The sequence below is a fragment of the Carya illinoinensis genome, chromosome 5 (assembly GCF_018687715.1).
Source record: "Carya illinoinensis cultivar Pawnee chromosome 5, C.illinoinensisPawnee_v1, whole genome shotgun sequence".
In the NCBI taxonomy this organism is placed as follows: Eukaryota; Viridiplantae; Streptophyta; class Magnoliopsida; order Fagales; family Juglandaceae; genus Carya; species Carya illinoinensis.
The window spans coordinates 39,299,001-39,434,952 of record NC_056756.1 but is presented as its reverse complement, the minus strand read 5'-3'; the positions used below and the strand labels follow the sequence as shown (position 1 = coordinate 39,434,952).

At 34.4% G+C, this 135,952-nt stretch overlaps 12 protein-coding genes and 1 long non-coding RNA gene across 16 annotated transcripts in view; 5 read left to right on the top strand and 8 right to left on the bottom strand.

Moving 5' to 3' along the window:
• The first annotated feature begins 21,461 nt into the window (after positions 1 to 21,461).
• LOC122311005 (UNC93-like protein 1) lies at positions 21,462 to 25,899 on the top strand. Of its 2 annotated transcripts, XR_006242718.1 has the most exons (3): positions 21,462 to 22,907; positions 23,056 to 23,424; positions 23,997 to 25,899. XR_006242718.1 is itself a non-coding variant. In XM_043125338.1 (2 exons), exons 1-2 carry the CDS (start codon positions 21,745 to 21,747, stop codon positions 23,285 to 23,287), a joined length of 1,395 nt encoding a protein of 464 aa, XP_042981272.1. In that variant the 5' UTR covers positions 21,462 to 21,744; the 3' UTR covers positions 23,288 to 23,532. The 2 variants fall into 2 exon arrangements, 1 of the variants encoding a protein (XP_042981272.1); XM_043125338.1 differs by lacking the exon at positions 23,997 to 25,899 and having other exon boundaries at positions 23,056 to 23,532.
• LOC122311006 lies at positions 25,104 to 25,878 on the bottom strand. Its single transcript, XM_043125339.1, has 2 exons — positions 25,740 to 25,878; positions 25,104 to 25,624 (listed from the first exon to the last, which is right to left on the bottom strand). Exons 1-2 carry the CDS (start codon positions 25,845 to 25,847, stop codon positions 25,310 to 25,312), a joined length of 423 nt encoding a protein of 140 aa, XP_042981273.1. The 5' UTR covers positions 25,848 to 25,878; the 3' UTR covers positions 25,104 to 25,309.
• A 19,584-nt stretch (positions 25,900 to 45,483) lies between the features above and the next one.
• Positions 45,484 to 46,590, top strand: LOC122310558. The gene has a single exon (XM_043124534.1). It carries the CDS (start codon positions 45,959 to 45,961, stop codon positions 46,361 to 46,363), a length of 405 nt encoding a protein of 134 aa, XP_042980468.1. The 5' UTR covers positions 45,484 to 45,958; the 3' UTR covers positions 46,364 to 46,590.
• Positions 46,591 to 48,555: 1,965 nt separating this feature from the next.
• Positions 48,556 to 54,282, bottom strand: LOC122310554 (stomatin-like protein 2, mitochondrial). Its single transcript, XM_043124529.1, has 9 exons — positions 53,739 to 54,282; positions 53,395 to 53,638; positions 53,087 to 53,236; positions 51,277 to 51,334; positions 51,091 to 51,183; positions 50,662 to 50,760; positions 50,071 to 50,162; positions 49,203 to 49,262; positions 48,556 to 49,094 (listed from the first exon to the last, which is right to left on the bottom strand). Exons 1-9 carry the CDS (start codon positions 53,954 to 53,956, stop codon positions 48,825 to 48,827), a joined length of 1,284 nt encoding a protein of 427 aa, XP_042980463.1. The 5' UTR covers positions 53,957 to 54,282; the 3' UTR covers positions 48,556 to 48,824.
• Positions 52,811 to 65,814, top strand: LOC122310559. The gene is made up of 2 exons (XR_006242638.1): positions 52,811 to 52,842; positions 65,656 to 65,814. It is a non-coding gene; the product is annotated as an uncharacterized LOC122310559 (long non-coding RNA).
• Positions 55,184 to 57,742, bottom strand: LOC122310553 (L-type lectin-domain containing receptor kinase VIII.2-like). The gene has a single exon (XM_043124528.1). The coding sequence runs from the start codon at positions 57,531 to 57,533 to the stop codon at positions 55,509 to 55,511; it is 2,025 nt and encodes a 674-aa protein (XP_042980462.1). The 5' UTR covers positions 57,534 to 57,742; the 3' UTR covers positions 55,184 to 55,508.
• Positions 60,614 to 63,320, bottom strand: LOC122310555 (11S globulin seed storage protein Ana o 2.0101-like). Its single transcript, XM_043124530.1, has 3 exons — positions 63,007 to 63,320; positions 61,164 to 61,884; positions 60,614 to 60,951 (listed from the first exon to the last, which is right to left on the bottom strand). Exons 1-3 carry the CDS (start codon positions 63,200 to 63,202, stop codon positions 60,798 to 60,800), a joined length of 1,071 nt encoding a protein of 356 aa, XP_042980464.1. The 5' UTR covers positions 63,203 to 63,320; the 3' UTR covers positions 60,614 to 60,797.
• Positions 65,361 to 66,656, bottom strand: LOC122310556 (60S ribosomal protein L9-like). The gene is made up of 3 exons (XM_043124532.1): positions 66,171 to 66,656; positions 65,690 to 65,812; positions 65,361 to 65,584 (listed from the first exon to the last, which is right to left on the bottom strand). Exons 1-3 carry the CDS (start codon positions 66,543 to 66,545, stop codon positions 65,498 to 65,500), a joined length of 585 nt encoding a protein of 194 aa, XP_042980466.1. The 5' UTR covers positions 66,546 to 66,656; the 3' UTR covers positions 65,361 to 65,497.
• A 9,184-nt stretch (positions 66,657 to 75,840) lies between these two features.
• On the bottom strand, positions 75,841 to 78,164 carry LOC122310557 (60S ribosomal protein L9-like). The gene is made up of 3 exons (XM_043124533.1): positions 77,736 to 78,164; positions 76,136 to 76,258; positions 75,841 to 75,997 (listed from the first exon to the last, which is right to left on the bottom strand). Exons 1-3 carry the CDS (start codon positions 78,105 to 78,107, stop codon positions 75,911 to 75,913), a joined length of 582 nt encoding a protein of 193 aa, XP_042980467.1. The 5' UTR covers positions 78,108 to 78,164; the 3' UTR covers positions 75,841 to 75,910.
• A 4,641-nt stretch (positions 78,165 to 82,805) lies between these two features.
• On the bottom strand, positions 82,806 to 84,107 carry LOC122311958 (60S ribosomal protein L9-like). The gene is made up of 3 exons (XM_043126756.1): positions 83,622 to 84,107; positions 83,141 to 83,263; positions 82,806 to 83,029 (listed from the first exon to the last, which is right to left on the bottom strand). Exons 1-3 carry the CDS (start codon positions 83,994 to 83,996, stop codon positions 82,943 to 82,945), a joined length of 585 nt encoding a protein of 194 aa, XP_042982690.1. The 5' UTR covers positions 83,997 to 84,107; the 3' UTR covers positions 82,806 to 82,942.
• A 12,289-nt stretch (positions 84,108 to 96,396) lies between these two features.
• Positions 96,397 to 103,125, bottom strand: LOC122309334 (60S ribosomal protein L9). Its single transcript, XM_043122799.1, has 4 exons — positions 102,997 to 103,125; positions 98,315 to 98,742; positions 96,709 to 96,831; positions 96,397 to 96,548 (listed from the first exon to the last, which is right to left on the bottom strand). Exons 2-4 carry the CDS (start codon positions 98,684 to 98,686, stop codon positions 96,462 to 96,464), a joined length of 582 nt encoding a protein of 193 aa, XP_042978733.1. The 5' UTR covers positions 98,687 to 98,742; positions 102,997 to 103,125; the 3' UTR covers positions 96,397 to 96,461.
• LOC122309333 (WAT1-related protein At5g64700-like) lies at positions 102,673 to 107,057 on the top strand. 2 transcript variants are annotated; one of them, XM_043122797.1, is made up of 8 exons: positions 102,673 to 102,809; positions 103,122 to 103,576; positions 103,743 to 103,805; positions 105,479 to 105,595; positions 105,772 to 106,003; positions 106,122 to 106,280; positions 106,509 to 106,660; positions 106,767 to 107,057. In XM_043122797.1, exons 2-8 carry the CDS (start codon positions 103,377 to 103,379, stop codon positions 106,882 to 106,884), a joined length of 1,041 nt encoding a protein of 346 aa, XP_042978731.1. In that variant the 5' UTR covers positions 102,673 to 102,809; positions 103,122 to 103,376; the 3' UTR covers positions 106,885 to 107,057. The 2 variants fall into 2 exon arrangements, with proteins under 2 accessions (XP_042978731.1, XP_042978732.1); XM_043122798.1 differs by lacking the exons at positions 102,673 to 102,809; positions 106,122 to 106,280 and having other exon boundaries at positions 103,180 to 103,576.
• A 26,021-nt stretch (positions 107,058 to 133,078) lies between these two features.
• The window catches only part of LOC122309021 (uncharacterized calcium-binding protein At1g02270), a 4,401-nt gene continuing 1,527 nt past the window's right edge, over positions 133,079 to 135,952 (top strand). For both annotated transcript variants that reach the window (XM_043122361.1, XM_043122360.1), the window contains exons 1-8: positions 133,079 to 133,724; positions 133,894 to 133,998; positions 134,165 to 134,270; positions 134,917 to 135,137; positions 135,253 to 135,329; positions 135,434 to 135,542; positions 135,650 to 135,775; positions 135,880 to 135,952. The exon at positions 135,880 to 135,952 is cut by the window's right edge and continues 38 nt beyond it. In XM_043122361.1, the coding sequence (XP_042978295.1) occupies positions 133,542 to 133,724; positions 133,894 to 133,998; positions 134,165 to 134,270; positions 134,917 to 135,137; positions 135,253 to 135,329; positions 135,434 to 135,542; positions 135,650 to 135,775; positions 135,880 to 135,952 (1,000 nt within the window). In that variant the 5' untranslated portion in view covers positions 133,079 to 133,541. The remainder of the gene's footprint in view (positions 133,725 to 133,893; positions 133,999 to 134,164; positions 134,271 to 134,916; positions 135,138 to 135,252; positions 135,330 to 135,433; positions 135,543 to 135,649; positions 135,776 to 135,879) is intronic.

The following is a 135,952-nucleotide window of genomic DNA, read 5'->3' as shown; positions in this document are numbered from 1 at the left end:
ATAAATTAATAAATAATAAGTGAGTAAAAATATATTTTAAGTTAGTAAAAATAAAATTAAGTAACAATTTAATGTGTATTATTTAATTAACTCACTAAAAAAATCACTAGTTAATTATTACTTTATTAATTATTACTAACTTAGAGAGTTATATATTAGAAATTTGACAAATTTTTTTTATTGTTGTTATATCCAAGGGAATATATTTAATAATTATGTAATTATATTGTGATATTAATTTAATATATATTAACTAATAGTATACTATTATATATTATATAAATATAGTTAATTAGTAAGTTAATATATAACTATATATATTATAGTATATAAGTATAACTATATATATTATATAAGTATAGTTAATTAGTAAGTTAATATATAACTATATATATTATAGTATATAAGTATAACTATATATATTATATAAATATAGTTAATTATTAAGTTAATATATAACTATATATATTATATTATATAAGTACTCCTCCAATATCTTATATAAATATAGTTAATTAGTAAGTTAATATATAACTATATATATTATATTATATAAGTACTCCTCCAATATATTATATAAATATAGTTAATTAGTAAGTTAATATATAACTATATATATTATATTATATAAGTACTCCTCCAATATATTATATAAATATAGTTAATTAGTAAGTTAATATATAACTATATATATTATAGTATATAAGTACTCCTCCAATATATTATATAAGTATAGTTAATTACTAAGCTAATATATAACTATATATATTATATTATATAAGTATAACTATATATATTATATAAGTATAGTTAATTAGTAAGTTAATATATAACTATATATATATTATATTATATAAGTATAACTATATATATTATATAAGTATAGTTAATTACTATACATAGTATAGTAACTATATACTATACAAGCCCTTAATATATATAGTATATATATAACTATATATTATATATTGACTTATAGTAAACTAGTAATGTAAAATATAAAATAAGCTATAGTAACTTATATAGTAACTTATAGTAAATTAGTAATGTAAATTAACTATATAAGGTATAGTAACTTATATAGTAACTTATAGTAAATTAGTAATGTAAATTAACTATATAAGGTATGGTAACTTATATAATAACTATATTAACTTATAGTAACTTATAGTAAATTAGTAATGTAAATTAACTATATAAAGTATAGTAATTAGTAACTTATAGTGTAACTAATAACTATATTAACTTATAGTAACTTACTAACTTATAGTAAATTAGTAATGTAAATTAACTTATAGTAACTATATTAACTTATATTATTCATTATAATGTTTATAGATTATTATTTATTAGATGTTAATATATTGATAACAAATATTTTTATAAAATATGCACAATATCGGAGTCGGAGTCGGAGTAGAAGTCGGAGTCGGAGTCGGATTGGAAGTCGGAGTCGGAGTCGGATTGTAAGTCGAAGTCGGTGTGTCGGAGTCGGAGTCGGATCGGATCGGAGTCGGGACACCTCTACCTCCGACTCCGACTCCGACTCCGACTTCCAGGGGGAAAAAAACTCCGACTCCGACTCCGACTTGTCGGAGTCGGAGCGGAGTCGGAGCGGAGCCGGAGCGGAGTCGGAGTCGGAGTCGGATTTTCGGATTTCTGCTCAGCCCTAACCGAGTCTTGGGGGAGCTAACAAAACTCCAAGAGCAAATGGAGGAATACCGCGTCGGTCTGGAGGAGACCAAGGCGGATGGGGCCATGTGCAAGCGGGCAGTGACCAATGGGGGCGCCGTCGGAACTGGAATGATGGCGACACCAAGGGTGGATAACCCCAAACCAAAAGAGTTCGATGGCAAGCGGGATGCCAAAGAACTAGACAACTACATGTGGCATATGGAGCTCTACTTTGAAGCTTTGAACATGCAAGACGAGCATGTCAAGGTACGTACTGCCTCTCTCTACCTTACTAATCTTGCTGGTACTTGGTGGCGTCGTAAGCATAGTGAGATAGAGAAGGGTACTTGCACCATTAACTCATGGAAAGAGTTCAAGCGTGAACTCAAAAGGCAATTCTATCCTGAAAATGTGGCCATTCATGCGCGGAAGAGAATGAAAAAGTTAAAGCACACCTCTTCTATCCGCAACTATGTCGAGGAATTTTCTGCCCTCATGCTTCAAATTACAAACATGAGTGAAGAAAATCTCCTCTTCAACTTCATTGATGGTCTCAAGTCTTGGGTGGCTCAAGAACTCAAGCGTCGTGGGGTCAACGACATCTCCACCGCCCTGACAGTGGCAGAAACCTTAGAAGAATTTGAGTATCATAAGAGTAACAACTCTTCAAAACTCAAGTCTTCAAAGGATAATCACAATAAGGGTGGGGGAGCAAAGGGGTTCAAGCCCCCACAATACAAAAACCGAGGAGACAAGCCTTCAACATCCAATGAGGGCAAGAAGGACCACTCCAAAGATAAGAAGCCAAAGGATGCTTGTTTCCTTTGTGACGGACCACATTGGGCTAGAGATTGTCCCAAGAAGAAGGCCCTCAATGCTATGTTGGAAGAGAAGGAAGTTCAAGAGAAGTCGCACCTAGGGTGTCTACAACTTCTCAACTCCCTCAAGGCAAGCACAAAGCCAACCACTAAGGATGGATCTTTGATGTTTGTAGAGGTACTCATCAATGGGAAGAAGAGTCATGCCATGGTCGACTCAGGAGCTTCTCACAACTTCATTAAGAAGGAAGAGGCCACACGGTTAGGGATTCCTCTTAAGAAGGGTCAAGGATGGCTGAAGACCGTAAATTCTGAGGCCAAACCCCTTGATGGCGTAGCTCACGGGGTGGAGCTACAACTTGGCACTTGGAAAGGTACGGTGGATTTCTCGGTCGCTCCTATGGATGACTTCAACATCGTGTTGGGGATGGAATTCTTGAGATAGTTCAATGTAGTGTCTCTTCCTCACTATAACTCGGTGTGCATCTTAAAAGGGGTCTATGCATGATACCCACCGTGTCCAAGCCAAACACCACCCAGCTTTTATCCGCCATGCAATTCAAGAAAGGATGGAAGAAGGGTGAGGTGTCTTACTTGACTTCTATGGAGGAAGATGAAGTGAAGATTTCCTTCCCTCCACCCAAGGAGATCCAAAGGGTCCTCAGGGACTATGAGGATGTCATGCCGCCAGAGTTGCCCAAGCAACTACCACCTAGGAGAAAGGTGGATCATCAGATCGAGTTGGAACCCGGCGCCAAACCACCTGCCAAAGCCCCTTATCGCATGTCACCTCCAGAACTTGAAGAACTAAGGAGGCAACTTAATGAGCTACTTGATGCCGGATTCATCCAACCCTCCAAGGCACCATATGGGGCACCCGTGTTGTTCCAAAAGAAGCATGATGGGTCTTTGCGGCTGTGCATTGACTATCGAGCTCTAAATAAGGTAACCATCAAAAACAAGTACCCTATTCCTTTAATTGCTGATTTATTTGACCAATTGGGCCATGCAAAGTACTTCTCCAAGCTTGATCTAAGATCAGGGTATTATCAAGTAAGGATTGCGGAAGGGGATGAAGCAAAGACAACTTATGTAACTCGCTATAGGGCATACGAGTTCCTAGTGATGCCCTTTGGCCTCACAAATGCTCCAGCTACCTTCTGCACACTCATGAACAATATCTTCCATCCCTATCTTGATTAATTTGTGGTAGTCTATTTAGATGATATCGTCATCTATAGTTCTACCCTTGAGGAACATGTGAAGCATCTAAGGGTTGTTTTCCGTGTCTTAAGGGAAAACCAACTCTATGTCAAGAAGGAGAAGTGCTCATTTGCACTAAACGAAGTCCATTTCCTTGGCCACAAAATCCAAGGTGGAAAACTCAGCATGGAAGAGGGGAAAGTTGAGGCAATCAAGAAGTGTGATCCTCCCACTAAGGTTACCAAGCTTCGATCCTTCCTTGGGCTTGTCAATTACTACAGAAGATTTATAAAGGGATACTCGACAAGAGCATCCCCCCTCACTGACTTGCTCAAGAAAAACAGGACATGGGAGTGGTCATCAAAGTGTCAGGAAGCCTTTGACGATCTGAAGAAAGCCATCACGGAGGAACCGGTCTTGGCCCTACCAGATTGTACCAAGCCTTTTGAGGTACAATCAGATGCATTAGATTTTGCCATAGGGGGAGTTCTCATGCAAGAAGGACATCCCATTGCATATGAGAGTCGCAAACTCAACGAGACTGAAAGAAGATACACCATACAAGAGAAGGAGATGACGGCTATCATCCATTGCCTCAGAGTTTGGCGACACTATTTGCTTGGCTCCCACTTTGTGGTCAAGACAGATAATATTGCCACTAGTTACTTCCAAAGTCAGAAGAAACTAAGCCCAAAGCAAGTTAGGTGGCAAGACTTCTTGGCAGAATTTGACTTTGTCTTGGAGTACAAACCCGGGAAGGCCAACCTTGTTGCTGATGCACTAAGTAGGAAGAGCGAACTTTCTGCTATCACTCAAGCTCGAGGGGAGCTACTTGATGTGATCTGTGAAGGCATGGAGCATGATCCCTTAGCCAAGAACTTGGTAAACATGGCTAAGAAAGGAAAAACCAAGAGATTCTGGGTAAAGGACGGTCTTCTATACACCATAAGGCGGCGAATCTATGTTCCAAAGTGGAGAAACCTACGAAGGAACCTTATCAAGGAGTGCCATGATTCCTTGTGGGCTGGACACTCGGGCCAACGACGTACTCGAGCTTTGCTGGAAGCTTCCTACTATTGGCCTCAATTGAGAGATGAGGTGGAACTCTACGTGAAGACTTGTCTTGTGTGTCAACAAGATAAGGTGGAGAATCGAAGTCCTGCAGGATTGCTAGAACCACTACCCATTCCTTCTTATCCATGAGAAAGTGTGAGTATGGATTTTATAGTGGCTCTACCCAAATCCGAAGGGTGCGGGACTATCATTGTGGTGGTAGACCGATTCTCTAAGTATGCCACTTTCATAGCGGCCCCTAAAGATTGCTCAGCTGAAGAAACTGCAAAATTATTCTTCAAGCATGTGGTGAAGTATTGGGGCTTACCACAGAGCATCATTAGTGTGACGCCCCCAAATTCCGTTTGGGATCGGATGGACATTTGAAGCGTCGAGACATGCAACACAAGGTTACCTGCCCCCGTTCATGACATATAAGATGCAATAATCCTAACATGCATCTAACATTATGCAATATTCGCAGCGGATAATTTTTTTCTTTAGCAATACTATGCACCAAACTGAAAATATCCCAATACTTAAAACATACTTCATACATAAAGATCCATTGAATAACTAAGATCACAGCACTATTCCAAAATAGTTATGATCCAAAAGTACTGGAGATGCAACTCCATCGTACAAGTAGTAATTTAACTACTATATTAACATTAACGACGCACCGTCGTTTAGTCGACTGTGTCTAGTTGGTCAGCTCCTGATCCTCCTTCAGGTCCTGTAACAAGATCTACCATTCGGGGGGAATGGTAGTTGGGACTACCACAGTGAGATTTGATTACAAATCTCAGCAAGTTAACAAAAAACTTCCATACAGACTAATGATGCATGTATGACAGTAAAAGCATAAATGCATAATCAAATTCATAAGTAATTAAAGCATAACTTAGCGTACAACATAGCATAATTGACATAACTTAAATTGAATCATGAACTGAACTTGACTTGACATGAACTTGATCTGAAACTTGACTTAGCATGAACTTGCTCTGAAACTTGAATTAACATGAAAAATACATACTCCACAGTTGTTGTGGTCCCATGTATTTTACGTATAAATACATACTCCACAGTTATTGTGGCCCCATGTATTCTACACAAACTTGACTTAACATTAAAAATACATACTCCACAGTTGTTGTAGCCCCATGTATTCTACACAAACTTGACTTAACATGAAAAATACATACTCCACAGTTGTTGTGGCCCCATGTATTTTACGCATCACAATTGTAGTTAAATACATACTCCACAGTTGTTGTGGTCCCATGTATTTTACGCATCACAATTGTAGTTAAATACATACTCCACAGTTGTTGTGGCCCCATGTATTCTACACATCATAATATACTCAAGATGAAATGTGACTGGAATACGAAAGGACTGAAGTCCTGACGTAACATAACGTGACTTGAACATAACTTAGAATACATGACCAACTTGAGATAGAAACATTTCGTAACATGGCATAACATATAATAGTCAACATATTTAACATGACATACTTACAACAGTGAATATTACATGACTTGACTTACATGTAATGGATGACATACTTAGCATGACGTACTTGTAATGTACAGTAATATATAACAGAATATATTATGTAACAGATAAAAATTGATGACAGAATAAATTCTGTATAATAGACAATTACATGATAACTTGACATGGCATGACACATATGATAACATACATACATACACTGTAGTTCTTTTACTTAGCACACATACACAGTAGACTACTAGTAAGTTAAAAGCTAACTTACCTCAATCTCCGCGTTTCTTATAAAACTTCAAGTGCGATCACGAGGAACTGTAATTAGTGATTCTAAAAGTTAGAACTAAATCACTAATAATTTGAAATATGGAAAATACTAACTTAAAGAGTAAAATTTTCATTTTACTCTCTACATGTGGGAAAATGACCGTTTTACCCATAACTTAAGGATTTTGCATACTAACTCCAAAAGTTTCCAAAATTTACATTTCTCATGTAAATTTTGTCCTAAATTTAAATATCAACTCAGAAAATTTAAAACAAAACACAACTATGAAGAACACACTATGACCGAAACATCCATAGGTCATTTCCCTTGATTTTTGTTGCAATTCCTTCCAATTTCAAAACTCATGCTTAAACCAAAATTTTGCAACAAACATCTTCCAATCCTAAGTTCAAAACCATATTTAAAACATCCATTTAGAAAAAGCTAATAATTAACACCAAACTTTTTTGTAAAAAGATCCAAGCACTTGAATCACAAGTTTTGACCTTAAATCAAAACATCTCCAAGAATTTCAAAAATCAAATCTTACTTCTAACATATTCATAATATCATCCTAACATCAACCATGCTTTAAATCATCAAACTAAAGTCACCAAAATCACAAAATAAAATTTGGAGTTTTTGGTTTTACACTTAGTCCAAAAACAGAAACTTTTTCCTCAACTAGTTTTGATAAAACTCTTGATCTATGACTTATAAATATATGATCTTCAAACCAAACCATTACATGGTTTAAAAAGATGTCCTAAAACATATACAAGCTTCTAATTCAAGATCACATGGTTAGAAATTAATCAAAACATAAATTTAGCCAAGAATATCCACACTTTGGCTTATCTGAATATCTCTTTGCATAAAATTTCATATCTTTGAAACTAATATCAAATATCTTCAAAATAATAATATAACATGTATATAAGATGTTTAGGATCCTCCAATAAAATTATCAAAGTCATTAGAATAGGTTTAGACTACCAAAGAGTTAAACTTTCTCAAAACAGAAACTGTTTTTCCTCTTCCAGTTTCTAAGTTTCTAAATCTAAGAAAATCTTTCATAAAAACCTTTAATCATGCAAAAATCCTCAACCAATAGTCATATATACATGTTAACAATACTCCATAAAAATTTCGGACCAATATCTATCCATTAGCTTGGTCAAAAACTCCAAACTATAACATACTCTCTAGATTCACGCCCAGAATGACCTTTCTATGGTTAAAAAATACTTTTGACCGACCAAATGACCATGGAATGATACGAAAAATACATCTATGAAAACTAGACTCAAAGAGGAACAACTTATATGAATGAGATTTTATGATAAAACACTTACAAAAGCTTCGAAATGGGTGTGCAAAAAAACTCCTAAAAGCTGTCCGAGAGAGAGTGTTTGGTATTCTTTCAATGGAAAACATAAATGAAGATAATTTCGTGGGGAGGGATGGCTGGAGATATTTGTGGATAAGATATGGAAGATGAGGCTGGAGTGAGAGTTAAGTGTAGGACTCTCTTACCCGAAGTGAGAGTTAAGTGTAGGACTCTCTTACCGGAGTGAGAGTGGAGTGTAGGACTCTCTTACCTAATAATATCTACAAAAATCAACTCAAGATATTTTTACCCAATAATATCCACGAAATTAGTTCAAAATATTTTCTAAATGTGGAGTAGACTTGGAAGAGTAAGGTGGTTAAAATCTTTCCATGTGTATTTTAAATCTATGTTCTTAAGATATTTTCCAAATGTGTATTTTGCTTAGGTGTCATGATCTCACACCTTGATTTCCTTCACAATTCCATCTAATGGTTTCTCTTTGTACTAAGTATCTAATACTATTCATTATGTGTGGTTAAGATCTTGCCAAATATCCAAATAAAATTTCGCTAACCTAATTTGGACATTCCACACTGTGATTTTGAAAACACTGCATTTAGTACGTTTACCGAGATTACTATTCACTCCAAAAATAAACGTAATAAATTTAGTACTGAAAAATCCTAAATATTCAATTAAGCCTAGTGGTGTAGACTATAATGTATTCTGACACTTCTAACTATCTCAAATAATTAAAATTGCATTTCTGGCACCATAGTGAGTGATAACACTAACTATGTTGACAGGCTAAAACCTATGCGATTAGTCGATTCGTGTAAACTTACGGAATTTTCACGAGGTTCTTAAGATCAAAAGAAATTCCACAATTGAATTTTTAGCGAGCTGTTACAATTAGTGATCGGGATCCTCGCTTCACAAGAAAGTTCTGGTCATGACTATTCAAACTCATGGGATCTGCCCTACATTTCTCTACCAGCTTTCACCCACAAACAGATGGGCAAACTGAGAGGGTGAATGCCTTGTTGGAGTTATACTTGAGGCACTTTGTAAGTGCCAACCAATCTGATTGGGCTAAGTTGTTGGATGTCGCTCAATTCTCCTACAATTTATAAAGGAGTGAATCCACAAACAAAAGCCCATTTGAGATTGTAATGGGGCAACAACCACTTACTCCGCAGTCATTGGAGACAAGCTATGCGGGGAATTGTCTAACAGCCTTCAAGGTTGCTAAGTCTTGGAACGAACAATTGGATGTGACCCGCTCCTACTTAGACAAATCAACCAAGAAGATGAAGAAGTTGGCTGATCAGAAAAGGAGGCACGCGGAATATCGTATAGGCGACTTGGTGTTAGTAAAGGTCTTGTCAAGCCAGCACAAGTTCACAAGAAAGCTACATAAAGGGCTTGTACGACGTTATGAGGGACCATTCCCAATCATCAAGAAAATAGGGAAGGTCTCCTACAAGCTAGACTTACTCTCCAAGTTCAAGCTTCATCCAGTCTTCCATGTCAGCTGTTTGAAGCCTTACCATGGTAATGAAGAAGAGCCAACACGAGGAGAGTCTAAGCGTGCCCCCTTGGGCATAACTACCACTTTTGACAAGGAAGTAGAAGAAATCTTAGCGGACCGTGTCATCAGGCGAAAGAGTCATAAGCCACGCCAAGAATACTTGATCAAGTGGAAGGGATTGCCCGGAAGTGAGACAACTTGGGAACCAAAGGAGTCATTGTGGCAATTTGAAGATCACATCCGAAGGTTCCATGAAGATACCGCGCCGAGGACGTTGCGAAGCTAGGTGGAGGAGAATGTCACCACTTAGGTTTTTCTAGAGAATTCCCTAACCTTCTAGAGTCTCCTAATCCTTTGTAATCTTATAGAATTGTGTGGAGTATTCTAGAATGATGTAGAACCCCCTAGGGAAGGGCCTTTTAGACAATTCTAGAGTAGTAATCTAGAAAGTTCTTTACCCTTAGATTGGTGACAAGTGTCACCATCCTAACCATTCTTTGTACCAAGAGTTTCCTATAAATAGAGGGGCTCTCATTTGTGTAAATCACCAAGCAATAAGAGAAACAAGTTCTTTAGAGCTTCTCTCTCTATCTTCTCTATCTAGTTTTGTTGTCTATTGTCTTGAGTCATTTAGAAGGCTTACTTAGGAGCTTTGTGGCGAGAAAGCCTCCTAAGGCCGCACGGGACGTGTGAAGAAATTCTAAGTCCGTGACAATAAGGAGTGCCTCGAATCATGTCTTATTAAGCCAAAAAAAAAAAAAACTAAATGTTAATGCTAGCTACCATCCATTTATCATCATCATTCTCCTGCCATCTCATTATCTAATACTAAATAATTAGCGATTATTTAATATGTCCAACTTATAGACTAATTATTCGATATCGTGTCATTACATTTTGAGATGATGATGGTCAAATAGATAATAAATAGAACTTGTCAGAGACAAGACATCATATATGAGTTTAGCACCTATATGTAGAGCTAGCAATTCATATTCGCTAGTCATATTCGTGTCATGTTAAGTCATGAGTCTTAGAGTAAATGTTAACTCGAACATGATCCATTTAATCAAACCGGTCAGGTCTTAAAAGTCTAATACGGCCTATATAAATAACGGTCGACATAACACGACTCATTTAACCCAGCTAGTAACTAACTTTTATTAGATTAACCATTTAACCATTTTCAACTAGTTAACCCACTTTAACCCTTTTATTATCAATATATAAACTAATAATATAAGACATAAATATTTTTATAAAATAAAATTACATATTAACCAAAAAACTTTAATAGTTTGAGATATTAAGCGGTCAAATACCAATATTAATATTACATATTCTCAACAACCAAAAAAGACATATAACACTAAACATTTTATAAAATTTGAAAATAGAATTTATTTATGTTATACAGGTTAATTGTGGATTTTGTGGGAAGACTAGTAATTGACTCATCAATTATTGTCTTATTTGGTCAATTTGTTTTAACTTAAACTCATTTTTGTCAAATCTAAATATTTTTATTTCATATCGTGTTCATGTCAAGTTCACAGACCTAGTCATCTATTGTACGTCACCCCTTCCTATATGATCATGAAAAATCTCTTTAAAAATGAAACATTCAAAAGCGAAACATTACAACATCAAATATATGTATTTGGTTGAATCCTCTTGGTGGTGAGGAGCCCTGAAAAGAGCTCTATAACGACTCGGCCCAATAATTTTAAAATTAGAATATTGATAATTTTTATTGGACCTAAATTATATTTAATGGGCCATATTAGATAAGCCTACAAGCAATAAATTATTGAGATTGATTAAGAGTTTTAATTAGGCTTAATAACTAGGTTAAATCACATTTATTATTTATTAAATGAGTTAGACTCCTTTTAGAATTTCAAAATTTCCTATTAGATATTTATTTCAAATTAAATTCATCATTGATTAAAGTTCCATACACAACATCAATTACTCCCAATCTTATATTGAATGAAATGCTAGATCATATTTTTAAATTCAAACTCTTTTCTTGAATGATCGTGACCGAGTTCAACCCGAACTCGTACACATATTCCAGTGGGGATACAACTTTACAAGTCATTTTCATGTGAAAACTCTCTAATCTAGTCTAACTCAAACTGGTTATCACCCTCTCCTAAATCTCTCTATAAATATCTCTCTTCCCTATGTTATTTGAAACAACAAAAAAACCATAAACCTTACAGTCTAGCACTGTAATCAATTTTGTATAAAAATTTTTGAAAATAATATTACAAAGTAAGTACCTTGATCATAAATTAGAATTAGCAATATCTATGTGTCTATATATATATATATATTGTTATTATTAAAGCCAGTTCTTTCAAAATCAGTATTTACGTACCATGCATGTCATGATAAGTGCAAGCACATCATTCATCATTCCTATTATTATTGTTATATATGTATTATGCGTATCTTACATCTCACATTTCATAAGACACGTAAGCCTTAATAAAACCAAGTGTAAGATAATTAAGCTTAGATAAGTTAATAAGATGACCATTAGATGCATGGTATCAATGCGATTTATGGGTGGATGTGCAAATCACGGAGCTAAGCGTGGTCTACTATCGAATGCTAGAATACTATTGACAGATCCTCTCGCAGCCATGGAATGTGCTGTTGATACACAACCTTGCATACATGGTTAAGTGTGTGGACTAATAAGATAAGTATGATAAATAAAATAAGTCATGCATAGCATAAGCATACATATGAATGATCATGATTTTAAGTTATTGACATAAAATATTTTATGAAAAATCTTATGTTAAATATGTTTACTTTATGATGAGTTCCTTACTGAGTCATTAACTTATTTTAGTTTGTTTTTATGTTTTTAAACCACCCCAGATCATAATATTTATGAAGAGATATAGGACAAGAATTAGTCCAAAGAGACGTGAGAATGGCCTAGATCATGTACAAATATTTTCAGTTATAATTTTTATGACATGGATTTTGAAAAATTTTAATAAATATTTCTGCACACCTCTCTTTTGTGCTCTCAGTATTTTAATACAAAACAACTCTATTTATTTATAGAATCTTTGTACATGACGCTTCTTTTAGAATAAAAAATATATATTTTTAAGTTTAGGTTTAGTAGTAGTATTCCGATTATCAAGAATTTATAAAAGTGATTTTATTATTAATCATGAGGAACAGAGTGTTACAAGCTCTCTCAAGCCAGCTTGGTTGAATACGTACATCTCTTGGAGAGAAACATAATGAGCTCTGGTGATCTCGTACTTAACATTACTTATCAGATTCATCCACTCTGGTCATCTCTCAAGAATCTGATTCTTGTTGCAGATCTTCATTATGCATATGTTTATCCTTTAGCATGGAGATGACCAGTGTGGATGGATGACTTGGGATTAAATAGTTCATTATGGACTTTGAGAAGAAAAGATGATTAATGTTAAGTATAAGTTTTAAATAGATAAGCTTTATATAAATTTTTTGTAAAAAATAGGTCTTATTAATAAAGAATAATTTTGTTCATACTTTTTTTAAATGGTCCTTCTTTTTTTTAAACAAAAACTGGTATGAGATTTGTCTATTTGGGACTTGTATAAATTATTTCTCAAAAAAAATATTGAGCTTATCCTCAACAATATTATATATATATATAGAGAGAGAGAGAGAGAGAGAGAGAGAGAGAGAGAGAGAGTAATTATATGATAAAGTCTTTACACTACACACAATTCATGTAGCATAATTTGATTTAAAATATATATATATATTTTTTTAAATCCGAATCTTACAAATCAAATCATGTCATGTGAATAGTATAAAGGTATAAAAATTTTCAAATAACACTCCTCAAATAGATAATATTATGATTGGATTTCTGATACAGGATCCCAGGAATCCACTTCTTGCACTTGAGGCATGAAATCTCTTTTCAAAACATGTCATAAAACATTTCAAGAGAGAGTGAAGGTATCAAGGTAGATATTTACGTTTCGTAATTGAAATTCTGATGTATGCTGTGACGCCCCTAAATTCCGTTTGGGATCGGACGGACATTTGAAGCGTCGAGACATGCAACACAAGGTTACCTGCCCCCGTTCATAACATATAAGATGCAATATTCCTAACATGCATCTAACAATATGCAATATTCGGAGCGGATAAATTTTTTTTTTAGCAATACTATGCACCAAATTGAAAATATCCCAAATGCTTAAAACATACTTCATACATAAAAATCCATTGAACAACTAAGATCACAACACTAGTCCAAAATGGTTATGATCCAAAAAGTAGTTGAGATGCAACTCAATCGTACAAGTAGTAATTTATGTTAATTACTATATCAACATTTATGTTGCACCGTCACTTAGTCAACTGTGTCTAGTTGATCAGCTCTTGATTCTCCTTCAGGTCCTGTAACAAGATCTACCATTCGGGGGGAATGGTAGTTGGGACTACCAAAGTGAGATTTGATTACAAATCTCAGTAAGTTAACAAAAAAAACTTCCACACAAGCTAATGATGCATGGATGACAGTAAAAGCATAAATGCATAATCAAATTCATAAGTAATTAAAGCATAACTTGGAGTACAACATAGCATAATTGACATAACTTAAATTGAAACATGAACTGAACTTGACTTGACATGAACTTGATCTGAAACTTGACTTATCATGAACTTGCTTTGAAACTTGAATTAACATGAAAAATACATACTCCACAGTTGTTGTGGCCCCATGTATTTTACGTGTAAATACATACTCCACAGTTGTTGTGGCCCCATGTATTATACGTATAAATACATACTCCACAGTTGTTGTGACCCCACGTATTCTACACAAACTTGACTTAACATGAAAAATACATACTCCGCAGTTGTTGTGGCCCCATGTATTCTACGTGTAAATACATACTCCACAGTTGTTGTGGCCCCATGTATTCTACGCATCACAATTGTAGTTAAATACATACTCCACAGTTGTTGTGGCCCCATGTATTCTACACAAACATAATGTACTCAAGATGAAACGTGACTGGAATACAAAAGGACTGAAGACCTGACGTAACATAACGTGACTTGAACATAACTTGAAATACATGACCAACTTGAGATAGAAACATTTCGTAACATGGCATAACATATAATAGACAACATATTTAACATGACATATTTGCAACAGTGAATATTACATGACTTGACATACATGTAATAGATGGCATACTTAGCATGACGTACTTGTAATGTACAGTAATACATAACAGAATATATTATGTAACAGATAAAAATTGATGACATAATAAATTCTGTATAATAGACAATTACGTGATAACTTGACATGGCATGACATATATGATAACACACATACATACACTGTAGTTCTTTTACTTAGCACACATACACAGTAGACTGCTAGTAAGTTAAAAGCTAACTTACCTCGATCTCCGAGTTTCTTATAAAACTTCAAGTGCGATCACGAGAAACTGTAATTAGTGATTCTAAAAGTTAGAACTAAATCACTAAAAATTTGAAATATGAAAAATACTAACTTAAAGAGTAAAATTTTCATTTTACTATCTACATGTGGGAAAATGACCGTTTTACCCATAACTTAAGGATTTTGCATACTAACTCCAAAAGTTTCCAAAATTTACATTTCTCATGTAAATTTTGTCCTAAATTTAAATATCAACTCAGAAAAATTTAAAACAAAACACAACTATGAAGACACACACTATGGCCGAAACATCCATAGGCCATTTCCCTTGATTTTTGTTGCAATTCCTTCCAACTTCAAAACTCATGCTTAAACCAACATTTTGCAACAAACATCTTCCAATCCTAAGTTCAAAACCATATTTAAAACATCTATTTAGAAAAAACTAATAATTAACACCAAACTTTTTTGTAAAAAGATCCAAGCACTTGAATCACAAGTTTTGACCTTAAATCAAAATGTCTCCAAGAGTTTCAAAAAATCAAATCTTACTTCTAACATATTCATAATATCATCCTAACATCAACCATGCTTTAAATTATCAAACCAAAGTCACCAAAATCATAAAATAACATTTGGAGTTTTTGGTTTTACACTTAGTCCAAAAACAGAAACTTTTTCCTCAACTAGTTTTGATAAATCTCTTGATCTATGACTTATAAATATATGATCTTCAAACTAAACCATCACATGGTTTAAAAAGATGTCCTAAAACATATATAAGCTTCTAATTCAAGATCACATGGTTAGAAATTAATCAAAACATAAATTTAGCCAAGAATATCCACACTTTGGCTTATTTGAATATCTCTTTGCATAAAATTTCATATCTTTGACACTAACATCAAATATTTTCAAAATAATAATATAACATGTATATAAGATACTTAAGATCCTCCAATAAAATTATTAAAGTCATTAGAATAGGTTTAGACCACCAAATAGTTAAACTTTCTCAAAACAGAAACTGTTTTTCTTCTTCCAGTTTCTAAATTTCTAAATCTAAGAAAATCTTTCATCAAAACCTTTAATCATGCAAAAATCCTCAACCAATAGTCACATATACATGTTAACAATACTCCATAAAAATTTTGGATCAATATCTATCCATTAGCGTGGTCAAAAACTCCAAACTATAACATATTCTCCAGTTTATCTCCCAGAATGACCTTTTTATAGTTTACACAATATTTGGCTGACCAAATGATCTTCAAATGGGGTAAATAAGATATCCATGTAAACTAGACTAAAAAAGGAACAACTTATATGAAGGAGACTTTATGATAAAACACTTACAAAAACTTCGAAATGGGTGTACAAAAGACCTCCTAAAAGCTGTCCGAGAGAGAGTGTTTGATTTTCTTTCAATGGAAAGTGTAAATGAAGATAATTTCATGGGGAGATGTGGCTGGAGATACTTATGGATGAGATATGGAAGAGATGAGGCTGGAGTTGAGAGTTGAGTGTAGTTTTCTCCTACCCAAAAAAAATCTATAAATGATTATCTTATAATATTCTATTCAATAATATCTAAAAAAAAATCAACTTAAGATATTTATATCTAATAATATCTATCAACTCAAAATATTTTTACCCAATAATATTCACGAAAATTACCTCAAGATATTTCTTTTTATCCAATAGTATCTACAGTTTTGAACAGATGTTTTGTCCGAAAATATGAAAAAATGTTATTGCGCCATAAGACTTTAAATAACCCTCCGAGTCTAATGGCACAAACCATGATACATTTTGACACTTCTAACTATCTCCAATAATCAAAAATACACTTATGATACCATAGTAAATAATAACATTAACTATATAGTTAGACAAAAACCTATACGATTAATGGATTCGTGAAAACTTATGAGGTTTTCACGAGGTTCCTAGAGTTAATAGAAATTTCACAATTGAATTTTTAGCAGACTGTTACATATGCTACGTTGTATAATAAGCTAGACCAAAAAAAAAAAAAATTGTTTCGTATCATTAAAGTAGTTATAAGGATTATCTATTTGTTTTTCATAGCTAAGATTTCATACCCTACTTAGAGTAAGCCATTAGTTAAGAGTGTAACGAATCTTGTGCTGGTGATAGAAGGGGCTCAATACCATTACTAGGCCTATTGGGATGTCATGTGGGCTTGAGTTACAACTTGGGCCATTAACCCAGGATCCTCTGAAAACTTGATCCAATTTCTTAGCTCAATCCATTCTAACTATTGAGAAAATAACTGTATGAGTCTTCTAGATAAGAAAAACTATCTGATCGTTTGAGTATATATAAGTTTTCTATTCCAAAACTTGAATTTTGAATAGTAGATAAGTCTGTTACCACATAATTCACATAATAATAACAGTCTCATAGACTTTAAATATACAAACAACTCAAATACATGGAAGCTATCTGATTCATTCGTAAAATAAAAGAGGTTTCCATCGTAATTATTGACTTCGATATCAGAAGCATCTCCAAACTTTCAAGTTATTCAACTTTTTGAATGCAGTGGATTGTGTGTGAGTCACCATAAAACACGTCCACAACATGTGACTATCATGGAAGCTAGATTATTAACACTAGCAGTATGTCGATATGTATGTATTAAAATAAAAATCATTTTTAAAAAATTATAAATTAAAAGACAATATGAGTGGTGCATGGCAACCCTAGTCTTTATCTTCACAGATATTGCATAACCACCTCAATTATTTTAAAGATTTTTAAGAAACTTTTAATTTTAAAATATTTTTTAATTTAGTTTACACACGTCAACATTCCATTGGTGCTAATATTTCATTGGGACTAAAGGAATGACAGGTGTAAAATGATCAAAATTAAATGACTGGTGTTATTTAATTAGATGCGTTTTATATGAGTTTGTGAAAGTAGTTACTTACGGTCCGCAAGTAATGAAAAGTTGTTTAGATAAAAAAATTTGTAAGAAAGTGAATTTTTAGGGAATTTTTACATTTTTATTTATCAAGAAAACTTGAACCATTTATTAGATGAGATTTGTTTTTGGTTTTAAAACTTGGGCTAATTTTTTTTCTTCCTCCTCAAAATTAAAACCCAAATTTGGAAAGGGAATAGCAAAGTTTTGGAAATGCGTGAGGAATGAAATGAGATAAAAAAATATAAATAATAATAAATTAATTTGTGAATGGTAATGAAATAGTTTGAATTACGATATTTTATTAGGTTTTATAAAATGACAGAGAAAAAATTAAATAATAATATTATAAAGTTAAAATATTGTTATAATATTTTTTTTAATATTATTTTTATTTTGATATTTGAAAATGTTAATTTTTTTTTGTGTTATGTTTAGAAGTTTAGAAAAGTTATAATTATTAGATAATGATTAGATGAAAAAAAATTAAGGATTTGAAATTAAAAAATCTTGTGTTTAAATGAAGTTTGAGAAAGAAATGAGATACCTCGAGATGAGACGAAAACATTCATATTTCCAAAGTAGCCTTTAAACTTTGGTTAATGCAAATGATGAGCAGTTTGAATTCTGAGAGCTGGCCGGATAAAATGATGCTCAAATTACTAGATAATCAATCACCAGTTCTTTTTTCAATCCTCCAACAATGCTCATATGCTGTCAGCACTTAGCCATATTATTTGAAAATTAAGAGCAGGTTTGAGATTAAAGAATTTTTATTTTAAATTCAAAATTTTTAACTCATCATTACACTTTTTTCAAATTTTTATATAAAATATAATAAATAATTCAATTTTTTCAAATTCTAAAATAATAATATTATTAAAAATAATATTTTAAACTCTCATTTCAAATTTAAAATTCTCATCTCTATTCTCAAAGGGTCAACTACATTTGTGAGCATTGAGTGATTGTAATTTCCCTGTTGGTATTTTCTGGGAGGAAAAATATAGTTGCAAGTACAATTATATATTAATTTGTACACCAATGTGATGTGATTGGTCAAAAAATAGATTTTATTAATAACAGTGTTAATTTAAATTTTAAGTATGAATAAATCAGTATTAGTATATAGATTAGTGCGCGACTGTGTTTGTATGTAGTAAAATTTAAAATAAAAATACAATTAGGTAGAAATTTTCGGTAAAAAACTTACATGGGAATAGTATTTTTTTTCTGGGATGGAAAATGATATTATTACTACTCAACTACAACTTATTTATAGCTTTTTTTGTATTTGATTTTTTTTTTAATTTTTTATTTTATTTAATGATTAAAGAAGTGAGTATTAATAAAATTATATATTTTTTTTAATTTTTTTTAATGATTAAGAATGTTAAAAAAATACTTAAAAAAATAAAATAAAAATAAAAAAATTTAAAATGCACGTGAGTAATAAATGAATTGTAACGTGGTTGGTGGTATCTAGGATACATGAAATCTTTGGCATTTATGACACAGTTGCATATATCTTTCAACGCATATAGAATTTCTTGATAGCTAGGCAACTGGTGAGCAGTACAACTGGGTTTTGGAAGGTTCCTCAAGATTGTTCTCTTGGATTAAACTACACATGCCCACTAAAATAATCATATTGTTCATGGTTTATGATCTTAACTTTCTTCACAATTTTGGGCAGGGAATTTTATTTTATTTTTGTATTTTTTATATATTTTTTTTAAATTGTAAAATTATAAATGAGTCGAATTCTAACGAGTAGAAGTGATGATCAAACATGATTCTCTCATTTCAAACTGAATAACTTTTGATGTATAATATTATACTCGAAATCTTTGCAAGTGGACGGACGGGATGATTTTTGTATTAACGGTTTTCATGTTGTGTGTGGTCTTCCTAATATAATATGTAACTGATTTGTCTTGCGAAGTTGTAGTTATTATTAATGTTGTTTTCCTACGTGCAGACTTTAACTATGTCCGTGTCCCTGAGCACGGGCAATACATATTCAATTGACACCAAGTCAGCGGGGAATTAGAGAATTGACAACTTGAGTTAGAATCTTTTCCTCCGATCATGATTCTCCAGAATTTTTTGATAACAAAAATTTGATGTCCAGTTATTTTTTTATAATCTTATGTAAATAATTGAATATTAAAAAAAATTAATGTAAGCAATTATATTAGAGAGTGCATATAAAATACATAAAAATGACTGTATGTAATATTACTTACGTAGTTATTTTATATTAAAAAAATATTATAATCAATTACATCAATAAAGTACACAAAAAATATATAAAAGTGACTGTACAATTTTTTTTTTAAGATTCTTTCAAGAAGTTATTCATCTTAAAATTATGAAAAAATCTAATTATAAATATAACTGTGTATTAATATGTGCATCAATATAATGTGATTAGTCAAAAAATTAATTTTATTAAAAATAATATTAATTTAAATTTTAAATATAAAAAAATTAATATTAATATATAAATTAATACGTAATTTTATTTATACATATTAAAATTTTAAAATTATATAAGCATTTTTTGTTCTTTTAAAAAAAAAAATATTGAGCATATTACCGTTTTCTGACTGTTGCTGTTTTGACATTGTGTGGCTGGCCAGCCGGCTGTCATTAGGGTGTCATTTTCTTCTTGGAAGACTTTAAATTATGCATGAGAGTTATGAAAACCACGTCCACTGATTATCCAAAATAGCTAGCGCAAAAAAGAAAAAAGAAAAAAAAAAAAAGGGAATCTTTGAACAGATCGAAAATTCCATGTTTATTTGTGTAATTGGTGGGCTTTAATGTGCCCCATGCCAAACACTGCCCAAGGCTTTGACCTTTATATTTGGAAGCCGGCATGATGGGAGTTAATTTACAAGAAAATGTTTTTTTATTTTATTATGTCAGTTCCGAATTTAGATTTTTTTAAATTTTTTTAATAAAAAAGAGATAGATATATGAAATAAATTTCACAATATCTATAATTACTCGATAAATATTATAGACTATATATCATGTGTTTATCTCTCTATTATTTTAAATTCTAGAATTCCGTAAACCATACGTCATGTACACCAACTAACAATTATTTTTTTGTCCTCTAAGAGAAACAAATTTGTATAAAAGATGCCAATATATCCTTATATGTTGTATTTTGTGAGCCGTAAATATGGAATCTCTATAATATTATATAAATAATACAAAAGAATATTCAAACACACACAAACAACCACATGCCCCGAATCCGGTATGGATCTTCCTTGTTATCAATAAAAGAAAATGTCATTTTCGTTTGCGTGTTTAGCTTATCTTTTCATATTTATAATATAATATAATATAATATATATAGTAGTTGTGAAGGGTATAAATATTTTAATAAAATAAAATTTATTATTTAAAAATTAATTTTTATTTTATTATTTATTTTTAAAAAATAATTACGTGATATTTACTCACTCATAACTACTACAAATATGACTCATACTGCATAAAGCTGCAAGTATGACTCATACTGCATAAAGCTAAAAAGGTGAATACTCCTTCATATAAATCGTTTTAGAAGAAACTCAACTAACCATAGTAATCTGGTTTTATAACATTAACCATTTGTAATGAATCGTTGTATCTCAATCTCTTAATGTTACATTGATGTCCAGTGAAAACAGAAGAGGGAGAGAGAGAGATAGGCGTATGAACACTGAACAAGATTTTATTGTCCATTTTAGAGTCAAACAGATGTCATGTCATGTGAGGAGGGAGTCGCAGACGATGCCTCTCTCAGTCCCTTAAATTCAGAGCTTCACCACTTCCCTTTCATCCCCTAATCTCCGACTCTGATCCCCAATTCTCTCTCTCCCTCTCTCTGAGCAGTCTCGCTACTCGCCCAAGAAATCTCAATCTCAATGGGTTTCGAGGGAGATGAAGAGTCGCTCAGCACCCAGCAACTACCCGCCAAATCCAAGTTTAGGTACAACTCTCCCTTCGTCCAAGTCTCCCTCATCGGCCTCGTCTGTTTCTGCTGCCCCGGCATGTTCAACGCCCTCTCCGGCATGGGTGGTGGTGGCCAAGTCGACCCCACCGCAGCCAACAACGCCAATACCGCTCTATACACCACCTTCGCCGTCTTCGGCGTAATCGGCGGCGGCATCTACAACATCCTCGGTCCCCGCCTCACCCTCGTCACCGGCTGCTCCACCTACGTCCTCTACGCCGGCTCTTTCCTCTACTACAACCATAAAGAGCACCAAGAATTCGCCATTGTCGCCGGTGCGTTATTGGGCGTCGGCGCAGGCCTCCTCTGGGCCGCCCAGGGCGCTATCATGACCTCTTACCCCCCAATTCATCGTAAAGGGACCTATATCTCCCTCTTCTGGAGTATCTTCAACATGGGTGGTGTAATCGGCGGCCTTATTCCTTTCATTCTCAACTATCGCCGTGCCGAGGCAGCTTCGGTTAACGATGGCACATATATCGGTTTCATGGCCTTTATGTCAGCTGGGACGCTTCTTTCTTTGTCTATTTTGCCACCGAGCAAGGTGGTTCGTGACGATGGGACCCGTTGTACTAATATCAAGTACTCCAACGTTAAGACCGAGGCGCTTGAGATTCTTTTTTTGTTCTTCAACTGGAAGATGCTGCTCATAGTGCCTGCCGCTTTGGCCAGCAATTTTTTCTACACGTATCAGTTCAATAACGTGAATGGGGTGATGTTTAATTTGAGGACTAGGGGGTTTAACAATGTGTTCTACTGGGGGGCACAGATGTTGGGCTCGGTTGGAATTGGATACATAATGGATTTCAGCTTTCAGAGCAGGAGGATGAGGGGATTTGTTGGGATTGGAGTGGTTGCGCTTCTCGGGACTGCTATTTGGGCTGGTGGGCTTGCCAGCCAGCTCGGCTACTCGCGCGGTGACAAGCCTGAGAAGTTGGATTTCAAGGACTCGGGTGCCGATTTCGCGGGGCCATTCGTCTTATACTTCAGTTATGGGTTGCTGGATGCCATGTTCCAGAGCATGGTTTACTGGGTGATTGGAGCTTTGGCTAACGATTCTGAAATCCTCAGCAGGTATTGATTATTGTTTTATTGGTAACTCTGTGCATGTTTGTATTGTTGTTGTGCATCAGGATTAGAGTAAATGTGTTTCTAGACCTTCTACATGTATATGTATTGAGAATTGTTTTTTATTCCAGAAATTTGTGTCATTGTATTGCAGGTATGCTGGGTTTTATAAGGGAGTGCAGAGTGCTGGGGCAGCAGCTGCTTGGCAAGCTGATGCACACGGTCTATCCTTCATTGGCCAGTTGATTTTGAATTGGGGCCTTACTACAGTCGGTATTCCATTATTGGGGGTTCTTGTCATGTTGGCAGTGAAGGATGACAACAAGGCTGAAGAGGAAACTACCAAGGAGGCTGCTCTTACTCCAGCTACCCCTGCCTATAAATGACATAACAATGTGGAGGGGCTGAATTCTTTTATCCATCATGCTTCGTGTGTTCTCCGCGGTGATCTAAATCTTGGGAGCTTGAAAGTTTCATCGAACGCTGCATGCAATTTATTTACTGTCATTAATCATCTTACAGGGTAATAGTTCATGTTTTGTGCAGAATGCCTATCCCCATATGTTGTTGTTGCTCCTCTTTATCTTAATTATTTATATTCATTTGCACTTTTTACTGAGTTTAGTGTATAGATAGAATTCTTTTCTGTTTTTGGTTATAAGAGGAACACAATCCATCCAACAGGATTGCTCTAACGGCTTCTAGAGTATTAGGTGTTGTATTAAGAACTTCCATACCTTTGCCACGATCATCAATTTGTCCCTTTATCGTTGACACTGGGATGGATTGCTTGCATGAAAGTATACACAATACCCTAAATATGTAAGAAATGCAAGGTTAATAACCACCAAGCTAGGCCATTAAATTCGTGTCCTTGGAAAAAGCGGATTTGATAAAGCAGTTTTTACCATGAAATCTTGTACAAGCTGATTCCCTATATTTTTTTTTACCTGGTACTCTAATAGAGATTCGCTGTTCTGAGAGATATTGGAAAAGGAGTACTATCTTGCTCAATGTCATAAATATCATAGTTGTCTGTTCATGTTGCTATTTCATCAAGTTATGGTTTTGATTCTTTTGAATGTTGCCTAGCAGGGAACTAAAGAGCATCGTATAGAATTTAGGAATGTATGCGGCAGAGAAAGGAATTAAATGCTCTCTTGAATTATGTTCTGAAGTTAAGAAATGATTTGTAGAAGCCCCAATAGACAAACTCTGCACAATCTCTTTGTAAAAAAGTGTAAAAAGGTCATATTCTTTTTTACAAAAGGCCTGTGAGGAGCTTGTATATTTGGTACTTGTACCTAGCATTACTCAGTAAAGTTATCTATGGGGCAGTACAGATAAGAGGTGACCAAAGTGGCAATTGAACTAAGCAAATCTGCCGCACGTCAGAACCATGAAAACTCTTGGATTTGATGATTTAGCTTTTGACATAGTAAAATTATAGTGGACCAAAGTATAGCATTGACAAAAGTACCACTGTCAACCATGATTGGAGGTAGTGGCAGGGACTAAACTGATTGACTTAAAGGGCAGGGGTTCTTATGGAGCTCTAGTGTGATAATTTCTTGAAGGTAGTTATGACATCTGCACTAAATTGTGATGATGTGGGGCTACCGCAACAATCTGTATTTGAGCACAGCGCAGGAAGGTCTCTTTACTGCTCATGTTTATGAATGCTGAAATTGGTGTGTTTTAGTCTTTGATTGAAGTGGCAGACAAATCCATACGATGTGAAAAGATGAATGTTGATGAAGGTTCATAGTTTATTTTCTTTATGATTAGAGTCATAATGGACTCTGAGTGCCTTGTGTTGCTCACAAGATTTTCTACATCTTCAGGTGTAAAAAGTTTTGGTGACCAAAATTGGTCTCACCAGAATCCACTTTCAATTTACACTAACAAAAACTGTACAAGATTTGGTAATTGTGTTGTGAAAGAATAATGTGATATTCTACTCTAGATATTCATGAAAACTCTACCTATAAAATGAAAGATGAATTTCAGAGGTCTAAATACAGATTTCTTTCCGTCTCATTCTATCTTTCTTTCTTGCTTTATTTTGGCTCATTAATTTCTACCTTTTATTTTCGTTCTCATCAAAAGATAATATTTTAAGAATGTCTACTGTTCCAAGAAAAATGGTTTGAAGGAAATGAATGATGGTTAATGTCCTAATATTGTGCAGAACATACTTGATTCCTAAAACCGGATATATGGGTTAGTGTTATAAAGCAACAAATTAAAACTCCAAATATACATATCTGACGAATAAAAATAAATTAACAATTGTTCCAGATCTTAAAATGAATCCCAACAAACCAGGCTGAAATTAGACAAGTGTCATTCCAATGATAAATCTCTTTATAGTTTGATTTATTGTTTCTGTCAAGTAGGAAGTGTCATCACGCAGTTGCAACAGGTGCATGACTTCTATCTCCTGAGCTTGGAGTGGCATCTGATTTGTCAGTCTTGGCCTCAGCTTGCTCCTCCTTTGCCGGCTCTTGGGTCTCCTTAACAGCCTCAACTTTGTCATTGGATTCGTTAGCAGGGGCTTCAACTTTGTCCTCTGTTGTTGTCTTGGTAGCCTCTTCAGCTGCCTCCACCAAAACTGGCGTGGCTTCAACGGTCTTCGGTTCAGAGGACAGGTTTCCATTCTCCTCCTTGGAGATGTCCATCAAGGGTGCTTCACTCTGACTCTCGACTCCATTGTCGGTCCCCTGCAGTCACATATCAGCAAAACAAAACAAAAGGAAACAGCATCATAAATAATCAAGTACTTCTGCAATGAATCTCAAGATGGTCTGGAGGGATCAGAATGCATGCAATGCATACTTGAGCAGAAGTCTCCCCGTCATCCTTCTTGGGAGCGGTGCAACCATCAGTGTGGATATCCTCGGCAAGGATGTCAGACTCCTTGGGCTTGGTCGCACAGCCTCCCATTTTATTGAATTTTGTGGGAAGGATGGGCGTGTTGGGGTGTTGGTTGCTGAAAGACCAGTATAGGATATATATATATATATATATATATAGATATATGCTTATGAATGAGGGAGTTTGAGGCTGAGGAGGACTAAGGGAGGAGGTGGGAGGGTAATATAGCCAGAAGATGCAGATCTTTAGGAGCTATTTTTAGTTGTGCAAGAGTACGTTAGGCTGGCAAATTATAGGCCAAAAGTCTGTGTGTGACTTATTCATACCGACAGCCAGAAGTTTGCTTTTAGGGCCTCTCGTGATGGGCATGGAGTAACTGTTGTTTGTTGTTAGTTATGACAGTTAGTCCGGAATTCTTGGATGGCAGCCTAGACTAGCTGACGGTTGCTCTAAACTTAGAACTCTTATGTCGCGAATTGGTTGTCTTCCTAGACTTGAATACATCCCCCGGGGTAAAGGAAAAATAAGGGAAACACCTAGGAATCCATACTATCACCCATTTTCGAATTTGATATGGAAGCTGCTTCAAACAAACTGTCAAACATTTTATGCCTCATTTGGATAATTAGATCAAATGAGATGATGTGTGAATTGTAGTGAAATAATTTATGAATAATAATAAAATAATTTGATTTAAGATATTTTATGAAGTTTTGAAAAATGAGAGAAAAATAATTGAATAAAAATATTATAAAGTTAAAATATTATTAGAATATAATATTTTAATATTATTTTTGTTTTGAAATTTAAAAAAGTTGAATCGTTTTTTTAGTTTTATTTAGAAGTTTAAAAAAATTATAATGATTAGATGAAAAAATTAAAAAATTAAAATTAAAAAGTATTTATATTTGTGATATTTATATATTAAGATGAAATGAGATGAGAGATTCTTACTATTCAAACCAGATGTTTTCATCCAAGATCTTGTCATCTTCTATCATATTTATTGACATGACACATCTTAAATAGATTTATACAGTAACTATTTAAATACCAGTTACTTAAAATATGACACCTTATGATTTATAATGAGAATGTTTAAGTGCATATTTATCAAACAGTCAACAATTTTTTAGTAGTTAATTTTAGGGGTGCTACCCGCACCATACGGTGCGGGGTAGCCCCCCCCCCCCCCGGCCCCCCGCCCCCGCATGGGGCGGATGGGAAAAATCCACTCCGTCCCCCGCCTCCGGTGTGCGGGGGCGGGGTACCCCGTCCCGCATGACGGGGTACGGGTGGGGGGCCAGTCCGTCCGGCCCCCCGCACCCCCCTTCTGGGCCTTGGGCCCAGAGGCAATTTCTGGGCCGAAAATGGCCCATACGCAATTTCTAGGCCATTTTGGGCCCAGAAGCAATTTCTGGGCCATTTTGGGCCCAGAAATCTCAGCAATGGGCCATTTTGGGCCCATAAAATTATAAGTAAAAAAGAAAAAAAAAATTTCCGAAATGTAAAAGAAAAAAAAAATGTTATGTCTAAGAGTTTAATACGTAATAAACTAATAATAATAACTAAGCTATTACAAAATTGAAAGGCTAAACAATTACAAAATTACAAACATAAAAGTGTCCAAAGGACATTGTATCAACATTACAAATTATTGAATACAAAATTTTTACAAATCATTAAAAATTGATCATTCTAAAGAGGCTTGTCAGCTGTGGCTTGTCTTTGAGTCAAGAGGTGTGACAGTTGGGGCGGCCCGGGCTTGAACACATTTTTATGTTGCAGAGGTGCTAGACGTCTCATGTGTTACTACAAAAATTAATATTAAAATTAATAACGATGAAATGGAAATGAATATAAAAAAATTAAAATAATAAAATAAAAAATAATTACCAGGTGGTCCAAATCCAAACTGATCACCACCCTCATCGGTCTCCTTAAAATCTAAAATATCCGGAACATGAATATCCTTTCCTATCGTCCAACTCTGTGTGCATATCAATGCCTCTACAGTTGTAGGAGACAATGAACTACGGAAAGGATCCAATATACGACCTCCGGTACTAAAGGCTGACTCTGAGGCAACGGTGCTAATAGGGATGGCCAAAATACAGTGGGCAATCTCAGAAATGATGGGATATTTCTTTGAGGCATTCTTCCACCATCCTAATATATCCCAATGATCATCATCATCTTGGACCATATCCGCTGACAAATAGTTGTCTAACTCAAAAACGACCTCCGTAGATTGTTGGACTAGTGTGGGATTCTGTGCGAGGGTCTTAGTCCACGGCATTCTGCGCTTCTTTGTAGGAGGCCCGGTCACGATGTCTGTAGAAGGAGTTGGGGTCGGTGTATGTGTCTTCGATGTAGTACCACCCTTAATTGCCATAAACTCGTCATACAATTTTTTCAGGGTATCTCGGGCCAATTCACCAATAATGTCAGTCCATACCTGATCGTGAACAAGTCCCAACCCATATAACAAGCCTGAAACTTTCAGACGGGGATCAAGAATAACAGCCACATATAAGAAAATATTCATTCTAGTCAAATCTCCCCAATACTTGTCATATTTTAGCATCATGGAATTTGCCATCCCCCTCATCCTTTCATTGGAACCCCTACGCATATCTTCTAATTCTTCTTTTACCCTACATATTTGTTGACAAAACCCATGGGATGTAGGGTACAAAGAACCAGATATATTCAACGTGACATCATAAAATAAACCAAGAAAATCAACGAAAGTAGAAACTACCACCCAGTCATCATCATTAGGCTTTCGTGATCCCCCGTGCTCATCAAAGTATTTGACATATTGGATGTCTTCATCACCCAATAATTGAAAGGCTGCCTTATATTCCTGGGCCGCCTCCAACATCAAGAAGGTTGAGTTCCATCTGGTAGGAACATCAGTACAAAGACCCTTTTTCGATGTTATGCCCGCAGCCTTTGCAGCAACTTTGAATTTCTCCAATCTTGAAGGAGAAGACCTCACCCATTTCACAGCCATTCTAACTCGGGCAACCGAGTCATCAACATCTTTCAACCCCTCAGTCACAATTAAATTCAAAATATGTGCAGCACATCTAACATGCAAGTATTCACCACCCAAGAATGTCTTATTTGCATCTTTAAGATAATTCTTTAGATATCCCAATGCGACATCATTAGATGACGCATTATCAACTGACACAGACAAAACCTTTTCCAACCCCCACTCCTTTATTGCGGCCTCCAATGCCTTCCCAATCGTCTCACCCTTATGATCAGTTATTTGACAAAATTTAATAATCTTTTTGTGCAGAACCCAATCAGCATCAACAAAATGCACAGTCAACGACATGTAATTCATATTTTGGATAGAAGTCCAAGTATCGGTAGTGAGGCAAACTACCAAACCCGCGAGTTGGCCCCTCAAAACATCTTTATCACGAAGGTACATCTTCTTAATATCCTTTGCCACGGTGTGACGAGAAGGAAGTACAAATCTGGGTTCCAACTCTTGGACAAATTCTTGGAACCCTTTACCCTCCACAAACTGAAAAGGCAGCTCGTCCATGATAATCATACGAGCTAACTTCCTTCTACACTCATCGGGGTTATACTTCGTATACCCCTTCAATGTTGGCCCTCCGGCCCCACTACTCCCATCAGCCATTTTAATATCTAGTCTAGATTGGCCCTTCTCTACTAAGGATTTTAATATTGGACTCTTCTTGCATTGTTCCTCTAGATGGACCTTCAGCTGGGATGTACCATGTTTCTTATAGTGACATCCATACATTTTCCCACAGTGATTACATTTAGCTTGTGGGTTGTTGGGGTCCCCACCCTCTAGTTTGGTAAAGTGTTGCCAAACTATAGATACAGGTTTCTTGCCCTGTGTGGGCTTCGGAGCAGGGCAAGGTGTACTCGTTATAGGGGTAGGAGTAGGGTTAGTTTCTGGGGTAGGGGTGTTGGCTGGGGAAGGCGAGCTATCACTGAAATCCGAAGACATTCCTGATTTTCCAACAAAAAAAAAAAAAAAAAATTCAAAGTACAATTCAACACAATCAGCAAAAACTACATTCATAACTATTATTGATGTATTAAGTACTTTTTATATATAATGATGATAATATGAATGGCTACACTATAATAAGTTTTTAAACCTCATATAAGCAATTCCAAATAATTTGATTAGGAAGAGTCGAAGAGAGATGCTTCATATTTTTAATAGGCATTATTTTAATAGGCCATGTTAATAGGCATTATTTTAATAGGCCACTTTAAAATAGGCATTATTTTAATAGGCCACTTTAAAATACATTTTTTAATAGGCATTATATTATTTAGGGTATCTCATTTTTACTTTTCATATATTTAATTTTATAAAATTCATTTCTTAATAGTTACTGACATTAATATTAGTATATTGGTATATCTTTTAATTTTTTAAAATCTTGAAAGATGTTTAAAAAATTTGAAAATGAGATATATGTTAAAAAAAATAGTTTATTTACCACATGACAAAAGAAATAATAATTTATGACAGAAAAATATATATTTTTTCGAAATTTACTATCTTACTAAAAAAACTATCTTATTAAATTTTCACTTTAATAAGAAAATTTGTTTTAAATATTATAATATTTTCATCTCTTAATTTTTGTCCAATCATTTATCTCCATTCCAACGTCTAAAAAATATAAAAATAAAAGCAACATTCATAACAAGTAACAACTCAAATTAGGTATGGGAGACAGAGACAAGCATCCAAAACGTGATGATTTAGGGGTTTCAACCCCTAAATCAAATTAGGATTTCGGATTTGAACCCCAATCCGAAACCCTAATTTTGATTTAGGGGTTTCAACCCCTAAATCAAATTAGGGTTTCGGATTTGGGATAGAATTTTTAAAATTAGAGACATTTAATTAGGGTTTCGGATTTGGGATACATTTAATTAGAGACAAGTAACAACTTTAAAATACATTTAAAACTTTTCAAATCTGATAAAAATGCAACTCTGATAGAATTTTTGTCCAATAATTTTGATTTAGGGGTTGAAACCCCTAAATCAAATTAGGGTTTCGGATTGGGGTTCCAATCCGAAACCCTAAATTGATAGGGGTTTCAACCCCTAATTCAATTTAGGGGTTTCAACCCCTAATTCAATTTAGGGGTTAGGGTTTCGGATTGGGGTTCCAATCCGAAACCCTAATTTTGATTTAGGGTTTCGGATTGGAACCCCAATCCGAAACCCTAAATTGATTTAGGTTTCAACCTCTAAATCAAAATTAGGGTTTCGGATTGGAACCCCAATCCGAAACCCTAACCCCTAAATTGATTTAGGGGTTTCATGATTGAAACCCCTAAATCAATTTAGGGGTCTGAATCACAATGCAATTAACAAAAACAAAAAAAATAACAGAGCATTCAATCGGGAATCCAAACAATCACACAATCCGAAGACATCCACAGCACACAATCCAAACAATCCCATCCTCCATCTCCGATTCAACCCCATCCTACCTCCAATCTCCGATCAAAACTAAAAAAAAAATAAAAAATAATAACCAAACGGAGAAAATCAAAAGGGGAGGAGAAATGTTACCGTGCGGCGTGCGGCTTGCGTCCGGCCTCGTGCGTCGTGCGAGAGAGAGGGATGATGGAATACGTGCGGCGGCCGGACTGGTTGCCGGTGGGAGGAGGGAACACCGAATGGAACGCCGAAGGGGGTGAAGCCGTGAAGGGACTCGGGAGGGGAGGGGAGGGCCCGAGGGGAGGGGAGGGGAGGGGAATCAGGGGATCGGGGGGGGGTTGGGTTATGGGTTAGGGTATTTAGAGAAACAGCGCCGTTTTGTGGTGGACAAAACGGCGCCGTTTCTCTTATATAACTTATATATATATAATATATATAATATATTATATATTTATATTATATATATATATATATAGATGCGGGGCGGGGGAAACACGGACCGGGGGGGGTCCGTTTCCGTCCCCCGCCTCCGCTGGGGGTTGGGATACGGGCCGGGGCCCCCCGCCCCGGCCCTAACGGTGCGGGGCGCCCCGCCCGCCCTATGCGGGGGCGGGGCGAACGGGGCGGGGCAGCGGGTTCCGGGGCCCCGCTGCCCACCCCTAGTGGGTTATATTATTAACCCACTAATTGAAACGGCGCCGTTTTGTCCACCACAAAACGGCGCCGTTTCTCTTATATAACTTATATATATATAATATATATAATATATTATATATTTATATTATATATATATAGATGCGGGGCGGGGGAAACACGGACCGGGGGGGGTCCGTTTCCGTCCCCCGCCTCCGCTGGGGGTTGGGATAGGGCGCCCCGGCCCTAACGGTGCGGGGCGCCCCGCCCGCCCTATGCGGGGGCGGGGCGAACGGGGCGGGGCAGCGGGTTCCGGGGCCCCGCTGCCCACCCCTAGTTAATTTTTTTTTTAAAATTTCTAAAATTAAAAGAATTATTGTGAAAAAATCTATTTCCAACCACAATCTCGAACGGCACTATATCCTGTGTTTAAATTTTATAACTCAAATCTATTTAGGATTTGAATTTTTTTTATAAGCTTTGAAATCTGCTACTTGTTTCGGGTTTTGATTTTCAACGCAAAATGCTTTCACATTAGATCTTCAATTCTCTTTAGTCTCGGGAACATTTTCAATTATCTTCTTGGTTTTTTAAAATTTCAACCCAATTAACAAATCAAACTAAATAACTATTTGTTTTTTCAAAGTGTAAAAGAAAAAAGTGGGGTAAGCTTTTATAGAGTAATATTAAATATAATTATAGGTTATGTAAACACCTCAAACTCTTTTAGAAAAAAAGTGGGATCCACCAGAAAAAATTATTATTTTTTTCATGTGGATCACATATTTATTACTTTTTTTTAAAAAAAAAAATATGAGATATTTGCATACTTTATAATTATAAATATTATTTCTCTCTTTTATATAATACTACAAAGAACATGTTTGAATTAGTAGACATGCCAGTATCCTTTTAGGCTTAAAGCAAGGGAGGATGGCCCAATTTGGAAACACAAAAAAGATGGATACCTTATTGCAAAATCTGTCCTTGATCTAGGATCATTACGATAAATGTTACTTATCATCTCTTTACTATATAATAATATGTAATTTATCATTTTTATCATTCTATTTAAATACACGTATTTACATACTAATATGTGCATTTAAATAAAAGGGCAAAATGACAAATTACATATGATGTAGAGGAGATTAGCTCCTCCTCCTCCTCCTCTATGCTTTGAAACTCCACTATACCTATCAAAGTAGTGGCAGTAGCTGTCTTTATCTGGAAATATGAGTGGGTTCTTGTGGGTGAAAGGATACAGCAGTATGCTGTATTTCCCTTGTTTCCAAGTGTTGTTGCTGTATTCAAGGATCCTCCAAAACCACACGCACATGCACACGCACACACGCACATATGTATACATAATATATATATATCAATAATAATAAGTGTTTATCTTATTGTTACAGAAATGAACAGCAAGTTTTTCATTCCCTTTTTTTAATCTGTGTATCGTGTAGTTTTTCTTTTAACCTCGTGTTTCTCGTGTTGTGCTTTTGTGTCCGTATAAAAGTAGATGTTTTGATGTCTTATTGTAGCTATGTCAGACTAGCTATGCAGGCTGTGAACCGTGCCAGCTTTTGTTCCTACTATACAACGCCGTCAAGCTCAGTGGGTGCAGGTACTTGTATGAGGGGGTTTTCATTTACAGAAATGCTTCTAAACAGCCGTGCTGCTTAAAGGAGAAAAATAGCCCTCCAATAAGCATTAGACATGTAAGAAAGTGGTGAATTAGCACATTACACAAATATGCATGTGATTAAAACCTAAAGTAGATAAAGTATCCCCATCTACCATTGTCGTCCCAACAATTCGATTTTTATTTAGCATCAAATTCTTCTTCCCATGAGAAACTCGGATCAAAATCCACACTTTCCATCCACCGTAACAATTTTTATATTTTTGTGTCACTATGGTATTTCAGCAAAAAGGAAAAGCCTTGAAGTTTTGATTCCTATCTCCATGCATACCGGATTTCGACACTCCTTGCATCGCAATCAATGTCCTGTTTGCAACACAGATATAGGTTCAATCTTTCTCAACTACAATCAAATTGCATTTCCTGCAAACGAGCCAAATTTCTATTCCTATTAAACGGTAAATATCTAGCAATTAATCTAGCATCCAGAAGAAGGAAGGAAAAGGGAAAAAAAAAAAAAAGAATCCATTATACTAAGAAATATTACACAATAAGAAAGAATTAACATTAGTTTTTCTTTTTTATTTTTGGTAGCTAGGTTAGAGAAATGGAGCTCTCTCTGTTCTCCTCCATCCAACACAAAATAACCCAAATAACAAATCTGAGAGCATTTTCTTTACAACTATAATTTATTTTATGATTTTTTTTTTTTGTCAAATAGCATTTTCTATGATTTTGTTATATACCAAATCTGCTTGTGATTTTTTTTTTTTCTCAACTCAAATAAAATGCAAGGCATTATCCTGGAACAAACAAGGATGGGCTACGTGATTTTGTTTCTCCCAATCCAAATAAAATGCCAAATCTAATAATGTGCATTACAAAAGATGCAAGGAATTATCTGGAACCTAAACAATCAAGAACAGACCTAGCATAGATGGGAGCGTGATGGTGGGCAGTGTCGATGGATCTAGGGGCGTCAATAGATTTCATCGAGCAAAGTGATGAGAGAGAGAAGTGATCATGCAGGTGAGAGATTTGATTTTTCTTCATAGGTTATCTTATTGTGTGCCGCGCATCCATTTTTAATCCATAGATGGGCTACATGGAACAAAGTTATTGAGGGCTGTTTTCAGTCTAATAACAGCGTGACCGGTAAAAAGATATTCTCTTTCATTTAATGGGTAGTTCTACAGCTACCAACGAGTTCTACCGCTGGTCCATTCCGCTTGATGTGGTGTGGCATTTTTAATTGAAAATTAAAAAATGGAAGACAGAACACTGCTGCCCCCTCATTTCTTCTGCAAAATTCCAAAATCCCCAACCCTCTGAGAAGCAGCCTGCCCTCATCTCCCCCGACTCCTCCGTCATACCTCCGCCCGGCACCGGCATCCAGTCCGCACAGCAGAAAAAATCTATTTTCGACTCTCCTCCGTCCGACCTCTAATCCGAGAGATAGATTTCTTTATTTTCCTCTTCCTCCATATTCCATCATTCTTGATAACTCTATATGGGTACGCTTACAATCATCCTCCAAGATTCCTCAAAGTACAGTCAAAATATCCCAACAAGTGTTTCAAACAAAACAGTGCTTCTTTCCAGCATTGCTGCAGATTAACCATGGAGATCTATTATACTTTACACAAGAAACCTATCTCACTTTTAGCATACGGACCATAAATCACAAAAAGTGAAAAAATCGCGACGGAGGGACCAAGCTTCACAGGATGAAATTTTTCTGGCTTGTAGTTTGAGGCGATGGAGGGACCAAGCTTTCACGGGAATGGATTTGAAGGTTGAGGCAGCGAAGATCCAAGCTTACAGGCTTGAAATTTTTCAGGCTTATAGTTTGAGGCGACGGAGATCTAAGCTTACGGAAATGGGTTTGAAGGTTGAGGACACAGAGGGACCAAGCTCGGGAATGGGTTTGAGCTCTCGAAGAGGATGAAATTGTTTAGTCCTATTAAAGACATGCCACGTCAAGCGGGATGGTTAAGCGTTGCATATTGTCATATGTAGTGTTGGCATGTTTCATGCACGACACTTTCAACTGAATTGTGATTTTTAAGGATTACACTGTCTATAAAATACATCTTTTAGAGATAACTTTTATAGTCTCATAATTATTTTTTGGAGAAATTATGTTTCTTATAAAAAAAATTATTTCCTGGAGAAATAAGAACAGAATGGGCTTTTCAGAGAGAATGCCATACTGTTTTTTTTTTTTTTTTAATTTTTGTTTTCCATGAGAAGATCAGAGAGAATTGCATCAGAAGATAAAACATTGTTATTGGAACTCAAGGATTAGGTTCATCACCAGATCTAAAGGGTTTTAGTTTGTGCTTGAATCATATCAGAAATACAATCGTAACCGTGTGTAATTCTTTCACTTGAGAGTGGAAGTACAAATGTTGTAATTTAAAATGTTGTGAACGTGGTGATGAAGCACACCTTGGATTTGGAGCATGGTATTGTCAAAAGCGAAGAGATATTTAGTTGTATCGAACTTTGTGCAAGGGTGAATGGTATAACATTAAGATTATATTGTGGCGGTTACATGTTATGTAATTTTTATGGGGAAGTGATTTGTACAGTCCTAGGATATACAAGTCTCGTGCACTATTTTTAAAAAAATAGGCAAACCTGGGATCCATATGAAGAAATCTACTTTTAATGGTGTGCACTGCCTTTTTCAAAGAGAATATATATGATTTGCACCTAGGACCTTATATAGCGTTACTTATTTTTGTACTTATTTTTCTTCAATAAAAAACATTTTAAATTAAAACAACATAGCCATTAATTATATTAAATAAAATAATCATTTAATTAAAATACACGAAAATACAACCAAATGAAAATAATTTTATTTTGACATGTATGTTATTATGATGTGTATGCTACTTTATTTTGGCATATATATTATTTTATTATTAGGTTATTTTCTCACAGCTAGAGCAAACGTTCAAGGGACGTTTGCTCCACTACTAGTAAATATATATTATTATGAAGGTCTGGCCTGTAGCATGCGGATGGTGTTTAGAAATATTTTTTAGCTCCATTTTTGGATGTTCTCACCTTATTATTCATACTTGGAAATGGAATTGGCCTTGGCCTCTTCATTTCCCCCCCCCCCCCCCCCCCCCCCCCCCCAAACTCTCAATTTACTTGCACAATAGGTTCCTGTCTCATTATATTGGAATTATGTTAGGAATGCCTCGAGTCGAGATTTCACATATAAATATATACAGATATTTATTGATATGTGACTTTCATTAAAAATCATATTACTATGTTTAAAAGAGATGAATTTCCTTCTTATACCTTGCAAGCTTGTTTCTAAAAATAGTGATTCAATTCTTGAAAAACTCCTCATTCCATCCTTGATAGAAAACTCATTTGACTATATTCAGATTTATCAGCTTTGATGCATTGGAGGAGTCTGATTCTTTTGGTGGCTGTCAAATAGCTTAAATATGGCTGCCAATATCTGGATTTATGGGAGGATAGTATGCATTTTTTATGCTTCATATAAGTGTCTTGTGAGATTGGCTTTCCACCGACAAAGTTAAGGATATATCAATACAAAACATTGCCTATTTATTCGCGCCAAATAATACTACACATACTTACATTTTTACTTATAATTTTACTTACAATACTCGTTCTGTTTGTTTTCTTTTAAAATTCAAATTTCATGATTATTGTAATATATGTGGCAATACATTTCATTCATTGTTTGTTTTTATTTTAATTACTAATGAATTTAAAATGTGATTGAGTGCTGTGAAGACCTTGTGGCTCGATCTGGTTCCCTGAAGCTCTAAATCAGCATTAATAGGCACGTGAGGAACATGTGCCGTGAACCTAAAGGGAGATGCTGAGCTGCTAGATGTAATACACGTGTTGCAGATATGTTGTACCGTATATATGCTCGCTTATCTGATGTAACCCTAAGTGTGAGATCTCATTTTGTGTATCGGCATAAATCAGAAAGGCAGAGAGGAGAGGAAAGGGCGATTCTCTAGGGTTTTCTAAGGTTTGTTCTTGAGAGAAGAAATCCGTGCGATTTCTGTGTAAGAGATGAGAGGGTTCTGTAACACTATGAACTAAGACTTCTTTGTAATTCATTGATTTATCAATAAAGATCTCTGAGACCATTCCTGCCGTGGATGTAGACCATTAGGGTCGAACCACGTATCTCGGTGTGTTCTTTCCTTACTTTCCTATTTTTATTGTTCATACTTGTTTCTTGTAATTTTTTGATATATCTGTTCTTGTTTATCTTGTTGATTCATGCTTTATATTTGTTCTGAAAGGTGCTGTATATTAATAGTTGGATCTGTGTTGGTATACTGTTGGTTTTGTGAACATAGCTAATATATATTGCGATTGCTGTAATCTTGAGCATTCTGTTTTGAGTCAAGAAACATAAAGATATACTTGTTGTTGTTTTTTTGAAAACAAATCTTATATATAGAATTGTTAAAACAGTAGTTTTCATTATTAATAAAATCTTGGCATTTTTATAACTATAAAACATAAGTTTTATAACAATTGGTATCTAGAGCCTAGGTTCATGGGGACCATGAGATTTGATATAAAAAAGTTCACTGGTGACAATGATTTTGGCCTATGGAGAATCAAGATGAGAGCACTGCTAGTCCAACATGGACTGCAGGATGCTCTCCTATGTGGGAAATAGAAGGGTTCTTCCTCAAAAGAGGAAGATAAGGGGTCTGTCCAGAAGGACATTCTTCAGAAAGCCCATAGTACCCTAATCCTCTCTCTTGGGGATAAAGTCCTGAGAGAGGTGGCTAGTGAGGATACGACTGCAGGCATTTGGCTAAAATTAGAAAATCTATATATGACAAAGTCTTTAGCAAACAGATTACATAAGAAAACAAAACTATATACTTTCAAGATGACCCCTAGCACTCCAATAGGACAGCACCTAGATGAGTTCAACAAAATCATATTAGACTTAGCTAATATAGACATTAAGGTGGAGGATGAGGATTATACCTAAGTCTAAAAGAAACCATGATGTATGGTAGGGACTCTTTGACACTTGATGAAGTACAATCTGTACTTCATACTAGGGAACTTCAAAGTAGGGGAGATACCAAACAGAATCATGGGGAAGGCTTGTCTGTTAGGGGCAGAACAGAAAAGAGAGAAAAGAATGGAAAAAATGAAAATAAGAGATATAAGTCTAAGTTAAAGGGGAAACAATTCAAATGTTTCCACTGTCACAAGGAAGGGCATTTTAAGAAAGATTGTCTTGATAGGAAAAATAATCCTATGAATAAAATCAAAGAGGCAGGGGATGCATATGTGGTTTTAGATGGGTATGAGAGTGCTGAGGTACTCACAATGAGTGAGGTTGATTCAAAAACAGAGTGGATACTGAACTCTGGCTGCTTCTTTCATATGTGTCAAATAAGGAAGTGGTTTGAGACATTCTCTGAACAAGAAGGGGGACATGTAATTTTAAGTAACAATAAGGCCTGCAAAGTCATGGGTAGAGTCAGTTAGACTTAAAATGCATGATGGAATTGAAAAGGTCCTGAGTGAGGTCAGGTTTATACCTGACTTAAAGAGAAATTTAATTTCTCTTGGTATGCTTGACTTGGCAGGCTATACTTTCAAATTTGAGGCAGGGGTACTTAGAGTTACAAAAGGATCCCTAGTTATTATAAAAGGAGAAATAAAAAATGGTTTATATACACTACTTGGGAAAACAGTAGTTGGGGAAGCATCTCCAACTCAAAACATAGTAGAGAACAAAGTTGTACTATGGCATAAGAGGCATGGGCATGTAAGTCAAGGGGGGCTTTTAGAACTACAAAAACAAGGGCTGCTGAGTGATCAAAACCTAGGAAACTTACATTTCTGTGAAGATTGTATCTATGGAAAGGCAAAGAGGGTTAGTTTTAAGTCAGCAACCCACAACACTAAGCAAACCTTAGATTATGTTCATTCTGACCTATGGGGCCAACAAGAGTAAATTCACATGGTGGAGGGAGCTATTTTCTCTCTTTAGTGGATGACTACTCTAGGAAGGTCTGGATTTACATCCTTAAAAACAAGAGTGACACCTTTGAAAGGTTCAAGGAGTGGAAGACCCTTGTGGAAAACCAAGTAGGTAGAAAACTCAAGATCTTAAGGATTGACAATGGTTTAGAGTTTCTCTCAAATGAGTTTAACATGTACTGTCAAAAGAAAGTAATTCTTAGGCATAAGATAGTGAGGGAAACCCTACAACAGAATGGCTTAGCTGAAAGAATGATAGAACCATCTTAGAAAGGGTAAGGTGCATGTTGTCAAATTCAGGGCTACCCAAAACATTTTGGGCAGAAGCTGTCAATACTGTTGTACATCTTATTAATAAGTGTCCTTCATCTGCCATAGGTTTTAAAACTCCTCATAAGTTATGGTTTGGAAAACCTCCAAAGTATGACTACCTAAGAGTTTTTGGGTGTGTTGCTTATGCACATTCAAAAACTGACAAGTTGGAACCTAGGGCACTTAAGTACATCTTTATAGGGTACCCTGAAGGTGTTAAGGGTTACAAGCTGTGGGTTGATGGGCTAGGAAGATACAATAGCATAGTGAGCAGGGATGTGACTTTCAATAAGTCACAAATGGCTCGGGTACAGGGAGAAAAGGTAGACCAAGAAATTGTTAAGTCCCCAAGAGGATCTCAGATTGAGGTGGATCAAGTAAAGACCCAATCTGAACCTAAAATTGGGGAAAGTAGTCACCCTGAGGAAGAGTACTCAGGAGACATGGTTCAAGGTGGAGCTAACTCCTATAATCTAGTAAGAGATAGGCAAAAGAGAGTCATTAAACCTCCTATAAGGTATGGTCAAGCTGATTTAACTATGTATGCCTTAACAATAGCTGATGAGGTAGTTTATCAGGAACCTAAAACTTATAAAGAGGCAATGGCTAGCAAGGATTCCTCCAAATGGATTCTTGCTATGCATGAGGAAATGGAATATCTAAACAAAAATAAAACCTGGGTTTTAGTGCCTAAACCTAGAGGGGTTAAGCTTGTTGGATCAAAATGGATATATAAGAAAAAGGAAAGCATGCTAGGGGTAGAAGGGACCAGGTATAAGGCTAGACTTGTAGCCAAATGGTTTACACAGAGGGAAGGAATTGATTTCAATGAAATCTTCTCCCCTGTGGTTAAACATAACTCCATTAGACTACTGCTAGCTTATACAGCTTTTGAAAACTTGCATTTAGAATAGTTAGATGTTAAAATTGCTTTTCTGCATGGAGAACTTGAAGAAGAAATTTATATGCAGCCTCATGAAGGTTTTACCAAAAAAATTAAAAATAATCAAGTGTGTCTTGTTAAAAAATCTTTATATGGTCTCAAACAATCACCTAGACAATGGTATAAGAGATTTGATACACATGATTAATAATGATTTTAAAAGAAGCTGCTATGATAGTTGTGTCTATTACAAGGAAGAAAATGGAATATTTGTTTATCTCCTATTGTATGTTGATGACATGCTGATAGCTTGTAAGGACATTGTTTTAATTGATCAAGTTAAAAGCATGCTAAAATCAGAATTTGAAATGAAGGAATTGAGTCTTGCTAAGAAAATTCTAGGAATGGAAATTGAAAGAGATAGGAATGCTGGATTGCTTTACTTATCTCAGAAAAATTATATCTATAAAATTCTCAATAGATTTGGTATGGAACATGTTAAGCATGCAGCTACACCCTTAGGACAACATTTCAAATTGTCAATAGATCAAGCTCCTAAAACAGACTTTAATATTAGTTTTATGCAACAAATCCGTTATGCTAGCATGGTGGGAAGTATAATGTATGCAATGATTTGTTCTAGGCCTGATCTAACCTATTCAATGAGTGTAGTTAGTAGATTTATGGGGAATCCAGGAAAACCCCACTGGCAAGCCATTAAATGGGTATTAAGATACCTGGCTGGTACTATTAACTTGGGTCTCATTTTTGGGAAAAATGTGAAAGAGGGTTGTGAATTGGCTGGCTTTGTAGACTCTGATTTTGTTGGGAGCATAGATACTAGGAAGTCATTAACTGGTTTTGTATTTACTGCTTTTGGGGGGGCTACTAGCTGGAAATCACATTTACAATCTGTGGTGGCATTGTCCACCATAGAAGCTGAGTATATAGCATTGACAGAAGCTATTAAAGAGGTCATATGGTTGAAAGGGATTGCAAGTGAATTAAATATTTTCAGTGGCAACATCATAGTGCATTGTGATAATCAAAGCACACTTCACTTAGCTAAAAACCAAGTTTTTCATGAGAGGTCTAAACACATTGATATACGGCTTCATTATGTAAGAGATGTTATAGAATCTAAAGTAGTAGGTGTGGAAAAGGTCTCAACTGAGGATAACTCCTCAGATATGATGACCAAGTCTATCCCATGGTCCAAATTCAGACACTGTTTGAACTTAGTAGGTTTGGAGTCAAGAGTCAATCCTCATTAGGGGGACAGTGCAGGAATGTGCCAATGATGAGGGTTATATATATATATATATATATATATATATATATATATATATATATATATATATATATATATATATATATATATAAGTATATACTTAAAAACACTAGGCAAGTAAATGTTTTGCCAAGGTGGAGAATTGTAATATGTGTGGCAATACATTTCATTCATTGTTTGTTTTTATTTTAATTACTAATGAATTTAAAATGTGATTAAGTGCTGTGAAGACCTTATGGCTCGATCTAGTTCCCTGAAGCTCTAAATCAGCATTAATAGGCACGTGAGGAACATATGCCGTGAACCTAAAGGGAGATGCTGAGTTGCTGGATGTAATACACGTGTTGCAGATTTGTTGTACCGTATATATGCTCGCTTATCTGATGTAACCCTAAGTGTGAGACCTCATTTTGTGTATCGGCAGAAATCAGAAAGGCAGAGAGGAGAGGAGAGGAAAGGGCGATTCTCTAGGTTTGTTCTTGAGAGAAGAAATCCGTGCGATTTTTGTGTAAGAGTTGAGAGGGTTCTGTAACACTATAAACTAAGGCTTCTCTGTGATTCATTGATTTATCAATAAAAATCTCTGAGGCCATTCCTGCCGTGGATGTAGACCATTAGGGTCGAACCACGTATCTCGGTGTGTTCTTTCCTTACTTTCCTATTTTTCCTATTTTTATTATTCATACGTGTTTCTTGTAATTTTTTGATATATTTGTTCTTGTTTATCTTGTTGATTCGTGCTTTATATTTGTTCTGAAAGGTGTTGTATATTAATAGTTGGATCTATGTTGGTATACTGTGGGTTTTGTGAAAATAGCTGATATATATTGCGACTACTGTAATCTTGAGCATTTTGTTTTGAGTCAAAAAACAGAATGATATACTTGTTGTTTTTTTGAAAACAAATCTTATATATAGAATTGTTAAAACTGTGGTTTTCATTATTAATAAAATCTTGGCATTTTTATAACTATAAAACATAAGTTTTATAACAATTTTCAGCATATTAATAATTAATATGTGTAGAAGTAAGTTTTTTACAAATTTTTCTTAATTACATTTAACATTTTCCATTCGTATAAAGAAAGTGTCTTTAATTGGTGAAATGAATAGAATATACAAATCGTTTAGTTTCATCAACCTTGCACGTGTTATCAGTTGAATGAGAAAATATTAATTTTACTGTAAAATGAGAAAATATATTACCAACAAATTAAAGTAATTAATTCTTTTATCTTAAGACCTTGATTATTCAATCAGCTTATCTTTTGTTTGTATGTATGTATGTATGCATGCATAAATCCTATATGTGATTGAAAATCCATATATTTTAAGGCTCTTAAAATAGATATTAAAAATTAAATAGAAGTCCAGAAATATTATTACATGGACTAAACAAGGTGTTTTGACGCGAGAAGAATTTCTAATTCCGAAAAAGATGGAAAATTCAAGTTTTTACGGTTTTAGCCTTGTGTCTGCATCAAGGTTGCCATATTTTTTTTTTTTTTTTTTTTTTTCATTTTTGGCCATAAGAACTTATGGTACAAAGTTGACACATAAGTATGGTATGATTGGCATAACTTTCAACCTCCAAAATGGAGGTTTGGGGAAACTCCCTCTCCTTTAAATGTATAAAATAAAATAAAATATGGCTTCATAAGTTTTTGGAATTTTAGATTATCTGCTTCCATTTATTTACCTATAAAAGAGAGGGGTTGGTGGCTTTGTTGGGGTGCATTACTACATCCCAAACTACTTCCAGGCTCAAATTAAGGGCACGCTTAGGTAACGAGGTTAGATAAAAATTTTGTAAATAATAATAAAATAATTTGTGAATGATAATAAAAGAATTTGAGTTAAGATATTTTATTGAATTTTTTAAAGGGCCACTAAGGACACATAAAAATCTCAAAAACAAAATCCACTCATTAGTGTGGCATAATAGTATTGTGCCATGCCATTTTTTTTTTTCTTTCAGAAACTTTCTACAGAAAGCAGTGCCATCCTCCCGTTTCAGCTTCCTTTCAGTTTTCTAGCCCTGTTTCACAAGCATCTAGTCCCACCGGTAAGTACTCCACCTCCATGGATACATAGTTCCTTTATATATATATATATATATATATATATATAGCAATGACCATTCGTTCGTTCTTTCAAAATTTGACGTTTGAACTTGGATTCTAAATTGTTGTGAAATTTTGGAAAATAAAATTGATAAATTATTCATATGTGAATAATGGAAGACCTATCCTGTGTACCCTTATACTTTTGACCCTTCAAACATTATCACTATCTGAGAAAAGGTTGAACAAAAAACTATTGAAAAATGGAAGATTGTGGTAAGAGATTCTTGAACCTGAGCTACTGCAATTTTTAGATAAAAAACTGGAAAATTGTTTTTGTAAAAACCTTACTCGACTCCAGAATATCATGTCAAAGTGAAACAGATTTCTTAAAAAGTAAAAACTGTCATTCTTCATGCGGATGGGTCTAAGAAAAGAAATGCGATAAGGGAAATTGAGAGAGAGAGAGAGAGATAGAGAGGCTGTGGAGTCTGGACGATGAAGGAAAATCGAGAAGAGAAAGGGAGGAGGGAGATAGGTTGTGGGCAACTATGAAGGGAAAGGGAGGAGAGGGGGAGGGCAGCGAGAGAAATGGTATCTCAAATATCAGGAAAAAAAAATTAAAAAAAAAATAATTACCGTGCCACATCAGTTTGTAAAATTTTTTTGTGAGATTCCTTTGTATCTGTATCAATTTCCTTTAAAAAAATAAGTGAAAAAAATTGATTAAAAATATTATAAAATTAAAAAAATATTTAATAATTACTTTTATTTTAAATAATATTGAAACAAATGGGATGATAAAAACTAGTAGAGAAGTATAACTACAAACAAATATCAGAAAAATGAAGTTAAAAATTGACATAATAATACTACTCAACCTTCACACATCACATTATTTTAAAATATTTTAAAAAAATTAATTTATTTTTTAAAATTAATTGAATTATTCTATTCATTATCCATATATTAAATATTTAATAATAAAATTTAAAAAATATAGTGTATGAAAATTGTGTGAATAGTTAGAGGTTATATAGTTTTTTCATTTTAAAAAGGTATGTTAAATTTTATTATAAAAATAACTTTCTAATTTTATATATTATGTCAAATACATTAATTTATAAAGAGTAGTACTACGTAAAATTATGAAATATGTAAACGCTACATAATCGTTTTGAAAAAAAGTAAAATTTACGATTAAAAAGTTAATTATTTTTTATGTGAATCTCGTATTAATTTATTTTTTTTAAAGAGGTTATGCGACACTTACACAATCACGATTGTAAATATCATTTCTCATTTATAAATAAGTCAATAGCAGAGAAAGCTACGAACGGTGAACCTATAAACCGACTGTACAACGGCTGCAACCGGAAACAAACGACGGTTCTATAAATGGGCCAATGGCGGAGAAAGCTACGAACGGTGAACCTATAAACCGACTGTACAACGGCTGCGCAGCAAACAAACGACGGTTCTATAAATGGGCCAAGGCGGAGAAAGCTACGAACGGTGAACCTATAAACCGACTGTACAACGGCTGCAACAGCAAACAAACGACGGTTCCTGGCTTATGCCTTTTCAAAATTCTTACAGAGGGACCCACCGCCAACAGATACGACCTATACCTATACCTAAGACCTTTTCCTTTTTGGACGGCCAACCCTCCAACAAAACAAAGAGAGAATTCCGAATTCCTTATTCCTTCCTCCTTCTTCCGACCCAAATTCTGAACCCTAATTGAAGAATTCGACATTAACATTCAAGGCTCCTTGGGTTGGGTCCTCTCGATTCCCTAAGGCGCGCCCTCCATAGCTCGCCTTTGCGAAATTGACAAACTTCATGGCCCAATTCTACAAACTTGCATTCTCTTCCGTCTTCATCATGATCGCCGTACTCTTCACCATCTGCTCCGTCCCTACCGTCCGATCCGATGACCACTCCTCTGTCATCCAACTACATTCCCAAGACAACGGCAAGAACGACGCGGATCTCTGCGGCGGAGTTTCCGTGCCAGCCTCCTGCCCCATCAACTGCTTCCGCGCCGACCCAGTCTGTGGTGCCGACGGCGTCACCTACTGGTGCGGCTGCCCCGACGCTCTCTGCGCCGGCGTCAAGGTCGCAAAGCTGGGGTTCTGCGAGGTCGGCAACGGTGGGCCGGGCCCTCTCTCTGGTCAGGCCCTTCTTCTCGTCCATATCGTCTGGCTCATCGTGCTCGGCTTCTCCGTCTTGTTCGGTCTTTTCTGATGGATTTTGAGGCGTTTCATGGACTTCATGTCATTGATTGATTGGTCAGGATTTTTCTTTTTATTTTTTGTTCATTTTGTTGTGAGAATGTGGGCGAAAGTAAGGCATTCGGTGCATTTTCTTTGTTCTGTATGTAGGATGCACATATATACGGCTATTGTCTGTCATTTCCTCCGATTCCTTCTGTTATATATATATATATATATATATAAAGTCCCATTTTTTTCCTTCGGTGATGGTTGTGGGTTTGTTTTCGTTTGTGTTTTTGTTTTATTTTAATTTGCATGAGTTATTGAGGATATCAGAACGGTTTTTATTATGTATGGGGAAGTTTTTAAGATGATCAAACAAAATAAAGACAAAATCTTTAAAGGATAGGATTTAGTTTTAGTTACATAAAAAGGGATACGATTTAGTTCTAAAACCAGATTAAATAATTTATGATTGTTACAGCCAAGTGAAAAGGATAAATATGCTTGGATATTATGGTTATTACGAATCAGGGTTCTTGAATTTGTGGCAGAGTTTGCGCTTCTGATCCAGCTCTTAATTTATTTTTGGCCACTTTATTGTAAATAGTTAAGAGCTTAAATATCGCTTTGATAGTTTGATTTATGGAGAAATTTCCATGAAGTTCCACCAACTGAACTCAGCCCCGAACCCAAAAGAAAAATCTTAAGTTAGGGATTTTGATCTGTTTCTTTTTTTCTTCAAATTTCTTTTTTCGGATTTTGGAGTAGGCATCTTGTCCAATTTCAGTTGTTGTGCTGAGGTTTTCTAAATTATCTACTTCCATTTCTTTTTATATTTTTCTAGCTCCTCCTAGGAGGATGTTTTTTATGGCATAATTGTACTCATTTTTCCTATGATAGCTTTCAAATTCTCTCCACGTTTTCTTGTGCACTTGCATCAGGATGGAACAGCGACCTGTTCCCACCTTTCCTTTAGCAGGTAGGAAGAGACCGTTCGTTCCAAGGACTATCAGGACATAGTTTTTAGTGTTTTTTACTCAATAATTTTCTGGTTTGGTTTGCGGTTGTATACGTAGATAATAAAGTGTGTATGATCTGTGAAATCCTAGGGGTTGGCTCCTGTGGTAAAGGACTTGAGCTTGGGGGTATGCTCTCCTTAGAGCTAAAGTTCAAATTTCCTTGGGTACAAATAATCTCTAGGGGCTATCCGATTGGAGGATTTTTCTCTTGAAGTAACTGGTGCACTTGTTGGAAACTCTTTACCAAGGGCCTGGGCACCTCTAGGATTAGTTGGGATACTGTTGGACATCGGGTGCCGGTAAGAAAAAAAAGTGTAATAATGTGTGAGGGTGAACTTGTGTCCATGAGTCCTGTGTCACAGGTTTGATTTCTCCTGGGATCAAACTACAATTTAAGTGGGAGGTCATGGTGGTGGGTTGTTGTGCTAGTCTTCACAGGCGTTTAGGTTCCATGGTTGAGTCCTAAGGGCTCTGATGTGGGCGGTTACCCCATCATAAAAAATAATAATAATGTGTGAAGAATCCTCTTAGTCATATACAAGATACTGTGCAAAAATAAGTAAGTATACTGTGACTTATATTTGCTCATGATGTTAATCATCCCCAAGCTAGGGAGGGAATATGAATGAGGAGAAAGGTATGAGTATAATTGGTTTGGTTCAGTTCAGTTTTAGACATTTTTTTTTTTATACGAACCGGTCCTAATTTTTGGGTCCGCTTTAGTTTTAGAATTGTGATTCAGTTTTTGACTTTTTGGTTGGGCTTGTTGTTTTTCTGACCCAAATAAAAAAATTATACAAAAAATGTGAAAAAATAAACTTATCAAAAATTTATACCATATCATGGAATGGACCATCAAATCTAGCTTCTTCGCATGAATGTCTTGCCGGTTTGCACGCCAGAGCCCTGCCATGATCCGCATAATACGCAGTCATGTTATATGTGTGCATTTTAGTTGGGTAAAAGACGTATTGCATTTGTATGATCTTTGAGGGATTCCTCATCATTAAGAAATTGAGATGAATACACCTAGAATCTCTTGATATAAGGTCCACAAGTTACAACCATTACGAACATTCGTAAATTGATTTAGATTTCATTATCATCATTCCAAAGTCTATCTTATTGATAGAAACTTTACCATCAGATTCAATGAACGTAGACAATTTGCCAGCCCATGCATGGAGGGATGCAGAAAAAGTACCAAAAACTGAAAGTTCTAACTCATAACCGGAAAAGCTTTACATTCCTTTGTTTGATTTTGCCGGTGCCTAAGAAAAGACATACTAATTGTCCCATATGACATAGCAAGTGCTCTGCCAAAAGAGTAGGCATCCTACTATCAATCTACCATAATAATCAGCTTTCCTCTTTCCGAATCATCTAGAAACTTAAAAGTAGAATTAGAGTGACAACCCACAAAACTGGAAGGGAAAAAAAAACCAATTAGGTTTTCTGCGGGATTGAACTCTATGCTCCTTTATAAGGGCTCTGAAGTGAAAATCCTGGTTGGCTAGTGCCAAGATGACCTTTATCGGCTGTTTTATGAGCGGTGGCACTCTCATTTTCAGTTTCTCCAGAGGAAGCATTTCTTTTTCCGCCTATTGTCAATACAGGGGAAGAGGTTTCCTGAGACCTATCACTGGAAACGTTACCAATCAGGCTTTTGTAAATAGTGAGTGCTTGAGCCATCATGCTGGCAGGATTGGCAACTCCACTAGGAAGCAACATTGTCGTGCCCTGTTGAAATAAAGGAAAGCGCAGAGAGAGAGAGAGAGAGAGTTTAGTAAAAATAATTAAGCATAAAGGATTTACTTGCATATAATGATATATAGGTCTATTCATCACCTCCTGGGCAATATTACTGAAGGCATGAATATATTGCTCAGCAATTCTCAAACTCGCTGCCTGCAATGCATAATATTAATTCCCAACTCGGTCTTTATGATATATATTCACGTAAATGTACAACTGCTAATATGCTATATGCCACAGGCCATCAATTTTGTCTGTGAATCACACATGTAAGCTGGGTCTTTGGAAGACACTAAAAGGAACATGCAAGCATATCTTGATCCTAATTAGTTTCAATTGAAAGACGTACAAGTACACAAATGAATATTGGTATCTATCTTGAAAAAGTTCTGAATGCAATCAGTTGACATTGCAGTAATCAAGACCTTCAGTTCTATCAAATTGATTAAGAGCACAAAGAAAGTTAAACTTGTCAAAACATTTCCGATCAAAAACATTTTCTCACCAAAAATAAAAAACCCATGAAGCTATATGCTGCGAGTATGGACACCTTAAAAGTGCAGGATAGGACTTTGGAACCACTCTAGAGAAAATAAGTGCTTTCCAAACCACAACAACTGCTAGGACAAGCCAGAGGGGAGAGAGATTCAGTTGTAGATCTGTGTCATGTATGCAGTGACTCAAATGGTAGAATGTATTGATTGCTTTAACATTTGAAACAACATCCTAACCTGAGTGCATGATAACTAAGAGCAAACCAACTACATGCATATTGTCAGAAGTAGCATCCAACGGTGAAAACCAGATTACATGCACATTCATTATGAAAGCACCTTTTGGTAAATGAAACCTATATGAATTCTGCTCTCTCCATGAGGAAAAAATAATATCAAGGTAGTTGACATGCTAGTATTATATCTAGAATACTGCCAATGCACTCAAGAGCATCAAAGGACCTCACCTCTATTCCTCCATTTTTCATGACTGCCTGTGATACTGTGGCAAGTCCTTCAGCTGTTGCTCTTGCTTTAGCAAGGATTGCTTCTGCTTCACCTGAAACAGGAGCATTGCTGATAAGAAGACTGAATCAATGGAAAGAGTAAAGGAGTGTCAACACTAAGACTTAGGGTGCCCTTGAATTTGTGCACTCTATATTAGATCAGATAGGATATGTTGAGACAATAAAAGGGCTTCAACATAGGACTTCTCGAGTTGATAATCACATACCATACAAGAGAACATGAACAAGCCCCCTTCAGTGAGACCTGGCTTAACATATACATAAGTTCCTTTCAAAATCCAATACACAGCCTAAATTGCTTGTGGCAACCACTCCAACATAAACATTGTAATACAGGTCAAACCTTTCATTGATTATGAATTCTATCACAGTCCATGCTAAAATTAAATGCATGTCCAAAATAGCATATATGTTCTAAAGATATGAGTAATAACTTACTTATCAAAACAGATTTTAGTACTAATGTTAGGATGAAAGAAAAACAATACTTCCATATTGTGGGAATTAATCTGTATTGACATGATAAATAACCTTGGGCTCTGTTAATTTGATCCATCTTTGCAGCTTCAGATTGTAAGATTACAGAACTCTTCTTTCCATCAGCAATATTGATGTTGGCTTGTCTTTCTCCTGTAAATTATAACAAGACGTTAATTTCTGCCCGGATTGGTTAACCACAAAATAATCTCATCTCATCTCATCTCACCTTATCTAATCATTACAACTTTTTCAAATTCCCATAAAAAATATAATAAACAATTTAGACTTTTCAAATCCCAATACAAAACTAATATTAAAAAATTATATTATAACAATATTTTATTCATTACTATTCAAAACATCTCATCTCGTATTATCTGAACTGTGTAACCAAACAGGGCCTAAGAGTGCATAAGACTACCTACTTGAGTGTTGAAAAGTGGTACACTAAGAAACGGCATATCAAACTGACTTTATTACCTTCAGAGTCAAGAACTTGAGCTCTCTTTTTGCGTTCTGCTTCTGCTTGCATCTCCATAGCTACCCTCACTCCACGAGGAGGAGATATATCCCCTGAGATAAAGGATGAGAGATCAGTTACAAATACTCCAGGAAAACTTGACCAAAGAAAGTCTGATACAAGAACAAAAGCCAAAAGTGACTTACTTATTTCATAACGGAGGCACTGCAGACCCCAATCTTTTGCAGCCACATTGATAGACTCCTGCAACAGTTATGCCATTACAAAAATCTAATACTCCTTTCTCTAAAGTAATCCACGAATTGTTTTTGATTTGTAAAATAAATTTTATTATACCAACAGAGGAATAGGCATAGCCCAAGTTCACAGGACATATACAAGAGAAAACATCTAGATTAATTCACGAAATTGTAAGAGTCATATCAAAATTCTAAAGAACCCAAATTAGATTCAAGCTAATTCAATATACAAATATGATAAAACTGTTAGAAAGTACCACAACCTCTAAAACAGTAGGGTAGAAGCAAACTGAAGGGGAAAACGAGCATACTGTTGAACCGCATGTTCTAGCTTTCAATATTTTATCTCATCCCTTTGGAACTTAAAAGGTTCCCTGCCAGTAGCAAAATATAGTCGCTTCCAATCAATCTGATTGCAACTAATATCATCACATAAAGTCAAAATAATGTTGACAAACTATATGGATACCAGGCATATCCATGGTTATTAAAATCTGAATTCAGGTTCTAACATTTAATAGTTCTATGAACCTACTGCTTACCAAAAAAAAGTTCTATGAACCTAGATATTTAAAATGATGAAATCCAATTTTAAAATCTTTTAGGATTCAAATCTCTTATTAAAAACCCAATCTTTTAATATGAGGATCAACACCTTCAAGTGTTTGTTCTTCCATATTTAGACATGGAGATAGATCAAGATAGAGGTACTTCTAGTACAATCCTAATGGTTTTGATAATGCACAAATGACTGAGTTGTTTTTTTTTATTGACACCGGATGTCCAAGATCAAAGTCCTGACTAATCCAGGAGGTGTACAAGCCCTCGGCAACAAGTTTCCCGCAAGTGCATCTCGGGGTAATTCAAGGGGAAGTAGTTCCCTCAATCTGATGGCTCCTAGAAATTATTTGCATCTAAGAGGATTTGAACCTTAGACCTGGAGAAAGCATGCCACCAAGACCAAGACCCTTACCACATGAGCCAACCCCTAGGTGTTAACCCTGAAATGTTTTTCTTTTTCTTTAGTAGGTAACAATTAATTGTTTTTCACTGCAGAATATAATATATTAGAGGATCAAAGGCGCAAGGAACACCTTTATAAGGGACCCAAATTGATGGACCACTTAATTATTTATTTTGGAGAAGGGGGCAAGTGATTGGAATGTTCAAAACCTAATTTTAATTTGATCAGGATAAATGGCTTCATCCATGAATCAGATTTTTATAACATAAAAAGATATTTTATGCAAGTAAACACCTTTAGTAGTATAATTTCAAACATATTGCCACCCTATAGTGTTAATTATAACCAATGGCATTGTATGGGACATCTACTAAGTATGAATTAGAATAGAAGTCACTCACAAAGCGTTTTCTGCATCAACCTTCCCCCCCCCCCCCCCCCCCGGCGGGGGAGCGTGAACCAACTCAAAGAGAGAGAGAGAGAGAGAGAGAGAGAGAGAGAGAGAGAGAGAGAGAGAGAGAGAGAGAGAGAGAGAGAGAGAGAGAGAGGTGAAGGAATAATGCCAATGAAATCTATTAAAATCACTCATATATAAAATGAGAAAGTTATTATAACCAATCTTTTTATTCACAAAAAGTAAAGCCATTAAACTATGGATGAGCATGAGATTAATTGCTTCCCTTTGGGTATCAGTGGAGGGATGTGTTAATAAATATGGGATTCTCCATACACATGACAACCGCCATATTTTCAAGACAAATCTATTGAAAAACTTGAGCTAATCAAACTAACCACTATCTTTTCATTCAGCGTGTCTCTTTCCTCAAACGTCTTGTCGAGAGTGATCTTACCAAGCTCACTACGCATTGTTGTTTGCGCAAGCTGAATCACAGCAAATATGGGATTCTCAACACCATAAGAGGCCAGCTTAGGGTCCACAATCTGCATCAAACGCATTTGAATTGAGAGACACATTAACCAACAAACTAAACAACACAATCCCAGATAAATATTCAACACCTAAAAGGAAAAAACCAAGCAACCAATTAAACGAAACACCAAAATGACAACGACCAAGTGAACAACATCTCAAGAAGTACCTTGATGTAGAGCACCCCGTCGATCAAAATGTTGACATTATCCTTGGTGATAGCAGACTGGTCCGGGATGGGAATGGCATCCTCCTTCAAGGAATGCACGTAGGCAATCCGATCGACCAGCGGAATCAGGAAATGGATTCCCGAAGGCAGAGTCTTCACATACTTGCCGAACCTCTCGATTACATAGGCCTTTTTCTCCGGTACTATCCGAACCCCCCAATTCACCGGCGGCGTTATCTCATAGCTTCCTCATATCAAAACCGCCCCAAAAAAAATCACCCAATTAAACAAAGATTCACAAAAACCAACATCTATATACACATCTATGTATGTATATGCGTTACCTGATGCCTGGGTCGCGACCAGTGCGGAGAAAGCGGACTGGGATAGTGGAAGAGAAAGGGGAGTAGGGAATCGGAAGCGGGAAATCTCTTGACGATGAACAATTGGTTTGTCTGAGAATCAAAGAAGGGGAAGAAGTAGAGAAAGGCCTAGATGTGGTGTCGTTAACGGCAGATTGGCCGAGGTATCTAAGGGCTTTCAGTGAATTTACTTTCCCCATGCTCGTGCTTTCCTTTCTGTTCTGGGTCCGTCGGATTTCTTATGTTCATGCGGTGGTGTAGGTGTTGAGTTTTCTTGTTTTTTTTTTCTTTTTTGCTCCGGAAATGCAAAGCCCCTGTAAAACCTTTCCTTGTGACTCTCTCTCTCTCTCTCTCTCTCTCTCTCTCTGTGTCCGTCTCTGCAAACTCAGAGCGTCCGTTTTGACTTTTGTTGGGCAGTTCGAAGCCGGAGAAGTGTTGTGTCAGGTGTGCCCGAGATGAGAAGTGGCCCAGTGGGCTTGTTTCCTTCAGGCACTTGACTCGTTGCCGAGTTTGTTCCATCCCACAAAGATTTGGAAGGAAATGAAGTTTGGAATTTGGATGGATGATGATTTTCTTTCCATTCGGAAATAGATAAAGTTATTTGCATTTCTTGTATTTAATATTATGATCCATATAATTAAAATTATTTATGTAAGTATCAATTTTAATTAACACGACTTCTTACGATAAGATATTAATATTACGAGTATTCATTCGTACTACAAGAATACTTAATAATTACTCTATTTAAAATATTGAAAAGAAACGTCTTTAAAAAAAAACTAATATTATTACTTGTTATATCATTCCTTATATTATTATTAGCTTTTAGTGATATTGCATTGAGAATCAGATTCTAATGGTGTAATTGGGGGTTTGATTTTCCATTTCTCAAAATGGCATATGTGTGTGTGTGACATAGGTTGCCTTTTGTGTTCGACATTAGTTTTTGAAGTTGGCAAAGGTTGAGTAGGATTAGGATGGTCCTCTCGGGCAAGCAAGGGAACTGAGATTACAACATCTGGCTTCTTTATTTTGGGGATATTTGGCTTCTTTGTAACAAGAGGCAGCCGAAGATACTTATAACAAAAATTTTATATGCAGTCACTTTTGTGTACTCTTTTGTATACTCTACTGATGTGATTCGTTGTGTATTAAAAAAATAATATAACGAATTATATCAGTGGAGTATATAAAAAAATATGTAAAAATAACTATATGTAACATTACTCCACTTATAAAAGCACTAATATTGAGAGAACAGATTTTTAATGTGTCATGTGGCATGGTCCACAACAATATAGTCTTATCTAGAGGTTGGTCAGATTTCATGTGTCGTGTGTTGGCAAAAAGAAATTTGAAAGACAAAATGCTAATTTTATATTGAATATTAAACCGGTAGCTAAGATCCTGCTCAATTTGCAAAATCAGGGCAAAATAATACCAATACTTTATTAAATCAAGATCAATACAAGTCACCTAATTTAAGAAGATAATGCAAAATATTGCATTTGCTTGAATCAAAATTTTAGCCTAAATTTATTTCCAACCAAGCTACCGATATCTACCCAATAATCCAACTTCATAGCCAAGTTATAAAAAAACATACCCTGATTTTGAATCAATGATACACATGCATGATCATTATTTTCTTCTAGATTTTGCAAACATCTAGAACTCAAAATGGAAAATATGCACATCTTACATCATCACTCGGCGAAAAAGGCTTTCATACATTTAGTAAGCCCTAAATCACTTGAAAGGAGCACAAGAATACCCACTGCAAAGACCTGTGGTGCTGTTGTAGGGAAACAAAGCAACAGGTCTAGATGGTGGCAGCTCAGGCAAAGGTACCTCCATGCTCAGAAACTCCACCACTTCCTCCATGGATGGCCTTCCTCTGCTCTCATTCAGGGTGCAAAGCAACCCAATTTCAAAAACCCTTATTGCCTGCTTCAAGTTTATCACTGAGCCCATTCTTCCATCCACCACCTTAACTTTCTCATCCATCTCATGCATTCTCCATGCAAAATCCAACAAGTCCCTCTCTTTCTGCTCCACCTCAGAGTCCAACCGGATCCTCCCAGCAATCACTTCCAGAACAAAGACACCAAATTCAAACACGTCGATCTTTTGGCTCACTGCTGCCTCGAACTGTCTTGAATCATTCCCAGAGAGCACGAAGCCAAAATCTCCCAAGACTGCTCGGAAACTGACATCAAGAAAGACACTACTGGTTTTCATGTTCTTGTGGGCCAGTTGCTTGGAGTGTAAGAAACTAAGGGCTTCTGCCACATCTTTCACAACCTTGAATCGACGTGTCCATGGAAGAACGCCGGCCCCAAACAACCATTTATCGAGGCTTCCATTGATGAAGAAGTCATACACAACCATGATTTCACGATTATCTTGACACCAGCCTCTGATGGGCAACAAATTTGGGTGACGAAGTCTGCTAATAGTACCGATTTCCTTCAACAATCGTCTCCTATCTAACCCCTGAGAGTTAAGAAACTGGGCTGAGCACCGTTTCACGGCTACTTGGCAGCCATTGGAAAGCTTTCCTCTATAGTAAATTCCTCTTGCATCACTACCGAGTACTTCCAACTCGCTAAAACACCGAGTTGCAGTGGAAATCTCAGAAAGAGTGAAGCGACGAGGTTTATTTGGAGGCGTCGGCCGTTGCTTTATCTCCGGCAATACGACAACATTGCTCGATTTATCACGTCTGCGCTTACTGTTCAGGAACAGACTGAGCAGAACCACCAGAACCAACGCCACCACAGCCAAGAAAATCAAGAAGCTGCCGGGTGGTTCGGTTCGAGCACTCTTGGTAGTTTCTTTATCCACGAGGATCTTACTCTCACATGTTTCCGTCGAAGGGATACGAAGAAAAGCTTTGCTTTGGGACGTGAAGTTCCATGACAAGACGTTGTGGATTTGAGTCAAATTGCCTGTGGAAGCTGAAAAGCCTACAAACATGTATTCTTTCAGAAATGGTGAGAGATCAAGTGGCTCAGAGAAGATAGGTTTTAATGGATCATCTTCCTTTGCGGATCCTAAACGGATGTCCAGCCAACGGCGTGTACCATCGTAGGAGATCCAAGCTCGGTGAACCAAGCCATCATTAAGAACAACATCGACATCGGAAGCATTGAATGTTCTGCTGGAGATGATGCTACCTAAGTTGATTCCCACATGGTTATCATTAGGGTCTCCAAATCCGTGGCTTCGATGTGTGTCAAACTCCACAGCCACTGCCTTATAGTTTTCCTCACAAGCATCATTAAGCATGGCAAGCCACGGTCCAGACCGTCCGACAGTGAACTCGTCGGGGACAATGATGAAGGCAAGGCCACTACCACCCTGGCCAGTATCAGAACCGAGGTTGGTCGCATTTTTTAGTTGAAAAGCAAAGGTGGTTTCAAAGGAAGCCGGAGTTTTGGTGTTAGGGTCAAGAAGGCGGATGGGAGAGGAGTAGAGGGCTCGGCCCGCTTGATGTCTGAGATCAACTGCTAGGGATTCCCCAGGGATTTGGAGGACACCCTTTTCATTTGAGAACTTGGCACTACCTAGGAGTCTGACATCATGGGCAATCCTGGGGTTGTTGTTGAGGATGAAATCTGGGAAAGAAAGATGCTTGGTTATATTGATTACAGGTCCCTCTTCGAGCTTCTTGTGATCACTAGCCGAAACAACCAGAACTAGTGGGTATTCTCCTCTTAAAGCAAGGAGAATTGATAAACATGCCAACCAGCAGCTATGACAAAAACCCATTCTCGAATATAAAGAACAAGATGAGATTCTGGAAAGAACTTATGCTGGTGTGGATAATGGAAATGAGAATGCTTTTGAGAAAGGATGTAGACGGGGGGATATGGGCAAGGACTGGTTTTAGTACGTGGCTAAACCATAGCCCCTCTGTTTATTAGCACTTGATAAAATGAATATGATCATCGTGATCCTAAGCTTGTCCTGGTATGACAAAAACATCAAGTAAGATGTCTTAAAGATAATCAAGTAGACACAGCTGAAGAGGAATCTTGGCGTTTGTCTTCACAGTTTTAGTGGGTGACAATGATGGGTTCTTGCATGTGGTTGGATTAATTAGTCTGTGGGGTACACTTTGGGTGGCGTTAGGTGCACATTGATTTCGACGTCCTCTTCCTTGGACCCCCCAATTTGGATGTATTCTATCATTCAATGAGACCTTGCCATGTTTAGCAACCAAACGAAACCAAGGGAATATATATATCAAATCTAGCAGAATTGTTGTTACAAGTTCTCATCACAGTGCAACATATCATGGTCATTCCATTAATTATTGCTTTGCAATTAACCTAAGCACAAAGCCAAACGATTGAATAGGCCCCATATGAGTCTTATTATTGCCATAGCAGTTATTCAGTGTCCACAAACTTGCATTCAAGTTATAGCATCTGTGCATGATGTGATAAGAATCACAGAATGTGTAAAACACATTCAAAACTAGGCATAAACATCATAATAGGAAAAATATAGTTGCAAGCACAATTGTGTACTAATCTGTGTATTAATGTGATGTGATTGGTCAAAAAGTAGATTTGATTGAAAATAGTATTAATTTAAATTTTAAGTATGAATAAATCAGTATTGATACACAGATTAGTGTACGACTGTACTTGTATGTAGCAAAACTCATCAGAATATTAAGAATTCTGATAACATAATTGTATAATGAGAAGTGTTATAGATATAAAAGTTCATAAAGTGATGGCATATAATCCGTTAGATCTACTTTATAATAAAAATAATTTTATAATTTAACATATCACATCAAACTACGTCACTTTATGAATTTACTTTAGTGTAATTTCTCTGTGGTTAAATTACTTCTCTTGTGTAATTCAACCTGCTGGCACATGGGATGGATCGGAAATGTATTGAAGGGGTTTGAACTGAGAAGACAAGGTTTAATGAGGGAGATTGTCTTCACACAGGTTGCGTGCAAAGTTGATCGGTCGAATCTATCAATTCATGGATAGGGATCTAGGATCTATGAACGAGGATATTCTTAAAATTCAGAAAGAAAAAAGGAAGTGAGTTAGAACCGTGAGGGGCAACCAAAGAGAATAATGATGTTAAAATACATTCCTTGATCTGAATTCAATAATATTTCTCCACACTGAAATCAAGTTGCATCATCTGCATGATAACAACCACCCAAAAGGTAGCCATCCAATGCCAAAAAGAGAAGAACACTTTAAAACAATTCTCCAAACAAAAGAAATTGGAAGGGCCAACAACAATATTCATAGGGCTAGAAACGAGCAGTCGAAGTGGAAACATGATCAGGATAAAGAAATCTAGCAATGATTCACCCAAAAGGACCCTCAAACAAGAGCAGGTTCTGATCATCTCAGTTTAGATGTTGTACCGTGTCCAAGTGAAAGGTCCACATGCAATTGCTAGCTAAGCCACGAGCATAAGTCAGTAGCAAATTCAGAATAGACATCCTCTTATGTCCCCAGCATGTCAGATATCATTGTACCCGGATTTGGTTGATGCGCAAAGATCAAGACCAAGGGGAAATGAAAACTTTGATGACCCCAGTTTACAATACTACCTGCAGCTTGGTTCTTATTTCGTTTTGAGTTCTTTCATCCCAATTAAAAATATTAACAATATTAACAAAAAAATTAAAAAAAAAAAAAAAACTTTTTTTTTATACAGATTCGTTCATGATTGGCGTCTACTTCGCTAGAAACTTGTTCTGTTTTGTCATTTTTGTATCAATTCGGTCCCCATTTTGTTCTGAAAGAGACCTTAATTGGGGGCAATCATTGAACATTCTTTTTCCTTTTAGTGAGAGGGAGAAAAATATTCCATAGTGTTCATGGGGTTCATGTTGTTTTTCAAGTCAGATCAAAAGCAAATGTTTATTAGTGTAAATACTTTAAAGAAACATTCTCTTGCTAGAGAAAGAATTTAATACTGATATTAATTCATGAACTGTGTCCATTAACCAAATCTATTACAAGTACCAAATAGATAAGTCATGTGCTGGCCTTTTGTACTAAAGTTCTTCTACTCATCTTCCTTGCACCACACACCTGCCAAGGAAAAAAAAATAAAAATAAAAGCAGTGTATAATATAGAAATGATGAATAGAATTTTTCTTTGCAAAAAATAAACCCCATTTAAAAAAGTTTTTTTTACACTTTTTCATGGTGTGATCCACTTTTTTTTATAAAGCGGCTCTTGTCTATTTAGGACTTGTATAAATCATTACTCTTATTACTTTCTTCGTAAACAGATCATACTCACTGCTCAGGCTTGGGAAAGAAATATCCATGTTCATTTTATGCAGTGAGAAGTCAGTTGGAAAATATAACACAATTGAACATAATTTAAGCAAGTAAAAGAAAGAAATTGATACATTACAACAGTATATAGAGAGAGATGATGGCTTCACACTTCATTCATAATCAATTCTTTAAAGAGACGCTGGTAAAATTGCAGATAGCAAATTGGAGGGGTAAATGAGGGTATTGCGGATTTCCTCCTGAAAAACAGTTGCTTGACGCTCAAAGCCCAGAAAAGTTCAATTTTCTTCTTTTCCTAATCACTCTTAAAGAATATTTGGTGGATGATACAAGTTGGAGTGAAACACTTTACTTACCAACTGGCGTAAAATAGAACTTGAATACTCAAAGACAAACATATAGCACCCACACACTGGAGTTACTTCTGCCCGTTCAGCAACAGCAGCTAAACAACATGTCTAGAAATTATATGCTTGACCAGAATAAAATGAAAAATTATACTGCATAGATCTAAAAGACTTGGACAAACCAACTACGATTAACACATGATGATTAAGGTTGAAACCATATTAACCAAGTCTATGATTATAAACAAGAACAGAACCACAACCCAAATATAAATCCAGAATGAACCATTTTGACAAGTCTTAAGCCATAAACTGGAACAGACTTGAAAAACACCAAGACTTTTTATTGGGGAAACAAAGAAAATTGAAACTAAGCAAGTTCATTTTGTTCAGCTTGGTGGAGGGAAGAAAATGGCATCAGAAGTCCTCTTCGAACGGAAATGATTCTCCGTATCCGAATCCACATTGAATGCAGCCTCAAGTACCTGAGGAGATAAAGCCTTCCACACAGAAGTTCTTCCGGCTAAATGAGTGAATATTGGGCTGCCACAGAAAGAAAAGATCAAAAAATTCAGTACAGAAAATTATTCATGATGATGGCCATTGCCACGACTGGTTGTGTCTTGATGATAATCATTGCTTCAACAGAGATCGGGTAAAGGGTTACAAACAAGGGCACCACAAAATTCATTACATACATCAGTATTTCTAACAGAAACGTGATATTACAACTAAGAAAGTGGAAAAATTCTTACTTGGGGGTGGTGATGATAGAGAACCACTCCAAACCATCAGAAGAAGCAATCTTCGAAACAACAAAAAACCTTGGCACAATGAATAAATTCCCTGCCTTAACAGTTGTTTCCAAGACCCTGCGACCATCAACACCAACAACTTGAACACGGCCACTACCCCTAACAATATAAGTCACCTGTAGTGCCGAATCACAGGAGAATCCAGGAGAGCACATGGCACTCCCATCCAACCTAACAAGGTCAGCCCCAAGACCAACTTCACCAACCAAAGGAAGGTTCTTGGTATTCAAGACCACAACCCTTCCACCTTTTTTAATGTCCACATCTAATGGAGCCTCCTCACAATTCAGTGCCATGCCCTCTCGATGTTCCTTATTTGGTTCAGGCATTTTAAAGTTCTCATCAAGCTTGACAATTCCATTGCCGGATTGCTTTCCAATGAGGCTCTTTACAACATTCTCATCCAAGTCCCATGCTCGGCCAACAAACTCAGTTGAGAAGCCAGTGAAGATCCCGTTGGAACCCGTCAAGAAAAAATCAGTAAACTCACCAGCTTTGCGAGCTTTAGAAGTGTCTCCCAAGAAAAGAATAACTAACTCAGTGTCCTCTTTGTTGTACCACCATGAAACAACACCAAAAGGAAGAGCAATGGCATCACCCTTTTTTATTGCAATGACCTTCTCTTCGGATTCAGGAAGAACAATTCCTGCTACACCATTACCTATGGAAAAGAAAAATCAATGAAGAGTAACCAAAAAGATAATCTAAATTATATAAAAATGGTATTGTATATCATGAGCAGCTAATGGTATTGGGGTCATATTCTAACAATAGTCTATATCTTGGTAGAAGCCATCAACAGAACTGAATTTGCCTGAACTACTTTAGAGAGAATTCAAACTATTCAGCAACATGCCCAAAAGCTCAGTTCTACTCTGTTGAGAAATCTAAGTAATTAAGTCATTCTTACAAGCTGGACCACAGATCATAATTCAGTTCAACATATAAACGCCTAAAACTGATTCTTCAGTAGTAATTCAAACCATCTAATTGCACTTTTTTTTATCCAATTAAATAACCAATCTCAAGCAACAGCCCCCAAGAAAAGGTCGGGAAAAAAATTAGATCAAACGATAAAGAGTATAAAAGATGGACTAAAGGAAACACAACATAATAATAAGGTCAATAAATGTCTATAGGTTTTGGGTGATCAAATGTACAATTCGAAAGTGCTTGGGTTCCCTTCTTTTTTTTTTTTTTTTTTGGTATTTGGGTATTAGGGGCCGTGGTTCTTGTATATAATAATCCCCGAACATTAGGATTTTCTTATCTCTAACAAATAATGGTTAGTGCAGCACTTCAAGGTTGAGTGGCATATAAGTCAGTGGTATTATGTTAAATTCCACGTAATTTATTTTCACGGATTGATGATATTCCAAAAGAACCCTGATGATATTCCAAAAGAATCCTAAGCTCCTCATGATGCATCAAAAGAACATGGGAAATCTCCAAACCTTATTTAAATTTCACCAACAAACTCAGTGAAGAATACTTTTAAAAGATTTTAGAAAAATTGATATCTTATTCTACATAACAAAAAACCCATCTATTCAATAAATTCATAATCGCAGGAGAGAAAAAAAGGGCAATCATCAAGCTGTTTACTAATACATTCAATGAATCTAACAACAACAACAACAGAACACGCAAAAACGATTAAGCAGAAAACAGAAATTGATACCCACAAAACTACAGGAAAAAAAGGGGGGGGGGGGGGGGGGGGGATGGGTTTCAAAATATGAAAGATCAGATACCAAACATATATATATATATATATATATACCTTGGAGGACATAAGCAACTTTAGCGGAGTCAGAGTAACAAGGTAGAGCAAAACCATTCTTTCCAAGGGCCAACTTGGCTGCACCAATATTGCCTTCACGCAGCATGGGGAGCTCTGATGGGGACCACGCATGGTACGAACCACCATCGCCTCCATACACTCTCTTGGCCAATTTTGGAGAAAGATCAAGCCCCATTTCTTTTCTTCTCTAACTTTCCGTGAAACCAACAAAGAAATGTGAAAAAGCCGAGAATATATGCATTCAAAGGAACTGAGAAATGAGAATGGTGGGGTGTGCGTAGGCTATAGGAGATTCTTTTAAGAGTCCTGTTACTTACAAATAAAATAACTTATATGATTTTTTCATATTTAAAATTTAAATTAAAATTTTTTTTAATAAAATTTATTTTTTAAATAATCACAATAAATTAATATATATATTAATACATAATTACTTTTAATTAGACTTTTCCTTATTTGAATGGTAAGGATCTGCAACGGACGAGATGCTTTGTTTATTGCTTTATTCGGATTATAAATAATTAAAGATAAGATAGGGAATGATTTGTTTCCGTATTGGCTTTCCTACTCATAACAGGAGTACTGGCATTTAAGACTCTTGGTTTTTGCCTTTGATAATCGAAATTCATATGCTATATTATTTTATTTTTTATTATTTTATTATTATTTTATAATGTAATATTAAATAATTAAAGATTATTAATTATATTTTACTTATAAATCTATTATTTAATACCACATCAGGAGATGATGAGATGACAATAAGAAAAAAATGAAATAATTACAAGATTTACAAAAGATTATCAAAAGATTTACAAGATTGCTCTCTACTTTTTTTTTAAATAATTACAAATCATCTAATTATTATAACTTTTTTAAATTTTTAAATAAGATATAAACAATAATTTAACTTTTTAAAATAAAAATTATATTCTAATAATATTTTATTTAACTTTTATTTTACCTAATTTTTGCAAAATAAAATATATAAACCATTGGGACAATCATTTTCGCAAAGTTGTTTTTCTTTTATTTCTATTAAAAAGTGGATGGAAAATTCGTGTATATAGTTTGCTCGAGTGAAACCTCACCAATGATATAATGCGTTAAGATAAGAGAAATGTCGGTTGGCAAATTGGGAAAAAAAAAAATTGTCTCTAATCATCTTCAAATTTTCTATTTTGACAATCAACTTGTCAAACTACTCAAAAATTTGTAGTGCATCCCTCCAAGAATTTAATAGAAACACTTAAAAAACTTAAAAATAAAGATAAAATAAAGATAAAAAATCATAAAATAAAGATAAAATATAAAATGAATAATGAATAAACACGTACGAGAGAAAATATCACAACATTAAAAATAAATGAGTAATTTTTTTAAACGCAAAAATCAAACAAGGAGTAGTTGTAACTTGTAAAAAGAGTTCTTAAAATGAGAATATTTTGATAAAATAATTATACTTTTATTAGTTATTTTATAAATATTTTGACAGTAACTTTCTCGTTTAGTTGGATTGAATTAAACGGGGATCTGAGTTATATATAGATTGAGCCATAATTATAAATTCAAATTTTTTGTAGTTAATTTCAAAATTATTTAAGCCGGGAAGAAGAATTCGAACTAGTATTACCTCAACCTGAGGAGGGGGAGGTTGGTTGGATTGGAAACGTCTCATTTCGGAATACATTTTGGGCCAATGTTCAAAGGAAAGTCTACCCGGAACAAACTAACATCAGGGTGGCTTTCTTTGTAAACGGCACTCGATACCAATCTGTCCCACACAACGTAAGGAGGTACCATGCGTCCTTATAAAGAGCAATACTCATTAGAACCTTATAAAGAGTAAAAAATTTTCCAAATAATGTGGCACAACTCAAATCCCTTATATCACAATCTTCTCCCTTAAATTCCCAACATCGTTAGGTCTATCCGTAGTAGGTAACAAGACTCAAGTCTCATATTTCTAATTAAGATAGAGTTTGATACCATTTATAATACCTCAATGAAAGGGCTAAACTACTTCGCCTACACTCCACAAGGACAAGTCAGTAATACAATTAGAACCCATTGAAACCTTTTAAATGCAAGAATTTCTCCTTTCCAAATGATGTAGGATCTCATTTACCACTTACCATTATCCTTATCACATAGGTATCACACTAAAGCACCAGGCTACCCAAGCCTCCAAGAGAACCAACCTATTTTACAACTTTCAAGTTGAACACAAAAACTATGATTTCAATTTAACAAAATTACGGAGGATAAACAAACTAAATTGATTTTGAAGCACACATCGGCAAAATTAACCACCGATAATTTCGACAAGAAACTTTCACAACATAAAATTGCAGATCAAATTCCAAACAGGCTCATAATGTTATGCTCAAAGTTTATAAAATGCGAACAAAAGGCGTAAAAGAAAAATACCAAATAAAAAACTAGGACAATATTTCTATCCCACCGGCAATTACTCCTCCTCAAGGATGGTTCCCTTCTCACTGACATAGATACCATCAAGAAACTTCCGGATATCCTTGTTCTTCACATGACATTTCTGCAAACCCAAAATAGAGGGCAGATCAGCAAGTGCAACCATAGTATGAAAATGATTGTTCCCATTTGGAGAGAGAGAGAGAGAGAGAGAGAGAGAGAGAGAGACCTGGTTTATCAAGGCACAAGACCGAGAAACGAGTTCAATGTCATTCCCATCTAAAACTAGTTCATCCTTGACCTTTTCGGAACGGAGAATGGACACTCCATCAAGCATGTCCACTTTTCTTACCTAACAACCAAAAAATACAATGTCCAATAAGTCCACATTTCACTCCTGAATAAGCTAAAGTTTAACATCAATGTACTTAGATCTAAACCCCCTAGCAGCATCAAAAACAATAACTCCAACATCAATTCTTCAACCTGTTCTAGATTGAACTCAACAAAGACAAATAATGCACTCTCAATATATATGATCCACAAGACTTGCAAGATTGATACACCTCGAATAGTAACAATTTCCACAATAGACCTTATTAAAAAAAACAATTTCCACAGCAGACACCTTAGTGCAAACAAGATGGCGACTAATAGCAAACAAGAAAACAGTTTAAACAACACCAACTACTCTATTGCCGAAAAGGTACCTTCTTTTCACCCAAAAAATTACGGATCTCGATGGACTTGTTAGCGTTGGTGATGCTAGCGTTGATGGGGAAGTGAGCGTACACGAACCTCATCTTGTAACGGTAGCCCTTGGTGACGCCGGTGATGAGGTTCTCGACGTGGCTGAGAGCAGTACGGATAGCAGCCGATGTCTTCCGGGATCCGAACCAGGCCTCAATCTTCAGCTTTCGCTTGCCAGTGGCCTCATCAGTAATGAGATCAAAGTCTAGATTGAGGTGCTTGAAGTTGCGAATGAGTTTACCGCGCGGACCCTCCACCTCGATGATCTTGGCGTTTATCTTGATTTTTACGCCGTCTGGGATATCCATAGTCTCCGACGAGAGAATGGTCTTCATTTTCGCTCTGTTTCTGTCTGAGTCTGAGCGAAGCGATGAAAATGGAGGCAGCAAAACCCTAGAAACAAAAATGACTGGTGACCTTATATAGCTGTGACGAGTCTGTCCATACCAAAACGCAGAAACCCTAATGCTTCCCTTTGAGAATTAGAAAATAGAACCTAATGTATTGGGCCTGATGTGGTATATTTTGATTTATGGGCCCAGCCGTTGAGAGGGTTTCTTTGGTTTACAAGTAGGAGTGATCCGTACTACAGGCATAACTTTCGGCCATGGGCCCATTCCTCAACCAGCGGTTGTTTCACCCGCCGCCAGTGCGCGACACCCCATGTTTTCATCCTCTTCAGTCTTCCGTCCTTTTAAGGCACCGTTTAACTGTAAATTAATTCATCTCATTTAATTATTATAAATTTTTAAAATTTTTTTATATAAAATATAATAAAAAATTTAATATTTTTAAATTTTAAAAAATAATAATATAAAAATTAATATTTTAATAATATTTTATTTAATTTTCAATTTTTATCTCAACTCACAATCTAAACTTCACCTAAATTTGAAAATTATAAAAAAAGAAATATCTCCTCCCTTGTAAATTTCATTATCTTTAAAATTACTTTATTTTTTGGTGCATTTTAAGTTAGGTGAATGAGCATCCTCCAAGTTTTTTAGGTAATTTATTAAATGAGTTTCTTTAAATCTTAGATATGACTTTGGAATTTAGGAATAAAAATTTTGAAAAATCAATATCTTATCACATTGAAATTCAAATATTCTATGGAATTGTCCATATGCTAACGATGCTTTGGCTTATCACTTAGTATGAGGTATCACAATATCCTTCCTTAAATTCTCGACATCCTCATCGGGACCGTCTAATACTTAGAAGATAACATATAAATTGTTCTAATCGAGGTCCAAGCCACAGCTGACCTACACGTTAAAAGAACTAGTTAATAATATAATTGTAGCTTTATTTGAAACCATTATAAAGAATAAGAGCATCTCATTCCTAAATAATATAGGGCCTTATACGTTATCTACCTTTAACACTTAGCAAGGAATACGAGGGTAGTTCACTGCAGAAATGGTCATGTGTTGTAGAAGATTTACGGGAGTTATGGAGCATGCTCATGGGGGAAGTTGACCGTTGGGGAAGCTAAATTGGTAGCATGCATTATGAAAAAGACATGATTCCGGAGAAATGCCATAATCTTTTATGTAAGTTTTACCAGCCCAACCTAAGTAAATAAAATAGAAACAGGCCTGAGACTTGGAAGAGTTTCATCAGGCAATGAGAATAAAAGAAAAAAAGAAGGCAGCTCACCTCTCAGAATCTTTTTTTTTTTTTTTTTTTAAGAATTACTTTTTCTTCTAATTATTTACAATTTTTCTCCTCTCTTCCAGAACTTTCACCCATCGATATAAGGATCTAATCGTTTCTTTTAAAAATAAAAAATAAAATGAGCGCGCTCACATATGTGGTGATGCATCTTGAATTTATGCATATGTTGTGAGTAGAAGAAGAACCCTGTTTAATCAGGTTCCATATGATGATTAAAGCCTTTTTTTGAATTTCTTTTCTAATCAGGTTTGTGATAATAATTTGATTTGGTAAAATCCATAAGAATCTTATATTAAGCAAGTTCTGAGAATCATTTCATATGGCATCATCCATATGATTATCAGCGGTTTTGATAATAGTTCAGCATGATATCATACATGAAACTTGCAGGGATCTACCCTTTTTTAGGGCATCATTATGTTATGATTCGTGGACTGTTTTGAAATTCGAATTGTATTTTGTCAAGTCTCAAAACTCTACAACATAGGAAAAAGGATTTGGGATATTGAGTTTGTGCTTGAGTAAGATGGCTGGGAAAAGTGCAAGCGATAGAAAAGGGTTTTAGACTCTAACGAGTCTGGGCACATGGAGGTTTTGCTGGAATGTTAGAATCTAGAATCTTGTCTGTTTTGAGTATTATGCATTGGATGGGATTCAAAAAGAAAGAGGCAAGGTTTCTAGAAATTGGTTGTAGGAAATGCACGTCCAGGAGGAGAAAACCTTTTTGAACAATTTCCAAGGAGCATTCACATGGTATTATGGTTCAATGGTTGATATGTTGTTTAGATACCGTAGTTGGAAATGGAAGTGAAATAGCAACTGAGGAAGATGTGTTGAGGTTTGGGATGCTAGTTGGGAAATAATTATCTTGCATAAGTATGAAGATTACGGGATTTTAGGATTGAGCCTGTAGGCTTTTTTTTTTTTTTTTTAGTTGGGATTGAGCCTGTAGCTGTAGTTAACACTCATCTTGTGAAAAATGTCAACAAGAGCTTGATTGGGAAGTGAGATGATCTCATCTCATCTCATCTCAAAACTTCTCATAATAACATCACTTAAATACAAACACTTTTCAGTTTCAAATCTCCAACTTTTTTATCTAATTATTACACATTTTCCAAACTTCCAAACAAAAACACCAAAAGCAATACAATATTTTAACATTATAATTTATTTATTAAACTTTTTCTCTCTCATTTCTCAAGACCCAATAAAACATCTTAACTCAAACCATTTCACTACATATCACAATTAGATCCCTTGATCTAATTTGAAGAGTCTCCCATCCATACCATGTGGGATTCCAGATTTATCAACTCTGATGAAGCCTTTCGTTTCCTGACCTTTCCAGAATCATGAAATGTTGACTCAAACTGTCAAGAACCATGCAAGGTTAAGATTCAAAAGACCAATAAATCTGAAAATATAAGACATATAAAACTCATTCAGTTCAACTGTAAGATTTTAGCAACTCACACCATTCAAGCTGCAATTGACACAACTCAACACTGTTTCTGGGTTCAACTTGCAACTATCAAAAAAAAAAAATGTACTTAGAGAGCTCCCACTTACCGGTGCATTAGCCAATTTTGCATCTGGACCATCGCATGATCCACTGTCCTTAATAGAGACCAAAGTAAGATTCTTTTGACTGCCAAACGTACTTGGAAAGTTTGCATTGAGATAATCAGGTTTTAAATCTTGAAACTCATAGCCATATGTGGCAAGGTCATTCGTGACATACTGAAAATCCATCCCACGGCTGTTGTTTGAGTCGTCCGTGACGGGACAAGGCATGCTGAATGGCATATCCAAGTTGCAATCTGGAGGCTTCGGTAGGAGATCAAACATACACATGCCTTCCTCAAGATGCAAATCAACCTGATGATAGGAACATGAACGATTGGGACAAGTATTTAACTCGGTAGTTCTTGATATGCAGGAATTCAATGCCTTACCTCACTGGCTGTTGCTTCTAGCACTTCATTGTTTGCAGTGTCAGCATTATAACTATTTTGCTCATACCATTCAAGCTGAAAATTGAGACAACCCAACACAAAATTTCTCGGTTGAACTTGCAATTATCAATTGAAAAAAAAAAGTACTTGATAGCTCCCACTTACCGGTTTGTTGGCCATTTTTGCACCTGAACCGGTGCATGATCCATTGTCCTTATTAGAGACCACAGTGAGGATCTTTTGACTGACAAACATATTTTGAATGCCCTCATTCCAAGAGGGCAAGTTGCAATCTGGTGGCTCTGATGGGAGATCAGACAGGCTCCAAGCCTTCCTCAAACTGCAACCAGACATGGGAATATGAACGATCGAAACAGATATTTAACTGACTAGCTATTGATTTGCAGGAACTCAATGCCTTACCTCACTGACTGTTGCTTCAGGCACTTCATTGCTTGCAGCGCAAGCATTATAACTATTTCTAGTGTTCAATGTCTTTCCACCAAAATATTCTTGAGGAGATACCAAATCCAAACCTCGTGTGGACTCTATTTCTTCTATAGAATATTTAGCTGTGGTGGCTGATGAAACAGTAAGGTTATTTTGTAGTGAATTTGAAGGCGTCAAAACATCGCAAGCTACTATTTGCTGCAGCTCAATGATCATTTCTTTTATTTTCAGATCATCCTGATGAAAGAAATATGAATAGATAAGATAAGTATTTAAAATCGGCTACCCTTCTGAACTTTCAAAAAAAAAAAAAAAGAATTTTGAGAACTGTTTTAAGCTGAAACTCAATTCTTTTCTCACATTGGTAATGGTAAGTTCTCCCAATTGATTCCCTGCAGCGCGAGCACTAAAATGTTTGTCATCACACTCGGCAGCTGTTGTAGTGACGGACATTGTCTCATCACAATTTTCAGGTGTTGTAGTAGCTTGTACTATTGATGCAGGGAATACTGGGGCCAGAAGTAGCTCAGACTCTGATTCTTCAAGAAACAATGTGGATGTGGCGGGAGATGAAACAGCAGGTCGAGCATCATTAATGTTTGGATCTTTAATACTCTTTCCATGATTATAGAATAAACGATTGAGTACAAAAGCGTGCTGCATAAAGTTCATCAACAAATTGAATCAGGGTGATCAATACCTACCAATTGGGTTATTAAAGAACTGCATGGTAAGGATATGTAAAGATGTGTATCAGAACGATAGAGCTATGACAAGAAGGAAACAGAGGAATTTGTCGTCTTTTTTTTTTTTTTAATAAAAAGAACAATGCAACTGTTCTAATAAACCAAGAGACTTCCACTTTAAAGTAAGGACAGCTAAAATTACCAATTGAAACATATGGAGAAATCCTCAACTCGCTGATTACATTGAACCCAAGTAAAAATTTAATAGATTTCACACCCCTTGCTAATTGAATAATTCATCTTTTTAAGAGGACTTCCACGTGAGTTTGGCAGAAAAATGGTCTTTAAATCCACACAAAAGAAACTTGCACAAATTTCAGAAAAGAAATCAAGATTAAGAAGAAACGTGAAGCCAATAACATCACAAACCAATCACTTAAACCAACCTGACCGGGATGCGTGCCATCGAGTTCTTTCAGGGTTGTGCGGTATTCATGAATTTTCCAATTGGTTTTCTCGCCTTTACCACGCCCCTCATAGAATACAAGAAACGTTTTCGTTCCAATCACTTCCGAGTCAGACATGATTTTCTTGTCCTTTCCAGTCACTTTCCAGTGCCCAGCAATAGTTGCTCTGTTCGATCGTTTCCCACTTCGATGCTTCAGATCCAGTGGCGAGAAAAACCACCACTCTTGATAGTTGGTTTTTGGGCAACGTAACTCTAACCAGCCTAAGCATAAAGTTTAAAGGCTAAAGTGAGTGAACACACGAGCACGGTATGCAAGTTTATCAAACAAGAAGTTAGGATGCAGTAAAAGACGGAAAAAAAAATTAAAACAACATGAAAAGAAGAATGAATTAGAAATAATATGATCAAGAAACAAATAGAAATGAAGCTATAAATTCGAGAAAACCAAATGGTCATGCTAAGGAAGAGGAGGAGCCAAATTTTTTTATTGGTGTTACATTTCTCATCCCAAAAGGTTAAACCAGCTAATAAAACAGAGTGTAATAAACATACAAAAATAAGCCAAACAACTACATAAAATCCAAACAACTAGATTTTCCTACTTTTCATCACTAATTTTCCTAATGCCAAAGAATCACAAACTTTTGCATGAAAAATTAAAACATGAATCTGGGTCTCTGATGATAAGAATGGGGAGAACGTATCTTACTTTTCAAATTCCAGGGCTCCCATTTGCAACTCTGAGTTTCGGGAATGAAGTCGACTAACTTATCATTCCCAGTGATCTTTGCCCTCAAGAAGAAGTCGATGATCTTGTCGTTCGGCAGATGAAATCTCATCCATGGTCGCAATTTCGGAGACAACGCATCCATATCAGTAGCGAACAAGCATAATTATACGTGGAACCAACAAAGTCTAAGCGCGAGCCAGAATAAGAGATGAAGCAGTTGGTCCTCACTTAAATGGAGGCGGAAATTAGTCAAAAGCAAGTCCAACTAGCTTCTCAACGAAGTTTGCAGTTTAGTCCTCTGAGTTTCAATTTATTATCAAAATGGTTCTTTAAATTCGCTTTTACTTTGTTGATTCCCTGAACTTTGAGTGGTTTTTAATCATTTGGATAAGATTATATAAAAAAAATTACAAAAAAAATCAATCTTTTGATTTAAAATTGGGAAGTGTGTTTAGTTCTTTTTCATTTCCATTTTTTCTTTTAATTCTAAAATTTAGAATATAATAAAAAAAAAGATAAATGAAGTGTTTATTGTCATATAATTTAAAAAATAAATATTATATGAATTTGATATGATATTTCTCTTTTGCTTAAATAAGAAAATTCGGGAAAAATGTTGACTTGTTAACAATTATCCATTTTGTGTGTTTTTAAGCATTTGAAAACAAATATTCAATTCTCTAAAAATAAATAAAAAACACAATTATTAACAATTAATATTCTTTCCATTTTAAAATAAAGAAAATATATTTTTAACTTGTCCAAATATCTTCTAGTAGTTCAAGAGAGCCAAGCGTGTGGGGACCACGAACAGTCCACTTGGATCCCAAGTTTTAGCCCAATTTTTAATGCAATTCTATTAATTTCCTATAATTCTAGAACTTTCTCCTTGCACCATTTTTCTAAAAATTACTTTTTTCTTCAACTCATTACGCATTGCATGATGTTTGTCTTGGGTTCTCTATTCTATAACTTTCTCCTACAAACATTTAGAATTAGCATAGTTTAATTACATAAATAAGATGGAAAAAGATAAAATAAGATAAAAGTTAAAAATTAAATAAAATATTATTAAAATATAATTTTTTTAATATAATTCTTATCATGAAATTTAAAAAAAAAATTTTGAAGTGTCTATTATATTTTATGTAAAAATTTAAAAAAAAGTATAATGATTAGATGAGATGAAATTATTTATATAACCAAATAAGTACAAATGATACCTCAAGGAAACACTGGGAATAGTTAATACAAAAATTAATAAGTAAAAACGAAATATAATTTCAAATATAAAAAACACTCAAAGTAGTTTTATTATTTATTTAACATTCAAACATGAAATATAAATTTCAAGATAAAATACAAAAATCAATATAATTTTTATAAACTTCAAATAAAAAATCTCACATGAAGAAAAAAAAAAACTAATTATTTAATAGTTAGTTTTATTATTTTTTAAAATGATTGTGCATCGTTTATATACTTTACGACTATACGTAACATTACCCTTCCTCAAATCTTTTTTTTCCTATATTCCTCAATTATCTTCGCCACTTTTCTCTTAAAAGACTTTAGTAGTTTCTTTATTCTTCTTTCCCCCACTGCTTTCTGAAACAACTTTCAGTTATTGCTAACTAGACTTTGATGCCAACAAGTGAGGTTACCTACTCCACAAGTTACAAAGAAGATAGGAAATAAAAGGTTAAATTACTTCTTGTGCTTTAATTCTAAATATTTCTAACTTTGATCAACTTAATCCTTCCATCACTGTTATGTTAATCAATTGTTAAAAGTGTCAAGTCAACACTAATGCAAAAAAATACATAAATAATATAAAGAAACAAAAACGTCATTTAGAAATTAAAATAACTTCTAAAAATCAGTTTTCAATTTAAAATATATTCTTCTTATGAGTTAAAGAAATAAGATTGAAAAGATTTTTAGAAGTTCTTTTAATTTTTTTAATTCAACATAAAATCCTAAAAATTTGTTTTTTTATATAACTATATTCATTAATAATAGATATCACAACTTTGATCTGAAACATACATTACAAACCAACTATAGAATTAATAGCTTCTCAATACATAATTATGACTGACATGGACTAGTCCATATTACAAATCTCTACAGACCACCGTCTGAGAGACAGTACAACTCTGTCCAATATAGAGTTAACAAATACAGTACTCTGTCTAAGACGGAGTAGAGGACACACTCTATAGATAAAAGTCCAAGAGATGATGTGTTTTTTTCCTTTCTAAAACAAAAGACATAACAGAAATTAAAGATATATAGAAAAAAATGAATTATATCTTAGAAAGGTATAAATCTACATTTTTAACCTTAAAAGAAAAAATTACAAACAAAGTTACTGTGACGGCACGTAAGAGTCATGCACCACCCTAAGAGTATAACAGTTAGACCTGTTTGATGGCCTCAGACCCAGAAAAACTGCACATAGCGGCAGAAATAGAAGAGTAAAAAAGAAAATTAGAAAGGATAAGAAGGAGGGAGGATGGAGCTCCCTCTGCACAGGTTTTGATTTGGTGGTGGTCTCTAGAGAGAGAGACTTCTCTCTCAACTAGGGCCATTGCAAAATCCATTTCCCTAAAAATTTGTTTAAATTGAAATTATGTTCTAAAAATGATATTCATTTTACATAAGAGATTTGTTTGTTAGATTTCTTTTAAAGTTTTAAAATGACTTTTTATGTTTTTTATATTATTTCCGAATTTTTCTAATTTAAAATATGATGCACACATGCTAAATTCTTATTGGTGTTGACCCATAATTACTAACAATTGACTAACAAAATAATTAGTAGAGGTGATACAAGGATGATGAGTAAAACTTTTCAAAGAGTTATGACTATTATTTCCCAAGAGAGAAACGCTAGCAATGGTTTAAAAGAACACTAATTGTAATGGTTGTTAAAACATAATTGTTAAAAGACTTGTACGTCGATCCTTTCTCAAGAGAGTTATAAGCTGTAACCTGTTAATGTGAAGTGCGTTATTCATTGTCACTGACATGATAAAAATAAAAGCGCCTCTGTCCTCTTAATTACATCGTGTAATATTGTATTTCAGAATAATAATAGCTTACACCACTTTTATTACTAGTTTACTATCCAGTTATTTTTTTTTTCTTTTTATTATTTAAATCTTACTTAAAATTTTCAAAACGACCTTTTTGCATAATCTAAAAAAAAAAAAATGACTCAATCAGCAAAGAATGTCAATTTTTATAAAATCAAATTTATTTTTAATTAAATTGCATGATTACGTTGGTGAATTGAATTTATTTTTTTCTAAATTATGCAAGAATGCCATGTTCTAAGATTTTAAATCCAAATTCAAATAGCAAAAAGAGAAAAAATAACAAAACAAAAGTAAAAGAGTTGTAAATGCATCATCACCCTTCCTGTAACCGAAACAGTCATGTCTTCAATACAACCTTGTCCACAATCATACTAAAACTGCAAAGTATCCAAATTTTAGGAGAATTACCAAGAACAAACAAACAAAACATGAAGCAAATATTGTCTTAATTGAAGAGTACATATTGCAGTAACCACGGCTAAATTAGAATTGAAACTTTCACGATACAAAATTGTATGATCCAATTTCAAACAAACTCAAACTTGTCCACATAGTTGCTGATGAAAAAAGAACAAAAGTCATCTAATGCCAAAACTAAATTGAATATCCTATTCAAGCATCAATTACTCCTCCTCAAAGATGGTTCCCTTCTCACTGACATAGATACCATCAAGAAACTTTCGGATATCCTTGTTCTTTACGTGACATTTCTGCAAAACCAAAAACGATTACAGATCAACAACTGCAGACAACATGTATTACGAAGGAAGAAGGGAGAATATGTATATATATATATATATATATAGAGAGAGAGAGAGAGAGAGAGAGAGAGAGAGAGAGAGAGAGACCTGGTTTATCAAGGCACAAGACCGAGATACGAGTTCAATGTCATTCCCATCTAATACTAGCTCATCCTTGACCTTTTCAGAACGGAGAATTGACACCCCATCAAGCATGTCCACTTTTCTTACCTGGCACACCCAAAAAACACATAATGCAATGAAGTCCTCGCTAAACGGTTGATTAACTAAAAGTTAAACATCCATGTACTTACCGACATGGAAAACGACAACTAGTACATCAATTCATCAATCTGTTCAGATAGCAACTCAAAAAAGAAAACAATGCACTCCAAAAATATATTATCTACAATAATTACAAAATAGATCATTGTAGAAAAGTTACAATTCCCCCCTTAGCCACAATAGTGCAAACAAGATAGTGAACAATAAGAACAAGAAAACAGTACGTTAAACAAAACCAACAAAAAGTATACAAAGTTCAATGAAGTCCTCATTTCACAAATGAAAAAGCCAAAGTTTGACATCAAGGTATTTAAACCTACACCCTAGCAACATTCAAAACGACAACTAGAATACCAAGACTTAACCTCTTCTAGATTAAACTCAACAAAAGACAATAATGCACTGTATGATCTACAAGACTTGCAAGATAGAAACACCTCAAATATCAACACTTTCCACAATAATCAAAATAGTGAAAACCAGATAGTGAACAATACGACACAAGAAAACAGCACCTAAAACAATACCAATTGCTCTATTTTAATTCCCCCACCATTTTTTTGTGTTTTCTATGCAAATACACAGGCATCCACGCTTAGTATAAACCTCATCCAGAGCATGCAACAACGAGTTACCAAAATGACAAATTGACTTCATCTACTCTATTATTCTATTACAATTCCTTTTTATCAAGTAATAAAGAATAAGTGATGTTTAAAGACAGCAAAAAGAACATCCAAAGCCACCATATCCAAAAAAAAAATTGAGAGAAGGCATAGGGTAAAAAGGGACACAATGTCAACTGAACCGTCGAGCAAAAACATTAGAAAAATTAAAAGGAGCTGCAAACACCTAATTTATAGTAATCCAATATTCCAGAGCAACTGGAAGGGCTGAAAAGGACAATTTTGACACAAGAACGGAGACTCCAAAACAGTATCCTAACCAATCGGTATTGGTGGAATGTAAGTACAATAGCTCCAGACCTTGTGCATGCATCAACACAAGTACAACCACAAATATAATTTTAATAAAAAATACACAACTTGTAAAACATAAATGGAGACTATAAATATCCATGATATTAGTTAAATAAAACAGCAATCAATATTCTACATTAACATAGAGATAAAAAATAAATAAATAAATAAAGCCCCAACTTAAAGCTCTATCATGGACAGGTGAACTATGAAATAATTCTTCCAGTTAAGAATCAATATACACCAACAATCTAATACATCAAACCAAATAATGAAGTAAGGTTCGACTATCGTTATTACTTCTCACAGATCAAACAAACCATTCGTATATAAACAAGACAGATGACATGGAAAAAAAAATCAACAAGCATCAAAATCAAAACGAACCAAACGAAAAAACCTTAAAAGAATACAAATCCATTTCACAATTGCCAAAAATGTACCTTCTTTTCACCCAAAAAATTACGGATCTCGATGGACTTGTTAGCGTTGGTGATGCTAGCGTTGATGGGGAAGTGAGCGTACACGAACCTCATCTTGTACCGGTAGCCCTTGGTGACGCCGGTGATGAGGTTCTCGACGTGGCTGAGAGCAGTACGGATCGCCGCAGAGGTCTTCCGGGATCCGAACCAGGCCTCAATCTTCAGCTTTCTCTTGCCAGCCTCGTTAGTGATGAGATCAAAGTCTAGATTGAGGTGCTTGAAGTTGCGGATGAGTTTACCGCGCGGACCCTCCACCTCGATGATCTTGGCGTTTATCTTGATTTTTACGCCGTCTGGGATATCCATAGTCTCCGACGAGAGAATGGTCTTCATTTTCGCTCTGTTGCTCTCTGAGTCTGAGCGAGGCGAAGAAAATGGAGGCAAAAACCCTAGAAACAACAATGACTGATGACTTTATATCGCAGTGACGAGTCTATACAAAGACGTAGAAACCCTAATTGAGAATTAGAGCCTAATGTATTGGGCCTGATGTGGTATTTTGATATATGGGCCCTAATGCATGACTTTCAGCCCTCGGCCCATTCCTCAACTAGCGGTTCTTTCACCCGCCGCCACACGGCCCACACCCCATGTACATTGTATTCATCCGTGTCCACCCTCTTTAAATTTGAAAATTGAATGAAAAAACAAATAAATTTCATTATCTTTAAAAATACTTGACTTCTTTGGTGCATTCTAAGGTAATTTATTTAATGAGTTTATTTAAATCTTAAATACTACTTTGCAATTTAATGATAAATAGTTTGAAAAATCAATATCTTATCACTTTGAAATTTAAATCTTCTGTGAAATTGTCTACTTAGATAATGTCATATAAACTGCCTCAAGGGAGGCCGCCTCCTATGTCATATATTTTAAAATGATTAGTCAATGATTCAATTGAAATTACATAATCTGTACCACTATAAAAAGTAAAAACTTCTCATTCTCAAGCAAAATGAGATGTCATATACCACTTACTTTTATTATTTAGTAAGGGGTATTGCATAGTCCACTGTAGAAATGATCATGTGTAGAGAATATTTTCTAGAGTTATGGAGCTAGGGAAGTTGTCTATTAGGGATGCAGCCATACCCCATCAGAAAGATAGAGAAAGTGGGAATTTGAATCACAGTATAAGACATGGAAGGGTAAGTTCTAGTGGAGTAACTATGGTGAAATCTCAAGGCAAGTTTGACCTATAAAGTGCAATATGTGCAAAGACAAGCAAAAAAGGAAACTCATTTGCTAGCAAAACATGCGTTATTATTTTGTATGTTTTGGTTTATAATTATTGTTTTTAAAATTATTTGGTTAATTAGTTATATGTATGATGTTATGAGCTGAAAATAATGTGTTGGGCTCTATCATATTGGCTAAAAAAAATTATTCGTTTGGATTAAAAAACCTAAACAACCCTATAAAAAATCCAAAACCGAATAACACATGTAAAACCATACCAAATCGAAACCGAAAAATTTAAAATTTAAATTTTCTCAATTGCTGTGCCGTTAGTGCAAATTGTAATTTTTTTTTTTTTTTTGGTTTCAAACTTTTTAAAATATGTTTAAAAAATTTTTAAAAATAAAAAAATACTAATATACTAATAGTCACTTTCTTAACTATTAAATAAAAAGGTATTAAAAAATAAAATAAAATACATAAGCAATCCAATTGAGAAGGCAAAAACGATATACACGTGCATTGCTGAAAACATATATGTATTTTATATACTAGATGGAAGCAACGTGCAAAGCACGTTTATTTAGTTTTATGAAATGATTATTTGTATAAAATAATATATATTTTATAAAAATGATTGATTTCACTTAATAATTTAAGACATATTGGAGAAAATAAAAAATTAGTTCGAAATATCATATAATCCAATAGATGTTTATAACATCCATAATTTTAACAAAGATGCATACAAAAAATTTAATAAAAGTCCAACACAAACGGTAATTCAAAATATGTGTCATTTGATATTTGTATTATACCTCATCAATTTGTGTCATCCTGAAGAGAATCAATAGAGAATACGTTGAAATTCTTATGTTTCTATTGGTTGAGTTGATCAGGGTTAACATAAAGTTAAATCATCCATTCTTTTTATAAAATTTATGCTATAATATTTTTCTATATATAGCATATATATAAAAATCATAAAATATATTTTGAAGTTGTTGGCCAAATTTACTCTATCTGGATTAGTTCAAGGATCACAACCTTTGTCACGTGCCCATCATATATAGCAAGTCCATGTGTGGAATATGACTTAACGAAAGCTACATCCTACTAATATTAAAAATAAATAAATTAATTAATTAAAAAAACTTTGATTAAACATATTTGTATTATATGAGATTTTTAAATTTGGAATACTCAATAATATGAGTTAAGGAAATGTATAATACAAGTGTAATTTACTTGGGGATTCACATCTTATACACCTAATACATGTGTATATGTTAAGGAGAAAGAGAAAAATATAATAACTAATCTTTAATTACTTATTATTATATAAACTATTCATTATTGTAATGATTGTGATTAATAAATTATATTATAAAATAAATTCAGTATATATATTTGTATTGTTATTATTCTCGGCTTTAAACTAACATTAAATAAATAAAAATCATGTAACTTTTTAATATAAAAATTATGAACTATATAAAATTTGTATGTCTTTTATTAAAAATTTGTGTACGTTCATTAATCACTTATTACTCCCTAGACCAAGTGGTTCACCCAACCATCCATATATATTTAGATACCCTATCTTTACTAGCATCTTGAGCCCTGCTACATACTGGCAACTTATGCATTCAAAATGTGCACGAGTTTGATGTTAGTATTATTTATTTTTTATTTTTCAAAAGAAAAACAACGAAGATAAAGAACAAAACTCCGGTCTCCGGCATAAATCTAAATCCCTTTTCTACCTTTCTAGAAAGAATTACTCATCTACTACTCATTACTTCATTTTTTATTTTATTTCTTCTTAATCTGCCTTGTCCCTTTATTTCAACCTTTCTACCCTTTCAGAAAAAATTACCATCTCTCCTTCCCTTACAAAGTTCATCCCCGAGAGAAAACATGCCCAAAGATTAAACTTGAGTCATCTCCTCCAATGAAAAGCCACTGTAAACAACGCCAACGGGTGTATTCTAGCACACAAATTCTCTCTCTCTCTCTCTCTCTCTCTCTCTCAAAGATAATTAAGGAGAGATGCATATTGCCTCCTACCGATTGAGAATTTTATTTTGGAGCAAAAGGAACCAAAGAAAGATGAAAGAGAAATTTTCAAAGGCTTCTTACATTTCTTTTTTAATCAAGGCAGTGGAAGAGGAGAAAAAAAAAACCCACGTGAGTGCCATTGGAAAGTTTGGTTTTTCTTGAATCTTAGAGCAAGCTTTTGCGATCTTGTGCTTAAGCTTCGGGACAGTGAATGTGTGACGCTCCCAAATTCCGTTTGGGATCGGACGGACATTTGAAACGTCGAAACATGCAACACAAGGTTACCTGCCCCCGTTCATGACATATAAGATGCAATATTCCTAACATGTATCTAATAATATACAATATTCGCAACGGATAAATTTTTTCTTTAGCAATACTATGCACCAAATTGAAAATATCCCAAATGCTTAAAACATACTTCATACATAAAAATCCATTGAACAACTAAGATCACAACACTAGTCCAAAATGGTTATGATCCAAAAAGTAGTAGAGATGCAACTCAATCGTACAAGTAGTAATTTACGTTAATTACTATATCAACATTTATGTCGTACCGTCACTTAGTCAACTGTGTTAAGATAAGAGAAATGTCGGTTGGCAAATTGGGAAAAAAAAAATGTCTCTAATCATCTTCAAATTTTCTATTTTGACAATCACCTTGTCAAACTACTCAAAAATTTGTAGTGCATCCCTCCAAGAATTTAATAGAAACACCCTTAAATATTAAAAAACTAAAAAAATCATAAAATAAAGATAAAATATAAAATGAATAATGAATAAACACGTACGAGAGAAAATATCACAACATTAAAAATAAATGAGTAATTTTTTTAAACGCAAAAATCAACAAAGAGTAGTTGTGACTTGTAAAAAGAGTTCTTAAAATGAGAATATTTTGATAAAATAATTATACTTTTATTAGTTATTTTATAAATATTTTGACAGTAACTTTCTCGTTTAGTTGGACTGAATTAAACGGGGATCTGAGTTATATATAGATTGAGCCATAATTATAAATTCAAATTTTTTGCAGTTAATTTCAAAATTATTTAAGCCGGGAAGAAGAATTCGAACTAGTATTACCTCAACCTGAGGAGGGGGAGGTTGGTTGGATTGGAAACGTCTCATTTCGGAATACATTTTGGGCCAATGTTCAAAGGAAAGTCTACCCGGAACAAACTAACATCAGGGTGGCTTTCTTTGTAAACGGCACTCGATACCAATCTGTCCCACACAACGTAAGGAGGTACCGTGCGTCCTTATAAAGAGCAATACTCATTAGAACCTTATAAAAGCAAAAATTTTCCAAATAATGTGGCACAACTCAAATCCCTTATATCACAATCTTCTCCCTTAAATTCCCAACATCGTTAGGTCTATCCGTTGTAGGTAATAAGACTCAAGTCTCACATTTCTAATTGAGATAGAGTTTGATACCATTTATAATACCTCAATGAAAGGGCTAAACTACTTCACCTACACTCCACAAGGACAAGTCAGTAATACAATTAGAACCTATTGAAACCTTATAGAATGCAAGAATTTCTCCTTTCCAAATAATGTAGGATCTCATTTACCACTTACCATTATCCTTATCACATAGGTATCACACTAAAGCACCAGGCTACCCAAGCCTCCAAGAGAACCGACCTATTTTACAATTTTCAAGTTGAACACAAAAACTATGATTTCAATTTAACAAAAATACGGAGGATAAATAAACTAAATTGATTTTGAAGCACACATCGGCATAATTAACCACCGGTAATTTCGACAAGAAACTTTCACAACACAAAATTGCAGATCAAATTCCAAACAGGCTCATAATGTTATGCTCAAAGTTTATAAAATGCGAACAAAAGGCCTAAAAGAAAAATACCAAATAAAAAACTAGGACAATATTTCTATCCCACCGGCAATTACTCCTCCTCAAGGATGGTTCCCTTCTCACTGACATAGATACCATCAAGAAACTTCCGGATATCCTTGTTCTTCACATGACATTTCTGCAAACCCAAAATAGAGGGCAGATCAGCAAGTGCAACCATAGTATGAAAATGATTGTTCCCATTTGGAGAGAGAGAGAGAGAGAGAGAGAGAGAGAGAGAGAGAGAGACCTGGTTTATCAAGGCACAAGACCGAGAAACGAGTTCAATGTCATTCCCATCTAAAACTAGTTCATCCTTGACCTTTTCGGAACGGAGAATGGACACTCCATCAAGCATGTCCACTTTTCTTACCTAACAACCAAAAAATACAATGTCCAATAAGTCCACATTTCACTCCTGAATAAGCTAAAGTTTAACATCAATGTACTTAGATCTAAACCCCCTAGCAGCATCAAAAACAATAACTCCAACATCAATTCTTCAACCTGTTCTAGATTGAACTCAACAAAGACAAATAATGCACTCTCAATATATATGATCCACAAGACTTGCAAGATTGATACACCTCGAATAGTAACAATTTCCACAATAGACCTTATTAAAAAAAACAATTTCCACAGCAGACACCTTAGTGCAAACAAGATGGCGACTAATAGCAAACAAGAAAACAGTTTAAACAACACCAACTACTCTATTGCCGAAAAGGTACCTTCTTTTCACCCAAAAAATTACGGATCTCGATGGACTTGTTAGCGTTGGTGATGCTAGCGTTGATGGGGAAGTGAGCGTACACGAACCTCATCTTGTAACGGTAGCCCTTGGTGACGCCGGTGATGAGGTTCTCGACGTGGCTGAGAGCAGTACGGATAGCAGCCGATGTCTTCCGGGATCCGAACCAGGCCTCAATCTTCAGCTTTCGCTTGCCAGTGGCCTCATCAGTAATGAGATCAAAGTCTAGATTGAGGTGCTTGAAGTTGCGAATGAGTTTACCGCGCGGACCCTCCACCTCGATGATCTTGGCGTTTATCTTGATTTTTACGCCGTCTGGGATATCCATAGTCTCCGACGAGAGAATGGTCTTCATTTTCGCTCTGTTTCTGTCTGAGTCTGAGCGAAGCGATGAAAATGGAGGCAGCAAAACCCTAGAAACAAAAATGACTGGTGACCTTATATAGCTGTGACGAGTCTGTCCATACCAAAACGCAGAAACCCTAATGCTTCCCTTTGAGAATTAGAAAATAGAACCTAATGTATTGGGCCTGATGTGGTATATTTTGATTTATGGGCCCAGCCGTTGAGAGGGTTTCTTTGGTTTACAAGTAGGAGTGATCCGTACTACAGGCATAACTTTCGGCCATGGGCCCATTCCTCAACCAGCGGTTGTTTCACCCGCCGCCAGTGCGCGACACCCCATGTTTTCATCCTCTTCAGTCTTCCGTCCTTTTAAGGCACCGTTTAACTGTAAATTAATTCATCTCATTTAATTATTATAAATTTTTAAAATTTTTTTATATAAAATATAATAAAAAATTCAATATTTTTAAATTTTAAAAAATAATAATATAAAAATTAATATTTTAATAATATTTTATTTAATTTTCAATTTTTATCTCAACTCACAATCTAAACTTCACCTAAATTTGAAAATTATAAAAAAAGAAATATCTCCTCCCTTGTAAATTTCATTATCTTTAAAATTACTTTATTTTTTGGTGCATTTTAAGTTAGGTGAATGAGCATCCTCCAAGTTTTTTAGGTAATTTATTAAATGAGTTTCTTTAAATCTTAGATATGACTTTGGAATTTAGGAATAAAAATTTTGAAAAATCAATATCTTATCACATTGAAATTCAAATATTCTATGGAATTGTCCATCTGCTAACGATGCTTTGGCTTATCACTTAGTATGAGGTATCACAATATCCTTCCTTAAATTCTCGACATCCTCATCGGGACCGTCTAATACTTAGAAGATAACATATAAATTGTTCTAATCGAGGTCCAAGCCACAGCTGACCTACACATTAAAAGAACTAGTTAATAATATAATTGTAGCTTTATTTGAAACCATTATAAAGAATAAGAGCATCTCATTCCTAAATAATATAGGGCCTTATACGTTATCTACCTTTAACACTTAGCAAGGAATACGAGGATAGTTCACTGCAGAAATGGTCATGTGTTGTAGAAGATTTCCGGGAGTTATGGAGCATGCTCATGGGGGAAGTTGACCGTTGGGGAAGCTAAATTGGTAGCATGCATTATGAAAAAGACATGATTCCGGAGAAATGCCATAATCTTTTATGTAAGTTTTACCAGCCCAACCTAAGTAAATAAAATAGAAACAGGCCTGAGACTTGGAAGAGTTTCATCAGGCAATGAGAATAAAAGAAAAAAAGAAGGCAGCTCACCTCTCAGAATCTTTTTTTTTTTTTTAAGAATTACTTTTTCTTCTAATTATTTACAATTTTTCTCCTCTCTTCCAGAACTTTCACCCATCGATATAAGGATCTAATCGTTTCTTTTAAAAATAAAAAATAAAATGAGCGCGCTCACATATGTGGTGATGCATCTTGAATTTATGCATATGTTGTGAGTAGAAGAAGAACCCTGTTTAATCAGGTTCCATATGATGATTAAAGCCTTTTTTTGAATTTCTTTTCTAATCAGGTTTGTGATAATAATTTGATTTGGTAAAATCCATAAGAATCTTATATTAAGCAAGTTCTGAGAATCATTTCATATGGCATCATCCATATGATTATCAGCGGTTTTGATAATAGTTCAGCATGATATCATACATGAAACTTGCAGGGATCTACCCTTTTTTAGGGCATCATTATGTTATGATTCGTGGACTGTTTTGAAATTCGAATTGTATTTTGTCAAGTCTCAAGACTCTACAACATAGGAAAAAGGATTTGGGATATTGAGTTTGTGCTTGAGTAAGATGGCTGGGAAAAGTGCAAGCGATAGAAAAGGGTTTTAGACTCTAACGAGTCTGGGCACATGGAGGTTTTGCTGGAATGTTAGAATCTAGAATCTTGTCTGTTTTGAGTATTATGCATTGGATGGGATTCAAAAAGAAAGAGGCAAGGTTTCTAGAAATTGGTTGTAGGAAATGCACGTCCAGGAGGAGAAAACCTTTTTGAACAATTTCCAAGGAGCATTCACATGGTATTATGGTTCAATGGTTGATATGTTGTTTAGATACCGTAGTTGGAAATGGAAGTGAAATAGCAACTGAGGAAGATGTGTTGAGGTTTGGGATGCTAGTTGGGAAATAATTATCTTGCGTAAGTATGAAGATTACGGGATTTTAGGATTGAGCCTGTAGGCTTTTTTTTTTTTTTTAGTTGGGATTGAGCCTGTAGCTGTAGTTAACACTCATCTTGTGAAAAATGTCAACATTTGCTTGATTGGGAAGTGAGATGATCTCATCTCATCTCATCTCAAAATTTCTCATAATAACATAACTTAAATACAAACACTTTTCAGTTTCAAATCTCCAACTTTTTAATCTAATTATTACACATTTTCTAAACTTCCAAACAAAAACAGCAAAAGCAATACAATATTTTAACATTATAATTTATTTATTAAACTTTTTCTCTCTCATTTCTCAAGACCCAATAAAACATCTTAACTCAAACTATTTCACTACATATCACAATTAGATCCCTTGATCTAATTTGAAGAGTCTTCCATCCATACAATGTGGGATTCCAGATTTATCAACTCTGATGAAGCCTTTCGTTTCCTGACCTTTCCAGAATCTTGAAATGTTGACTCAAACTGTCAAGAACCATGCAAGGTTAAGATTCAAAAGACCAATAAATCTGAAAATATAAGACATATAAAACTCATTCAGTTCAACTGTAAGATTTTAGCAACTCACACCATTCAAGCTGCAATTGACACAACTCAACACTGTTTTTGGGTTCAACTTGCAACTATAAAAAAAAAATGTACTTAGAGAGCTCCCACTTACCGGTGCATTAGCCAATTTTGCATCTGGACCATCGCATGATCCACTGTCCTTAATAGAGACCAAAGTAAGATTCTTTTGACTGCCAAACGTACTTGGAAAGTTCGCATTGAGATAATCAGGTTTTAAATCTTGAAACTCATAGCCATATGTGGCAAGGTCATTCGTGACATACTGAAAATCCATCCCACGGCTGTTGTTTGAGTCGTCCGTGACGGGACAAGGCATGCTGAATGGCATATCCAAGTTGCAATCTGGAGGCTTCGGTAGGAGATCAAACATACACATTCCTTCCTCGAGATGCAAATCAACCTGATGATAGGAACATGAACGATTGGGACAAGTATTTAACTCGGTAGTTCTTGATATGCAGGAATTCAATGCCTTACCTCACTGGCTGTTGCTTCTAGCACTTCATTGTTTGCAGTGTCAGCATTATAACTATTTTGCTCATACCATTCAAGCTAAAAATTGAGACAACCCAACACAAAATTTCTCGGTTGAACTTGCAATTATCAATTGATAAAAAAAAGTACTTGATAGCTCCCACTTACCGGTTTGTTGGCCATTTTTGCACCTGAACCGGTGCATGATCCATTGTCCTTATTAGAGACCACAGTGAGGATCTTTTGACTGACAAACATATTTTGAATGCCCTCATTCCAAGAGGGCAAGTTGCAATCTGGTGGCTCTGATGGGCGATCAGACAGGCTCAAGCCTTCCTCAAACTGCAACCAGACATGGGAATATGAACGATCGAAATAGATATTTAACTGACTAGCTATTGATTTGCAGGAACTCAATGCCTTACCTCACTGACTGTTGCTTCAGGCACTTCATTGCTTGCAGCGCAAGCATTATAACTATTTCTAGTGTTCAATGTCTTTCCACCAAAATATTCTTGAGGAGATACCAAATCCAAACCTCGTGTAGACTCTATTTCTTCTATAGAATATTTAGCTGTGGTGGCTGATGAAACAGTAAGGTTATTTTGTAGTGAATTTGAAGGCGTCAAAACATCGCAAGCTACTATTTGCTGCAGCTCAATGATCATTTCTTTTATTTTCAGATCATCCTGATGAAAGAAATATGAATAGATAAGATAAGTATTTAAAATCGACTACCCTTCTGAACTTTCAAAAAAAAAAAAGAATTTTGAGAACTGTTTTAAGCTGAAACTCAATTCTTTTCTCACATTGGTAATGGTAAGTTCTCCCAATTGATTCCCTGCAGCGCGAGCACTAAAATGTTTGTCATCACACTCGGCAGCTGTTGTAGTGACGGACATTGTCTCATCACAATTTTCGGGTGTTGTAGTAGCTTGTACTATTGATGCAGGGAATACTGGGGCCAGAAGTAGCTCAGACTCTGATTCTTCAAGAAACAATGTGGATGTGGCGGGAGATGAAACAGCAGGTCGAGCATCATTAATGTTTGGATCTTTAATACTCTTTCCATGATTATAGGATAAACGATTGAGTACAAAAGCGTGCTGCATAAAGTTCATCAACAAATTGAATCAGGGTGATCAATACCTACCAATTGGGTTATTAAAGAACTGCATGGTAAGGATATGTAAAGATGTGTATCAGAACGATAGAGCTATGACAACAAGGAAACAGAGGAATTTGTCGTCTTTTTTTTTTTTTTTTTTTTTAATAAAAAGAACAATGCAACTGTTCTAATAAACCAAGAGACTTCCACTTTAAAGTAAGGAACAGCTAAAATTACCAATTGAAACATATGGAGAAATCCTCAACTCGCTGATTACATTGAACCCAAGTAAAAATTTAATAGATTTCACACCCCTTGCTAATTGAATAATTCATCTTTTTAAGAGGACTTCCACGTGAGTTTGGCAAAAAAATGGTCTTTAAATCCACACAAATGAAACTTGCACAAATTTCAGCAAAGAAATCAAGATTAAGAAGAAACATGACAAACCAATTACTTAAACCAACCTGACCGGGATGCGTGCCATCGAGTTCTTTCAGGGTTGTGCGGTATTCATGAATTTTCCAATTGGTTTTCTCGCCTTTACCACGCCCCTCATAGAATACAAGAAACGTTTTCGTTCCAATCACTTCCGAGTCAGACATGATTTTCTTGTCCTTTCCAGTGCCTAGCAATAGTTGCCCTGTTCGATCGTTTCCCACTTCGATGCTTCAGATCCAGTGGCGAGAAAAACCACCACTCTTGATAGTTGGTTTTTGGGCAACGTAACTCTAACCAGCCTAAGCATAAAGTTTAAAGGCTAAAGTGAGTGAACACACGAGCACGGTATGCAAGTTTATCAAACAAGAAGTTAGGATGCAGTAAAAGACGGAAAAAAAAAAAATTAAAACAACATGAAAAGAAGAATGAATTAGAAATAATATGATCAAGAAACAAATAGAAATGAAGCTATAAATTCGAGAAAACCAAATGGTCATGCTAAGGAAGAGGAGGAGCCAAATTTTTTTATTGGTGTTACATTTCTCATCCCAAAAGGTTAAACCAGCTAATAAAACAGAGTGTAATAAACATACAAAAATAAGCCAAACAACTACATAAAATCCAAACAACTAGATTTTCCTACTTTTCATCACTAATTTTCCTAATGCCAAAGAATCACAAACTTTTGCATGAAAAATTAAAACATGAATCTGGGTCTCTGATGATAAGAATGGGGAGAACGTATCTTACTTTTCAAATTCCAGGGCTCCCATTTGCAACTCTGAGTTTCGGGAATGAAGTCGACTAACTTATCATTCCCAGTGATCTTTGCCCTCAAGAAGAAGTCGATGATCTTGTCGTTCGGCGGATGAAATCTCATCCATGGTCGCAATTTCGGAGACAACGCATCCATATCAGTAGCGAACAAGCATAATTTTACGTGGAACCAACAAAGTCTAAGCGCGAGCCAGAATAAGAGATGAAGCAGTTGGTCCTCACTTAAATGGAGGCGGAAATTAGTCAAAAACAAGTCCAACTAGCTTCTCAACGAAGTTTGCAGTTTAGTCCTCTGAGTTTCAATTTATTATCAAAATGGTTCTCTAAATTCGCTTTTACTTTGTTGATTCCCTGAACTTTGAGTGGTTTTTAATCATTTGGATAGGATTATATAAAAAAAATTACAAAAAAAATCAATCTTTTGATTTAAAATTGGGAAGTGTGTTTAGTTCTTTTTCATTTCCATTTTTTCTTTTAATTCTAAAATTTAGAATATAATAAAAAAAAAGATAAATGAAGTGTTTATTGTCATATAATTTAAAAAATAAATATTATATGAATTTGATATGATATTTCTCTTTTGCTTAAATAAGAAAATTCGGGAAAAATGTTGACTTGTTAACAATTATCCATTTTGTGTGTTTTTAAGCATTTGAAAACAAATATTCAATTCTCTAAAAATAAATAAAAAACACAATTATTAACAATTAATATTCTTTCCATTTTAAAATAAAGAAAATATATTTTTAACTTGTCCAAATATCTTCTAGTAGTTCAAGAGAGCCAAGCGTGTGGGGACCAGGAACAGTCCACTTGGATCCCAAGTTTTAGCCCAATTTTTAATGCAATTCTATTAATTTCCTATAATTCTAGAACTTTCTCCTTGCACCATTTTTCTAAAAATTACTTTTTTCTTCAACTCATTACGCATTGCATGATGTTTGTCTTGGGTTCTCTATTCTATAACTTTCTCCTACAAACATTTAGAATTAGCATAGTTTAATTACATAAATAAGACGGAAAAAGATAAAATAAGATAAAAGTTAAAAATTAAATAAAATATTATTAAAATATAATTTTTTTAATATAATTCTTATCATGAAATTTAAAAAAAAAAAATTTGAAGTGTCTATTATATTTTATGTAAAAATTTAAAAAAAAGTATAATGATTAGATGAGATGAAATTATTTATATAACCAAATAAGTACAAATGATACCTCAAGGAAACATTGGGAATGGTTAATACAAAAATTAATAAGTAAAAACGAAATATAATTTCAAATATAATAAAACACTCAAAGTAGTTTTATTATTTATTTAACATTCAAACATAGAATTCAATATAAATTTCAAGATAAAATATAAAAATCAATATAATTTTTATAAACTTCAAATAAAAAATCTCACGTGAAGGAAAAAAAAAAACTGATTATTTAATGCTAAAACTTTCTCCTACCAATATTTAAGTACTGTTTGACCACAAAAATTTTTTATTTCAAACACAAAATTTTCATCTTATCATTACAATTTTTTTAAATCTCTATACAAAATATAATAAATAATTTAACTTTTTTTTCTACTTTTTCAAATCTCAAAACAATAATAATAAAATAAAATATTTTAATATTTAATTTTAAAATTCAAAATTCTCATCTGAGAATTAGCATAGTTTTATTATATAGAAAAGATGAAAAAAAATAAAATGAGATAAAAATTAAAAATTAAATAAAATATTATTAAAAAAAGTTGATGTGTCTATTATATGTTATGTAAAAATTTAAAAAAATTATAATAATTAATTAAGATGAAATTATTTATATAACAAAATAAGTACAGAGGATATCTCAAGAAAACACTAGGAATAGTTAATACAAAAATTAATAAGTAAAAACAAAATATAATTTCAAATATAATAAAACACTCAAAGTAGTTTTATTATTTAACATTCAAACATAAAATTCAATATAAATTTCAAGATAAAATAAAAAAATCAATATAATTTTTATAAACTTCAAATCAAAAATCTCACATGAAAAAAAATAAAAACTAATTATTTAATAGTAAATTTCATTATTTTTCAAAATGATTATATAGCGCTTATATACTTTAAAACTGTAAATAACGTTACACTTTCTCAAATCTATTTTTCCCTATATTTCTCAATTATCTTCCCCCACTTGTCTCTTTGATTATATGAAGTTTAGTTTGTCTTTCTTGTCCACCACGGCAAGACATGCATCTCTTTTGTTGAAAGCAACCCTAGGCTTATGCTCTCTTATCCATGGACGTACGAGAATATAATGATCACCTCATTCGAATTCATCAAAACTTGAACATATTGAATTTAAAATATATTCTAATTAGTTTTGTCGATAGTTTCAATGCGTGTTGCAAATAAGTATCAAAAGCAAATAAGGGAATTAATTATTCATGAAAAAAGATATAATATTTTTATAATTAAAGTAGATTATTAGAAAATGTTTGCAAAAGCTTGAACAACCAACCTTATACCGATTGACATCTCTTAAAAGACTTTAGTAGTTTCTTTTAGGACTGTTCATCCGGGTTCCAACCCGGGTACACCAGGGCCGCAACCCGGATCTCAAATTCGGGCCGGAACCCGGCCCAGGTTAAGCCGGGTCAAATCTGGTCCGGAACCCGGATGTATCCGGGTTTTTAAAAAAACCGGATTCCGGATTCCGGGTTGAACCCGGTTTTTTTTTTTTTTAAGTCTGTATGTTATTATTGATTTTGCAGAAAAATATTTTTATAAAAAATCCTATATTTTATTACAACTTTTTCAACAAATAATGTTGAAAAGCAAAAAATTTTTGTTATATAAAACTCTATATTTATCATTGTCCATAATGATTAAAAATATCAAAATGAAAAACTAGATTTATGTTAAGAATAGCTAAGGCTATAAACAACTAATGAACTTTATAACTAAATGCATGTTAAAAAAAAAAAAAAAAACCCACTACATATTACATTGTCTGAACAAATTTCCTTCCAATTCCTTTTTTCCAATTCCTTCCAAATACAATTATCATATATTTCTAAGACTCTTTGAATTGGAGAACCAGCTTCCAAGTAACAAAGAGCTATATGCCACCAATTATGTGTCAGCCTGGAGATGAAAGATTATTAAGACCTCCAAGAAAGTGAGAAAGAGATTAAATTCATGTAAAGTATTATGCAGAAAAATTAATATGCATACATAAATGAAGAATAAGAACTCCAAGAAGATGAGCATCCTTCCATGAACTGTACTGCTTTTTCAAACCGGCACTCATACTGTAGAACATGGCACAACTACATAAAATTCATATCAATATCAATATAGAGAGCATTGAAGTGAGTATCAAACCACAATCCATCTAAAATACTCAATATTCTAAAAATCCTTTAAATGCACTGAGTAAAAAGCTTGAGAACTGGAGGATAAAAATCCTTTAAATGCACTGAAGTAATTTAAAAGGATAGCACTTGGGCCCTCTTCAGTGAAATGAGATCTCTTGGAAAATCTTTTATTATCTGCAAAAAGTGAGAAATTACACTGATAAAGCTTGTGCATACACTAAAGAGTGAACCTAAAGCAAATCACAATTGGAGGTTGGGGCTCCTATCAATTAGTTTACCACAGAGTATAATCCCAACACGTCAACAGCATTGCAAATTTCTTAAATATAAAAACCTTGTGCACAAACCATGGAATGTCTGAAAAGCATAATCATGAACAAAGACTGAATGTTAAATCGTTAAACCAATTGTTGGAAAGATTAAGTTTATGAACCCATAATTCATAAGGTTCATATATAACCTCACTATAAGGGGCCTAGATTTGGTTATAGATTGTTTCAAATGCGTTACTCAGTTCGCTACCCATTCATGCTGATACAAAACTGACTTGTGCTATCCCATTTGAAGAAGAGGGGCCGAGCCCTTCCCCTTTGGCCTAAAATAAACAGTCACAGACTCACAGCTAGCCAGCCAGCCAGCAAAAGTCATAACTCAAAAATGATCTTCGGGGCATGATATTTGACTAAAGGAACCCAAGATCTAGGCAGATCAGTAGTGAAAAATAACGACAAGATTGTCGTATATATTCCAAAATATATACCCAAATACTACTCCTCAATTTACAAAGTAATAACAGAAAAAAAAAAAAAAACCCTAAAAAAATGCTTCAAAGCCGAAAGACCCAGTTCTATCCAAGTACAGAGAGACCCAGTTCACCAAATCACTAGATCTACCACATTTACATTCATTGTTCACAGATCGGGAGAGAGACTTACCGAAAGGTCACCGGCGAGACGATGGATTGAGGACAAAAGGCGATGATCAGTGAGCCGCGCGTCGGGTTCTAGACAAAACGAAAGCGCTTGAAGGGATGAGAGAGAGAGAGAGAGAGAGAGAGAGAGAGAGAGAGAGAGAGAGAGAGAGAGAGAGAGAGAGAGAGAGAGAGAGAGAGAGAGAGAGAGAGAGAGAGAGAGGAAACTGGGGGAGGTAGGCGCGAAGCACTTCGCAGAGCAGAGAAGAGAGAGAGAGGGGGGGAGTGAGAGAGAGAAAGAGATCTGAAATGGGTCGGGGGGGGGCGGCGGATAGAATTAGGGTTTTTTTAAGTTTATAAAATCCTGATACCGGGTTTTAAACCCGGATCCGGATTTAAAATCCGGTACCTGGACCGGATTAATCTGGTTTTTCGAATCCGGATACCGGCCTGGATTTGACCCGGGCCGAAAACCAGAACCAGAATCCGGTATAACCGGATTCCGGGCCGGGCCGGATAAAATCAGGCTCGGTTGAACAGCCCTAGTTTCTTTATTCTTCTTTCCCCCACTGCTTTCTGAAACAACTTTCAGTTATTGCTAACTAGACTTTGATGCCAACAAGTGAGGTTACCTACTCCACAAGTTACAAAGAAGATAGGAAATAAAAGGTTAAATTACTTCTTGTGCTTTAATTCTAAATATTTCTAACTTTGATCAACTTAATCCTTCCATCACTGTTATGTTAATCAATTGTTAAAAGTGTCAAGTCAACACTAATGCAAAAAAATACATAAATAATATAAAGAAACAAAAACGTCATTTAGAAATTAAAATAACTTCTAAAAATCAGTTTTCAATTTTAAATATATTCTTCTTATGAGTTAAAGAAATAAGATTGAAAAGATTTTTAGAAGTTCTTTTAATTTTTTTAATTCAACATAAAATCCTAAAAATTTGTTTTTTTATATAACTATATTCATTAATAATAGATATCACAACTTTGATCTGAAACATACATTACAAACTAACTATAGAATTAATAGCTTCCCAATACATAATTTTGACTGACATGGACTAGTCTATATTACAAATCTCTACAGACCACCGTCTGAGAGACAGCACAACTCTGTCCAATATAGAGTTAACAAATCCAGTACTCTGTCTAAGACGGAGTAGAGGACACACTCTATAGATAAAAGTTCAAGAGATGATGTGTTTTTTTCCTTTCTAAAACAAAAGACATAACAGAAATTAAAGATATATAGAAAAAAATGAATTATATCTTAGAAAGGTATAAATCTACATTTTTAACCTTAAAAGAAAAAATTACAAATAAAGTTACTGTGACGGCACGTGAGAGTCACGCACCACCCTAAGAGTATAACAGTTAGACCTGTTTGATGGCCTCAGACCCAGAAAAGCTGCACATAGCGGCAGAAATAGAAGAGTAAAAAAGAAAACTAGAGAGGATAAGAATGAGGGAGGAAGGAGGAGGGAGGAGGGAGCTCCCTCTGCACAGGTTTTGATTTGGAGGTGGTCTCTAGAGAGCTTCTCTCTCAACTAGGGCCATTGCAAAATCCATTTCCCTAAAAATTTGTTTAAATTGAAATTATGTTCTAAAAATGATATTCATTTTACATAAGAGATTTGTTTGTTAGATTTCTTTTAAAGTTTTAAAATGACTTTTTATGTTTTTTATATTATTTCCGAATTTTTCTAATTTAAAATATGATGCACACATGCTAAATTCTTATTGGTGTTGACCCATAATTACTAACAATTGACTAACAAAATAATTAGTAGAGGTAATACAAGGATGATGAGTAAAACTTTTCAAAGAGTTATGACTATTATTTCCCAAGAGAGAAACGCTAGCAACGGTTTAAAAGAACAATAATTGTAATGGTTGTTAAAACATAATTGTTAAAAGACTTATACGTCGATCCTTTCTCAAGAGAGTTATAAGCTGTAACCTGTTAATGTGAAGTGCATTATTCATTGTCACTGACATGATAAAAATAAAAGCGCCTCTGTCCTCTTAATTACATCGGGTAATATTGTATTTCAGGATAATGATAGCTTACACCACTTTCATTACTAGTTTACTATCCAGTTTTTTTTTTTCTTTTTATTATTTAAATCTTACTTAAAATTTTCAAAACGACCTTTTTACATAATCTTAAAAAAAAAAAAAATGACTCAATCAGCAAAGAATGTCAATTTTTATAAAATCAAATTTATTTTTAATTAAATTGCATGATTACGTTGGTGAATTGAATTTATTTTTTTCTAAATTATGCAAGAATGCCATGTTCTAAGATTTTAAATCCAAATTCAAATAGCAAAAAGAGAAAAAATAACAAAACAACAGTAAAAGAGTTGTAAATGCATCATCACCCTTCCTATAACCGAAACATTCATGTCTTCAATACAACCTTGTCCACAATCATACTAAAACTGCAAAGTATCCAAATTTTAGGAGAATTACCAAGAACAAACAAACAAAACATGAAGCAAATATTGTCTTAATTGAAGAGTACATATTGAAGAGTACATATCCTATTCAAGCATCAATTACTCCTCCTCAAAGATGGTTCCCTTCTCACTGACATAGATACCATCAAGAAACTTTCGGATATCCTTGTTCTTCACGTGACATTTCTGCAAAACCAAAAACGATTACAGATCAGCAACTGCAGACAACATGTATTAGGAAGGAAGAAGGGAGAATATATATATATATATATATATATATAGAGAGAGAGAGAGAGAGAGAGAGAGAGAGAGAGAGAGAGAGAGAGAGAGAGAGAGAGAGAGAGACCTGGTTTATCAAGGCACAAGACCGAGATACGAGTTCAATGTCATTCCCATCTAATACTAGCTCATCCTTGACCTTTTCAGAACGGAGAATTGACACCCCATCAAGCATGTCCACTTTTCTTACCTGGCACACCCAAAAAACACATAATGCAATGAAGTCCTCGCTAAACGGTTGATTAACTAAAAGTTAAACACCCATGTACTTACCGACATGGAAAACGACAACTAGTACGTCAATTCATCAATCTGTTCAGATAGCAACTCAAAAAAGAAAACAATGCACTCCAAAAATATATTATCTACAATAATTACAAAATAGATCATTGTAGAAAAGTTACAATTCCCCCCTTAGCCACAATAGTGCAAACAAGATAGTGAACAATAAGAACAAGAAAACAGTACGTTAAACAAAACCAACAAAAAGTATACAAAGTTCAATGAAGTCCTCATTTCACAAATGAAAAAGCCAAAGTTTGACATCAAGGTATTTAAACCTACACCCTAGCAACATTCAAAATGACAACTAGAATACCAAGACTTAACCTCTTCTAGATTAAACTCAACAAAAGACAATAATGCACTGTATGATCTACAAGACTTGCAAGATAGAAACACCTCAAATATCAACACTTTCCACAATAATCAAAATAGTGAAAACCAGATAGTGAACAATACGACACAAGAAAACAGCACCTAAAACAATACCAATTGCTCTATTTTAATTCCCCCACCATTTTTTTGTGTTTTCTATGCAAATACACAGGCATCCACGCTTAGTATAAACCTCATCCAGAGCATGCAACAACGAGTTGACAAAATGACAAATTGACTTCATCTACTCTATTATTCTATTACAATTCCTTTTCATCAAGTAATAAAGAATAAGTGATGTTTAAAGACAGCAAAAAGAACATCCAAAGCCACCATATCCAAAAAAAAAATTGAGAGAAGGCATAGGGTAAAAAGGGACACAATGTCAACTGAACCGTCGAGCAAAAACATTAGAAAAATTAAAAGGAGCTGCAAACACCTAATTTATAGTAATCCAATATTCCAGAGCAACTGGAAGGGCTGAAAAGGACAATTCTGACACAAGAACGGAGACTCCAAAACAGTATCCTAACCAATCGGTACTGGTGGATTGGAATGTAAGTACAATAGCTCCAGACCTTGTGCATGCATCAACACAAGTACAACCACAAACATAATTTTAATAAAAAATACACAACTTGTAAAACATAAATGGAGACTATAAATATCCATGATATTAGTTAAATAAAACTGCAATCAATATTCTACATTAACATAGGGATAAAAAATAAATAAATAAATAAAGCCCCAACTTAAAGCTCTATCATGGACAGGTAAACTATGAAATAATTCTTCCAGTTAAGAATCAATATACACCAACAATCTAATACATCAAACCAAATAATGAAGTAAGGTTCGAATATCGTTATTACTTCTCACAGATCAAACAAACAATTCGTATATAAACAAGACAGATGACATGGAAAAAAAAAATCAACAAGCATCAAAATCAAAACGAACCAAACGAAAAAACCTTAAAAGAATACAAATCCATTTCACAATTGCCAAAAATGTACCTTCTTTTCACCCAAAAAATTACGGATCTCGATGGACTTGTTAGTGTTGGTGATGCTAGCGTTGATGGGGAAGTGAGCGTACACGAACCTCATCTTGTACCGATAGCCCTTGGTGACGCCGGTGATGAGGTTCTCGACGTGGCTGAGAGCAGTACGGATCGCCGCAGAGGTCTTCCGGGATCCGAACCAGGCCTCAATCTTCAGCTTTCTCTTGCCAGCCTCGTCAGTGATGAGATCAAAGTCTAGATTGAGGTGCTTGAAGTTGCGGATGAGTTTACCGTGCGGACCCTCCACCTCGATGATCTTGGCGTTTATCTTGATTTTTACGCCGTCTGGGATATCCATAGTCTCCGACGAGAGAATGGTCTTCATTTGCGCTCTGTTGCTCTCTGAGTCTGAGCGAGGCGAAGAAAATGGAGGCAAAAACCCTAGAAACAACAATGACTGATGACTTTATATCGCAGTGACGACTGACGAGTCTATACAAAGACGTAGAAACCCTAATTGAGAATTAGAGCCTAATGTTTTGGGCCTGATGTGGTATTTTGATATATGGGCCCTAATGCATGACTTTCAGCCCTCGGCCCATTCCTCAACTAGCGGTTCTTTCACCCACCGCCACACGGCCCACACCCCATGTACATTGTATTCATCCGTGTCCACCCTCTTTAAATTTGAAAATTGAATGAAAAAACAAATAAATTTCATTATCTTTAAAAATACTTGACTTCTTTGGTGCATAAGGTAATTTATTTAATGATTTTATTTAAATCTTAAATACTACTTTGCAATTTAATGATAAACAGTTTGAAAAATCAATATCTTATTACTTTGAAATTTAAATCTTATGTGAAATTATCTACTTAGATAATGCCATATAAACTGCCTCAAGGGAGGCCACCTCATACGTCATATATTTTAAAATGATTAGTCAATGATTCAATTGAAATTACATAATCTGTACCACTATAAAAAGTAAAAACTTCTCGTTCTCAAGCAAAGTGAGATCTCATATACCACTTACTCTTATTATTTAGTAAGGGGTATCGCATAGTCCACCGTAAAAATGATCATGTGTAGTAGAATATTTTCTGGAGTTATGGATCTAGGGAAGTTGTCTATTAGGGATGCAGCAATACCTCATCAGAAAGATAGAGAAAGTGGGAATTGGAATCAAGGTATAAGACATGGAAGGGTAAGTTTTAGTGGAGTAAATATGGTGAAATCTCAAGGCAAGTTTGACCTATAAAGTGCAATATGTGCAAAGACAAGCAAAAAAGGAAACTCATTTGCTAGCAAAACATGCGTTATTAATTTGTGTGTTTTGGTTTATAATTATTGTTTTTAAAATTATTTGGTTAATTAGTTATATGTATGATGTAATGAGCTGAAAATAATGTGTTGGGCTCTATCATATTGGCTAAAAAAAATTATTCGTTTGGATCAAAAAACCTAAACAACCCTATAAAAAATCCAAAACTGAATAACACATGTAAAACCATACCAAATCGAAACCGAAAAATTGAAAATTTAAATTTTCTCACTTGGTGGGCGGTTAGTGCAAATTGTAATTTTTTTTTTTTTTTTTTTGTTTCAAACCTTTTAAAATATGTTTAAAAATTTTTAAAAAATAAAAAAATACTAATATACTAATAGTCACTTTCTTAACTATTAAATAAAAAGATATTAAAAATAAAATAAAATACATAAGCGATCCAATTGATAAGGCAAATACGATATACATGTGCACTGCTGAAAACAGATATATATTTTATATACTAGATGGAAGCAACGTGCAAAGAGCACGTTTATCTAGTTTTATGAAATGATTATTTGTAAAAAATAATATATATTTTATAAAAATGATTGATTTCACTTAATAATTTAAGACATATTGGAGAAAATAAAAAATTAGTTCGAAATACCATATAATCCAATACATGTTTATAACATCCATAATTTTAACAAAGATGCATATAAAAAATTTAATAAAAGTCCAACACAAACAGTAGTTCAAAATATGTGTCATTTGATATTTGTATTATAACTCATCAATTTGTGTCATCCTGAAGAAGATCAATAAAGAATACGTTGAAATTCTTATGTTTCTATTGGTTGAGTTGATCAGAGTCAACATAAAGTTAAATCATCCATTCTTTTTATAAAAATTTATGCTATAATATTTTCTATATATAGCATATATATAAATCATAAAATATATTTTGAAGTTGTTGGCCAAATTTACTCTATCTGGATTAGCTCAAGGATCACGACTTTTGTCGCGTGCCCATCATATATAGCAAGTCCATGTGTGGAATATGATTTAGCGAAAGCTACGTCCTACTAATATTAAAAATAAATAAATTAATTAATTAAAAAAACTTTGATTAAATCCGGCATGTAATATATGGGATTTTTAAATTTGGAATATTTAATAATATGAGTTAAGGAAATGTATAATACACGTGTATTTTACTTGGGGAATCACATTTTATGCACCTAATACATGTATATATGTTAAGGAGAAAGAGAAAAATATAATAACTAATCTTTAATTACTTATTATTATATAAACTATTTATTATTGTAATTATTGTGATTAATAAATTATATTATAAAATAAATTCAGAATATATATTTGTATTGTTATTATTCTCGGCTTTAAACTAACATTAAATAAATAAAAATCATGTAACTTTTAATATAAAAATTATGATCTATATAAAACTTGTATGCCTTTTATTAAAAATTTGTGTACGTTCATTAATCACTCATTACTCCCTAGACCAAGTGGTTCACCCAGCCATCCATATATATTTAGATACCCTATCTTTACTAACATCTTGAGCCTTGCTACATACAGGCAACTTGTGCACTCAAAATGTGCACGAGTCTGATGTCAGTATTATTTATTATTTATTTTTTAAAAGAAAAACAACGAAAATAAAGAACAAAACTCCAGCCTCCGAAATATATCTAAATCCCTTTTCTACCTTTCCAGAAAGAATTACTCATCTACTACTCATGACTTCATTTTTTATTTTATTTCTTCTTAATCTGCCTTGTCCCTTTATTTCAACCTTTCTACCCTTTCAGAAAGAATTACCATCTCTCCTTCCCTTACAAAGTTCATCCCCAAGAGAAAACATGCCCAAAGATTAAACTTGAGTCATCTCCTTCAATGAAAAGTCACCGTAAACAATACCAACGGGTGTATTCTAGCACACAAATTCTCTCTCACACTCTCTCTCTCTTGAAGATAGTTAAGGAGAGATGCATATTGCCTCCTACCGATTGGGAATTTTATTTTGAAGCAAAAGGAACCAAAGAAAGATGAAAGAGAAATTTCCAGAGGCTTCTTACATTTCTTTTTTAATCAAGGCAGTGGAAGAGGAGAAAAAGTAAAAAAAAAAAAAAACCCACGTGAGTGCCACTGGAAAGTTTGGTTTTTCTTGAATCTTAGAGCAAGCTTTTGCGATCTTGTGCTTAAGCTTTTAGACAGTGAATGAGTCATCTATTTTATTCAAGGGCATGAAAAATAGAATGGAAAAAAAGAAATTAAAGAAAAGATGAGAAATAAGAGATTTGAGAGAGGGGAGACGAAGGGTGATCGAAAAGAAAAATTCTAAATATAAGTACATACACCACATATTATCTATTTTTTTTAATTTTTTTAATTTTTTTCTTTTATCAAGTGTTTGGCATATGCATAATAAATAGAAAAACTGAATTAGTTTAAAAAGAATAAATTTAAAAAATAAAAAATATTAAGTGTGTAGTGTATAGGGCTTATGAGTATAATGCTCAATCAAAAATAGATCTGGAAAGTCGATGCTTTCTTCTTCTTTGTGTTTTTTTTTAATATAAAAAAATTGACTGCAGCATGCCACTTCTACTTCGTATGCGGATTGGTCCTCAAAACGTAATGTAACTTTTTTTATCTTGAAATACTCTCCATGTAACTTTTTATCTTATATCATTGAATACCATTTATGTATTCATTCCATACGCTAGTTATATTCACACGAATTTAAACAAACGGTGTTAATTTTAACAGAAAAATATAAAAAATCGTTAAAATAAGGTTTTCCCGTTACATACACATTATTTATATATAAAGATATATAACTTGAATCATTTATTCACCACATGCGCATGCCCTGCTTTTATGGCGACTAATAAGTCGAATTTTCAAGCAACACTTTCCATCAATCTCTAAAAATTATTATTTAAATTATATATCCTATCGTATTCCTCCAAAAAAAAAGCTTCAAAGTACTAAAACAATAGAGAAAAAAAAACAAAAGAAAAATCCACACCAAATGTCCAATCAAAATATTTGCCAAAACGTGACCCAATAGAAGTAGATATATATCCTAATGAACGATGATTTCTGGGGTATTTAAGCAGATATCAATGGGGAGAGGCTAAGAGATAGGGACCGGAAGAGGCAATCACGGAGATCACTTACATTAACATGAACTGATGGTGATCGGTACGTACAGCGATATATATAAGGGCCACATGTTGTGTGGAGTTGGAGTTTTGCTGTCAAGCATACGTTATTATGTGTGTGTGTGTGTATATATATATGTATGGTAAGTATATAAAGACCAAACAATTAAGGAACAACGCATGCAAAAACATGGAGGACATGCAGTGACTGAGTGACAGAGACGTACTGTAGGATTTAAGGAGCAAATATATGTCGCCGTCAGCTAGCTAGCTCTAACCATCTCCTACGTCCTTCGGATTCTCCAAAGCCCTTCTGCATTTATTACTCTTGACTTCTTTAATTTTATTTCAGGGGAATCCACCACAGATAGAACAAATCAGCTCTGAAGACCCCCTTTCCAGACAACCAAATATACTGCTTCTTCTTCTTTTTTTCCCCCGTTTTTCATCCACTTTAAATATCTCTATTTCTACATCCAGGCAGACGGAAATCATTCAGGTAGAAGTCTGTCTTATAAACTTATATATATATATATATATATATATAGAGAGAGAGAGAGAGAGAGAGAGAGAGAGAGAGAGAGAGAGAGAGAGAGAGATCGAAGAGATGGGCATGAATATGATGAAGAATTGGTTTGAGTGGTCAAAGGTGGTGGTGAGCATGATAATGGTGCAGCTTTTCGCAGCAGGTCTCCAACTGCTCTCCAGGGTAATTCTCAGTCAGGGAACCTTTGTTTTTGCATATATGGCTTACCGCCATGCTGTTGCTGCGATTTGTGTTGCTCCTTTTGCTTTCTATTTCGAAAGGTGATGATCCTCATGATATTCTTCTTAATTATTTTATTTTATTTTTATAGCCTTTCTAATTTTTTGTAATTTTTAACAATTTAAACTTTTATTTTCCTTTGCTGCGGTGTTTGAAAGAGAAATAATGTGTGTGTGTGTTTCGAATTATATGGTGCCGTGGATGCAGGGGGAACGCAAAGAACTTGAGATGGTCCGTTTGGTTTTGGCTCTTTCTCAGCGCCCTAACCGGGTAAGCCATATCTACATGTCAAAAACTCTATCTGCGGTATATCATTCTCTGGCAAATCGAAGTACTACTTCTCGATCGTCTTTTCATCTTCGAGTTGCCATTTCATTATATATATGAACTTAATCGTACTGGAAAATATTGAGTTTCTCCAAAATATATGATCTGCAAGTGTCTTAACTCTTTAGTAAAAGATATATATAGTTTATATAGGGTGCAAATTTAAATTCTGAAGAATATTATATACAGTTGAGAGGAATAATATCCTAATTTTTTTAGTGGGTACTCTTTAATATCAGTATATTTTTATTTTTTATTTTTATAAAAGCATACTGCATTTATTAATAATAGGCATTACAACTGGACTGTAACATACCTTATAAGCTAATTAAAACATTAATAGCTTCTCAATACACATCATTAATAACGCTGTTCTGTTATGAGTTGCATGATATTATCTATCTTTTAATTATTTGAATAAGGGAGAAAAAAATTAATATTATCTACTAAATTTATTTATTTTTAATTGAGAGGCGCCCTAGTATCCTACAAATTACAAACAGATATAGAATCGTATATTAATTGTAATATTATGGAATTTTTCTTTTTCTTCTGTTTCCTATGTTTGGATTTTGCAGAAAAATAAATAGTAAAATTAAAGGATAATGATACACCTACAATTACTTTATAATAATTAGTTTAGAATTCATTTTAAATCAATCAATTTAATTCTGACACTTCATTTAAAGATAATTTCAATTTTACTTAATTACCTTTAATTTTAAATAGAGCGGTAAATTAGTTGTAAATTATTTGTAAGAATTAATGAAAAATGATACTCTTTCCACAAGCAGCTCTTATTGCTGGGATTTTTTATTTTATCATTATCATTTTATTTAATAATTACTTAAATAATTTTTAATAATATTATAATTTTTTATAAAAAAATATTTAAATATATATATACATAAAAAATATATATATATATATAATAAACTAAGAAGAACCCCGCGCTTCCAGCTGTGACTACAGAGCTGCTCAAATTAAATATCACAGTTGGTGGGAACAATAACTTCATTAATGCTCATGAAGTTATCCAATTACTTATTAAAACGACAAACATTTATTCGTGAAGTTCTATTAATGGTTGTCGATCGGTACGTACACACTTTTAAAGATTTTGGCTCCCTTGATAATTGCACACTTTAAATTTATTCTTACCCACTGCATGCAAACCTTCCATGCACTTTGGCCACGTGCTCTCTAGTCTTGACCATTCTCCTAACATACATTTATTGAGGTTTATTTATTATGATTTATATATATATTTATTATTTAGAGAACCGAACCATATAAGATAGAGAAATAATTATAGTAAAGAAAAATTCTATATACTTTATTATTATCTTACTTGTATTACACTAAATAAGATGTGATATATTTATCACCATTAAATGATCATTTATTACATGTTTCTTTATTATCAAATAGTGATAAATGCACCATATTATATATAGTGATATATAAATGAGATGATGGTATGATGTATAGCATTACTCGTAATTTCTACCGTCACAATTCAATCAGACAAAAAATATTTATTTCGTAACTACACGAAGTTGTGTTTTTTTTTAACTTTTCATTTTAGTACTTTTATTTATTTATTTACAATACAGGATATCAATGGCTATGGGACTGTACAGCTATGGTCTTCGAGACACCACAGCAACATATGCTACAAACTTCCTCAACTTAATTCCAATAACTACTTTTGTCTTCTCCATAATTGCAGGGTACGTACATTATATATTGGTACTTACTGCATCACATCGACATGATCATGACTATTTCGATCCTATATATATTTCTAATTAATTAATATATATCACTGAAAACTTTATTATAATAAATTAATACTTTGTTCCTAAATGCTTATATATATGTATATAATATATGTTTGTGTATGTAGTATAGAGAAAATGGGACTGAATACAAGGGCAGGCAAATTAAAGACAATGGGGGCAATTGTATGTCTAGCAGGAGCACTTACTGCTAGTCTCTACAGAGGACAAGCTTTCCATCTCAATCACCATTCTCTTCACCCTCATCTTGTTGTCAAGCCATCTAAGGCTCATTGGGCTCGTGGAACTTTCCTATTGGTTGCCAGTTGCTTTTCCTACGGTGCATGGTTCATAGTTCAGGTACACATCAACATCATCATATTTACGTTCGATCGATTTGCTCTTGAAACAAGTAGTGATTTAAGATTTAATTTACATTATTCTAGAGATTATATGCTATATATTTTGAAAAGTACAGGTGAAGTTACTCAAAGTTTTTCCATCCAAATTCTGGGCAACACTGCTCACATGTGTTATGGCAACAGTCCAATCAACAGTGATAGGATTGTGCTTTGATAGAAGTAAGACTTCTTGGAGGTTAGGATGGAATCTCGAACTTATTACAATTGTTTCCTCGGTAAGCTGGTTACAAGCCAATTTTTAATCTTCTCATCCATAACAAAATAGTATTTGTTAAAGGAAAATAAACAAAGAATTAGTGATAATTCAGTGATTCAAATCAAACTCATGCATGACGCCTCCGATGAGAAACCATCACTACTGGTGGCATTACTATCTTAGTGAAAAGATGATCAATTCTTTAGTCAGTTTTTGTGAAAGAATCGTGTATGTTTTTTATACACAGGGAGCACTCACCACGGCTGCAACTTTCTGCATAATTGCATGGGTAATTTCATTGCGAGGCCCCACTTATCCTGCGATGTTCAACCCACTTTCACTCATTTTTGTGGCTTTATCAGAAGCGATCATACTTGGCGAAGAGATCAGACTCGGAACGTATGAGTATTTTCTTTTGATATGAGCAATCATCATGTGTGACATTTGATCAAATTTTCTGACCATATACAGCAAAACCTCACTTTGTTTTGAATTATTATTGCAGCATTCTAGGCATGATTCTGATTATTTTTGGGTTGTACTCCTTCTTGTGGGGCAAAGGAAATGAGATAAAAAGTGCAGTGCAAGCAAATCCCTCCATTCCTGCGGTGAACAGTAGTTAAAGCAGCAGTGGGCCGGGAAGGCTAGCTAACATGGTTAGTGATTCAGATGTAAATCTAATTGATAATAGTTAGTGCGATCGAAGGTACTCAAGGCATTATGTTCAATTCAAAACTGTCATGTCCAAAAACAATCATAGAAAGAAATGTTGGTAATGGGTAAATTCCATGACGAAGTTGTGTCCATATGGGTGGAGAAGTTATTTGTTAACTTCCCACCATTACCATCACTACTCTAGGGAGGTTATTTAACTTCCACTTATTTTAAGAAGTTCATTAACTTTTAGATAGGAAAATTTTTTAAATAAGAGTATGTACATGATAATTAGTTGTGAGTAGGTGAAAAAGTCTAGAAAAAGATAATTAATAACTCTCGACTCTCTCTCTCTCTTCATTTTCTTAGAGAAACTATCTAGATCTTTTGATTTTAAAGTGTAAAATTTTTTAAGAAACTCTAATAGCCTTCTAAGTGATGTAAAAGTGCAAACAATAAAGTAATGTGGGTTCTAAGATGAACAAAAATCTCACCTTGTAGGAATTCCACTCCTTAAGGTAATATATATGATGTAGTACATCTAACCACATTAATTTGTAATGCAATTTGACTTACTCTCTTGAATGCAAGGAGTGCAATCATTCAATACTTTTTTAAGAGATACAAATGTGGAAATGCCAATCTTCTCTGATGCATATCATTGCTTTTCCTTGATCTGTAATTGTTCAGCAAAGGGGGAATTATAGAACATGACTGATATTGAAAGAACAAATAGCATAAAGGTAAAGAAAAATCTTCACATTACTGAGGGAAAATATATCATTTCCATTTTCAAACTAATGATGAAACAAGTTGTTTGCATTTCTTTCCTCTAAGCACATGAGGCAGTCATGGCTAATTAGCGCATTTTCGCAAAACAACATGAGCATAGACTGAGAAATGCTTCTCCAATAATCTCGTGAAACTCTGCTGAGTTGAGAGCAATGTAACAGTAAACCAACTCCTCGATATCATTCCAATCACAAACTCCCACATCCTGAATCATCTCCAGAATTGATTCCCTCAAATCCTTGAATGGATCTGTAGAGTACTTAACCGCACAGATACTACCTGCAAAAACACCACAAACATCATCAGGCAAGCAAGCTGCAAAGCTGATTCTTTTGTCCCACTTGTGTGGATTCTTCTTCTTTTGTAGTTTCTTGTGGGGTTCCTCGGAAACATCCATGGCTAGCTACTGCAAAACAATATTAAGTGTCTATCCACCAAGAAACACAATCCCCCTTGTAGGTGATCATCTATTTATGCATGTATATATATGCATGATTTAGCTACAAGTACTTGCAGTAGTTAGGTGCGTCAATGAATGGGGATTCGATTTTGAAAGAGGCAGGACAGGAAAATGGGTTTCCATGAGCGAAAGATGTGGCCAAGAAACAGCTGAATAGCTGGATATATAAATAACTGTAACGTCAATATGGCCATTACAAAGGCGCCATGAATGCAGATACGTGGGTGCCATTAAGAAATTTCATGTGAAGTAGTTGAATGACTTTGAAAGCATCATTTATGGATCGGTTGATTTCAAAGCTCCCTCATAACAAATGTCCACAATATGTAGTAGGTTGATTTCAATTCTCTTAGCTGGGCAGCTTGCTATATAAGCTGTTGTTTCAAATAATATCACTGCAGTAGCCAGTAGTCTGAAAAAGAAAATTAACAACCTCGTTGACTGCCCCATAAATCAAAACAAATAATGCATCTCTAGCGGTAAAGTGCTACGTTCTACGTTTATGCATCACTAGTTGTTGGCCTCTTCTATCCCTTTTGCTTTGAAAAAAAAAAAAAAAACGAAATAATTAATGCATTGGGTAGTTGACAACCAATTTGAATTGTGGAACATACTGCTTGAATCTTACCCGTAGCCATGAATGTTGAAAGCGAAACAATTATTCGGGTAGCGTTAATGGGGGGATAAGGTCTACTGGGTTCTCACCATCCCTAATAATAAAGTAAAAGATAGAGCCAATAATCTAACTCAGAGATAAGGTTAACAAGAGATGATTAAGAAAAATTGAGTCAAAACTCTTAAAAAGAAAAGATTTCATAAAATATGTCGGATTCAATCATTCTAATTATAAAGGAAATAAATTTCTATAAAAAGATGAAATCTCTACAAATAGGCATGCTCTCTACTACTACTTCTCTACATCTTCTTTAATCTTTCGAAACACTAAATTTCTCTATTGTATTATGATATTTGTGATGTTATGAGAGATTATAAAATTATTTATTATAGTAAATTTCATCCACAAATAACTTGTTGATGTAAATTTTTATTTTAAATTATGCAAATTTTTATATCTTTTTATTTATTTATTTGTATTCACTTTGATATTTACTACCATGGATATACGCGAAGAATACCACCATATCGACGTCCCAATTCACTTTTATGTCATTAGGTTGCTCTTTCGTTTTTATCAATTTTAATTTAAATAAATGTGTGAACGCACTAATCATTAATTAAATTTACTTAGAATAATGAAGGAAAAATAAATAAAGATTATATATTTATCAATGGAAAATAAGCAATAAATAGGACTAAATATTAGAAACGGACGTGTCTTCAACAACCAATATCCTACTGGTAGTTGAAGTAGCTATATTATTTGGTCGGAAGTCCTTCTTTTCTCTAGAGAAAAAGTAAGGCGGTGTATCCTTGCTTGAACAAAATATCTTTGTTTCAAGCTAAGGACTGAGTCTCTTGTGTTGAGAGTGTTAAGTTTTTCAGAATCTAAGAACAAAGCTACAGAAATTGATGGCGTTGATAGAGGAAGAGTTATCAAAACATTGGGAAAACTTGAATCTAACTAGTGAAGAAAATTCAATCTATCATGCTGCTCAAACACAGAATTATGGCATGCGTGGCCAACACTGCATAGCAGGTAAGATCCTATCTGAGAAAGGGCTGAATAATGAAGCCTTTAGGAAAACTATGGCCTTAATATGGAAGCTGAAAGGATGGGTGAGGTTTAAAGAGTTGGGAGATCAGAAATTCTTAATTGAATTCCAACATATAGCTGATAAAGAGAAAGTACTAAGTGGGAGACCTTGGTTTTTTGATAGAAATCTATTAACACTGCAAGAAATAGATGAAGCTGTTGCTCTAAATACCATTCAGTTCAGATACGAACCATTTTGGATACAATTTCACAATATGCCACTAGCAGCCATGAATGAAGATATGGGAAATCAATTTGGAGCAGGAATTGGTCATGTGATAAGGGTCGATGCAGATTCAGATGGTTCAGCATGGGGTAAGTGTTTAAGAGCCAGAATTGCTATAAACATCCATAAACCTTTACTGAGAGGGAGATGGCTGGAATTTGAAGGAAAAAAATACTGGATCTACTTTAAGTATGAGAGACTGCAATCATTTTGTTTCCATTGTGGAATTCTTTTTCATCAAGGGAATGGATGCACCAGACAGAGAACTGACCAGAGGGGAGATGGAGAAAAGATCCAACAATTTGGACCATGGCTTCGAGCTCAACCACTAAATACTAATATCTTTGACTGTAGAAAGTATGGAGGCTCAGTTGAAAAGGACCAGAACAAAGAGACAAATATAAAAGAGGAAAGGAGTTTCAAGATGGAAGATATTACATTAGAAGAAAAGAAAATATCAACAGAACAGAAAAATACAAAAGAGAACCAAGGAAAAAACAAAAATCCACTAGTTGCTGAGGTTTGGGACAGTATGGATATAGAAGGCAAGAATTATGTACCTGGTGTGAGTAATATACCTGTAGAAGAGAAGGGGAAATTAAGAATAACAGTAGAGTTAGAAGATAAAAACAAAGATGGAAAAGAAAGCAAGATGGAAATAGCAGAAAAAAGGACAACAAAGGAACACAGTTCATTAACTGTAGACTCGAACCAACCTGTCATAAATAGTCATCAAGAGGAGTCAGTGGAATTCAAGACAGTTAAAAGGGAATTGGAAGGGACCAAAACAAAAGGCAACACTTGGAAAAGAAGAACAAGAGAAGCAAATAGAAAAGCACTGTTAATTTCTGAAACTGTAAACATTAGCCAGAAAAAGAGAGAAGGAGATAGTAGAAAAGAAGATATGGAGCATAGTAAGAAACAAAAAACAGTTGAGGATATGAAACAAGATGGGGTTGACCCTAGGTTGGTGGAGGCTGCAGTGCAGCTCCACCAACAGCAATGATGGGTCTTAGCTGGAACTGTAGAGGGCTTGGCAACCCTCGTACAGTTCAGGAACTTCACTTTTGGGTGAAGAATAAAAAGCCAAAGGTCATCTTTCTAATGGAAACCAAGTGTGGAAGAAAGAGAGTAGAAGAAGTTAGAAATTCTTTCGGGTATGACAGAAGCTATGTGGTGGACAGTAGAGGATTTAGTGGAGGTCTTGCCTTTATTTGGAATAGCACTGAAGAGATTTATTTAGAAACTTATTCACAAAACCACATCTCTTTAGCTTATAAAAGGAATGAATTTCAAGACTGCATACAAATAACTGGCTTCTATGGACACCCCTCAACATCACAGAGAAATAATACATGGCAGTTGCTGAAAATGCTTAAACCCACTAATGATAATGCTTGGATTTGCTTTGGGGATTTTAATGAGGTGTTACACCAACATGAAAAACAAGGAGCAGCTCCAAGGTCCTATCAACAAATGGAAATATTTAGAGAAACATTGGAATTCTGTGAACTAAGTGATCTAGGATATCAGGGAACAAAATTTACATGGAATAATGGAAGGGAGGGTACTCAGTTTATAAAGGAAAGGCTGGATCGAGTACTAGCAAATTCAACTTGGATCAACCATTTCTCTGACAACTGGATTTCTGTTCTACCAACACAAGCTTCTGACCACTGTCCCCTTGTATTCAACATAGGAGAAGGAATGCAAGGAAGAAGTGACAGAGGAGACAGAAACAAGATATTCAGATATGAATCCAGCTGGGAACTTAATGAAAATTGCAAGGAAACTATCAACTCGAGTTGGAATCAACACTTGCCATGGCAGGGATCTTATATGAGGGGTATACATGAAAAGCTTCAAAAATGTAAGGAGTCTTTACTGAATTGGAAAAAACATTCTATTGACAAGCCATGGAGACAAACTCAGGAGAAAATGAACAAACTGAATAAGATGCAGAACTCAAATATGGGCACTATGACAGCAGCAGTTAAACAAGAGCAAAAGGAAATAGAAGCCCTCTTGGAAGCAGAAAATGCAAAATGGAAACAAAGAGCAAAACAAGTTTGGCTCAAAGATGGAGATAGAAATACAAAATTCTTTCACAGAACTGCAAACCAGAGAAGAAAAAATAATGAAATTCAGAAAATTGTGAGAGAAGATGGAACTGAAGCTTGCACCCGTGAGGATATTGCAGCAACCTTTGAGAATTACTACAGGGAGCTGTTTTCAACTTCCCAACCTGACAAGATCCAGGAGTGCTTGCAGTTTTTAGAAAAGAAAGTTGATGACCACATGAACAGACACTTAAATCAGGAGTTTACTGGACTTGAGGTAAGGACAGCATTATTTCAAATGAATCCCTTAGGTTCTCCAGGACCTGATGGATTTTCTGCTGTGTTCTATCAAAACCAGTGGGAAATAGTAGGAGAAGATATAACTAGAGCTGTAATGGATATTCTAAACAATGAAGGGGATTTGAAATGTATTAATGAGACCTATATAGTTTTGATCCCTAAGGTTAAAACCCCCATATCTGTTACTGAATTCAGACCAATTTCTTTATGCAATGTCATATACAAAATTGTCTCTAAAGTCCTAGCCAATAGATTGAAAACCATATTGCCACAAATCATATCCCCAACCCAAAGTGCATTTGTACCTGGCAGGTTAATAATGGATAATGTTATTGTGGCATTTGAGGCCATGCATGCTATGAGAACTGAAGGAAAAAGGAAGCAAGGATACATGTCATTGAAACTTGACATGAGCAAAGCTTATGATAGGGTGGAGTGGCAATTTTTAGAAGCTGCTATGTATAAGCTCGGTTTCACCTCAAGGTGGATTGGTTTGGTAATGAGATGCATCTCAACTGTGTCTTACTCCCTTATTATTAATGGAGCCCAACAATCTTGGTTTCAAAATACTAGGGGAATAAGACAGGGAGATCCTTTATCTCCCTATCTTTTTATCCTGGTAGCAGAAGCATTGAGCTCACTACTGAATCAAGCTGAAGTTTCAAAGCAAATTCATGGTTTTCAATTTGGAAGGAGTAGATTAAGCATCAATCACTTGTTCTTTGCTGATGACAGCTTATTATTTTGTCGTGCCAATGCATTTGAATGGGCAAGAATGCTAGATTTGCTGGATTTATATGAACAAGGGTCGGGTCAGAAACTGAACAAGGCAAAAACTTCAATTTTTTTCAGTGCAAATACAAAGAAGAGGACTAAAGATCACATCCTTGATATGGCAGGCCTTAGAGCTACTCAAAGTCATGAAAAGTACCTTGGCCTACCTACTTTTATAGGCAAGTCAAAGTATCAGGCTTTTAAGGGAATAATAGATAGAGTAAGGGGTCGAGTAAGCAACTGGAAAAACAAACTCCTATCACAGGCTGGAAAAGAAATATTACTAAAGGCCATCATTCAAGCTTTACCAACCTATTGCATGGGGGTTTTTAAACTACCTAAGCATCTTCTCCAAGAGTTGAACAAGATCATGAGGAATTTCTGGTGGGGCCAACATCAAATGGAAAGGAAAACACATTGGGTATCATGGAACCAAATGGGAAGAACAAAAGCCAAGGGAGGATTGGGATTCCGAGACTTTGAATGCTTTAATACTGCCTTGCTAGCAAAACAAGCATGGAGGATTATACAACAACCTATGTCACTGGCATCACAAGTCCTCAAAGAGAAATACTTTAAAAAAACAGATTTCTTGCAAGCAAAAATAGGGTCCAGACCATCATTCATTTGGAGAAGCATTTGCTCAGCTAGAAACCTAATTGAAAAGGGCTCGGTATGGAGGATTGGAAATGGAAAGAGCACAAACATTTGGCAACATAGATGGCTTCCTACTCCATCATCATACAAGGTTCAAACTACAAACCAGGTGCTGTCAAGGGAAGCTAAAGTAGTAACACTTATGAAACAGTCAGGCAAAGAATGGAATCATGTATTGATAAAGGAGATATTTGAAGAAAATGAGGCTGCAACAATAGTTAAGATACCAATCAGCTCCTATGGTGCAGAGGACAGATTAATGTGGCTAGGAACAAAGAATGGAAATTTCAATGTGAAAAGTGCCTATCATTATCAAATGGAGTTGGAAAATACAAGTGCAGGCCAATCATCAACATCTCAATCTCAGAATGAAGCTTGGACAAACTGCTGGAATTTAAACATACCAAATGCAGCAAAACACTTCATGTGGAGAGCATGTCTTGAATCTCTACCCACAAGAGTGAACCTGGCCAAGAAACAAATTGTTGAATCTTCTAAATGTCCAATATGCAAATCAGAGGAGGAAAATGTGGCACATGCCTTATGGAATTGTTCTTCAGCAATGGATGTATGGAGTCAAACACAATCGGGCCTACAAAAATGTTCATTCAGGTATGCAAACTTTAGAGAATTAGTCGAAGCACTAATGTCACATTATGATCAAGATTCTTTGGAAAAGTTTGTAATAATAGCAAGGAACATATGGCATAGAAGAAATCAGTTTGTATTTGAAAATGCCTTTACTCATCCTAATGCATTAGTCAAGAAATCAAGGAAAACATTAGAAGAATATAAAGTGCTTCAGCAAAAACAAGTGAAACAACATGGAAGGAATGCACAGATACAGAACAGATGGCAACCTCCACCAATAGGAGTAACCAAAATCAATTGGGATGCAAGTCTGAATGAAGATAGGGGAAGAGCAGGTTTTGGGTTAGTGGCTCGTGATCATACAGGCAGTATTCTAGCTACCAAAAAGCTGTCAAAACCATGTCTAATGGATCCTCTACTAGCTGAAAGTATGGGTGGTCTATGTGCAGCAGATATGGCTTATGAAATGGATTGCAGTTCAGTTATATTGGAAGGGGACTCTCTAACCATTGTACAAGGAATAGAAAAACAAATAGATAGATGGGATAGGGTGGGAATGATCCTTAGTGATATAAAAAATAGGCTTGTATCCTTAACGAGTTGGAGGGCATGTCAAAAGAAGTGGCAATGTTTATGCCCATAATCTTGCCAAAGAAGCTGTATTAAGTCCAGATGATGTGGTGGAAAGTGTAGACTTTTCAGCCAATTTGGCTCATGTAAACACTTGATAAGTTAATGCAAGTATAAGTTTCATTTCAAAAAAAAAAAAATATCCTACTGGTAGTTAGATATGTAGGTTATAATCTTGGATATTGTTCTGTTTGCCTAGGGGTAGACCTGCATGCATCTATGATCTATATATAGCCCCAAGATGTTCCTCCGTCATTTGGCCCTGAGTCCCCACAACTTTGGTACCTACATCTGATTAGTTGATTAAAGTATCATCTTACCTCTTTTTATATATTTTTTACCGTACAACTAGCATTTACTCTCTACCAAACCTTGCTTTACTTCGCCTATACTTTTTGACTTTTTGGAGGGAAAGTTCATATATTTGCATTGACCAACATAAATGTACAAGGGATTAGGGGTGGGCAGCGGGGCCCCGGAACCCGCTGCCCCGCCCCGTTCGCCCCGCCCCCGCATAGGCGGGGCGGGGTGCCCCGCACCGTTAGGGCCGGGGCGGGGGGCCCCGGCCCGTATCCCCACCCCCAGCGGAGGCGGGGGACGGATACGGATCCCCCCCGGTCCGTGTTTCCCCCGCCCCGCATCTCTATATATATATAATATAAATATATAATATATTATATATTATATATATATATAAGTTATATAAGAGAAACGGCGCCGTTTTGTGGTGGACAAAACGGCGCCGTTTCTCTAAATACCCTAACCCATAACCCAACCCCCCCCCCCCGATCCCCTGATTCCCCTCCCCTCCCCTCCCCTCGGACCCCTCCCCTCCCGAGTCCCTTCACGGCTTCACCCCCTTCGGCCTAATCCATTCGGTGTTCCCTCCTCCCACCGGCAACCAGTCCGGCCGCCGCACGTATTCCATCATCCCTCTCTCTCGCACGACGCACGAGGCCGGACGCACGCCGCACGCCGCACGGTAACATGTCTCCTCCCCTTTTGATTTTCTTATTATTTTTTATTTTTTTTTTAGTTTTGATCGGAAATTGGAGGTAGGATGGGGTTGAATCGGAGATGGAGGATGGGATTGTTTGGATTGTGTGCTGTGGATGTCTTCGGATTGTGTGATTGTTTGGATTCCCGATTGAATGCTCTGTTTTTTTTTTTTTTTTGTTAATTTCATTGTGATTCGGACCCCTAAATTGATTTAGGGGTTTCATGATTGAAACCCCTAAATCAATTTAGGGGTTAGGGTTTCGGATTGGGGTTCCAATCCGAAACCCTAATTTTGATTTAGGGGTTGAAACCTAAATCAATTTAGGGTTTCGGATTGGATCCGAAACCCTAATTTTGAATTAGGGGTTGAAACCCCTATCAATTTAGGGTTTCGGATTGGAACCCCAATCCGAAACCCTAATTTGATTTAGGGGTTGAAACCTAAATCAATTTAGGGTTTCGGATTGGAACCTGGGTTTCAACCCCTAAATCAAAATTATTGTTCTGAAATTCTATCATAGTTGCATTTTTATCAGAGTTGAAAAGTTTTAAATGTATTTTTATCAGAGTTGCATTTTTTGAGTTGTTACTTGTTATGAATGTTGCTTTTATTTTTATATTTTTTAGACGTTGGAATAGAGATAAATGATTGGACAAAAATTAAGAGATGAAAATATTATAATATTTAAAATAAATTTTCTTATTAAAGTGAAACTAATCGGATCTAATAGGGGTCAATCTGAAATTGAAGGAAATAAGTCATTTTTGTCAAATCATCTCATTCTGCACATACATCCAATAAACAAAGTACAGCTTCTCTACACAGATTTAATATATCCATAAAAAAATATATATTTTTCTGTCATAAATTATTATTTCTTTTGTCATGTGGTAAATAAACTATTTTTTTTAACATATATCTCATTTTCATATTTTTTAAACATCTTTCAAGATTTTAAAAAATTAAAAAATATACCAATATACTAATATTAATGTCAGTAACTATTAAGAAATGAATTTTATAAAATTAAATATATGAAAAGTAATAATGAGAGAACAAAATAATATAATGCCTATTAAAAAATGTATTTTAAAGCGGCCTATTAAAATAATGCCTATTTTAAAGTGGCCTATTAAAATAATGCCTATTAACATGGCCTATTAACTATCATCATTATATATAATAGTTATGAATGTAGTTTGAATTGTACTTTGATTGTGTTGGATTGTTTCTTGAATTTTTTTTTTTTTTTTTTTTTTGTTGGAAAATCAGGAATGTCTTCGGATTTCAGTGATAGCTCGTCTTCCCCAGCCAACACCCCTACCCCAGAAACTAACCCTACTCCTACCCCTATAACGAGTACACCTTGCCCTGCTCCGAAGCCCACACAGGGCAAGAAACCTGTATCTATAGTTTGGCAACACTTTACCAAACTAGAGGGTGGGGACCCCAACAACCCACAAGCTAAATGTAATCATTGTGGAAAAATGTATGGATGTCACTATAAGAAACATGGTACATCCCATCTGAAGGTCCATCTAGAGGAACAATGCAAGAAGAGTCCAATATTAAAATCCTTAGTAGAGAAGGGCCAATCTAGACTAGATATTAAAATGGCTGATGGGAGTAGTGGGGCCGGGGGGCCAACATTGAAGGGGTATACGAAGTATAACCCCGATGAGTGTAGAAGGAAGTTAGCTCGTATGATTATCATGGACGAGCTGCCTTTTCAATTTGTGGAGGGTAAAGGGTTCCAAGAATTTGTCCAAGAGTTGGAACCCAGATTTGTACTTCCTTCTCGTCACACCGTGGCAAAGGATATTAAGAAGATGTACCTTCGTGATAAAGATGTTTTGAGGGGCCAACTCACGGGTTTGGTAGTTTGCCTCACTACCGATACTTGGACTTCTATCCAAAATATGAATTACATGTCGTTGACTGTGCATTTTGTTGATGCTGATTGGGTTCTGCACAAAAAGATTATTAAATTTTGTCAAATAACTGATCATAGGGGTGAGACGATTGGGAAGGCATTGGAGGCCGCAATAAAGGAGTGGGGGTTGGAAAAGGTTTTGTCTGTGTCAGTTGATAATGCGTCCTCTAATGATGTCGCATTGGGATATCTAAAGAATTATCTTAAAGATGCAAATAAGACATTCTTGGGTGGTGAATACTTGCATGTTAGATGTGCTGCACATATTTTGAATTTAATTGTGACTGAGGGGTTGAAAGATGTTGATGACTCGGTTGCCCGAGTTAGAATGGCTGTGAAATGGGTGAGGTCTTCTTCTTCAAGATTGGAGAAATTCAAAGTTGCTGCAAAGGCTGCGGGCATAACATCGAAGAAGGGTCTTTGTACTGATGTTCCTACCAGATGGAACTCAACCTTCTTGATGTTGGAGGCGGCCCAGGAATATAAGGCAGCCTTTCAATTATTGGGTGATGAAGACATCCAATATGTCAAATACTTTGATGAGCACGGGGGATCACGAAAGCCTAATGATGATGATTGGGTGGTAGTTTCTACTTTCGTTGATTTTCTTGGATTATTTTATGATGTCACATTGAATATATCTGGTTCTTTGTACCCTACATCCTATGGGTTTTGTCAACAAATATGTAGGGTAAAAGAAGAATTAGAAGATATGCGTAGGGGTTCCAATGAAAGGATGAGGGGGATGGCAAGTTCCATGATGCTAAAATATGACAAGTATTGGGGAGATTTGACTAGAATGAATATTTTCTTATATGTGGCTGTTATTCTTGATCCCCGTCTGAAAGTTTCAGGCTTGTTATATGGGTTGGGACTTGTTCACGATCAGGTATGGACTGACATTATTGGTGAATTGGCCCGAGATACCCTGAAAAAATTGTATGACGAGTTTATGGCAATTAAGGGTGGTACTACATCGAAGACACATACACCGACCCCAACTCCTTCTACAGACATCGTGACCGGGCCTCCTACAAAGAAGCGCAGAATGCCGTGGACTAAGACCCTCGCACAGAATCCCACACTAGTCCATCAATCTACGGAGGTCGTTTCTGAGTTAGACAACTATTTGTCAGCGGATATGGTCCAAGATGATGATGATCATTGGGATATATTAGGATGGTGGAAGAATGCCTCAAAGAAATATCCCATCATTTCTGAGATTGCCCGCTGTATTTTGGCCATCCCTATTAGCACCGTTGCCTCAGAGTCAGCCTTTAGTACCGGAGGTCGTATATTGGATCCTTTCCGTAGTTCATTGTCTCCTACAACTGTAGAGGCATTGATATGCACACAGAGTTGGACGATAGGAAAGGATATTCATGTTCCGGATATTTTAGATTTTAAGGAGACCGATGAGGGTGGTGATCAGTCTGGATCTGGACCACCTGGTAATTATTTTTTATTTTATTATTTTAATTTTTTTATATTCATTTCCATTTCATCGTTATTAATTTTAATATTAATTTTTGTAGTAACACATGAGACGTCTAGCACCTCTGCAACATAAAAATGTGTTCAAGCCCGGGCCGCCCCAACTGTCACACCTCTTGACTCAAAGACAAGCCACAGCTGACAAGCCTCTTTAGAATGATCAATTTTTAATGATTTGTAAAAATTTTGTATTCAATAATTTGTAATGTTGATACAATGTCCTTTGGACACTTTTATGTTTGTAATTTTGTAATTGTTTAGCCTTTCAATTTTGTAATAGCTTAGTTATTATTATTAGTTTATTACGTATTAGACTCTTAGACATAACACTTTTTTTTTTCTTTTAAATTTCGAAAAATTTTTTTTTTGTTTTTTACTTATAATTTTATGGGCCCAAAATGGCCCATTGCTGAGATTTCTGGGCCCAAATTGGCCCAGAAATTGCTTCTGGGCCCAAAATGGCCCAGAAATTGCGTCTGGGCCATTTTCGGCCCAGAAATTGCCTCTGGGCCCAAGGCCCAGAAGGGGGGTGCGGGGGGCCGGACGGACTGGCCCCCCACCCCGTACCCCGTCATGCGGGACGGGGTACCCCGCCCCCGCACACCGGAGGCGGGGGACGGGGTGGATTTTCCCCATCCGCCCCATGCGGGGGCGGGGGGCGGGGGGGGGCTACCCCGCACCGTATGGTGCGGGTAGCACCCCTACAAGGGATCCGTTGGGGGATTCCGTTTACTTGTTCTGTATTTTTTTTAAAATTTTTTTTATAGAAAGATTAAAAAAATTATATTTAATTATATTGTAAATTTTATTTATTTTTTTTAAAATATTTAAAAGTGTTAAAAAAATAATTTTAAAAAAATATTTAAAAGTTTTTTTTTGTTTTTTCATATCATTTTTTTACCACTTTTAAATATTTTAAAAAAATGAATAAAATTTACAATATAATTAAATATAATTTTCTAAATCTTTTTGTAAAAAAAATTTTCAAAAAAAAAAAAAAATCAGCAGGACAAGTGAACGGGATCCCCCAACGGGATCCCTAGCATTGTCCATGTACAGAAGCACTTTTTTATTTTTAAGATTAATGTACTTTTAATCTAAAAAAAGTTAAAAATTTAGTTTTAAAACATCAATTTTCTCTAATGTATTTTTTTAATAATGATTGTAGTTTCAATTTAAAAAAAGGTTATTAATAGATAAAAATATCTATATAACTTTTAAATAATTAAAATTTTACCTGTCGATTTTATCTCATCAACGATAGACCCACGTCGGGCTGAAGGGCCATGGCCCCACCAAAATTTCCAAAATTTTTTGAAGTTTCAAAATCCTCCCTATATTTCATTTATAATTCTATAAATATACATAATGCCCCCCAAAAAAGTTATAACTCCTATATGTTTTTTAAAATTTTTAAAAGTTTCAATATATCTAGAAATGCCTCTCTTCAGTCTTTTCCTATAGTTCTAAAATTTTGTATAATTTTTATATATTATTTATTTTTAAGGATGTGGCTTCACTAAAATTAATTTAAACTAAGTTTATGAGAAATAAAGAATTTATTAGTATGAATCCCAAAATTTTTAGTTATACAATATTAGGTTTTTTAATATGGAATCCAAAGTGAATATACAAAAAAAAATTATTTAAAATTGATGATCTATATGAAAATTAGTTGAAGAGTTTTATCTTCTAGAGTACTTCATTAAGTAAGAAAAAATTTATTTAAGATCTCAATTATGTTATTATATGTTTAATGTGATAAGAAAATATTTAGATTTTACATGAAACTTAATAAACTAGAATACTCACTAGAGTGTAAGGTTGGCTTTTAAAAGATCACTTGATAGATTTTATGAAAAAAATGAATTTTAAATATTTTATTACAAAAATAATAATAAATGAATATTATTCGATGAAATATTATCAATATAAATCTTAAATGTATATTAGGTTATGTTTTTAGAATTTTATTTTTACGCGAATGTATCAAATTATCAAGATAAAGTTTTATATATTGTTATGTTTTATGAATTTTTAATCTCATTTTTATTTTACATAAATGTATCACATAATAGAAAAGTTGACCTCCTAAAAAAATTATTGGTTTTGCCCTGAGAGGCACCACCATACTACCGGGTTTTTTTTTTCATTAAACTATTTTCGTTGTTATTTGATTATAAGATTTGATTTCTATAAAAGATATGATTATAAACTTTAAAAAATTAAAAAACTTTTTATATCATTTCTACCTCAATAAGCACATTTTTATATTACTTCTAAACAAATATAACATATTTAAAAATACTTTAGACATATAATTACTGCCTAATGATCCTTATTAATCCACCTTTCTTTTTGACAGAATTGAGAATTGTCAACCATTGCACGTATAGTTATTTCTAAAAACAAAATGAAAAAGCATAAGTGAGAAGGTTTAATTTACAAAAAAGACTCCATCAAAAAAAAGAAAAACAATTTACAAAAAAGACATAAGGTGCTTGACCAAATGTTATTATTATATTCTTCATACGAAACAGTATAGAATAAACAGTATACAATATGACACAAATAATTAAATATACATATTTGTATTGGTTATATTTATGCCCAGCTTGAATGTTGAGCTGAGTTGAGATGTATTGAGTTTTTCATGAATAGTAGTGAGTTAATATGATGAAATGAGTTTTGTAATGCCTATCTAAGATGAATTTATATGTGTTTAGATGTTAAGATGAGTTTAAATATATTTATAAAAAATTAAAAAAATATTATAAGTCCTGCGTATAAATAGTTATTAAATTGAAAATGAAAATTTTATACACTATACTATCATTCTACTTGTATGTCATTAAGTAAGATGTGTCATATTAATTACTATTAAATGATCATTTATTAAATATTTTTTTATCATCAAATAATAATAAATACGTTATTTTATATATATATATATAATGAGACGTAAGTGAGAAAGTGATATATCATTATTCGATTATATGGTATTGGTGGAGGTCCGGATGAGGTTTAGCTTAAATTCTAGGCCATTCAAAACAGCTGCGATAACAATGGGCCGGAATTATAGTTTCATACCGTACGCACGCTAATAGTTTTTGAACGGCTCAAAGCACAACATGCATGCATGTGCATTTAATTTGGAATTGTTAGTTGTCATCTTTTGTATACAATGCCATCAAATGTCACACTCTCGGAGTCACAGCTGATACCAACGCACTACCTCCATTAACCTCAAAACTAATTTATATATATATATATATATAATTATACTTGTAATTAAGTTGTTACAACGTAAATGACATCTTTGGCACAAGAAAATTTACAGATGTTTCCCGGATAATGCAAATATCTTGGTACTGTTTATTAGTGGTCATGTGAATAGTAAAAACAGTAACACAAAATTTGCCTTTGTTTATGAAATGGGAAATGATATTTCTAGCGAGAAAAATCATCCACAAAATCTATTATTTATATTTTTTTTACTTAATAGTTAAGAAAATATTTTAAAAAATTTTGAAAAAAGAAATTTTTGTACTTTTTGTAGGAACTTTTGGTGGAATTACTCAGGGGTGTAGCATTACCTTATGAAATATCAGTGAATATATCTATTCTCCTATAACGTCTTAATAGAAATCTCAAACTATATGACCTATATTCTAAGAAGACTAGTTAATGACATAATTGAAATTCTATCCAAACATTATAAATAACAAAAACTTCTTATTTCTAAATAATATGGGATCTTATATATCATCTATTAGTATCCTTATCATATGAGGTATCCCACCAGTTTCATTTTCTTCTGATTTTTTAAACTCGAAAACCCCATGACTAGTATTCCTCCTCGCACTACTATTAAGCAATCTTTTCTACTTTGATCTAATTTCTATGATACTTAATTCGTTTTGTATTAGAAGGGCAGTGCCTACCATGAAAGGTGAGAGAGTAAGAGATTGTTTGAATAATGAGATGAGATGAGATAATTTTTAATAAAATTTAAAGTTAAATAAAATATTATTAAAATATTATTTTTTAATATTATTATTATTTTAAAATTTTAAAAAAATTGAATTTAGATTTGAAAAAAAATAAATTATTTATTATATTTTATATAAAAATTTTAAAAAATTATAATAATGAGATAGAATAATTTCCAATCCAAGCAACTCTTAAAACTCATGACAGAATTAGATTCGTTAAATGTAAGACATTGGTTCTTAATAGGACACAATAAATATGTGTCTATCAACCAAAGAATCCAATTTGAAATCATATCCCAAAAGAAAATTAGTACGGAAAATAAAGGAATTTTTCATTTTTTTTATCCTCTTAATTACGTTATTCCCACGTAATTGTTCTTTTTGTGCTTTATTCCCGCGTTAACACTGTCCTAAAGATCCAAAAAAAAAAAAAAAAGTAGACTTGATGTTTGGCTACTTTCTTTTCTGCACTTCGAATAATTTTTAGAGAATTTTTTTTTTTTTTAAATTCTAATTTCTGCATCGCAAAAGCAGATGGTGATCCATATGTACAAGTTAGGGAAACGTGCTTGCTTGCCATTGGTTCATGGACGGTCCAAATTGCAAGTTATAGCCACCACAACATTGGTTCGTCCTTTGGAGAGTGCAGACATAATGATTGATGACTTCCCCGTATGGGGTGGGCCGAAAGTGTCCGTTTGGCAGTGCAAGGGATGGCACCTTGTTTTAACTTTGCGACAAAACAAAACATAAAAAAAACCAAGAAAAAAAATGTACCGACATTCTAACTTTTAAATTACATAATTCTACATTTTATATTTTAAATTATTAATCAGAATAATTCTAATATTAATTACACACATCATACATTATATCTATTTTAATTTTTTTTATTTTTATAATAAATATATAATTTATAAATAATAAGTAAAATAATTCAATTAATTTAATAAAAATAAAAAAATAATATTAAAATATATTGTATAGGGATGATACATCTAACAATATTGCATCTTTTAATATAAATAATAATAAATAAATATTATTCGATGAAATATTATCAATATAAATCTTAAATGTATATTAGGTTATGTTTTTAGAATTTTATTTTTACGCGAATGTATCAAATTATCAAGATAAAGTTTTATATATTGTTATGTTTTATGAATTTTTAATCTCATTTTTATTTTACATAAATATGTCACATAATAGAAAAGTTGACCTCCTAAAAAAATTATTGGTTTTGCCCTGAGAGGCACCACCATACTACCGGGGTTTTTTTTTTTCATTAAACTATTTTCGTTGTTATTTGATTATAAGATTTGATTTCTATAAAAGATATGATTATAAACTTTAAAAAATTAAAAAACTTTTTATATCATTTCTACCTCAATAAGCACATTTTTATATTACTTCTCAACAAATATAACATATTTAAAAATACTTTAGACATATAATTACCGAACAATAAATAATTCTTTTAATAGTAGAGTTTATTATTTAAACTCTACAACTAAAAATCCTAAAATTAAAAGATATATGACGCACCACAATTGGTGGTATATCCCTTATGTATGATCACCAAATAGAACCTTCATATTTTTATCAGTAGAATTAATTAGGGTCAACACCATGTCATTAGAATTTAGATGAGCAGTAAATATTAAAAGACTTGCTTTATGTTCCTTTCCCTTTCTATTTGAGACCTTGAATGTTCGGATAAAGACTTGAGGGAATTTTCTTCTCTATCTTAAAATTAGTATCAAATTATTGAAAAAACTTCTCTTGTTCGAACTTAAAACTCTCAAGTGGAAGAGTGAAAGACATATGAAATAAGTCCTATGGAATATACTACTACAAAAAAATATTTCAAATATCACAATGCAATAAATATTATAGAGTCCACTTTGTATGTCAATCTCCTTCCAACTTGAGGTCTTCATATTCAAGGATTTCTCTTGATTATTTGATCGTATTTGATGATTTAATATAAAAAGAGATAGACAGTAAGATATCATATGTCATGTGAGTTTCACATTATGTGTTGTTATTCTAATGGGATGAGATAGAAATTATGTAAATAATAATAAGGTAATTTTAAATAGTAATGAAATAGTTTGAATTAATATATTTTTATAAGATTTTGGAAAATGAGAGAGAATAAGTTGAATAAAAAAGTTATAAAGTTTAATTTTGTTATAATATAATTTTTGTTTTAGAATTTGAAAATTTTGAATTATTTTTTATGTTTTATTTGTAAGTTTAGAAAAGTTGTAATGATTAGATAATAATTACATGAAAAATTTAAAAATTTAAAAATTTAAAATTGAAAAATGATGTATTTAAAAGGAATTTAACTTGTTCAATAAATAATAAATGAGATTTAACATAATTATTGAATTTAAGTAAAACTCAAATCTCAATAATTTATCACTAGTGGGCTTATCCAATATGACCCATTAAATATAATTTAAGCTCAATAAATTATTAATATTTCGACTTTAAAATTATTAGACCCAATCATTACATAAGTACCTCTTAAAAGCTCGCTCGTATTGAGGAAGATTTAACAACAAATTAATGTGAAAGATCAAATTATAAATCATAATTAATTTTGATGAAGATTTATTTATTTCGTTCATTAAACTGCCTAATGATCCTTATTAATCCACCTTTCTTTTTGACAGAATTGAGAATTGTCAACCATTGCACGTATAGTTATTTCTAAAAACAAAATGAAAAAGCATAAGTGAGAAGGTTTAATTTACAAAAAAGACTCCATCAAAAAAAAGAAAAACAATTTACAAAAAAGACATAAGGTGCTTGACCAAATGTTATTATTATATTCTTCATACGAAACAGTATAGAATAAACAGTATACAATATGACACAAATAATTAAATAAACATATTTGTATTAGTTATATTTATATCCAGCTTGAATGTTGAGCTGAGTTGAGATGTATTGAGTTCTTCATGAATAGTAGTGAGTTGATATGATGAAATGAGTTTTGTAGTGCCTATCTAAGATGAATTTATATGTATTTAGATGTTAAGATGAGTTTAAATATATTTATAAAAAATTAAAAAAATATTATAAGTCCTGCATATAAATAATTATTAAATTGAAAATAAAAATTTTATACACCATACTACCATTTTACTTGTATGTCACTAAGTAAGATGTATCACATTAACTACTATTAAATGATTATTTATTAAATATTTTTTTATCATCAAATAATAATAAATACCGTTACTTTATATATGATGAGCTGTAAATGAGATAGTGATATAATATATATCATTATTCGATTATATGGTATTGGTGGAGGTCCGGATGAGGTTTAGCTGAAATTCTAAGCCATACAAAACAGCTGCGATAACAATGGGCTGGAATTATAGTTTCATACCGTACGCACGCTAATAGTTTTTGAACGGCTCAAAGCACAACATGCATGCATGTGCATTTAATTTGGAATTGTTGATTGTATCTTTTGTATACAATGCCATCAAATGTCACACTCTCGGAGTCACAGCTCATACCAACGCACTACCTCCATTAACCTCAAAACTAATTTATATATATATATATATATATATTTATACTTGTAATTAAGTTGTTACAGCGTAAATGACATCTTTGGCACAAGAAAATTTACAGATGTTTCCCGGATAATGCAAATATCTTGGTACTGTTTATTAGTGGTCATGTGAATAGTAAAAACAGTAACACAAAATTTGCCTTTGTTTATGAAATGGGAAATGATATTTCTAGCGAGAAAAATCATCCGTAAAATCTATTATTTATATTTTTTTTACTTAATAGTTAAGAAACTATTTTAAAAAATTTTGAAAAAAGAAATTTTTGTACTTTTGGTAGGAACTTTTGGTGGAATTACTCAGGGGTGTAGCATTACCTTATGAAATATTTGTGAATATATCTATTCTCCTATAACGTCTTAATAGAAATCTCAAACTATATGACCTATATTCTAAAAAGACTAGTTAATGACATAATTGAAATTCTATCAAAACATTATAAATAGCAAAAACTTCTTATTTTTAAGTAATGTGGGATCTTATATATCATCTAATAGTATCCTTATCATATGAGGTATCCCACCCGATGGCTTCATTTTCTTTGATTTTTTAAACTCCAAAACCCCATGACTAGTATTCCTCCTCCCACTACTATTAAGCGATCTTTTCTACTTTGATCTAATTTCTATGATACTTAATTCGTTTTGTATTAGAAGGGCAGTGCCTACCATGAAAGGTGAGAGAGTAAGAGATTGTTTGAATAATGAGATGAGATGAAATAATTTTTAATAAAATTAAAAGTTAAATAAAATATTATTTTTTAATATTATTATTATTTTAAAATTTTTAAAAAAATTGAATTTACATTTGAAAAAATTAAATTATTTATTATATTTTATATAAAAATTTTAAAAAATTATAATAATAAGATGAGAATAATTCTCAATCCAAACAACTCTTAAAACTCACGAGAGAATTAGATTCGTTGAATGTAAGACATTGGTTCTTAATAGGACACAATAAATATGTGTCTATCAACCAAAGAATCCAATTTGAAATCATATCCCAAAAGAAAATTAGTACGGAAAACAAAGGAATTTTTCATTTTTTTTTATCCTCTTAATTACGTTCTTCCCACGTAATTGTTCTTTTTGTGCTTTATTCCCGCGTTAACACTGTCCTGAAAATCCAAAAAAAAAAAAAGTAGACTTGATGTTTGGCTACTTTCTTTTCTGCGCTTCGAATAAATTCTCTTTTTCTTTTTAAATTCTAATTTCTGCATCGCAAAGGCAGATTGTGATCCATATACACAAGTGAAGGAAACGTGCTTGCTTGCAATTGGTTCATGGACGGTCCAAATTGCAAGTTATAGCCACCACAACATTGGTTCGTCCTTTGGAGAGTGCAGACATAATGATTGATGACTTCCCAATTTGACGTATGGGGTGGGCCGAAAGTGTCCGTTTGGCGGTGCGAGGGATGGCACCTCGTTTTAACTTTGCGACAAAAAACAAAAAAAAATGTACCGACATTCTAACTTTTAAATTACATAATTCTACATTTTATATTTTAAATTATTAATCAGAATAATTCTAATATTAATTACACACATCATACATTATATCTATTTTAATTTTTTTTGTTTTTTATAATAAATATATAATTTATAAATAATAAGTAGATTAATTCAATTAATTTAATAAAAATAAAAAAATAATATTAAAATATATAAAATATATTGTATAGGATAATACATCTAACAATATTGCATCTTTTAATATAAAAAAAATAATATTTTATATCAAAATTTAATTATTACTATTAAAATAAATAAAAATTAATGACACGGCATAATATAAATGGTCATATCTCGATTCTCAATAATAAAGATATAATGTTTATTTTTTGGTAATTTAAAATTTTAAAGAATTTTCATACTTGACTTCACATGCATGAAGCATGTCTTTTAGCTTTCATCCTTGGTTGGATAGGATGTTCTGACTTTTTAATCAATCTCTTGATCATGCTAATGTGCAGTAATCTACACTCAGTCATGTAGTAAAATCTCTTTGATGTTAATATATAATAAATATCATAGAATTTATTTTATATATCTATCTCTTTTTCATACGAAAAGATATTGTAGGATAAGGAAGAATAAGTGCGTATTTATCTCGAGCCACTTGATCCTCTCAAGTTATCCAAATGCCATGTTTACTTGGTCCAACTTAAGCTCCAATGGTATTACGCGTCTAGATCAGATATTATTTAGGACGAGAATTAGTCTGATAAACTTTCAAATAAGAATAAAAAAATACTTAGGCAAAATCTTTTCACCGAAAAGGTCAACCAACAATGGAGCCCGTAGATGAAAATGAAAGCAATTTAATTAGACAGTTACAGTATATGTTCTCTATACAAACCTTGACAAGGTCTGATTTAATGCCAATGCTGCTGCTAGCAGTCTGTGATATCCCCCAATCATCCAGAAGCTCATCCAAACCCGCGTATTTTTTCAAACACCAAAGAAGATTCGATACCCAACATTTTCAATTCCTTTTTAGAAAACCAAGGAATCCCTCCTCTCCAAAAGGAACAAAAGATCCACTCGTTTTCCTCCTGTCCAGTAAAACTTAGCCACCTGCCTTTTGAGCCCTGACAGTTTTTGTGCGTCGTCAATTTCGTAGGGTGTAAATTTGCCTTTTCACTTTCAAAAGAAACTTTAGAGGCTTCTTTCTTGCCACACGTATTGCTTTTTGAGATTGGGAGTAAGCAAGGTTGGTTGTGTTGACTTGAGCTCCAGTCTTTTGTCCATTTTCCTTATATTTTCCCTTATTTCTAAACCTTCCACCACTCTGTTTTAAAAGTTTGACTAGTTCCACATCTTAAGTCTCAGGGACACGCATTCCTATGAATGCACCCACAAACACTCAACAAGAAATGTAGCATAGACGTAGCATTTACATGAGAAGTAGTCTTACCTTGCTTGGGGTGAGGAAGCATCAGTCTCACAGGAGAGTCATCATGTCCTGCTTACCTTTCCATTAAGAGTCAACAAGTGGATATAGCCTTAAGCAACCTGGCCTGTCTCATGGTGAAATGCTGATTTAGTCTTTTGACTGCCGACGTTACTCCAAGATTCACATCTCCTCTAGAAAATGTCGAGCCCCTGACCTTCGCTGCAACTCGAGATGATGATTTAGGTTACTTATGATTGGAGAATATTTATATTGATCAATTTGACTTTTGTTGCATGGTCGAACGTTTCCTACTTACCTTCTCGTTGAGGGTCAACGGGTCAGTCCAACCATAAGGCGGCTTGACCTGCCTCACGGTGAAGTGCGAATCCAATTTTTTAATTACCTGACATTACTTCTAAGATAGCATCTGATCTAGCAAACGCAGAGTATTTACACTTGAGCTATGACCACCTCTTCTAGGTTATTTTCGATAATGAGTCAACAAATGGGAAAGGCAAAGGACCGCTCGGCCCCCCTGGCGCCCAACAGGCTGGCAAGTCACTCAATTGCCCAACCTTCGCACTCCGAGACAAGCTCAGCACTCACACATTTCCCAATAGAGAACATATACTGTCAAAGTTGAGCTTTGCGCTTGCACCTTATGTGGTAGAGAACATCTCTTGCAAATAGAGTTCACACTTGCACCTTACGCGATCGAGCTCATCTCCCACCAAAGCCGAGTTTTGCGCTTGCATCTTACACGATCGAGCCCATCTCATGCTAAAGTCGAGCACCATGCTCGCACCTTATGCAGTAGAGAACATCTCTCACCAAAATCGAGCTTCACATTTGCACCTTACGCGGTTGAGCACATCTCCAACAAAAGCCGAGTTCCGTGTTTGCACCTTATGTAGTCAAGCCTAGTTGAAGTTAAGCTTTGCGCTCGTACACTACGCGGTTGAGCCCATATCCTGCCAATTCACGCGCTTGGAAATTTTATATCACCTAACGTAAATGAAAAGCAAGGGACTCACTATCGAAATTTATTTTGTTACGGATTTCTGCATTTCTGTTGCATGTTTTATCTTAAAGATTCTTACGGTCGTTTTTGGAACAAATTGCCCTTAAGAATAACGGACAACTAGAATGGATAAAATATAATGAGTCCATGGTGTTTTCTAGACCCAGCCTAAGGTGGGAGAACTCATCAAGATGGAAGAAAGAGAGAAAGAAATGGACAAAAGGCTGAAGGAAGACAGGGTGTTAGAAGGAAAAGAGAGGACGTGATATAAAGAAGAGGGGGTAGAAGATAAGAGGGGGGAACTAGACAACTTCGGGCACTTTTGGCCAAGCTTCTTCTAGGAGACTTTCACCTCCACTAGGCTTTTTCAATCTCACGACAAGAGCTCCAGTAATGATATCTCTACCAAAAGATAGACCTCTAAAATCTATTATACAGTGAGGATGAGAGGCAATGAGAGAATATAAAACAAGCAAATTATAGTGTACTCTCTCCTCCCCAAACCCTCATGGATGTAGGCCCATTACCGAATCTCGTAAAGTTGTGCGTCTATCTCTCTTTATTTTTTCTGTATCTATTTATTGTTTATTGCCATGTATGTACACACGAACATCGTATAGCTACATCGAACCACTGCTAAGGGCTCCACACCACACTGATTAAGGCCTCAATTGCCATAACGTGCTGGGAATTATTCTTTTTCTCCTTCAAATCTGTTGTGCCGATTTTAGATGTTAACAATAATCATTAATTTTGTTATAAGTTCATAACAATTATTGCCACTAAGTCTTAATACATAAAAGAAAAATGGAAAGACCTACAAATGCAAGCATGTAATGGCTGCTCTTGATATGGCTGGTCTTGCACACAAATTTGTCTTTGCAATAGTAAGACCTTTATGCCCTTGCATAAGATTAGATAGTTGAATAGATCAATGCAAAATAATTACTACGAATAACATGGGCATTAAGATATAAGAAAAAATCTCTTATACTTATTTTTCCTCAAACTTAATGGTTTTAAATGGAAGTGAAATAGACATATGAATTGAATCTTCCAATATTTATTACTATTTATATAAATATTTTAAATAATATTAAATAAAAAATAAATATTATACGAACATATATTATAATAAGAGTATTGCAACAAACAAAAAAATATTACACAAAGTAAACCCACAAACTGTTATGTATTTATGAAATCCGTTATATCTATTTTATAATAAAAGTAATTTTATAATTTGACATATCACATTAAATTACATTAATTTATATATTTATTTTGATAAAATTATTTTCGAGACTAAAGTATTTTTCTTATAACAGTACAGTACGAACCATATTAATTTTACGTGATATGTAGCATATTTGGTAAAGAAAGTAGGGAGGAAAGATTAAAATTAAGATATACTGGTAATGATACTCCAACACTTTGCAGGCAAACCCATTTGTTTACTTTCGGCGGAGAAAGAAATTCTGTGGGTCCCAGCCTCCTACCTTCAACTACTATTCTATTCGTTTACTACTACAAACCTCCCCACCTCACCTTATTAAAGATGAATATTATTGTCATCATTTGTCTGTAGTATTTAAATCCAATAAAGTGAAAAACATAACGAGTTGAATTACATATCAATCTCCATATCTTATGCAAGAAGAAGAAGAATTTTTTATAATTTATAAAGAAGAGAGACAGATATATTACGTGGACTATACGTATTAAATATTACTTATAAATAATATGAATTAACATTAAATACAGTAGAGTCCACATACGTGTCGTCTCCTTCTTCTCAGATTTTGACAAGAAAAAGGAAAGAAAAAGGAGAGGAAAGATGTTGAGAGAGAGAGAGAGCAGGAAAAGAGTTTAGAAGCGCGAATGATGCGAAGAGTATGTTACTTTATTACCAGATGGTTCACATATTTGTGCAGCTAAAGGCGCCAGCAATACCGCCAGAGAGGAATAGATATAAATATTATTATGCTCTATAAATACACTTACATATATACCTCTAGAGACTCAACATCCAAAATAGGTCGACATACGGATCTATCTAATCACAGGTTTCTCTCTCTCTCTCTCTCTCTCTCTCTCTCTCTCTCGTCCCACCGGGTAAACGTACAACGCTGCTGCCGGTAATTTACCCTTGTAATCTTCGTTGCCTTCCTTTTTCTTCCTCTTCAGAATAATTATTTTCGCACCGGTTATTCACTTTTCCCATCCCCTGCCCTCTGTCTGTCTCTGTGTCTGGCTAGATCCGTAACCGAAACCAAGAGGAAATCTAAAGGAAAACTCTTTCCGTTTCTGTTACACCCGAAACCAGCAATTCATCATTGGCTTTCCAGACAAAACCCATTGTTTTTGTTCGATAAAAAGGACAAAGAAAGTGACATTTTTTTTTGTTTTCTTTTGTATCTTTCTTTCTGTGGTGGGTCTGTCTGTGTGCGCGTTTGAAACTATTTGTTGTGGATTCCATGTGTGTATATATGGGGGAGGGAGGAACGAGAAAGGATAGGAGGGTTAATAAGATGGGAAGGGTATCGAGGATAGGGAGTTATGCGATAGCGTCTTCCATGAGGGATCATCATCAACAGCCTTGCATTACTTGCACCACCTTCAACATCCTTGCTCCAATCTACAAGCGCATCAACCTCGAGGTACCCTTTTGCCATTTTTATTCGCAGAATGGGCTTTCTCTTTTTTTTTTATCTCATGTTATATTAATTTCGCGGCTTATAATGGTTTCCGACTGAACAGTTCTTTCCATGTCTTATCTGATTTGGTGTCTCCTTTTGGGGCTTTGTTTGGGGGGCGGGGTGGAAGCAGGATCCGAGTTGCCGTGAAAGTGATTATAGAGCGTATTGGCTATCCAGGAATCATAGGATATTGGATTTGTTGCTATATGAGAGATCTTCCATCATTTGCCTTCAGGTTTCATTTGCTTAACACCCACTTTTAGTTTTAATTGAATTCTCTCTCCGTATGGATTTCATTGGATTTGGATGAAGGTCATACACGGTTCTTTAATGGGCATTTACCAGCATGGTTCGTTATATGTACATGATGTATCTTTGTTTTGGTTTGTGGGTTGGCACAGGAGTTCTGGATTGGAAACGAAGAACTTGTTAATTTGTATGAAAAGAGACTTGGTGATGCCGGATATGTTCAATTCAAGCTTGGGCGGACCAACAACCGTGGTGATGGTATGCTCTTTTATAAGGAATTTGGGTTTATCAAGGTGCCATGTAGTCGTAATTTAAATTGTTTTCCGACACAAAGAATTTATTCAATGATTCCCTGTTGTGATATTTGCCCATCATTTAGACTGTTTGAACTAAATTTAAACCGAACCTGATTAGTGTTGGTTTTGGATGTAAAACATCCGAAATGATATATTCATCTATTCTTATATATATAAGATTGGTTTAAGTGTCCCATAATCACATTTGGATTTTGGGAAAAGATGGAAGGAACCGTGCAACTTTACAAAAGTGAGGATGAAGAGGAAATGTATAAGAAGGATTTTGTGGGGAAATGGCTGTGGTGCTTTTGTGACTTTTGGGTGGGTCTTTTTATCAGACTCAGTAGTATCATGACTTTTCAGATCTTAATTATATCTGATTGTCTTTGGTACTGTACAAGAGTATTAGTCTAATATCAGCTATACAATAAAATAGCTAAAGTGAGGAAAAGGGTAGTGTTGAGCAGTTGTTATTCGTATCTAAATGATCAACAGACCACCTAATGTTCTATCTTGGAGTATATCGAGCAGATTTATTTTTTTCTGCTTTTTCACCCTGAGTTGTATGCATTTATTCTAACTTGAGGTCTTTTGGTTGGACTTTATAGGCCTGCTGACTGCAGTGCGCAAGGACTACTTTAAAGTTCTTAACTATCGAGAGTTGCTTTTCAATGACTGTGGAGACCGTGTGGCTCAGTTGTTGCATGTTGAACTAGCTGCCCCATTTTCGCAATTCCGGAACAATGATATCCGGCAAGAAATTCTTATTGTGAATACACACTTGTTATTTCCTCATGATTCAACTCTCTGTCTTGTAAGGTTGCATCAGGTAAGTTCTTTTTCCATTTTGTAATCTTCTTTATCTATATATGTGGCTGTGATTTTTCATTTTAATAATTATACTGATGCTTACCTTTGCCATATTCTGTACACTTCTCGTATAGGTTTACAAAATCCTGCAACTCGTGGAATCTTATCAGAAAGAAAAAGAACTTAGACCTATGCCCATTGTACTCTGTGGGTATGTTTACAATTATCTTCAAGTTGGAGAGGTTTATATTACTCTGTTGTTTCCACTGTACTAGTATTCTTGAAATTCTCATCTTCCAATTTGTGCTTTTGTAGTGACTGGAATGGAAGTAAAAGTGGACATGTTTACAAGTTCCTTCGATCCCAAGGATTTATGTCATCATATGATACGGCTCATCAGTACACGGATGCTGATGCACACAAGGTCAACTTTAACTCACACCATAAATTTTGTTTCCTTGCACCAGAAAATCTGACCAGTGCTTTTTTTTGTTTTTTGCATTCATAATCTCTTTCATATTTTGAATGCAGTGGGTTAGCCACCGAAATCATCGGGGAAACATATGTGGTGTTGATTTCATATGGCTTCTTAATCCTAATAGATATCGAAGACTACTAAAAGCAAGTTGGAGTGAAGCCGTATTTGGCATGTTCAAGGTCGTCGGTCTTATTTTTTAAACTTTGACCTTATGGATGCCGTAACACTTTCTCAAATGCAACCCTTCGCATTGTTTCTGATGGTAGAAAATTCCAATTTTCAGTATCTCCTACGAAGGGCTTCACTGACTGAGAATGATGCATTTGCCTTTCTGAAGGCAGACAACCATGGCGACT

Excerpts from the sequence above, each read along its gene's own strand:
- LOC122311005 (XM_043125338.1), top strand. The coding sequence starts at position 21,745 with ATGGGTTTCGAGGGAGATGAAGAGTCGCTCAGCACCCAGCAACTACCC. Across the intron at positions 22,908-23,055 it reads GATTCTGAAATCCTCAGCAG|GTATGCTGGGTTTTATAAGG; the intron begins GTATTGATTATT and ends ATTGTATTGCAG.
- LOC122311006 (XM_043125339.1), bottom strand. The coding sequence starts at position 25,847 with ATGGGAGGCTGTGCGACCAAGCCCAAGGAGTCTGACATCCTTGCCGAG. Across the intron at positions 25,625-25,739 it reads ACGGGGAGACTTCTGCTCAA|GGGACCGACAATGGAGTCGA; the intron begins GTATGCATTGCA and ends ATGTGACTGCAG.
- LOC122310558 (XM_043124534.1), top strand. The coding sequence starts at position 45,959 with ATGGCCCAATTCTACAAACTTGCATTCTCTTCCGTCTTCATCATGATC.
- LOC122310554 (XM_043124529.1), bottom strand. The coding sequence starts at position 53,956 with ATGGGGAAAGTAAATTCACTGAAAGCCCTTAGATACCTCGGCCAATCT. Across the intron at positions 53,237-53,394 it reads ACGGGGTGCTCTACATCAAG|ATTGTGGACCCTAAGCTGGC; the intron begins GTACTTCTTGAG and ends CGTTTGATGCAG. Across the intron at positions 51,335-53,086 it reads CGCTGAATGAAAAGATAGTG|GAGTCTATCAATGTGGCTGC; the intron begins GTTAGTTTGATT and ends TAACTGTTGCAG.
- LOC122310553 (XM_043124528.1), bottom strand. The coding sequence starts at position 57,533 with ATGGGTTTTTGTCATAGCTGCTGGTTGGCATGTTTATCAATTCTCCTT.
- LOC122310555 (XM_043124530.1), bottom strand. The coding sequence starts at position 63,202 with ATGGGGCTTGATCTTTCTCCAAAATTGGCCAAGAGAGTGTATGGAGGC. Across the intron at positions 61,885-63,006 it reads AGTTGCTTATGTCCTCCAAG|GTAATGGTGTAGCAGGAATT; the intron begins GTATATATATAT and ends TCTTTTCCATAG. Across the intron at positions 60,952-61,163 it reads TCTATCATCACCACCCCCAA|CCCAATATTCACTCATTTAG; the intron begins GTAAGAATTTTT and ends TTTCTGTGGCAG.
- LOC122310556 (XM_043124532.1), bottom strand. The coding sequence starts at position 66,545 with ATGAAGACCATTCTCTCGTCGGAGACTATGGATATCCCAGACGGCGTA. Across the intron at positions 65,813-66,170 it reads ATTTTTTGGGTGAAAAGAAG|GTAAGAAAAGTGGACATGCT; the intron begins GTACCTTTTCGG and ends TTTGGTTGTTAG. Across the intron at positions 65,585-65,689 it reads CTTGTGCCTTGATAAACCAG|AAATGTCATGTGAAGAACAA; the intron begins GTCTCTCTCTCT and ends TTGGGTTTGCAG.
- LOC122310557 (XM_043124533.1), bottom strand. The coding sequence starts at position 78,107 with ATGAAGACCATTCTCTCGTCGGAGACTATGGATATCCCAGACGGCGTA. Across the intron at positions 76,259-77,735 it reads ATTTTTTGGGTGAAAAGAAG|GTAAGAAAAGTGGACATGCT; the intron begins GTACATTTTTGG and ends TGGGTGTGCCAG. Across the intron at positions 75,998-76,135 it reads CTTGTGCCTTGATAAACCAG|AAATGTCACGTAAAGAACAA; the intron begins GTCTCTCTCTCT and ends TTGGTTTTGCAG.
- LOC122311958 (XM_043126756.1), bottom strand. The coding sequence starts at position 83,996 with ATGAAGACCATTCTCTCGTCGGAGACTATGGATATCCCAGACGGCGTA. Across the intron at positions 83,264-83,621 it reads ATTTTTTGGGTGAAAAGAAG|GTAAGAAAAGTGGACATGCT; the intron begins GTACCTTTTCGG and ends TTTGGTTGTTAG. Across the intron at positions 83,030-83,140 it reads CTTGTGCCTTGATAAACCAG|AAATGTCATGTGAAGAACAA; the intron begins GTCTCTCTCTCT and ends TTGGGTTTGCAG.
- LOC122309334 (XM_043122799.1), bottom strand. The coding sequence starts at position 98,686 with ATGAAGACCATTCTCTCGTCGGAGACTATGGATATCCCAGACGGCGTA. Across the intron at positions 96,832-98,314 it reads ATTTTTTGGGTGAAAAGAAG|GTAAGAAAAGTGGACATGCT; the intron begins GTACATTTTTGG and ends TGGGTGTGCCAG. Across the intron at positions 96,549-96,708 it reads CTTGTGCCTTGATAAACCAG|AAATGTCACGTGAAGAACAA; the intron begins GTCTCTCTCTCT and ends TTGGTTTTGCAG.
- LOC122309333 (XM_043122797.1), top strand. The coding sequence starts at position 103,377 with ATGGGCATGAATATGATGAAGAATTGGTTTGAGTGGTCAAAGGTGGTG. Across the intron at positions 103,577-103,742 it reads TTTGCTTTCTATTTCGAAAG|GGGGAACGCAAAGAACTTGA; the intron begins GTGATGATCCTC and ends CCGTGGATGCAG. Across the intron at positions 106,661-106,766 it reads GAAGAGATCAGACTCGGAAC|CATTCTAGGCATGATTCTGA; the intron begins GTATGAGTATTT and ends TTATTATTGCAG.